Source organism: Sciurus vulgaris (assembly GCF_902686455.1).
Source record: "Sciurus vulgaris genome assembly, chromosome: 14".
In the NCBI taxonomy this organism is placed as follows: domain Eukaryota; kingdom Metazoa; phylum Chordata; class Mammalia; order Rodentia; family Sciuridae; genus Sciurus; species Sciurus vulgaris.
Window position 1 is genome coordinate 58,847,642 of NC_136475.1, and position 119,454 is coordinate 58,967,095.

The following is a 119,454-nucleotide window of genomic DNA, read 5'->3' on the forward strand; positions in this document are numbered from 1 at the left end:
TTCAAGCAGAGGATATCTGTTTCTTGATGAGGCAGTTTTTGCTGCTTATTGATTCCCTGCTGTTTACTCCATTTGTCTACTGCAATCACCTTCAGTCTGCCAACATATTGACTACATTTTGAGTGCAGATTCTTCAGTGTCTGGTGCCTACCATCCACCATTTGCCTGCCTCTTGCCTGTCCATCACCTGCCTTTCCCCTTCACCTCCCAATTGTCCAACAGCAGCCAGCAGACTGACCACAGACCACCAGTGGAGCGCCAGCTGCCTGCTGTTGCCTGGAAGTTCACTGTCACAGTTCCTACAGGTTTGGTTACACATGGCGGCCGCCATTTTGAGACAACAGCCAGGACCTAATAGGACCCCTGGCCGGACTGACTGAGTCCCGTCTCCAGGATCCCTCAGCCCAACTGACCACTCCCTGCCTCCGGGGCCCTCAGAAAGATTGCTCCTTGCCAAAAGGAACCCCAGACTGAATGCACCCTACCACCAAGACTCCCAGACTGACTGCACCCTGCCTCCAAGATCCTACAACCAGACCAACCACATCCCACCTCCAGGACCTCCAGCCAACCATGCCCACACCCAGGGCTGCAGCTCCCCATTTGCCAACACATTTGGAAGCCAGAGCGGCCATCTTGGATAATCCTGGAAGCCATATCTCCCATTTTTGGGGGGTAAATCTAATCCTGAGACACCTCTTGGAGACTGGAAACTCATCGTCAGGTACCTGTCATAAATCAGGCTACTGAAGACTGGGAGGTTTGAATACTATATGATTGTTATAGTGTAGATTTTTTTTTACCTTATTGAAAAATTTTAAGTTTTTATCTCTTTACTTTTCTTGCTCTCTTTTCCTTTTGTTTACCTGTTCCCTCAGAGTCTTTCTCCCTTTTTACATGCTAACAACCAGCTTCATTTGATTATACTATCACTCTTTCTATGATCTAGAACTTCTATATATTCTTTTCTTATCCCCATTAACAGCTACATCCTACACTCCTCCCCATCCTCTTTGTCCTCCATTAGAAACTGTAGACCTTATTGCAAATCTATTTGTTATACTGTGGATAATAGTTGAACTCATTCTGTTTACTATGACAACGTTGTTAACATCCTCATAGGGTTTAGGGTTGCATATTGTCTGAACTGGGCACTGCTAATATTGATCTTCGCCCTAAAGAAAAGGTTTTGGAAACCTATAGTTTCACTATAAGCTTCTAGGGGGGAAACTGTAATACCCCAGATCTGCACTGATAGAAGGGAGGATACATGAACAACATGAAAAAACAGGGAAGGAAATGATCCAAACAAACCCAGATTCTATATTAATAGAATCCAGTGATGGTATGGTTGAAGAAATGTCAGAAAAGAAGTTCAGATTATACATAATTAAAATGATTCATGAAGCAAAGGATGAGATAAGAGAGCAAATGCAGGCAATGAATGATCACACCAATAAGCAGTTGAAAGAGCAACTGCAGGAAGCAAAAGATCATTTCAACAAAGAGATAGAGATTCTAAAAAAAAAAAAAAAAAGAAAGAAAGAAAGAAAAAAAAATGGAAATCCTTGAAATGAAGGAAACAATAAACCAAATAAAAAACTCAATGGAAAGCATTACCAACACACTAGACCACTTGGAAGATAGAACCTCAGACAATGAAGACAAATATTGAATCTTGAAAATAAAGTTTCCCAAACAGAGAAGATGGTAAGAAATCATGAAGAGAACCTCCAAGAACTATGGGACATCATGAAAAGACCAAATTTAAGAATTATTGGGATTGAGGAAGGCACAGAGATACAAATCAAAGGAATGAACGACCTATTCAATGAAATAATATCAGAAAATTTCTCAAACCTGAAGAATGAAATGGAAAATCAAATACAAGAGGCTTACAGAACACCAAATGCACAAAATCACAACAGATCCACACCAAGTCACATTATAATGAAAATGCGTCACATACAAAATAAAGATAGGATCTTGAAGGCCGCGAGAGAAAAGCATCAGATTACATATAGGGGGAGACCAACACAGATAGCAGCCAACTTCTCAACCCAGACTCTAAAAGCCAGCAGGGCCTGGAACAACATATTTCAAGCTCTGAAAGAACACGGTTGCCAACCAAGAATCCCATACTCAGCAAAACTAACCCTCAGATTTAAAGACAAAATAAAATCCTTTCATGATAAACAAAAATCAAAAGAATTTACAAATAGAAAGCCTGTGCTATAGAATATTCTCAACAAAATATCCCATGAGGAGGAAATGAAAAACAACAATTTGGTCAGCAAAGGGAGGAACTACCTTAAAGGAAAAACCATTCAAAGGAGAAACCAAGTCAAGTTAAAAACCAAAAATAAGCCAAAATGATTGGAATACAAATCATATCTTAATAATAACCCTGAATGCTAATGACCTAAACTCATCAATCAAAAGACATAGACTGGCAGAATGGATTAAAAAGAAAGACCCAACAATATGCTGCCTTCAAGAGACTCATCTCATAGAAAAAGATATCCATAGAAAGGTAAAAGGATGAGAAAAAAACCTACCACACACATGGACTCAGTAAAAAGTGGGGGTTTCCATCCTTATTTCAGATATAGTGAACTTCAAGTCAAAGTTAGGCAGAAGGGATAAAGAAGGACATTTCATACTGCTTAAGGGAACCATAAATCAGGAAGACATAACGATCGTAAATATTTATGCCCCAATCAGTGGCATATCCATGTATATCAAACAAATACTTCTCAATTCCAGGAATCAAATAGACCACAACACAATAATTCTGGGTGACTTTCACACACCACTGTCATCACTGGATAGATCTTCCAAACAAAAATAAACAAAGAAACCACAGAACTCAATAAGACAATCAATAACTTAGACTTAACAGACATATATAGAACATTCCGTCCATCAATGAGCAAATTCACTTTCTTTTCAGTAGAACATGGAACCTTTTCGAAAATAGACCATATGTTATGCCACAAAGCAGCCCTTAGGAAATGCAAAAAAATTAAAGATACTGCCTTGTGTTCTATCAGATTATAATTGCATGAAATTAGAAATCAATGACAAAAAAAAAAAAAACAAATTACTCCAACACATGGAGACTAAATAATGTGCTACTGAGTGAAGCAGGAAAATGGAAAACAGCAGGGAAGAGATAAAAAAATTCTTAGAGGTCAATGAGAATGATGATACAACATATCAAAATCTCTGGGACACTATGAAAGTAGTACTAAGAGGAAAATTCATTGCATGGAATGCATTCAAGAAGAGAATAAAAAGTCAACAACTAAATGACCTAACATTACAGCTCAAAGCCCTAGAAAAAGAAGAACACAACAACACCAAAAGTAGTAGAATACAGGAAATAATTAAAATCAGAGCTGAAATCAATGCAATTGAAACAAAAGAAACAATTCAAAAATTGACAAAACAAAAAGTTGGTTCTTTGAAAAAGTAAACAAAATAGACAAACCCTTAGCCACACTAACAAAGAGAAGGAGAGAGAAAACTCAAATTACTAAAATTCATGATGAAAAAGGAAATATCATGACAGACACCACTGAAATACATAACATAATGAGCAGCTACTTTGAAAATCTATATTCCAACAATATAGAAAATACCAAAGACATCAACAAATTTCTAGAGACATATGCTCCTCCCAAACTGAACCAGGAGGACATACACAATTTAAACAGATCAATATAAAGCAATGAAATAGAAGAAGTCATCAAAAGGCTACAAACCAAGAAAGGCTCAGGACCAGACAGATTCTCAGCCAAGTTCTACAAGACCTTCAAAGAAGAACTCATTCCAATACTTCTCAAAGTATTCCAGGAAATAGAAAAGGAGGGTACCCTATCAAACTCATTCTATGAAGCTAATATTACCCTCATACCAAACCAGCAAAGACACATAAAGGAAAGAAAATTTTAGGCCAATATGCTTGACGAATATAGATGCAAAAATACTTAACAAAATCCCGGCAAATCATATCCAAAACATATTAAGAAGATAGTGTACCACGATCAAGTGGGGTTCATCCCAGGGATGCAAGGTTGGTTCAACATCTAGAAATCAATAAATGTAATCCATCATGTCAATAGACTTAAGGATAAGAATCATATAGTTATTTCAATTGATGCAGAAAAAGCGTTGACAAAATACAACACCCCTTCATGCTCAAAACACTACAAAAATAGGGATAGTAGGAACATACCTCAACATTGTAAAGGATATTTATGCTAAGCCCACAGCCAACATCATTCTTAATGGAGAAAAACTGAAAGCATTCCCTTTAAAAACTGGAACAAGACAGGGATGTCCTCTTTCACCATTTGTATTCAACACGTCCTTGAAATACTAGCCTGAGGAATTAGACTAAAGAAATTAAAGGGATATGAATAGGAAAAGAAGAACTCAAACTGTCACTATTTGCTGATGACATGATTCTCTATTTAGAGGATCCAAAAACTCCTCCAGAAAACTTCTGGACCTCATAAATGAATGGAGCAAAAAATAGCAGGATGTAAAATCAATACACATAAATCTAAAGCATATTTATACACACGTGATGAAACATCTGAAAGGGAAATGAAGAAAACAACTCCATTCACAATAGTTAAAAAAAATAAAATAAAATACTCGGAAATCAATCTAACCAAAGAAATGAAAGATCTCTACAATGGAAACTACAGAACATTAAAGAAAGTAATTGAAGAAGACCTTAGAAGATGAAAAGATCTGCCATGTTCTTGGATAGGCAGAATTAATACTATCAAAATGGCCATACTTCCAAAGGCGCTAAACAGATTTAATGCACCCAATTAAAATCCCTATGACATTTCTCATAGAAACAGAAAAAGCAATCACGAAATTCACCTGGAAGAACAAAAGACCCAGAATAGCCAAAACAATCCTGAGCAGGAAAAGTGATGCAGGAGGTATCACAATACCAGACTAACTCTACAATAGGGCAATAGTAACAAAAATGGCATGGTATTGGCACCAAAATAGACAGGTAGACCAATGGTACAGGAAAGAAGACACGGAGACATACTCACATAAGTACAGTTATCTGATACTAGACAAAGGTGTCAAAAAACATACAATGGAGAAAAGATAGCCTCTTCAACAAATGGTTATGGGAAAGCTGGAAATCAATATGCAGTAAAATGAAACTAAACCCCTATTTCTCACCCTGTACAAAACTCAACTCAAAATGGATCAAGGACCTAGGAATTAGACCTGAGACTCTTCACTAAATAGAAGAAAAAGTAGGCCCAAATCTCCATCATTTTGGCTTAGGACCAGACGTCCTTAATAAGACCTCCATAGTGCAAGAAATAAAAGCAAGAATCAATAAATGGGATAGATTCAAACTAAAAAGTTTTTTGTCAGCACAGGATACAATCAATAATGTGAAAAGAGAGTCTACAGAGTGGGAGAAAGTCTTTTCCACACACTTCAGAAAGAGCACTCATCTCCAAAGTTTATAAAGAACTTAAAAAACTTTACAACTAAAATACAAAGAACCCAATCAATAAATGGGCTAAGGAACTGGGCAGACACAGGTGATCAACAAATATATGAAAAAGTGCTCATCATCCCTAGTAATTAGAGAAATGCAAATCAAAACTACCCTAAGATTTTATCTAACTCCAATTATAATGGCTATAATCAAGAACACAAGCAATAATAAGTGTTGGCGTGGATATGGGGAGAAAGGTACACTCATACATTGCTGGTGGAGTTGCAAATTGGTACAGCCACTCTGGAAAGCAGTATGGAGATTCCTCAGAAAACTTGGAATGGACCCACCATTCTACCCAGCTATCCCACTCCTCGGTTTATACCCAAAGGACTTAAAATCAGCATACTACAGTGATGCAGTCACATCAATGTTTATAGCAGTTCAATTCACAATATTAGATTGTGGAACCAACCTAGATGCCTTCAATTGATGAATGGATAAAGAAACTGTGGTATATGTACACAATGGAATATTACTCAGCCATAAAGAAGAATAAAATTATGGCATTTGCTGGTAAATGGATGAAGTTGCAAAATATCATGTTAAGTGAAATAGGCCAAGCCCAAAAAACCAAAGGCCGAATGTTTTCTCTGATAAATGCATGGAGGGGGCGTGATGGGGGGAAGATAAGAATGAAGGAACTTTGGATGGTGTAGAAGAAAATGGGGTGGGAAGGGGTGGGGAATGGAAAGATAGTAGAATGAGACAGTCAGTATTAACCTATGTACCTATGTATATGTATGATTACACGAATGGTGTGAATCTACATTGTGTACAACCATAGGAATGAAAAGTTGTACCCCATTTGTGTACAATGAATCAAAATGCAATCTGTAAAAATAAAAAAGATTTTAATAAAAAAATTAAAAAATCTAAATATAAACACTTTAAAAAATATTTCTTGGGACAATTTCACCTCCTTTTATTCTGATCATCAGTGCTTACCAAAGAATATCCTGAATTGAAAGTTATTAGTCACTTAAATTCCTTCTAGGAAGAATTTTTTGTAATATTGGCAATTGATATTAAAAAAAAAAAAACATTTTGCGGGGCATGGTGGCACACATCTATAATCCCACTGACCTAGAAGGCTGAGGCAGGAGGATCACAAGTTCAAAACCAGTCTCAGCAACTTAGTGAAGTCCTCAGCAATTTAATGTCCCTAGGTTCAATCCCTGGTGAAAGAAAAGAAAAAAAGAAAAGAAAGAGGGAGAGAGGGAGAAGGGAGGAAGAAAGATAGGTAACCATTGAGTCTGATAATTGGGAATGGTGGAAACTAATCATTCCAAAGAGATCTGTATCTGTTTCACCTGATGAGCTCAGACCCAGGCCCATGATGACCCTAGGAAGGTTCTGAAAGCCTGCAAAAATGCAGCTGAACAGCAGACACCCACTACCATAGAACAAAATTATGAGACACAATATTCACTGTATTTTCAGTGTTACCCAATGTATCAACAAAGGATTGACAACATAGTTACAATATCAGTCACCAAGAAATAACCTGAGAAAATCTCATTGTGTCAGACTGACGGTCTCGTCCTTAGTTCAAAAATCAACAAATAATTTTTTTAAAAAATCAACAGGGTCAAGCACATAAAAAAAAAAAAAAAACCCACACAGAATTATCTGCATATACACACATGCACATTCGGAATGTCATACTTATATACATATCTCCAAGTGTGCCTTCAACACATTCCTAAAATATAAGACTGTTGACTGTGCTAGTTCCAAGGAGATACTAGTTGGAGTCAACACAGCTTTGCTGGTCAACTCAGACTGACAGAGCTTCATTTTGGACAGCTCAGGTCTTCTGTTGAAGAGCTCTCTCCTTCCTGAGGTCCCTCTGCCTGCTCACTTGCTCCCGAAAGCCAGGCAAAAATGCACACTACAAGCTGCAGAGCTAGTTCAAGCTCTGAGGAGCTCTGTGAGAACTCTTGGTTAAGACATGGTGCCCAAAAAGAAACAGGAAAAAAAATCTCAATGTTCAGCTGAATTCCAGAAGCCTACTCATTCCAATACTAACAGATGAGTAGGAGAACAGGAAAGCAAGTGTCATGATCCCTCCCCTCCCATTTTCCCTGGCTCTCTCCTCTGATCATTCCAACCTCCTTCTCTTTCCAACTCTTGGATCTGAAGCAGTTCTAATACTTAGGTTTGGAGATCCAGCAGGCATACTTAACTCCTTATTCCTGCAGTATTATGATCTTTGAGCCAATTAAGTCTCTACCAAAACTGAAAGAACTTTTTTTGGTACAGGATGCAATAAAGAGTTTTTGAAAAGTTCAGTCCTCTTTCCCAGAGAGACAGGCAGCTCCTTAACAAGCACAGCCTGTGGTTGATTCCAGCTAAGTAGAACAAGAGGACAGGACCATAGGGCCAGTTGGGCCAGTGCCCTCATAGGCTATCCCTGGGCACAATTTTTGTATCTCTAAATGCCAATTCAATATTTTCACTTGTTCTCTTGTTTACATTCTCTGTCTCACTCCCTAATATGAGATGGAACAGAGTGACTTATATTTTGAGGTCTGGCTGGGTCTTTGAATATACTGCATGTTTCTCCTCAGATTACCACAAAAGCAATAGTCTCTACTGTTTTTCCAAGAAATCTATTTGTGTCAAATGGCTTAGCAGAACTGACTTTAGCTTTGGTGGAGTTATAAGAAGAGACTCACATCACAGAGGAAGGTCTTTCTTCCTCTCCCCAGCCCTTCCTCCCCTCTGCTCTCTCTCTCTACTGTCTGCCCACCATGTCCTCTACATCTTTCTCACTCAATTAAGCATTATTTTCCCCAGTTCTCTGAAACTTTATAGTACAACTGACATTCAGAACCTGGATGAAGTGAAGGGTGGTTAAGGCTAAGGTGAGGAGGGGATAAGGTAGAGAATCTACCCCAAATCTACATTAACATAGCCATTAAAATGCTCGGGAAAACAATGCCTCTTTGTCAAAATAATACATTCTTTTTAGAAGACAGTCATATTATGGATAGCAAATATCCCACCCCCAAATTGTGTGGGTAGCAATAGAAATAGTTTTTTCATCTGGGCCCAAAGAAAGGAATTTCTGGAAACCTGCTGGCTGAGTCTCTTGTGGGCTCCTTCATCTATTGTTGTTGGGTTTTTGTTGTTGTTGTTTGTTTTGTCAGAGCTTATCTCCACTAGGCTGGTAACTGGAACCATGTATACTTCTTTTTTATTTTCCTGCAATATTGGGGATTGAGCCCAGGGGCACTCTACCACTGAGCTACACACATCCCCAGTCCTCATTATAATTTATTTTGAGACAGGTGCTCATTAAAGTGCCCAGGCTGGCCTCCAATTTGTGATTCTCCTGCCTTAGCCTCCCCATTTGTTAGGATTACAAGCATGTGCCACCATGCCCAGCTTCTACTCCTCTTTTTCTGACTAGGCTTTTCTGCTCCCTTAGTCCTGACCAGTAGCAAAGCACATAGACCATGCAGCCACCAGTAATACTTTCCTGATGTAGGGAACCCTCTGTTTTTTGGGCTTACAACTTTTATGGCTCTAGTTCTTAAATTTGAGTTCTGTTAAAATTCTTGTGTATTCTTTTATCCTCTCAATTTCTGAATGGCTCTTCTTTGAAGAATGTTCCTCAGTATTGTATGCAAAAATATTCCTTAATATCAATCTTTATTCATTGTCCCATGGTCAAGTTGTACTGCCTTGACTTCAGTATATATCTTGACTCTCTAGTGTGTGTGATTAATACTCTTAATTCTAGCCTCCTAGACAGGTCCCTAACCATCTAACTCAACATTTCTGTATTTCTCCCAGGGTGCCTCAGGGTGCTCTTTCTTTTTCTTTTCTTTTCTTTTTTTTTTTTTTTTTTGTGGTGCTGGGGATTGAACCCAGCACCTCACACATGCTAGGTAAGCACTCTACCACTTAACTACACTTCAAGATCAGTTGGCTCATTGTATAATTAAGATTCTTTAACATTCATCATAAAGTTATAGAAAAACACTGTCCAAAAGAAATAAAATGCAAATTTAATGTGTTAGTAGTCACATTTTATAAAGAAAAGAAATGAATGAAATTAATTTTAATATTAGTTTAAATTTAACCCAATATATTAAAAAATACAATTGATTTAGTAAGGGGTCAATGTAAAAAAATTTTAATATGCTTTTGAATTTTTTGCACTGAACCCTTGAAATCTGATATGCATTTTACACTGAAAACATATCTGAATTCAGACTAGCTGCATTTCAAATACTCCCTAGCTACACTGGGTGCTGTCATATTGGACAGCAGTTTTAGAGTATCAATGGTTTGTGTACAAACAGTCCCCTTTCTGAAACTATGGATACATGCATACTAAACATGCATAGATGTATTAATTATAAACCGCTTAGCTGAGATTTTAAGGCCCTCTGAAATCTGTCCCACTGTTCCCACCAGGACAATCTCTTCATTAGCACTCAGTTCACCATGTCCATTTCCACCTCATGGTTGTCCTCTGCTGTCCTCCTGAACAATGAGCCTCTCTCTTTTCTTTGCTTTTTAAATTTCCAGGTCCCACTAACATCCCTCTTTCTTCTGGACTACAGCAGTTCTTGCTGCTCTTTTTTTCAGAGCTTCCTTTAGCAAACTTTTAAACAGCATATTATAAAATTTAAGTTACCCTGATTATATTTTCTTCATATTATTTGCTGTTTTAAAGGAGTCTCTTCTCTCCACCAGAACTTGGAGCCCTTTCAGAATAATATCCATGTTGCATACTATACTTTTCAACCATTCACATGATCTACCCTACACAGAGACCATGGTACACACTAAAGTTGCTTTTGGGTGACTTAACATGCAATTATAGGTACTTTTATTTCTTGTTTTCCTTCTTCTCCCTCTGCTTGTATTGGGTATTGAACTCAGAGGTATTTTACCACTAAGCTACATCCCCAGTCCTTTTTATTTTTATTTTAAGACAGGGTCTCATTAAATTGCTGAAGTCTCACTAAGTTTCTGAGGTTGCTCTTGAACTTTTGATCTTCCCATTCCAGGTTCCCAAGTTGCTGGGATTACAGGCATGCCATTTCATTTATACTTTGTCTCTCCAATGAGACTAAAAACTCCTCCCACTCTAGATTTTGGTTTGTTTTTGTCTCCCATACCACTTAGCACACATATCTAAGCTTTCCTAAAATTGTAGAGCACTTAACAAACTCATAAGTGCTTTTACATACCTCATCGTTTTCAAGACACTCTTTTGGGGTGGGATTAACTGATATCATCACTTTATAAATGGTCAATGTGTGACTCAAAGGAGTTGATTGATTTTCTTGAGGTCACACAGCAGGGAATTGCCACAGAATCCACATGATCTAACTATAAATGAGAAATAATCCTTTCCAAATAAATGCTTACCATCTGCTATGGTTTAAATGTGTCCCCAGAGTTTGTGTGTTGGAAATTTAATTCCCATGAGTTCATGTATTTGAGAGGTAGGTTCTTTAAGAGGTGATTATGTCACAAGGGCTCTGCCTTCATGAATGCATGAATATGGATACCATGAGAGTAGATTAGTTATCACAAGAGTGAGTTTCTCACAGAAGGATGAGTTGCTCTCCACTCACAAGTCTCTTTCTTGTGTGCAGAACTGCAGCTACCCTGTTTGCTCTCTGCCTTCCAACATACTGTGATGCAGCAAGTAGGCCCTTGACACTTGAGACTCTTACAGTTTGGATATGAGGTGTACCCTCAAAGATCCTGTGTTAATACAGGAATATTCAGATAAAATGGTTGTATTCTGAGAGTATAACTTAACTAGTCCGTCCTATTTTGAGTGAACTAACTAGTGGTAATTATAGGCAGGTAGGGCATGGCCAGAAGAGTTAGATCACTTCAGGCATGCCCTGGAAATGTTCAACTTCTCCAAGGCCCCTCTCCTTTCCCTGTCTGCTTCCCTGACCTCCATTAGGTAAGCAGTGTTCCTCAACCACACCCTTCCACCATGATATTCTGCCTCACCTTGGGCCCAGAGCAAGGAGTCTGCCAATCATGGACTGAACCTCTGAAACTGTGAGACAAAATAAACTTTTCCTCTTCTAAGTTAAGAAATTCTTTTCAGGTATTTTAGTCACAACAACAAAAACCTCACATATGGGCCCCAAAAACTTAAACTTGCCAGCTTCCAGAACTGTAAGAAATTAATCTCTCTCTGGGGCTGGGGATATGGCTTAGTTGGCAGAGTGCTTGCCTTGCAAGCACAAGGCCCTGGGTTCAATCCCCAGCACTGAAAAAAAAAAAAAAAAAAAAAAAAGAAAAAAAAAAAAGGAAAAAAGAAAAGATAAGAAGAAAAGAAAAAAATTTTTGTTCTTTATAAATTACTCTGTCTCAGATATTCTGTTATAGCAGTACAAAATAGACTAAGCATTAGACTAAGGTTAACTACCCCATTAGACTAAGGCTGCACCCCACCTTACCTCTTCTAAATCAGAGAGGATCTGTTTTGCTTGGGTTTTGTAATTAATGTTCCCCAGAGCTTCTTGGGCATCCAGCCCTGCCATGTCCAAGAAAGATTTGGAAACTACTTCTCAGGTGATGCCATATAAAGGAAAGTTCCCTTTTCTGCCCACGTGAGGGGGATTTCCAGGCCAAGTCATTCTTGTAAGGGGTCTCCCCAGCTTTTTCTTTTCCCTAGTTGTTCCTTAGCCCCGCTTCACCCTGCTTGGAAAGAGAAAGAAGTACAAAAATTTTTAAATATCTGTGAATGAACTTCAGTAATTGTTGTATCTAAATGTAAACTTTCATTGTTATTACTCCAAATATCCAGTGATAATAGTTCAGAATTTTGAACCACACACCCCCTCTCCACCCAGAATGCCCCACACCCATTAAAAGCAGCATTATTAAAAACAGCAGCTACTGGGCGTGCTTAGAAATGACTCTTCTCAAGTAAATAACTTGGAATGTTTTTATTTTAGAATATCAAAGGGAGTCTGGACCACATTATGGTTAATTGACTACATATTTCCATGAGTAGAAATGAAGCTATATTTTAGTTATAAGGATACCAACCACAACATCTTTAATGCTGGTTACCAGCTTTTGAGAGAGAAAGAGAGAGAGAGAGAGAGAGAGAGAGAGAGAGAGAGAGAGAGAGAGAGAGAGAGAGAGAGAATATGAGCAAAAAGTGAATTGTACACTAAATTTCAGCCTGCCTTAAATCTTAGCTCTAGGTCTAGAACAAGGAGACAATAGGGAGTGCAACTAAGCATTTTGGCCTGATTATAGTGATTGCAACCATGCTGCCGAGGTCCAAATATGTGTAGATCTATTCAGATAAAGAAACATTCTTATGGAGAATTCTCTCCCTCTCCCTTTCCTTTCCCCTTTCTCTCTCCCTCCTTTCCTCCTCCTTTCCCCTTTCCCCCTCCATCCTAATGGGAAGTGGTTAACACAGCCTGGCCTGCTAGAAAACAATGAATTCTGAATGCTGAGCATACTGAACTGCACAGCCATTCCAGAAGCTAAGAAGCACTTACAGCAAAGTTGATCTGACTCTTCATGATTTGTATAATTGTTTTGTGCTACTTGGTAATTAGATTTAATAAGCATTATTTATTTTACAACCTAACCAACCATTTCTGGTCTTAGCTAGAGAAGGGAAGTCTGAGTGAGGGGTGGAGAGTTCCCAGTGGGAGGTACCTCTCCTGCTGCTCCCTCAAGGCTCATTGAATCTCAGGAGAGGGGCCACAAGTGAAGCTGCACCTAGCACCCCATGCAACCTGGCTGGTTTCCTCCCTGTTTACTTTGCCGGTGAGTAAATTGCTCAACTGGGGACTTCTAAAACTCTAGGCTGTGGGTGGCCTTCATAAATGCTCAAAAGAAGAGAGAAAAATCCTGATCACCAAGAACCCTTGGATAATGAGTTTTCTGGGCAGTAGGAATTTCCCAGATAATTCTTTAAGCCCTAAACTTTGAATTTTAACAATTTCAAATGGAAATCCAAATAAAATATATCATACTTTTCCCTGGGTTCTTAAACAACAGACATAATTTAAAAATTTCTATGCCAAGTCCTTAAAAAATGAGAGTTGAATTACATTGACTTGTAATAGAAAAATGACCTCAGAGGTTGCTGAGACATGAAAGATGATTTATTTTTATATTAAGTAACCCAGATTTATATATATGTAAGTTCTGTCAGTGGTTTTTAAAATATTTTTTTTTCCTGAAAACCTCCCTCTCTGTTGTAAGTTTACCTGCCACTAGTAATTCCATTTCCCTCTTCTGAATTGCTACATTCACAGAACCTAACATAGCTAAGATATCTATATTGGGTGTAAAGTAAAGGTGAATAGATTCTTAGGGAGAGACAAGGGTCAGAAAATAGGACTTTTATGTATCCTAACAAATTATTTTTATTCTTGTTCTCCCTGACTTTTGTATAGGGAGATTGTCAGAAAGTAAATTCTGGAACGGTGAGAGAACATTATTGCTGTTCCCATGAGGATAATTCAGAAACTTAGAAGAAGGGCAAGGGGTATATAGCTCAGTGGTAGAACACTTGCCTAGCATGTGTGCAAGGTCCGGGTTCCATTTCCAGCACCGAAGAAAAGAGAAAAGAAAAAAACCAAAAGTCATTAGAAGGATAAGGTGAGATGCGAATCTCTAATCATTGAATTTATAATAAAAATAATTTTTTCTAATAAAAAAAGTAATATATGCCAATTATTAAGATGGTCAAATATTATACAATGTGGAAAAGGAAAGTCCTTCATACTTTCCTCTCCTCAATCCAATAGCTACTTGTGAAAAGTACTTCAGTATTTTGTCTATCCACATACTAACATGTTATTATGATTTTTTAAACATAAATTTAGAATCTACCAGTGCCTTACAACTTGGTCTTTCAACTTGCTAATTTATCTTAAATATCTTATGAATTAGTCAATTTTTAGTTACTTCATTGCTTTTAACTACACCTTAGCGTTCCATTAAAGAAGTACCATAATTTATTTAAATAGTTCGTTGCAGATGGATATTTGGATTGTATCCAGTTTTCCCTCATTAAGATCAACAATGGAGGGCTGGGGTTGTGGCTCAGTGGTAGAGCACTTGCCTAGCATGTGTGAGGCCCTAGGTTTGATCCTCAGCACCACATAATAATAAATAAATAAATAAGTAAATAAACAAATAATATAAAGGTATTGTGTCCATCTACAACAAAAATAATTTTTTTTTAAAAAAGATCAACAATGAAATGAGTACCTTTGAATATATATATTTGGGTAGAAAAAATTCTTAGATATGGAATTTGACATTTGAATTGGTTTCCTAGCACTGCTGTAACAGAGTACCAGAAATCAAGTGGCTTAAAACAATGGAAATTTATTGTTGAGTTCTGGGGGCCAAAAGTTGAAAATCAAGGCATTGTCAGGGCCATGCTGTCTCTGAAACCTATAGGAACACCTCATCCTAGTTTTTTGTGGTTTATTGGTGATCTTTGGCATTCCCTGCCTTGCCAATCTCTGCCTTCAACATCATTTAGTGTTCTCCCATGTATCTGTCTTCACATGGCCATCTTCTTATAAGGACACTAGTCACATTGTATTAGGGGCCCAACCCATGCCAGTGTGATTTTCATCTTAATTAATTATATTTGCAACAGCCTTCTTTCCCAATCAGATTACATTCTGAAATACTCTGATTTAGGATTTCATTTTTTATTTTTTAACCACTAAGCTATATTGCCAATCCTTTTTATTTTGAGACAGGATCTTGCTAAGTTGCAGACTGGCCTCCAACTTGTGATCTTCCTGCCTGTCTTCTGAGTAGCTAGGATTACAGGTCTATGCTACCAGTCCTGCTCAACATAACTTTTTTGAATGAGGAGTAGGTGGAGAGAAAAAGGGGAACACAATTTAACCCATAATGACTTTCAGAGTATAAGGGCTTTCAAAATTTTAGTAAATGCTATCAAATTTTCTTTCAAAAAATACAAATATATAGTCTTGATAGATTATAACAACAATTTATAAGGGTAGTGTTTCACATTCTTATTCACACTGGATATTATAATTCTTTATTTTTTTCTAATCTAATAGGTTAAAAAGTATAACTTGGAGCCAGCTCAGTGGCACATGCCTGTAATCTCAGCAACTTGGGAGGCTGAGGCAGGAGAATCACAAGTTTGAGGTTAACCTCTGCAACTAAGTAAGACCCTGATTCAAAATAAAATAAAAAGGGCTAGGGATACTGCTTGGTAGTACAGCATCCCTCTATGCAAAAAAAAAATTAACTCATTTTATTTTGCTTACTTCTTTCTTGGAGCAAATTTTCTCCTATTTTACAGATGTTTTCTGTGATTCACTCTAGTATCTTTTGTCCTTTTTTTCTGTTGCACCGTTCATTTTCTAAGTGTTTTTTAACTACTAGAGGAATCAATCTGTTTACTATATATGTTGCACACCTCCCAGCTGTCCTTCTGTTTTTGCTATACAGAAGCTTATTACATTATGTAGCTACCTTTCTTTTTATTTACAATCTAGAAATTTCCATACTTAGAAAGGCCTTATTCACCCCAATATTATAAAAATATATACCCACATCTTCTTCTAATACAATTAATTATGCTTTATTTGTATATTTATCAATCTCTTTGATGTATCTTAGTGTAAGGAGTAAGAAGAAATATTCTTGTTTTTCCTAATGACTATCAACTGTCACAGATGTATTTTTCTGACATATTGAGAAAGTGGCATTATGTATGAATTGCCACCTGTTTGGGGGTCCATTTATGGGCCACCTCTTCTGTTCCATTGGCCTATCAGTCTTTTGCTGAGTTGGAATCACAGTATTAGTTACTATACATTTTTTTTAAAATATTTTTTTTAGTTGAAAATGGACTTTATTTTATTTATTTATATGTGGTGCTGAGAATCGAACCCAGTGCCTCACACATGCTAGGCAAGCATTCTACTACTGAGCCATGACTCCAGCCCAGTTACTATACATTTATAATATACTTTAATATTGACTGGAGCTTGTTTTCCTCCTTTTTACAGTTTTCCTATTTTCATAAGTTATTCCTTTAGACTGAGTCTGAATTTTGTCAGGTTCTTAAAAAAATGGTTAGTAATTTGATAGAATGGCATTGTTTACAATGAAGAGAAAGATGGCAATAAAAAACTTCCATGTATACAAAATGTAAAAAAAAAGTATTAAAAAATCTCCCATGTATTCAAATCTTCTATGTCTCTCAATATTATACTTTTTTCTTCATACAGTATAGGTTATGTACAGTCCTGTTAACTTATTCTTAACTATTTAGTTAAGAATAGTGAATACACTGTTTTCTTCCAGTTAATTTTCTACCTGCTTGTTATTTGTATGCAAAAAAATTATTGATTTAAAAAATTATTGACCAGCAGTGAAAGAGGTATGTTAAAATCACCTACTATTATTGTGTTGTGGTCTATTTGATTTCTGGAATTGAGAAGGATTTGTTTCACGTACATGGATGAGCCAATGTTCGGGGCATAGATATTTATGATTGTTATATCTTGCTGATTTATGCTTCCCTTAAGCAGTATGTAATGTCCTTCTTTATCCCTTCTGACTAGTTTTGGCTTGAAGTCCACATTATCTGAAATGAGGATGGATACTCCAGCTTTTTTGCTGTGTCCGTGTGCATGGTATGTTTTTTCCCATCCTTTACCTTTAGTCTATGGGTATCTCTTTCTATGAGATGAGTCTCTATACCAAAGGACTTAAAATCAGCATACTATAGAGATACAGCCACATCAATGTTCATAGCTGCTCAATTCACTATAGCCAGATTGTGGAACCAACCTAGATGCCCTTCAGTTGATGAATGGATAAAGAAACTGTGGCATATATATATATACAATGGAATATTACTCTGCCATGAAGAATGATAAAATTATGGCATTTGCAGGCACATGGATGAAATTGGAGGATATCATGCTAACTGAGATAAGCCAATCTCAAAAAACTAAAGGACGAATGATCTCGCTGATAAGCGGATGAGGACATATAAGGGGGTGTAGGAGGGGTTAGTGTTAGGGTTAGGGTTAGGTTTAGGGTTAGGGATAAGGAGGGTGGTAAGAATGGAGGAAGGAAGGACTGTATAGAGGGAAAAGAGGAGTGGGAGGGGTGGGGGGGAAGGGGAAAAAATAACAGAATGAATCAAACAACACTGCCCTATGTAAATTTATGATTTTTAATTAAAATAAATAATAAAAAAATCTTTAAAAAAATATTGACTATGTGACTAGCTATTTTCTTGAATTTTCATACTGTTACAATTGTTTCTCTTGGGGTTCCAAATGTATTGTCATATTACATGCAGCAACTAAAATTTTGCCTCCCCTCTTAAAATATTTGTATCTTTTATTGGTTCTTTTATCTAATCTTATCAGCTTTTTCCAAAGAAAGGTTAGCTAATAGCAGTAATGGTGGACATTCTTGTTTTATTCCTGATTTTAGTGGAAACATTTTCATTGTTTTCTTATTAATCATGATGGTGAATCATGACTTAGGATACATATGTTTACTATATTATGGGAACATTCTTATATTCTTATTTTGACATAGTCATTAATAACAAGTCACTTAAGGGCTGGGGATGTATTTCAGTGGTAAAACACTTACCTAGTATGCACAAGGCCCTAGGTTTGGTCCCTAGTATCAAAAAAAAACCAAAAAAAAAAAAAAAACAACAACAAAAAAAACTCACCATCTCACTCACTCAATATGTGCAACCAACTTTCTAGATATGTGACTTGGGAGGCAAGATTCTTAACCTTACTAGGCTTTAGCATCCTCATCTTATAAAATAAAGAGGATAGATAGCACCTCCCTTTGGATGATAAGGAGGATCAAATGAGAAAATGCAAACAAAGCACATTAGACAGTGCCCAGTACATAATATGGGCAAAACAAATATGCTCTTGTTATTGTTATGAACGAATATTCAAATATATGAATTTCTTTTATGAAGGTCATTGTGGCTTTTACCTTTGACTATTCATACAGTAAATTATACTAATAGATTTTCTAAAAGTTAATCACCCTCAATTGAGTCCCACTTTGTCACAGTGTATTTTTGGTTTTGGTTTTGTTTTTGGTGCCAGGGACTGAATTCAGGAGTACCTTAACCACTGAGCCACATCCCCAGCCCTTTTTATTTTTTGAGACAGGGTCTTACTAAGTTGCTTAGGACCTTGCTAAGTTGCTGAAGCTAGCTTTGAATTTGGGATACTCCTACCTCAGCCTCCTGAGCCACTGGAATTACAGGCATATACTATGGCACCAGCATCATAGTGTATTTTTAATGGACTATTGGATTCTATTTGCTAATATTTTCATTAGGATTCTTACTTTATGTTTAAAAGAAAGATTACTCTGTAATGTACATATGGGAATTGGTGTGCTATAGGTTGTGCACATACAGTATGTTTGTATTTGTGCTATGTGTGTGTGGTGTAGGTGTAGTATGAGTCTGTGTGGGTGGCATATGTGGGCAAGGCACATATGTTGTATTTGTGTAATGTGTGGTACATGTATAGTGTAAGATATAAAGCCACCTTTCTCTCCCGTGACAGGAATTTCCCAACTCCCAACGACCTGTCAATCTGCGTTCTCCCCACCTCTCTGGTTACAGGAATTCCCGGCCTCCCCACCACCTGTCAATCTGCATTCTCCCCGCCTCTCACGTTACAGGAATTTCCGGCTTACGTTGCTGTAATCTTCCTGCCTCCAGCATTACGTACTAATATGTCATTGGTCTATCAGTCAGTCTGTAAGAATTCTCCGCGATTGGTTCCTCTCAGCCCGCGAAATTCCTATGTCAGAGAGAAACCTTGCGCCATCTTCTCCTTTTCTTTTTTCCCCTTCCCCCGTGCAGACGTGAATTCGTCTGCGCAAAATAAAGGGTTCCTTGTGTGAGACCTGTATCTGTGGAGCGTTTCTGGGAGCTAGCGACGAACCATAACTGTGCCCTTTTCCACCTAACATACAGTGTGTGTGGTATGTTGGTATGTATTTGTGCAATGTGTGTGTGGTGTACATGTGGGGGTGAACAGTGCTTGGGTGCAGTATGTGGGGCATGTGTGTGATCTCTATGAGGTTTGGATGTTAAGGATATGTTGGCTTCATAAAATTGATAGGACTTTTGCTTCGTGCCCTGCATAAGTTAGATAGTAATAATTATTTCGTCCTTAAAGTTTTAAAATTAATAACTTTTCTGTTGGGTGTGGTGGCACATGCCTGTAATCCCAGTGGTCCAGGAGGCTGAGGCAGGATGATTGCAAATTCAAAGCCAGCCTCAGCAACTGAGCAAGGCTCTAAACAACTCACTGAGACTGTCTCTAAATAAAATACAAAAAGGGGGGGGATAGGGATGTGATTCAGTGGTTAAGCACCCCTGTGTTCAATCCACAGTATCAAAATAAATAAATTAATAAATACAATAAAATTAGTAACTTTTCTTATGACCTGAGCATAGGTAGTACATGGTAGCACTGTCAATTTCTTCCACAGTTCAAGTTCTAAAAATCTGAGTCAATTTTGGTAAGAATTTCTTTAAAAATAATTCCTTCATTCTCATTACTAGAAAATACAGAAACAAAATCAGCATACTACAGAGATACAGCCACATCAACATTCATAGCTGCTCAATTCACAATAGCCAGATTGTGGAACCAACCTAGATGTCCTTCAATTGATGAATGGATAAAGAAACTGTGGTATATATATTCAATGGAATATTACTCTGCCATGAAGAATGATAAAATTATGGCATTTGCAGGCAAATGGATGAAATTGGAGAATATCATGCTAAGTGAGATAAGCCAATCTCAAAAAACCAAAGGACGAATGATATCGCTAATAAGTGGATGATGATACATAATGGGGGTAGGGAGGGGTTAGTGTTAGGGTGAGAGTTAGGGTTAGGGAGGGGGGCAAGAAAGGAGGAAGGAAGGACTGTATAGAGGGAAAAGAGGGGTGGGAGGGGTGAGGGGAAGGGAAAAATAACAGAATGAATCAAACAACATTACCCTATGTAAATTTATGGTTACACAAATGGTATGCCTTTACGCCATGTACAAACAGAGAAACAGCATGTATCCCATTTGTTTACAATAAAAAAAAAAAAAAGAGAGAGAGAAAGCGATAAAAAAAAAAAAGAAAATACCGAAACAGGTGTTTTGGATACATCAAATAACAGTGAAGTGTATTTAAAAGTTTTCCTCACATTACCTTTGAATTGAAAAAGGAGTTGAGAAGCCATGCTAGCTCAGAACCATTGTAAGGATGGTTAAGAGGGGTCCTATGAAATTGGATTTTTTTGATCAATAAAAATGGAGAAATATGACTGACTTATTTACCCCAATTAAGTAAGCAGTAAATACCCACAAAATAAAAGTGATCCGAAGATTAAATCCTTCCAAACACCAAGGCCCGGGACATAAACTCCCGGAGCGTTCTTCAGAGGTGTGGCGTGCGCATGCGAGACGGAAGCTCTCCCGTCCGCTCTCCGCGGACCGCGAGGAACCGGAAGAACTTATCAGAACCGGAAGGACTTCCTGGGAAGGGAGACTGGCACCTACATGAAAAAAAGAGGAAGGGTTCAGAAAGACTGACAGCTCAATATGAAGCACAGGCACAGATCAAAACGCAGCGACGTGAGGGACATGCCTGCTGGTGTAGGAGGGATGCGCAGGTTCTGGGTCTAGTGAGACTTGGGTACGTGTCTGTCATTAGCTGGCCTCTCGTCCTTAACCCGAGGCTTGTTCATGTTTACACCACGTTCGCTTCCTCCCCCTCGCACTTGAGAAGAGGCTGCTAAGTTAGTGTGCTCAGTACGGCCTTACAAGTGTTAAGCCGCCGAGGTGTACAGGCCTTCTCTGCCGCCACCCCAACCCCACACTCTGCAAGAGGTGACCCTTCTTCATTTTACAGATGCTGGTTCCTTGGTCGAATTTTCTCAGAACTCAGAAAGCTCTACTCCTGGGCTCCATATTCTCAGAAGTACCTTTCTCTGGTCAGGTGGGCTGCATTTCCCCCATTCCCCATCGCCACACAGACCCTAGAAAGACACGGGACACAGACTGGAAGAGGACCAAACACTAGCTCTCTACAGGGGCTTTCAGAGTGGAGATGAACTTCCCACTCTCAATATTGACATTTCAGGTACTTTATTCTTTGCTTTTTTTTTTCTTTCTTTTTTTTTTTTTTTTTTTTTTTTGTTGTTGTTGTTGTTGTTCTGAGAGAATGTTTCTGACCTTGGTTCTCAAGGGAAGGTTAAAGTGAAATAGGTTTTATTTGGTTGGCTTTTCATTCAGTTGTAGCAGTTAGAACTACAAGAGATGTCACACCTGAAGAAACAGGTCTCTAGAGGTACTGCAGAGGATGCTTTGCACAGAGAAGGTTGTGATGGTTAATTTCATGTCAACTTGACTGGGCCATGGGGACTATAATACCGAGCTGTGAATCTTGTCTGATCATTCCAGCCTCATTGGCTCTGTGCTTTCTCAGGCAGTACACTAATGATGTTTTTGAAGGTTCTCAGATTTTACGAAGATCACATAGGGTAGTGGATCACATGGGGTAGTGGAAAGAGGTTTTGGAGCCAAGTAGGCCTTGGTTTAAAAAAATCACAAGTGTGCCACTTCAAATTGATTCTTTAATCTTAACCTTCCTGAGCTGCTGTTCCCCTCATCACCAAAACGAGACTAGCATATATGCTATAATTATGTAGGTTTTTTTTGTTTGTTTTTGTCCTTGTTTTGATACTGGTGATTGAACTCAGGGGTAATTTACCACCGAGTTACATCCCCAGCCCTTTTTAATATTTTATTTTGAGACAGGATCTTGCTAAGGTGCTTAAGCCTCACTAAGTTGTTGAGACTGACCTGGAACTCATAATACTCCTGACTCAGCCTCCCAACTTGCTGAAATTGCAATTGTGTGCCACCTGCTCTTACGTGGATTTTATTAAAGCATTAGGTTGAAGCCAGGTGTGGTGGCGTATGCCTGTAGTCCCAGTCACTTGGGAGGCTGAGGCAGGAGAACTGCAAGTTTTAGGCCAGCCTGGGCAACTTAGTGAGACCTGAGACCTTGTCTCAAAATAAAAAATTTAAAAAGGACTGGTGATGTTGTTCAGTGTTAAGTGTGCCCCTGGGTTCAATACCCAGTACAAAAACAAAAATAAAAACAAAAAACAGTATAAAATGAAAGACTTGAGGTGAAACTAAAAAATGTTTCAGGCTATGGATCCAATAATCTGTCTTTGCCAAAAGGAGGAAATAGTTCAGGGCAAAATGAAAATCATCTTAAAACCTAATACTAAGGATTGAAGTTTTAAAATTCTTAATTTCAGTTATTAGAACCTGACACTTCTTCAGATGTTAGTTTAGTGTCTGAGGGCACTTGTACAACCTTTGCTTCATCCCATCAGGATAGAATTTTGAATCAGTGGACTCAGACCTTTCCATACCAGATATCCCTTGGCATACAGAAGGATAGATCCTCACTCTCTTGATTTCTGAAAGAGGGCAATTTCAGTTATGTTTACCTTTGACTTCTGAAAGGATGACTATAAATTCTTTGACACTCCTTCAATGGAGAAGTGAGCTCCATTTCTCCAGTTCTTGTTTCTGAGCTGAGCCAGTAATGTGGAAGGGAAGTTATGCTTGTTCCGGGACTTGACTTTAAGAGAACTAACAGATTCTCCCTTGCTCTTTTGGAGCCATTAGGAGTCATATGACAAGTCTGGCTGCCATGGTAGAAAGATAACAAGGAGATGCCATGAAACTACATGAAGAGAAACAGGGACCATCCAAGTCAGCCTCCCAGCCAGTGCCATTCCCATTAAGGTGTCAGGAACATGAGAAAAGCCATCTTGGACCCTCTAGACCAGACCAACTGCAGCTGAATACCACTGAACAATCCCAGGTAACACCACGTGGAACAGAAGAACCACCTGACCGAGAACTGCTAAATACCTGATCCCCAAATAGAGAAATATAATGAAACAACTGTTGTGTCAAGCCACTTAATCTTGTAGTAGTTTATTATGTAGCAGTAGATAACCAAGAAGAGAAAGTCTGCATTTGGAATCAGTTTTCTAGAAATTGATTAGTTACCTTCAACCCTTTCTTTTTCCTAAACCATTTGTTTTAAAATTTGTAACAGTAAGGTTATAGAAAGGAAAAAGAATGAGCATGGAAAAGGAGGATGGGAAGAAAAAAAGAAGAAGAGGAGATTTCACATTGGTTGGCATCTAATTGGAAATGAAAAAATAGAATCAAAACAACCAAATGAAGAAATGACTCAATCCTTACCATTCTTTGGAAACCCTGTCCATTGTTCAACACTAGCCCCACCTTAAATGATGAATCAAGACAAACAGCTAATGGCCAACAGAACTTCTTTATTCTGTTTCTACTTAACATGTTTCATTCATTCATAAGTATTTATTGAGTAAGTGTCAACTGTGAGAGAAACTTAAAAATATGAAATAATTTAAATATCTACTTTACCCAGTTGAGTCTCAAAATAAGATGATATTTCTTTCCATAATCAAGTCAATAAAATGCTATACCTTCATTCCAAGGATAAGAAATCCATTCTTCTGGTGTTTCCTACCTGTGAAACACTCAAGAAGTCTCTGGGTACTTACCCAGATATGTCAAAGAAAATCCATTCTGTCTGCCAGAAGAAACCATTCTCTACCACTATCATTATAGTGTGTCTTTACTATACAGCTGATAAAAACAGTCTGTCAGAATCTTTTGCCAAAAAGAAATGCTACAATGGCTGAGGTCCATGACAAAAAGTGGTGGCTGACCTGTGCATTACAGGAATCACTGTTGAATCTTTGGCAATTGTCTCTGAGAGTACAGGGAAGATCAGAATATCTCATCCCTCACAATGCCACATCACCTTTGAGTGCTTCAGACATCAGTAGATCTTCAGGGAAACATTCATGTACCAAAAATTCTTCCCTGCCTATGAATGTCATGGAACATGGGTGACTAGGCATTAGAGGTACCACAATGGCCACAAGATACACCACAAACCAGACCTCTTCCATGAGACTGATATAATTCAACCTCATTGTACTGACAAGGAAACCCCTTACCCAGCCTGTGCAAAACCACACACAGCATTGATAGTTAAGTCTAACTTCTCAACCTAAAACCCTTTCTTCCAGATTTTCATGTGACTGCCTCTCTTGGCCTCAAAACTAAACTGAAAAATACTTAAATAATTTGGGGGCTTTATTTTTTTTCTTTACCTAAGAAAAACAGAAACATTCTTCATTAAGCCAAGGCAGGGTCTGACAGAGCTTGGCAACTGGAAGTGTCTTTCTAAATCTGGAAACACCACATCTCTCTTGAAAGTGGGAACAACAATTTGTGTCTCTTAAATGTGAAGAAATGTATTTCTTTGTGTGAAAAAAAAAACTGCAGTGGAATTTCTGAAGATAAATATTGGACAAGGCAGCAAAGGAAGAGATACTGAGATTGTTAGAAGAGTTAGTTTCTTCATGTGCCAAAAGGAGAAAAAAAAAATCAAAACAGGTAAATTGTTTTCCATTTGGAAACATGTTCGCCAAATTTATCCAGAAAATAAATATACAAGAACTCATGAGTTACAAAAAACTGAATGTGTGGGGGGACTTTATTCACCCTAGAACAAAAATTTCCCACCATTGCCACCCAGGATCATTGATGGGTTGAAGTCATATTCCTGAGATCACTGGTTTTGGGGAGAAATCCGTTTAAAGCACACACTTCATACACACACACATACATAAATGATGTGATGATTAGGTGGCTTATGAAGAAGAACCTCTAAGTCTTCATTCACTTTCATTTATTTAACACTCACTGCTGCATATTAATATTAGAATAATTTCTGGACATCTAGAGGGAAGATAAGATATAAGACCTACCCTTAAGCTCTCAAATTCAAGAAAGGAAGACAGACAAATGAAGTGAAGTGCAGTGGCATGTGTCTGTTATCCCAGCTACTCACAAGACTGAGGCAGGTACAGGCTGAGCCAGGAGGATCTCAAGGTCAGGGTCAGCCTGGGCAACACAGTGAGATCCTACCTCAAAATAAATAAAAAGTGCTCAGGATGTAGCTCAATGCAGAGCACCCCTGGGTTCAATCCCCAGAATTGCAAAAACAAAACAAAATCAGATGAGAGCTGAAAACCAAGAACTATGATGAGAGAATGTATAGACACTGGGGGCCAAGAGGCACCTGGGGAAAGGTGGAGAGGGTATGAGCTGAGATTTAAAGATATTAGGACTAAAGTAGATAAAAAATAGGATAGAAAGAGAAGCTTACATAATGGGAGAAAATCTTTACCACGATAGAGAAATAATCTCCAGGATATATAAAGAACTCAGAAAACTTAACAACAACAACAACAACAAAAACCTGATCAATAAATGGGCTAAGGAACTGAACAGACACTTCACAGAAGAAATGCAATCAGTCAACAAACATGAAAAAATATTCATCATCTCTTGCAACTAGAGAAATGCAAATCAAAACTACTCCAGTTAGAATGGCAATTATCAAGAATATAAGCAATAATAAGTATTGCCAAGGGTGTGGGGAAAAAGGTACATTCATACATGCTGGTGGGACTGCAGATTGGTGCAGTCACTCTGGAAAGTATGAAGATTCCTCAGAAACCTTGGTATGGAACCACCATTTGACCCAGCTATCCCACCCCTTGGTTTATACCCAAAAGACTTAAAATCAGCATACTACAGCGATGCAGCCACATCTGTGTTTATAGCAGCTCAATTCACAACAGCTAAACTGTGGAACCAATCTAGATAACCCTTCAGCAGATGAATGGATAAAGAAAATGTAGGAATACACACAATGGACTATTACTCAGCCTTAAAGAAGAATGATATTATGGCATTTGCAGGTAAATGAATGGAACTAGAGAATATCATGCTAAGTGAAATAAGCAAATCCCAAAAAACCAAAGGCTGAATATTTTCTTTGATAAGTGGATGCTGATCTATAGTGGGGGGTGGGTAGGGAGAATGAAGGAACTTTGTATTATGCAGAGGGGAGTGAGGGGAGTTGTGGGGCAGTGGGGATGGGAAGGATGGTAGAATGAGACAGACATTATTACCCTATATGCATGTGTGAAAAAAAATTTTTTTAAATAAAAAGAAAATTGATTGTGTTGAGAAATTATAAAGTATAATGCATTGTAACTATAATAAGACAAATGATTCCTATCAACCTTATTGCTATTAAAACTCCTTTCAATATAAGAGACTCTCGTCTGCTGTGATGACCTGCAATCTGCCAGCATATCGACGCCTTTTTTGAGAGCAGATTGCTCACTGTCAGGCGTCTGTCATCCGCCATTTGCCTGCCTCTCGCCTGACCATCGCCTGCCTTACCCCTATCCATCACTCAACGCTTGAGGTTCACCTCCCGATCGTCCGCAGACTGCCAGTGGAGAACCAGCTGCCTCCTGTCACCTGGAAGTTCAGTTACTGTACCTGCAGGTTTGATTACACGTGGCTGCCACCATTTTGAGACAACAGCCAGCCCCGTAGGACCCCTGGCCGGACTGACTGAGCCCCATCACCAGGATCCCTCAGCCCCACCGATCACTCCCTGCCTCTAGGGCCCTCACATCAACTGACTGCTCCCTGCCGCCAGGACCCCCAGACCAACTGACTGTGCCCTATCACCGGGAACCCAGACCAACTGATTGCACCCAGCCTCCAGGATCCCACAATCACACCAAACACACCAGACCTCCAGGACCCCTGCCGACAACTGCATCCTGTCTCCAGGACCTCCAGCTGACCATGTCCACCCCTGAGCTGCAGCTCCCCATTTGCCAACACATTTTGAAACCAGAGCGGCCATCTTGGATAATCCTGGAAGCCATAGCGCTGATCTTTGGGTTGGGCAAATCCCATCCTGAGACACCTGCTGGAGACTTGAAGCTCATTGTCAGGTACCTCTCATGCATCAGGCTACCGAACACTGGGAGGTTTCATTAGTATATGACTGTTATACAGTAGATTTTCTTTTTTCTCCTTTTAAAAAAAATTTAAGTTTTTATTTCTTTACTTTTCTTGCTTTCTTTTCCTTTTGTTTACATGTTCCCTTAGAGTCTCTTTCTCCCTTTTTTGCATGCTAACATCCGATTTCTTTTGATTACACTCTCACCCTTTCTATTTTCTAGAACTTCTGTATATTCTTTTCTTATCCCATTAACAGCCACATTCTACATCCCTCTGCATCCTCTTTGAACTCCATTAGAAACTGCAGACCTTATTGCAAACCTGTTTGTTTTACCAAAAATAACATTTGCACTCATTTTGTTTATTACGACAATTTTGTTATTGTCCCCATAGGGGCTCTTTGGTCTAGGATTGCATAGTGTCTGATTTGGGCACTGCTAATATTGATCTCCCCTTAAAGAAAGGGTTTTGGAAACCTATAGGGCCACTATAAGCCTATAGGGGGAAATCTACAATACCCCAGATCTGCACTGCTAGAGGGGAAGATACATGAACAACATGAAAAAACAAGGGAAGAAAATGATCCAAACAAATCTAGATTCTATACTAATAGAATCCAATAACAGTATGTTAGAAGAAATGTCAGAAAAGGACTTCAGATTATACATGATTAAGATGATTCACGAAGCAAAGGATGAGATAAGAGAGCAAATGCAGGCAATGAATGATAATACCAATAAGCTGAAAGAGCAAGTGCAGGAAGCAAAAGATCATTTCAACAAAAAGAAAGAGATTCTCAAAAAAACCAAATGGAAATCCTTGAAATGAAGGAGACAATAAACCAAATAAAAAACTCAATAGAAAGCATCACCAACACACTAGACCACTTGGAAGACAGAACCTCAGACAATGAAGACAAAATATTTAATCTTGAAAATAAAGTCACCCAAACAGAGAAGATGGTAAGAAATCATGAACAGAATCTCCAAGAACTATGGGACATCATGAAAAGACCAAATTTAAGAATTATTGGGATTGAGGAAGGCACAGAGATACAAACCAAAGGAATGAACAACCTATTCAATGAAATAATATCAGAAAATTTTCCAAACCTGAAAAATGAAATGGAAAATCAAATACAAGAGGCTTATAGAACACCAAATGCACAGAATCACAACAGATCCACACCAAGGCACATTATAATGAAAATGCCTAACATTCAAAATAAAGATAGGATTTTGAAGGCCGCGAGAGAAAAGCATCAGATTACATATAGGGGGAGACCAACACAGATAGCAGCCAACCAGACTCTAAAAGCTTCTCAACCCAGACTCTAAAAGCTAGCAGGGCCTGGACCAACATATTTCAAGCTCTGAAAGAACATGGTTGCCAACCAAGAATCCTGTACCCAGCAAAACTAACCTTCAGATTTGAAGATGAAATAAAATCCTTCCATGATAAACAAAAGTTAAAAGAATTTACAAATAGAAAGCCTGCACTACAGAATGTTCTCAACAAAATATTCCATGAGGAGAAAATGAAAAACAACAATGTAGGTCAGCAAAGGGAGGAACTACCTTAGAGAAAAACCACTCAAAGGAGAAACCAAGCCAACTTAAAAACCAAAAATAAGCCAAATGACTGGGAATACAAATCATTTCTTAATAATAACCCTGAACATTAATGGCCTAAACTCATTAATCAAAAGACATAGACTGGCAGAATGGATTAAAAAGAAAGACCGAACAATATGCTGCCTGCAAGAGACTCATCTCATAGAAAAAGACATCCACAGACTAAAGGTGAAAGGATGGGAAAAAACCTACCACGCACATGGACTCAGTAAAAAAGCGGGGGTTTCCATCCTTATATCAGATAAAGTGGACTTCAAGCCAAAGTTAGGCAGAAGGGATAAAGAAGGACATTTCATACCATAAATCAGGAAGACATAACTATAGTAAATATCTATGCCCCAAACAATGGTGCATCCCTGTACATCAAACAAATCCTTCTTAATTCCAGGAATCACATAGACCACAACACAATAATTCTGGGTGACTTTAACGCACTGCTGTCACCACTAGAAAGATCTTCCAAACAAAATCCAACCAAAGAAACCATAGAACTCAATAACACAATCAATAACCTAGACTTAATAGACATATATAGAATATTCCATCCATCAATGAGCGGATACACTTTCTTCTCAGCAGCACATGGAACCTTCTCAAAAATAGACCATGTGTTATGCCACAAAACAGCCCTTAGAAAATGCAAAAAAGTAGAGATACTGCCTTGTGTTCTATCAGATCATAATGGACTGAGAGTAGAAATCAATGACAAAATTTAAAAAAGGAAATTACTCTAACATTTGGAGACTAAATAATATGCTATTGAATGAAACATGGATAACAAAAAACCTCAGGGAGGAGATTAAAAAATTCTTAGAGGTCAATGAGAATGACGATACAACATATCAAAATCTCTGAGACACTATGAAAGCGGTACTAAGAGGAAAATTCATTGCATGGAGCACATTCCAGAAAAGAATGAAAGTCAACAATTAAATGACCTAACATTACAGCTCAAAGCCCTAGAAAAAGAAGAACAGAATAACAGCAAAAGTAGTACAAGACAGGAAATAATTAAAATCAGAGCTGAAATCAATGAAATTGAAACAAAAGAAACAATTCAAAAAATTGACATAACAAAAAGTTGGTTCTTTGAGAAAGTAAACAAAATAGATAAACCCTTAGCCACACTAACAAAGAGAAGGAGAGAGAAGACTCAAATTACTAAATACATGATGCAAAAGGAAATATCACGACAGACACCACTGAGATACAGAACATAATGAGAAGCTACTTTGAAAATCTGTATTCCAACAAAATAGAAAGTACCGAAGACATTTACAAATTTCTAGAGACATATGCTCCTCCCAAACCGAACCAGGAGGACATACATGATTTAAACAGATCAATATCAAGCAATGAAATAGAAGAAGCCATTAAAAATCTACCATCCAAGAAAAGCCCAGGACCAGACAGATTCTCAGCTGAGTTCTACAAGACCTTCATTCCAATACTTCTCAAAGTATTCCAGGAAATAGAAAAGGAGGGTACCCTACTGAACTCATTCTATGAAGCTAATATCACCCTCATACCCAAACCAGGAAAAGATACATCAAGGAAAGAAAATTTTAGACCAATATCCTTGATGAATTTAGATGCAAAGATCCTTAACAAAATATTGGCATACCGTATCCAAAAACATATTAAGAAAATCATGCACCACGATCAAGTGGGGTTCATTCCTGGAATGCAAGGATGGTTCAACATTTCTAAATCAATAAACATAATCCATCATGTCAATAGACTTAAGGATAAGAATCATATGGTTATTTCAATTGACGCAGAAAAAGCGTTTGACAAAATACAACACCCCTTCATGCTCAAAACACTACAAAAAATAGGGATAGTAGGAACATACCTGAACATTGTAAAGGCTATTTATGCTAAACCTATGGTCAACATCATTCTTAATGGAGAAAAACTGAAACCATTCCCTTTAAAAATGGGAACAAGACAGGGATGTCCTCTTTCACCACTTCTATTCAATATTGTCCTAAAAATTCTAGCCAGAGCCATTAGGCAGACTAAAAAAATTAAAGGGATACGAATAGGAAAAGAGGAACTTAAGCTGTCACTATTTGCGGATGACATGACTCTATATTTAGAGGATCCAAAAACCTCCTCCAGAAAACTTCTAGACCTCATCAATGAATTCAGCAAAATAGCAGGCTATAAAATCAACACGCATAAATCTACAGCATTTTTATACGCAAGCGACAAAACAGCTGAAAGGGAAATGAGGAAAACAACTCCATTTGCAATAGCCTCAAAAAACATAAAATACTTGGGCATCAATCTAACCAAAGAGGTAAAAGATCCCTACAATGAAAAACTACAAAACATTGAAGAAAGAAATTAAGGAAGACCTTAGAAGATGGAAAGATCTCCCATGTTCTTGGATAGGCAGAATTAATATTGTCAAATGGCCATACTACCAAAAGTGCTATACAAATTCAATGCAATTCCAATTAAAATCCCAATGATGTACCTTACAGAAATAGAGCAAGCAATCATGAAATTCATCTGGAAGAATAAGAAACCCAGAATAGCTAAAGCAATCCTTAGCAGGATGAATGAAACAGGGGGTATCACAATACCAGAACTTCAACTATACTACAAAGCAATAGTAACAAAAACGGCATGGTATTGGCACCAATATAGACAGGTAGATCAATGGTACAGAATAGAGGACATGGACACAAACCCAAATAAATACAATTTTCCAACACTAGACGAAGGTGCCAAAAATATGCAATGGAGAAAAGACAGCCTGTTCAACAAATGGTGCTGGGAATACTGGAAATCCATATGCAGTAAAATGAAACTAAACCCCTATCTCTCACCCTGCACAAAAATCAACTCACAATGGATCAAGGACCTTGAAATCAGACCAGAGACCCTGCATCTTATAGAAGAAAAAGTAGGTCCAAATCTTCAACTTGTTGGCTTAGGATCAGACTTCCTTAACAGGACTCCCATAGCACAAGAAATAAAAGCAAGAATCAATAACTGGGATAGATTCAAACTAAATAGCTTTCTCTCAGCAAAGAAAACTATCAGCAATGTGAAGAAAGAGCCTACAGAGTGGGAGAATAGTTTTGCCACTCATACTTCAGATAGAGCACTAATTTCCAGAATATATAAAGAACTCAAAAAACTCTACACCAAGAATGCAAATAACCCAATCAACAAATGGGCTAAGGAAATGAACAGACACTTCACAGAAAAAGTTGTACAAGCAATCAACAGATATATGAAAAGATGTTCAACATCTTTAGTAATAAGAGAAATGCAAATCAAAACTACACTAAGATTCCATCTCACCCCAATTAGAATGGTGATTATCAAGAATACAAGCAACAATAGGTGCTGGAGAGGATGTGGGGAAAAAGGTACACTCATACATTGCTGGTGAGGCTGCAAATTAGTGCAGCCACTCTGGAAAGCAGTGTGGAGATTCCTTAGAAAACTTGGAATAGACCTATAATTTGACCCAGCTATCCCACTCCTCGGCCTATACCCAAAGGACTTAAAATCAGCATACTACAGAGATATAGCCACATCAATGTTCATAGCAGCTCAACTCACAATAGCCAGACTATGGAACCAACCTAGATGCCCTTCAACTGATGAATGGATAAAGAAACTGTGGTATATATATACAATGGAATATTACTCAGCTATAAAGAATAATAAAATTATGGCATTTGCAGGCAAATGGATGATATTGGAGAATATCATGTTAAGTGAGATAAGCCAACCTCAAAAATCCAAAAGATGAATGATCTCACTGATAAGCGGATGACGACACTTAATGGGGGGTGGGAGGGGGGTAAGAATGGAGGAAGGAGGGATTGTATAGAGGGAAAAGAGAGGTGGGAGGGGTGAGGAGGAAGGAAAAAAAATAACGGAATGAATCAAACATCATTACTCTATGTAAATATGAATATGCAAATGATATGCTGTTACTCCATGTACAAACTGAAACAACATGTATCCCATTTGTTTACAATAAAAATAAATTAAATATATATATATATATATATATGAGACTCTCTTCCTAGGAGCAGAGTTTGGGGAAATAAACAGAGATAATCTGGGCAATATTAGATACAGCCGACTTTGAGGAGTTCCTTTCTTTTTTTTTTTTTTGAGGAGTTCTTCTATTGCTCTCATGGCCACATAAATTCTGTGACCTTCCTATGTTTCTCCATCAGGTTGATGCCCAGGTCCACTTATAAAAAGTTTGGATAAGAATGTAAACATCTCCCTGGGCCAGCTTGGTGAGGTTTTAGCTCTGATGTTTTTACTAAAATGGCATTGTTAAAGTCATCTTGAATACTCTGTAGGATGTAGCTGAAATTAAAAGCGTGGAGGTGTTAAATCACTGAGAAGTTTTCTAGTTTATTAGAAATGACTAATGAGAATAGCAATAAAAAAGTCAAAATGTCTAGGAATAAACATAAAAAGAAATAAGAATAAGAGCAAAATTTTAAAACATTACATAAAAACCCATACTAAAACCTGGGCATGAGGACGTGTGTTTTTTGAAAGCAGATGTAACATAATAAAGATGTTATTTTTCCCTAAAAAAAAAAAAAAAAAAAAAAAAAGGATAGAAAGGAAGGGGCAGATATGAGAAATAAAAAGACACGAGTGAGTAAATGACTTGGTAATGAGTTGGATGTAAGGTCTGCGGAAGAAGGCAATAGAATGATTCCCAGTGGCACATCCTGGCCACATGCATAGGCTGCTTAGAGCAGTGCAGGCCTCCTGGGGGCCATGATGCCCCTTTGGCATCTTGTGTATGCAACAGAATTATCCAGTGCTATTACCACAAAGGAGATTACTTCATGTACATTGCAGAATTCACCTCTGGCTAGTTCTACTGACAAAGCCAGTACTGTTATTGATCCGCAACTTTCAGAGATTTTGCATTCATGAAACAGGATGATCTGTACCTATTGGAACTTAATTCCCCAGAGCCTAGATTCTTTGCTAGATTAGCCACCCCCACTTGGCAGTAATAGCTTCTAGTCCATACTCATTCTTTGGACTCTTAACCTTCATTTTTGCTTTAACACTAGATTTCTGGTCTGACCGATTAGATGGTACAATCAAGTGAGGAAACTTGGAGAAAGGCTCATGAATTCAATTTTGACCTTTTGTTTCAAGTGTCCATGTGACAGAAATTCCTCCAACCAATGGGTGAGATGATTCCTTGTTTGGAATTTGGTGCAGTTTGCCAGCCACTTTGTTTTTGTTCTTTAGCTTGAGTTCCTCAGCTTTTTGCTGTTCTTCCTTACCTTACTCCTAGATCCTGAGAAACAAGTACCTTTATGAAAGGACGACGAATTCTACTGTAACACAAGGTCTAGTCCAGTTCAGTACCCATTGTCTTCTCACTCTGAATTCATCCCGTTGTCTTTGTTTATGTCTCCTGTACCGTAGCATTGCACACTTGTATGCTCATTGTCTTGCATTTATTTTCTCTTTCCTTACTCCCTTGTATCATAGCTCAAGAAACAGCTGCACATTTTTGATTACCTGAAGTAGGATAGGAATGATTACTAAGGTAGAAAATGCTAGAATTAGGTCTTTCACTAAAATTGGGAATAGGAGGGCAGGCATGTACACTACTGGGTCTAGATCTAATCTAAGATTGGAAGTTCCAAAGCAAGGGGGTGACAAATGAGGGCAGGACAAGTTGCCATTTGCATCATAAGGATGTAATGTGTGGGGTGGAGTTCATGCTAGTGTTATCAGGAGAAGATGGCATTCTCCTGACCAGGAAATATTAGCCTTTATATGCAGATACTAGTCAGCATTTAAGGCAGGCAGTGCTGAGGCACAGAGAAGGCAATCACAGCATCTGGTTGCCAGAATGGGTTCAAGCAGGAAGAAGACCAGTAGCCAGGTGAGCCTCAGATCCCCAGGAGCTGCCTCAGCAGTTCTGCCTCCAGTCCAGGAGCTATGCATGGGCAGTGGGGAGGGAGGTGTCTGTGGAAAGAACTTTGACCGTGTGGAAGGTCTCTAGTTAAGTCTGACAAGTCCCATGGGATCATGCTGAGCCCCTTAAGGGTTCTGCTCCTCTGGCCTCCAATCAGAGTGAACATAGTGGGTGCTTAGTGAATGCAAATCCAGTTCAGTTAAATTAAAGGGCTGCCTTCAGTAAATGATTCAGAACCCCGTTGTAACAAATAGCTTTGTGAGTTTAATGTACTGCAAGGGCATAAATGGTTCTCAGAAAAGAATACTTCCATATAATATAAAGCCAGATGGTGCAGATGACAGTGACTGACAGAAACAGCCTCTTAGGCCTGTCAAAGGACAGAGCTGATTAAATATAGAAGGAATTTCAGCAGCCTTCCAATCTTTGGAAGGGCTTTCCTGGCCCTCAGTGCCCAAGGACAGCACCGCTGCCTGTTTTCTGATGCTGCCCACTGGGCTGAGGAGCTACCAGTCTTCAGAAGCTTCTTTTACTGTTCTCATAAAATGGAAGAAAGGATCATTACTCTCTTAGCCCTGTGTTCTATTCTGGGGACTTGAGCTTGAAACCTGCCTGCCCACCAGGTAAGTAACTGGGACAACTTGGCACATATCTGAGTGCTTTACCAGGAAGGTGAAGGGGAGGTCAGTTTCCCAGGTTCCCTTTCCCAGTGCACCAATTCTTAAGGCCCAAATTCAGTGATTCTGTTACTGAAAGCTTGGCCCTTGTTCCCAATGCCAATGTAATGACAAGGACATGGTTTTGAGAAAAAGGAAAAGGAAAATTTATTTCTTTTCTAGCAAAGAAGAAACACAAGGGACTCCTGTTGCAGAGGCTGTGATTCTGCCCATCAGCAGGAATAGGGGGCTTTTAAAGAGGTGCTTCAAAGGCTACACTCCACGTGTTCTCTGTTGGAGTTGTAATTCACTTGTTAATTTGATAGAGAGTCATTTCTGAGATCTTCTGGTACCATCCCCAAAGTCTAAATTACTTCGTTCCTATGTTGGGTGTGTACTCAAGGACAGATAAATCTAAGTTGAGGAAGAAAGGTAATACAGTTTTCCCTGAGATTAAGAAGGGCTAGAGATTAGGGAAAAGAAGGGAGAGAGGAAGAAAAAGAAACATGTCCATTTAAAAAATTAGTTGTAGTGCTGAGGTTGTGTCTTGGTGGTAGAGCACTTGCCTAGCATGTGTGAGGCGCTGGGTTCATTTCTCAGCACCATGTAAATAAATAAATAAAGATACTGTGTCCATCTACAACTAAAAATATTTTTTTAAAAATTAGTTGCAGTGGTGAGTAGCAAGAGCTATATTCAAACATAAAGTGAACCACTGTTAACGGTGGAACCACTGTTCCTGCCCTGGTTCAATACAGCAACCCATGGGTCTACCCATACCATCAGCACCCTAAACGGGACAGGGCGGGAATCTGTTGTATTTAAATTCTAGAATCAGGTCACTTATAGCTGCCAGAGAAGAATATTTTCCTGTGGAGCATATGACAGTGAAACATTGTTTCTGCTAAAGTAAGCAGGCTCTAGCCCATATATTTACAAAAAAGGTTGTGTGTGTGTGTGTGTATATATATATATATATATTTTTTTTTTATGTATATATATATATATATATATATTTTTTTTTTTTTTTTTTTTCAGGATAGATGTGAAAATAAACAGAGCCTACCTGAAGCAAAATTGTGAAATTTAAGAAGTCAGTGAAATTTGCCTTGGGTATCTCCAGTTTTTTTGGTTTCCCCCTAGCGTGGCTAAGTCCTCCCCTCCCACCTTCCTACTTCTTCCTAGCTCTGGATACCTTCCTGAAGTCTTAAAAAACAACCCAGGATCTGACAATAATTACACTTAACTGTCTCCTTTGCATTACTGAGGTAGTTGCCCCAGGTATTTGCATTATTATGGAGTTTTGTAGGTCTTCTGGAAGGAATTTTTTAGGCAGTGTTAAGCAGGTAGAGTTTCTTTGGGTTTGTTTGTTTTTCAAAGACAAATGGAGTTTTTCCTTGTTTCCAAAAAATTATACTGCTCTGAATCAAAGGCTTACTGGTCCCAAATGTCAAAAGGACTGCATGTTTGCTTTAGATGATGGTAAATGACTTTAGAAGGGACTTGGATATGTTAGGTGCTGGGACGCTACTTCAGAAGGGGCGTTCTGGTCTCTTTAGACCCTCCCAATTCCCTGATAAGGAGAATATCCAACATTGATAAGGTTCTATGAATTATGAAAAATTTTTGCATGTTATTTAATCCTCCTGAGTCTTAGAAGGATTATAATTATCCTAATTGAAAGAGTAATTCTTTACTGCTTCCTCTAGAAACAGCATTTTCTTAGTTCAGTGATCCTGTCCCCTCTAGCTGATCCTCCTCCCATTTCACTACTCCTTCTTGGGGCCTTTGCTGTCTCCCTTTCTCCCTACCTCTTAATAGGTAGAATTTCTTAGAATTTGCCTTGGACTTTTGCTGTGTTCTAATCCTAGGGCTCCCATTCATCCAGAAACTCTTAACTGCAGCATATTTGACTTGACTGTTTCAAGCAGAGGTGTAACTTGATGACATTTGTATTTTACTATTAGTTGTTACAATTAATCTCTTACTATGGGATCTGGGTGTTCCCCCCACACCCACCCCTTACTGGATATTGAACCCAGGGTTGCTTTACCACTGAGCTGTATCCCCAATTCTTTTAATTAAAAAAAATTTTGAGACAGGGCCTCATGGAACCCAGCCAGGATCTTGTTTTCCTCATTTCCAATCTGGGTGGGAGCTTGTGATTTCTCCAACCAATAAAGTACAGTGATCTACCCCATATCCCCAAACATTACAAAATTTGCAGTAGATGCCTGAAACCACAGATAGTGCTAAACTCCGAATATAGTGTTTTTTTCCTGCACATACATACTTAGGATAAAGTTTAATTTATAGCCAGGTTTGGTGGTATATACCTATACTCTCAGCAGCTGGGGAGGCTGAGGCAGAAGGACTGCAAGTTGAAGGTCAGCCCCAGCAACTTAGTGAGGCCCTAAGTAACTTAGTGAGACTCTGTCTTAAAATAAAAAATAAAAAGGGCTGGAGGTATAGCCAAGTGGTAAAACACCTCTGAGTTTGATCCCCAGTAACCCTCCCCCAAAGTTTAATTTATAAGTTAGGTCTAGTAAGAGATTAATAATAATAACTAATCATATAATTATAACAATATGCTGTAATATAAGTTATGTAAATGTGATTTCTTAAAATATCTTATTATTGTTTCCCTTTTCATTTAAAGGAAATACTTCATGGCTTCTCCTTGGCATAGTTGAATTGCCAGCATCACTACTCTTGTGCTTTGGGACCATTATTAAGTAAAATAAGATTTTCTTGAACACAAGCATTGTGATTCCACTAATAGTGGGTCTGGTAACCAAGACTAATGGGCGGAATACACTGGACAAAGGGTGATTCCTGTCTCAGGTAGAACAGAGCTGGATGGTGTGAGATATCTTCATGGTGCTTAGAACAGTACATAATTTAAAACTTATGGATTGCTTATTTCTGGAATTTTTCATTTAATATTTTCTGTCCATGATTGACTGAGGTAACCAAAATCATAGAAGACAAAACTTCAGATAAGGTGGAACTACCGTAGGGTAAAGTGATGTTATATGACTTCCACGACTAAACGTGTACACAAAAATAACCAAAATGGTTTCAGCACCATTATGAAAACACAAATAACTTGGATGGAAGCAGATCTCAAAAGGATCAGAAAACTTTCCTTTATTCCACAGCACAGTCAATCAATCAGGCACTGGTGGGGCTTACATTCTGGGTAGAAAATGACCCCCAGTTACAGACGGGCTCTGAGTTTTATAGTTTTACAGGTTACAATGAGAATGAATTAATCACTGGAGACTGAAGTAGAATGTGTCAGGAAAAATGTTGTAAAAAGTCCAAAACTTATGTTACTGGGAAGTGATGAAAGTTCAAAACTCCATCAGAGTTTACTTACTCGGTCACTGTTTACTTTCTTCCTCTAGGACCAGTTGTTACCCAGAGGTTCACTATTTGCTTTTCTCCTTCTAGGACTCATCCATGGAGGGAAAGGGTAAAAGTCTAGGGCCCAGCATTTCCTCACTTCAGGACCCATTTTGTTGGAAAGGGATGAATGTTTGGTGGAGATGCTGGGAATTGAACCTGGGAAGGAATGGAAGTTTGTTTTTTACCCTTCCAGGCCCATTGTTACTGAGAAAGGATTTACTGGAAGAGGATTAATAATTGCCTTCCTCCTCCCTCTTCCTCCAGGTCAGACAGTTTTGGGGGGTTGTCATTTCCCTGTCTTGGGGGTTGTCATTTTCCATATCCTTCAAAAAACAATGCGGCTTCTCTCACTGTCTATCTCTATCCACATGTCCCTGGAAACCAGCTAGCCAACAGAGAACATTAATTGCTAGACATATGAGTGAAGCCCTCAGCCCTGGAATCTTCTATTGGCCTTCTAGAATGGGGCTCCAAATGGAGATAAACCTCCATTTTTTCCTGTCTGAATCTTTGACCCTCAAAAACCCTGAGAAAGAAATAATTATCTATTTGTGCTTTGAGCCATGAAATTTTGGGATAATGTGTTATGCAAGAATAGTTAACAGGTAAAGTTTTATAAGTCTGATTTCATTAATGGAGAAAAGTAATGTCCTAATGGGATAATGAGATGGTCAAGATCCAGTGTAGCAAATATGATGTAGTAACAAAAGTTGATATATAGTTGTAGTAGGTCAATAAAATTCTACTGTTGTCCTTGCCAAGTGAAAGCAAACTGTATTAAGTATTTGTGTTTGTTGGGCCGAGGGAAAAGATAAAAGCATTTCACAGATTATTAGCTGTGTTCCGAGTATCAGTGGTATTCATTTGTTCTTGTAAGAATACTAAATTTGGGCACATATCTATAATCCCAGCATCTCAGGAGGCTGAGGTAGGATGACTCCAAGTTCAAAGTCAGCCTCAACAACTTTGCTTGACCCTAAGCAACTTGCAAGACCATGTTTCAAAAAAAAAAAAAAAAAAAAAAAAAAAAAGGGCTAGGAATGTGACTCAGTGGTTAAGCACCCTTGGGTTCAATCCCTGTTATCAGAGAAAAGAAATACTAAATTTGGGATAAAAGGTGCAGTGGGAAATGCCAATTGATTAAGTTTATGACAGTCCACTCAGCCAAGTGAGTGATGGTGGTGAGAGTCTTGATTGTTTAAGACTCAACCATCTTCTTCACTGACTTAAATGGAAATTAAAATAGCAGTGTAGTAGGAATTATCACACCTGCACCTCTTAAATCTTTGAAATGGCACTGACCTCTGAAATTTCCCCTAGAAATTTATCTGTTTATTCAATAAATATTTATTGAGTACCTATTACATGCCAGTCATTGTTACAGGCATGTAGAGACAAAACAGCAAACAGGCAGTGCGGATAAAATACTTGCTCTCAAAGATACTACATTCTAGTGAAGGAAACAGATTATAAGGCCCCCAAAAAGGAAACCCCAACTCTGTCCCATGGATCGACGGCAACCCCAATCAACTGCAGGAGGTGTCACTTGATGCAAACCGCAAGAGGTGTTTATTCCAGCGCGCTGGGACCCGACTCGTGACTCACGCAGGAGTCCAGGAGTCGAGTCCCTAGCAGAAAATCTTGCAGGTTTATAAAGGCAGAGACCACACATCGGGAGGGGTCACACATGAAAGGGAAAAGGGGAACAAAGCTGCCGGGAAATTTCAAAGGGGGTCTGGGTTTGCTGATAACATACAACATGTTTCACAATGTTTTACAACAGGACGTAGATTCTGGTCAATAGTTTCTGGTAATCCTACTGTTTGAGCACTATCTGGCTATCTGGCTCAATTTACCCCTTTACTCCCTGTTTGGGGCTGATTCCTGGAACAGCTTTAAGGGCTTTGTTCCCGTCACTGGGAGGGAGACCTTAGGGAGTTGAGATAAAACAGACAGCTTAAAAAAATGTCCATTCTTTCAAGATCACATACAAAAAATAATTGTACAGTAGGTATATTGCCAAGTAGTGATAGGTGCTAAGAGATAACATTGATTTTCCATAATTGTTTTGCTAATAAGGAAAAGTTCCAAGAACTTACACTTGGCCCTTACTTGGAACTTACCTTGGCCCATACTCCATGAGTTGAGGAGTCAATGTAAAGAATCTTCCAGTTGCTGAGGTTATCTATGTTCTTGGGTAATGGAAAAATAACATAGTATGGGAGTTTGGTGTCTCACAGAACCTACTTTGAAGTGTACTGGGTCAAAATTCCACTTAATACTTGTTTCTCATAAGTATCATTACTACAGTAGTTCAGGCACCCTAGAAATTAGTATAAAGCATGGTCAGAGTTGAAGATCCTCTGAAAGTTTTGACTCTTGCTCTTTCTTTTAATCACATTTGCCCAATTAAATGGTTTCAGATCTCTTGGGGAAGATGAGAAGGAAGATTCATAGTATTTTCTTATATGTGTTGGAGTAAATGCCTTTTCAGGAATAATTGACCACTCCTTTCATCAAAAAGGTCTGCATTGGCCAGGGAGTGTATAGTGTAGTGTAGTGGTAGAGTGCTTGCTTAGTTAGCACATGCAAGGCCCTGGGTTCTATCCTCAGCATTGCAAAAGCAAACAGAAAGCTCTGCATTGTGAATTCATCCATGTCTAGAAATTGGGTGAAATCCTGTGAGTCACTTTGGGGGTGGTGTAAATCAAGCTTTTATTCACCAGACAGCTTGTAAAAAACTGCAGCTCAAGTAAGACTTTTTAGAAAGTTGTCCATTGCTTACAATCCCAGGAATTCCACACTTAACCAACTTCAAAGATCTCTATAGATCGTTCTGATTATCATCTGGCCTATGGACTATTCAGGAATCTCACTCACCTTGCCTCTGGCATTTAAGTCTAGGTCTTGTCCTTTCCTGTCCTCATCTCATCCTTTGTTGACTTAGCCTCACTTCTTATGTAATACTAATTGTCTTAACTAAAAGCGAGTCACCTGACCAAGGACAGAAGCCAGTATTTACTGAAGACCTTACAAAGAGCTACAGTAATATCCTTAAGTTTTCTCCAATTCATCAAATGAACACCTCTCTGAAAAGAACACCACATACTCTTAAATAAAACACAATACAACTTTTAAGGTGGAGATGTGCTTTGGACTTATGTGAAGGTCTTCCAGTGAAGTTCTAAAGCACTATTATGAACATTCTATAACAATCTATTCTGACTAGCAAGGGGTTTAAGAGCTTTTCTAAATTCTCATAACATTATTCTCATTTCATTATTGGGGTGAATGTACTCGGGCAAACTTCCCCAGTTTAAAAAAAAAGTCCCTAGCAGATTAAAGTAACCTATCTCCTTCCTGCAAACAATCTCCATTTTTCAAAAGGAAACCCAACATTTCTGCCCCATCTTTAGAATGTGTTCACTATCAGTCTTCCTCAAAGAAATAGCTTATTCAGCATTTGTTGCTTCTTTCCATTTTAGTGGTGGTGACATGTACTAGCCATATGAAAGAAAAGATCAATAATTTCTGGCACTTAATGTATAGTACTCTTGAGACAGCTTCAAGATTTAAAGGAATGAGCCAACTTGGGGTTAATAACTGTGGAATCAAAAGTGATTTCATTAGATTCCATTTGAATTTCTAATTCCACCCCCTCCTTTCTTCCCTGCTTCCCCATTCTCAGATGGCAAGGGTGAAAGAATCCATAGTGCATTCTGTCTTCTCAGATCTGTGAAACATGGCTCAAATCACAACTCTGTGCATTTGGAAAAGGGCACACAGTCCAGAGAGTACCTTCAAAATGGGCCTGAGCTTTCTTCAGCATTCTCAATATTTCTATTTCTTTTGCGGCTCACCTTTTACTTTGTACTTTTTTCTTAGCTCTTGCTGAAGGTTTCTTCTGATCTCAAACGCACCACTCTCCACCAGGATGATTCAGTGGAAGGTACTCTGGGAGGCTGCATGGTAGAGTGGGAAAGGTAGGTTCTAGACCTATACCTGGGTTCAAATCCTGACTCTGCAGCTACTGCCTATGCTATTTTGGCCACATCTCTTACGCCTGTGAACATGTTTCCTCATCTGGAAACAAATGAATCAATCCTACTTCAGAGAGTTATTATTAGAATTAGAGAAAGTACTTATAAAGTACCTACTCAGATTCTTGGCACATGAAAAGTAATATATTAAAAAATAAACTATATTATTGATAATAATTAGATGTCTGAATTATGCTTTCTCATTTTATAATGAAAATGTTAAAATATTTTGAGCCTTTATTATACAGGCACAACTCTAAACTCTCCCTATTTATTAACTTATTTATCCTCTCAACAACTCTATAAGTATTATTACTATCCCATTATAGGCACAGAGAGTTAGGTAACTTGTTTAAGGTCACAGCTGAGAAATGATGGAGCCAATATTTGAATACTGTCTGGTTGAAAGGTAGCATCCTTTAAAGGCCACGTAGGTATGCTGACTCTAACAGTATATTTGGAGGCGCTTTATAAGAAAAATATATTATCAGGCAATTGAAAATTCCCTCCAGCTGGTCTCTAAAGGATACACAGTGGCTCATTTAAGTATATGTCCAAAAGTAAGGCAAGCTTTTACTGGTAATTCAGTAACTCAGTGAGATCCTAAAACACTTGGCTTCTTTCTATCTTTAGTCTACTCTCTTTGGTTAGCTTCATCCTAAACCCCGTTTGCCTCATAGTTCTGAAGCAATTGGAACTGCTTGGTTTTGCATTCCCATCTGGTGGGAAAGGGAAAGACATTCCCACTGCTCTCCCAGAAGAGTAAGAAAGGCTTTTCTGAAATACTACCACCACACATAGCTCATCACATCTCACTGGTTCAATTGGCTTCACATGTCCATACCCAAACCGGTCCTAGTAAAGGAGATGGATTTCTCTTAATCCATCAAGCCTGCCCCTAAAACTTGGGAGCATGCCATATTCCCAAGGCACGTGGATGCGGGGAGGCCAGGGTGGGAGTGGAACAGAGAAAGCTGGATAAAATTATCGTCCTCTAAAGATGGAGAAGGAGGGACGGTGGTGATGACTGACAACCAGCAACATCCAGCATATGCCCACAAAGTACATTATGTATTTTTTCATGTATTTTCCTTGTCCCTGATTTTCCCCATACTAGCATTATTACTAATAGCAACTTCTCATGGAGTGAGCTTATGCGATAATATAGATGGAAAGATTTTTAACATTATACAGATATGAGTTGATGTTATTGTTGCTGTACTGCTATTGTAGTTGGGATTTAGTCTTCGGAGTGTATTGTGTTGTATGGCAGGGTCAGAATAGCAGAGGCAGATGAGTGTGATGTCTACCAATGCACCATTCCCACCTCTTGGAACATGCTCCATGCTGCATTTTAGCTGGCCAAAGTAACCACTTCCTGGTGTTCCATGATGGCTCATCCAGACATCCAGTGCCCTGGACTCTCATATTAATTCCCCTGGCCATCCACTTGAAGTCTCATTTCCTAGTCCTATTGCTTTGAGCTGGGTTCCAGTCCCACTTTGCATCTAACTACCTGTATGATTTGGGGCAAATTAGTTTTCCTCTGTGGACTCCTCTTCCCTCTTCAGTAAAATGAGATGCTTGGACTAATTAATCTCTAAGCGACCTTCAAACTTTTACGTTTTTATAATTCTATGAATTTTAGGCAGCAAAGCAAAGAGAAGTGAAGAGTTTCAGGAAGGTGAATGAAGGGTTTTGAAAGCCAAGCTATTTTAGGCAATCAAGTGACCAGTTAGTAAGGCTACCCTGATTTTGTGTTCCAAAGATAGAGACAGATGGACACATGCTCATGTACACACTGAATGCATGTTAGTAGTCAGCAGTAAACAACACAACTGGAACAAGAACCCCTGATAAAAGAGAAATGGACCCAACTACAGGGAAGACCTGAAGGAAAGAGGTGTGGGGAGTGAGTCTATGAGACCAGAATCTTAAACATACTTAAGTTCAGCAGAATTGAGAATTCCCCTGGGAGTGGAGGCATTGCCCCTGTAGGCCTATGTGAACTAAATCCAAGAGGTTGGTTGAAGAGATGATCCTGACCTTTTAGCTGTAGGAACTCAGCTACAACAGGGTCTGACCTTGTTTTGTTCTTCCCTTCCTCGTTTCACTTGGACCTCAAAAGCACAGAGGCCAAGATCCAACAAGAAATCTGTTTCTGTTGTATTCTCTTGGCTGCCTAGGAGACCTCTTTTGGCAGACTTTCTGGTGATTTGTCCAAGCCTGGGGCCTCTCTTTTCCTGGAGTTTCCATCACCTGGTTCGAGAGAAAAGATCATTATGCAGCCAGAGAGATAGCTGCTTTCTTTCCTAACCTGGAATCCTTCAATCCTTTCTTTCTTTGTCTCCATAGCTGTAATTAACAGCAGCCGTAATTTTTTGCCTGATTATTACTGTTAGGCATGAAACCAAAATTTTATATATTATCTCAATTCTTAATAGCAGTGGTAAGAATTAATATGGCATAGAAACATTAAGAAGGCATAAAATGGGTATTTCATATTGACAAAATACACAATTTAACAAGATGCTATACCAGTCATGAACTTTTATGCACCTAACAATATAGTTTCAAAAAAATGTATAAAGCAAAAATGCTTCTAGCATTTTACAAGGAGAAATTGACAGAGCTGCTACCATAGAAGTTAACATACTTCTTCTGAATCAGATCAAATAAAATTAACTAAGTACATAGAGAGTTTGTATACTATAGAACTTTATATATACTATTATTTTATACTATAGAACTTTGAGTTTATCAGATTACACACAGTTCTGAAATGTAGAAACAGTTACATTGATAATATCATTGATCTCATGGGTATACCAAAGTTGCCCTAGAGAATCTCCTGCATTCCACATATACCCATTATATGATAACAACTTCATTTCCTCTTGTTAGTTAAGATCAGTTACCACAGTCAGAATAGTAATTCCCTCTTTTGCATTACATCAATAGCATTAGAACTCCAAAATAGCTAGGTGGCAACTTCAACTTCAATGGACTTGTGTCCCTGGAGGAAGCATTTTTCCCTTTGGAACTAAGACTTCTAGAGCATTGGAGCATGAAGGTGTTGGGATAGGAAACAAAGATTGTACTAATGAATCACTAGTAGGGATAATGAGAGCAACAACTCCCATTTCTATCTGTTTGATTTCTAGACTGGTGAATTCTACTGTTGGAAAAGTAGTACTATAATTGATATTGGTTTACAGCATTTACCACAAACTGGAGAACCTTTGCCCCAGTCTAATAATGTGTTGGCACCTAGATGATGCCATTACTGAGCTTTCAAAAGTTTATTCTACTATTCTATCACATTTGTTGCTTCAGAATTATGGCTAACATGGTAAAACTAGTGAATTCCATGAGGATGGGTCAATTGCTTCACTTCATTTGCTGTGAAGTGAGTTCCTTGATTAAATGATTCTCCATAAAATACCATGGTTTTGGATAATGTATTCTGAAAGTTTACAACTGATAGTTTGAACAGACATTGTAAGCAGAAAAGGCAAATCCATATCTAGTAAGAACAAAGTGTTATTCCTTTTATCATGAAAGCAAATCAGTGTAACTAACATGCCACAAGATAGCTGGTTAATGTCCCCCACTCCCACCCAGGAAATGGTACCATAATAAGGATTTGGTGTTGGTCTCTCCTGTTGGCATATTGGCATTCACCAGTGACTGTATCCAGATTGGCCCCTGTAAGTGAAAGTTTATGTTGCTGAGCCCAGAATAGCTTCTATCCCTGACTCCATGGCCATTTGTTTGTAAATCTTTTGGGCAATAACAGGAGTGATTAGAGAAGAAGGCCCATGGCCATCCACAGAACCATTCTAGTCACCTGATTTTTTAAAGTTCTCCTTTCGTGAGTCACCCTTTGGTGAGCATTCACATGGGACACAAATACCTTCATATTCTTATGCCCATTTGGATAAGTCTTCAAATACTTCTTCCCTGCATACCAGTTTTCCAGTTGTGTATCCTTCAAGTTCCTGATCATTGGTCACTATTTTAGTCAGCTTTTTTGCTGCTATGACTAAAAGACCTGACCAGCAGAACTGTAGAGGAGGAAGAGTTTATTTGGAGGCTCCTGGTTTCAGAGGTCTCAATCCATAGACAGCAGACTCCATTCCTCAGGGCTCATGGCAGAAGAGTGTTGATCAAGAAGCTGAGAGAGAGAGAGGTCTCTACTTGCCAAATACAAATATATACCCCAAAGCCACGCTCCCAATTTCTGTCTCCTCCAGCCACACCCTACCACTTCAGTTACCACTCAGTTAATCTGTATCAGGGGATTAATTCACTGATTAGGTTAAGATTCTCACAACCCAATTACTTCTTCTCTGAACCTTCTTGCATTGTTTCACATGTGACCTTTTGGGGGACACCTTACATCCAAACCTTAACAACCACAGCCTATGAACTGATGTGGACTCATATGTCTGGCCAACTATCATTACAGGCAAAGTGAACAACCACATGCTTTATTCAAAGTCTTGTCCATCAGAAGGATTTCCTTTCACCACTCTTGTCAGGGATGTCCCAAAGAGAGTTGATACTGCTACAGTAATCCTCTTTCAGGTGATAACTACATATGTTGAAGAGTGATTTGTAAATCAGTTTCAAGCATTTTCTTCCTCAGTTGACTGATCATAGGAACTCCTTAGAAGAGTCTTAGATATGGTTGAGGCCATAGATAGCATAAATAAGGGCATGGACATCTGAGCTACTTCCTCATGCAACTTATTTGTGCCTTCAGGCCCTGTTTTTGTCAAATCTCATAAATACCACTCCATTTGATAATGGAGTGTTACTGTACATATCCAACTTTATGGGTTGGTAAGATAGACAACATCCATTTCACAATGGGCAGTTCATGTAACATAGTAATATGGTAATTCATGGTCAGGGGTTCAGTATCCAAGTCTCAGTAGCAAGTCAAAGGTTATTTCTCAAAAAGAGTAGTTATCCTCAGAGGATGGCATGTCTTTGCTTAAAAAAAATTCTAAAGATTTGTGCTGTGGTTCACCTATAGCAGCTCGCAGAAAGGTTTCCAACAGCATCCCTATGAGCCACTAATGACTCAAGTGCCATCAAATCTTCTGTGTCACATGGCCCAATTGGCAGAATAGCTTGCATGGCAGCTTGACCTGTTTTAAAGTGTTCTCTTATTCTGGGACCTACTCAAAATAGGCAGTTTTTCAGGTCACTCAGTAAATGAGTCAAAGTAACATGACCAAACAAGTAATATGTTGTGACCAAAAGCAGAAGAGGTCCAGTAGAAATTGTGCCTTTTTTTTTTTGGTAGGAAGAGCTTGATGCAATAACTTGACCTTCACCTTAGAAGAGAAATCTCTTCATAGCTCAGATAATTGGACTCCTAGAACTTTCACCAAAGTAGCAGTTCCTTAAATTTCTGTGGGATTTATCTCTTACTCTCTGGCACACAAATATTTTATCCATGTGTCTAGAGTAGTTTTTATGTTCTGCTCACCATGTCTAATAAACATAATATCATCAGTGTGGTATACTAGTGAGATGCAATGTGAGGTACAATGTAGTGTACCTATGGAAAGGAAACGGTCCTTACAGTTTAGGTTATGGCATAGGACTGGAGAGTTGATATACCGCAAGGTAGGACAATGAAGATTCATTGCTGTCTTGTAAGATGATAGTCAACTTCTCTGAGGTCTTTACTAACAGGTAGAAAGACAAAAGCATGTACAGATCAATAGCTGTATAAAAAAGATGTGTCAATTTTGCTCCAGCACCAAAACCACATCTAGAAAAACAACTACCATTAGAGTCACCATTGGATAAATATATGATAGTCCATTGTCTGAATCATAGTCCTTGCATCTTTCAACCCCTTTCAAGTGCACTAATCTCAGCGGTTCCTCAGAAGGCAGCATTGCCTTTAGTTTACTGTTTTTGTAAGTAGAGACAGCTCCAATGGCTTCCATTTGGTCTTTCTTATTATAATGGTCCTCATTCCATGCATCAGGGAATTGTTGTGGGAATGTTGCCAGTTGCTGAGAATGTCTATTCTAATTATACATTCTGAATCTGGGAGAATAATCACATGATGGGTTCAGAACATATTGGACCCACTGTGAGATGAGTTTGAGCCATGAGTTAGTTCTCTGTTGCTAGATAACAAATTACTCTGAAATTTAGAAGCTAAGAAAACAAATGAATATATTATGTAGTTTCTGTGGGTCAGGAACCTGGGAACAGCTTAGTTGGGTGTCTTTGGCTCAAGGCCTCTAAGGAGATTACAGCCTTACTGTTGGCTAAGGCTACAGTTACCTCAAGACTTGATTGCAGATGAAGGACTCACTTCCAGTTCACTTACCTGGTTGTTGGCAGATTTGTTTCTCTGAGTTTTTGGTCTGCAGGCCTTAGTTACTCACTGTACCATGTGAATATTGCCATATGGTTGTTCACAATATGGCAGTATGCTTCCTTCAGTGCAAGTGATCTGCAAGAAAGAGAGAAAGAAAGAGAATGAACCAAATACAGAAGTCATAATTGTTTAATAACCTAATACAGGTGGTGCAAATCCATAATTTCTGCCATATTTTGTTTATTAGTAGCAAGTCATTAGATCTAACCCATATTCAAGGAGAAGTGATTATGCAAGAGGGTGAAAGTCAGAAAATGGGAATCTCTGGGAACCACTTTAAGGGCTGCATATTGCATTGAGTTATTGAAATAAAAATGCAAATTCTAAGTGACTTGGAAGTAAACATTAAGAGTATACTATAGAGCTACAGTAACAAAAATGGTATGGTATTGACACCAAAACAGACACATAGACCAATGGTACAGAATAAAAGACAGAGACAAACCCACGTAAGTACAGTTATCTCATACTAGACAAAGGTGCCAAAAACATATATTGAAGAAAAGATAACCTCTTCAACAAATGGTGCTGGGAAAACTGGAAATCCATATGTAGCAATGAAATTAAACCCTTATCTCTCACCCTGCACAAAACTCAAAGTGGATCAAGGACTTAGGCACTAGAACAGAGAACCTGCTCCTAATAGAACAAAAAGCAGATCCAAATCTCCACCATGTTGTCCTAGAAACTAACTTCTTTAAAAGACCCCTAAAGTACAAGAAGTCAAATCAAGAATAAATAGATGGAATGAAATAAAGTTTAAAAACTTCTTCATAGCAAAGGAAAAAATAAATGAAGAGAGAGCCTATAAAATGGGAGAAAATCTTTACCACATGTACCTCAAATAGAGCATTAATCTCCAGGTTATACAAAGAACTCAAAAAGACAAATAACCCAATCAATAAATGGGCTAAGGATCTGAACAGACACTTCATAGAAGAAGAAATACAATCAATCAACAAACATATAAAAAAATTGTTCAACATCTCTAGCAGTTAGAGAAATGCAAATCAAAACTACTCTAAGATTTCATCTCACTCCAGTCAGAATGGCATTATCAAGAATACAAGCAACAATAAATGTTGGTGAGAATGTTGGGGAAAAGGTACACTCATACATTGCTGGTGGGACTGTAAATTGAAAACAGTATGGAGATTCCTCAGAAAACTTGGAATGGAACCGCCATTGACCCAGTTATCTCATTCCTCAGTGTACATCCAAAGGACTTAAAATCAGCATACTACAGTGATGCAGCCACATCAATGTTTATAGCAGCTCAATTCACAATAGCCAAGCTATGGTACCATAGCTCGGAGAATAACATATTAAGTGAAATAAGCTAGTTCCAAAAAAAACAGAGGTCAAATGTTCTTTCTGATATGTGTATGCTAACCATAACAAGTGAGGGTAAGGAGAGGAAGTATAGAAGTTCACTGGATTAGACAAAGGGGAGTGAAGGGAGGGCAGGGAGTATGCAGTGGGAAGGACAGTGGAATGAATTGGATATTATTACCCTATGTACATATGTGATTACTCAATTGGTGTAATTCTTCATCATGTACAACCAGAAGAATGAGAAGTTATACTCCATTTATATATGACATGTCAAAATGCATTCTACTATCATGTGAAACTAATTAGAAGAAAATTTTTTAAAGGTGATAAAGAGTAAACATAGCAAAATTCATGTGGTCTTTATACAACACATTTTATTTTACAGATTTGAAACCCAAGACCTATGAAGTGGTTAAAATTTATTTGCTCAAGGATATTTAGTTAGTAACAAAACCAGTGCTCACACCTCAGTGTAATTCCAAAGGCTTATTCTGACTCTGACTTCTTCCTCCAAAATGTCTTTCATTAGGTCATTTATGCTGGTCAGTTTCTGCTTTCTTTTCCTACTGCATTTCTAATTTTCTCTCCACTTCTCTTCCATCAAAGAGAAATACTAGGGACTGGCACATTTACCCTATTGTACCAGTTATGAGATACTCTCAAATGTGAGGTCATATTTTTTTCAGAGAAGAGACAATTTTTTTATTGAAATAGTGCTTTTAATAGCAAAGAAACTGGATATATCTTAATGTCCATTAAAGAGGAAACTGGTTAAATAAAGTTATATTCCTATAACATGACATTGAGAAGAATGAGGTAGATGTGAATCTATACACACAGATATGGAAACATTTCTCAGATGTAATTTATAGCATATATATATGAAAGGATTTTTATTCAGCCATAAAAAAGAGTGAAACCCTGTCATTTGTAGCAACATAGAAGTGACAATTTTAAGTCATAACTCATGACCCATCACAATGAACTGTTCCTTCCCCTCTGATGACTTTACATCTTTCCATTACTTGGTGCCATTTGATCAGGAGTTGGTGACGTTTATAACAAAACTCAGATAGGCTCGTTCCTTAGCAACAGTAGCTGAGTTGTCTTTATAAGTACCTCAAGTTTCAGAGCCTCTCAGAACTTCCCCTCTAAAAGATCCAGAGTCCCTTTTAGAATGCAAGTCAAGCATCTCAAACATAACTTAAGTGGTTTAGTCATGGACCTCCCCGACCCCATCCCCTTCCCCTTCCCTGCTTTCTGAAGGCCCAATCAGTGAGATCTCAGTAATAATTTCTGTAGTCTGGGAACATGCTGAGGTTACACCTGGCTGCCCAGAAGACAGTTTCAGTTCCCACTGCCCACCTACAAATAAGTGTAACTTATAAGCATAGAATATTCATTTTCTTTATGTAGCTGAAATAAATCTCAGACCACAAATTAATAATTGAAAGAAATCAACTTTTTTTTTTTTTTAATAACTGGACGTCATTTATTTTGTGAACCTCAGTCTACATAAGAGTAGAACACTAATGATTCAGTGTAGGGACCATCCTTGGGGTTGACTTGAGCTTGAGCTATAGGAGGGCAGAAGGGGAATGAGACTCTGGCCTTTGTCATTTCCTTTTTTTTTTTTTTTTTTTTTTTTTTTGGGTGCTGGGGATTGAACCCAGGGCCTTGTGCTTGCTTGCAAGGCAAGCACTCTACCGACTGAGCTATCTCCCCAGGCCCCTAATTGTCATTTCTTTATAGCTGCATCATTCAGCGAGTCTTAGAATCATTCTCAGCCTCCTGTACTTCTTCACCATTAGGCCCCTCCAGGCTCTACTTGGATACTCTGTACCCTCTGAGAAATTCAGGAAATAACCAAACAGGTGTCTGTCCTCCTTGGACAGGAAAATTCTGCAAGTCTTATGACCTCCCTAGAAGTATAGTTGTCCTCCTAAGTCCCTATATATATCTGGGAGAGATCCCACTGCCTTCACATTCTCTAAGAATTGGCCCCGGGGGTGAGCCATGGAACCCCATAATATACTTCCCCCTCTCAGATATTCCTCTTCTTCCTCTTCCTTCCTTTTCTTCTACAGATTTATCTAAATCTCAGATGGAAAGGGAGGAAGAACTAGCTTGGACTAACCAAGTGTTATTCTTTCTGGAACTAAGCTTTTGTAACTGAAAAGGTAAAATTTCACTCTTCTCTGATTTTTCTGTAGCAGCCTTCTCTAGAACAACCTTTATCTCAAGAATTGGAGAAGAGTCATAGGATTAACAAAAAAGAATTATGGGAGATATATCAATATTGAAATATTATTCCATTACAATTAAAGACATTTCTCAGCCTTACATAAAATCTGCTTCTTTTTAAATTGTAGTCTTTAATTTTTTTTCATATCCACTCAAGCATAAAACTTTGCTGGTGACCTGAATTGAGTCTCCATGGAATGAAAAAAGTATGAGACACAGTCATTTTCCTGAAGGGTGGTTGTTATAGGTTAAACTTTATCCCACCAAAAAGATGTTGAAATTCTAACTCCCAATACCTCAGAATGTGACCTTACTTGGAAATGGGATTATAGAAGATACAGTTAGTTAAAATAAGGTATTACTGGAGTAGAGTGAACCTTTAATCAAATATGGCATCCCTGTAAGAATAGAGAGTGGATACAAAGACAGGAACATACAGAGTAGATAGTACTATAGTTCAGATCTGGAATGTTCCCCCAAAGACTCATGTGTTAAAAGCTTGTACTCCATAGTGGTGCTGTTGGAATATTAAGTAGTGGGGCCTCATAGGAAGTCATTGAGGGTGTGCCCTCAAAGAAGACTGTGGGACTCCAGTCCTTTCTTCCTCTCTTTTACTTCCTGGTTATGAGGTGAATGGTTTGGTTCTGCCACATGCTCTCACTATGATGTGCAGCCACAGGCCTAAAGCAATATGGGCAACCCATCAGGGACTGAAACTTCTAAAACTGCAGTCTAAAATAAACCTTTCCTCTTTATAAGTTGATTGTCTTAGGTATTTGTCATAATGAAGTAAAACTGGCTAACACAGATGGCTATGTGATGACAGGGAAAGAGTTTGGAGTGAAGCATCTGCAAGCCAAGGAATGCCAAGGATTGCCAGGAAACAGCAAAAGCTAAAAGGCAAGGTAGGATTCTTCCTTATAGGTTTCATATGAAAATATGACCTCACATTGAGGTCGTCTCATAAAATTGGTCAGATAAGGTAAATGTGTCAATCCCTGAATAGTTTCTTTGATAAAAGATGAAGTATGGCTCTTTTGACCCCTTGATTTTCTTTCATTTCCAGCCCCCCAAACAATGAGACAGTAACTTTCTATTGTTGAGTCACTCAGTTTTTCATACAATGTCAGCCCTAGGAAACTAGTGCAATGTCAGCCTTAGTACAATGTCAGCCCTAGGAAACTAGTGCAGTGTTCTAGTTAATGATTCAAAAACTCAGACATAGCAAAGTAGGTGTAGAATACTGCACTGCTAAACCATGTGGCACTGAAAACTGTGAAAGCAGACCAGAAACTCCCACACATGGCCTGATTTCTACCCCCAAACTCTTTTCCAGTCCTCAAGGGTGACTGGGTAATCTTTTTCATGGAATTGACACAAAGAATTTTCTATCTTCATGGCCTTTCAGGCCTCATGCTCCAGTATCTTCTAAGACAAAGCTTTCAACCAAATGTCATTCTTCCCAAAGGGAGTGACTGTTATTTTGAACATAGATACAGCAGACTACTGGGACAAACAGGACAACCAATCACATTTAGGAAAGTTATGCTTGCTATGATTGTTGACCCCAGGATGGGGCCAACCACATGGCTCTGAGCTTCCCTCAACCAATAGGTGAATTTAATCCTTTTGAAATACTCCTCATTATGAAACTTGTTTTAAATCTTTGCTTGTCTCAAATCTTGTTGATTGGGTTATAATAACATATCTGACTTTGTCTATGGAGTCCTCTTCTCTTGGGACCCATTTGACATGGGCCACTGAATTAGCTGTCTCTGTTGAGGCTTCGATGCCCACCAGATACATAACCAATATATTCTTTTTCCATAGTTATATGATGGACTGTTGGACGTTTTCTGTTTTCAAAGAAGGAATCCAGAAACAGGGAAGGCAATTGGGCTGAAAGAGTGGTAAGAGCAGAATGAGACACCAAATAATAGGTTTTAAAAAGGGTAAAAGAGATGTAGTAGGATGTAGCTCAATGAGTGGTAGAGCTCTTGCCTAGTGTACATAGACCCTGGGTTCATTTCCCAATACTAAAATAATAATAATAATAAAAAGTAAAAAGTAAAGAGGACTTTAAAAAGCTAAATGGTAATTGAGCTTGTTGAGCTTGTTCACTTTCTCTTAACTCTCATCCAAATAATCAGCAGAGTTTATTTATTTTTTTGTTCAAGTGTATCTCAAATCTATCTTTTTCTCCTTTTTAAAACTTTATTTTGTTGTTATTTGTTTGATTTTTGATAATCACAATTCTTTAGACCAGGCAACCATTATCTCTGACCTGGACTACTGCAGTCTTACACCTTGTTAGAAATACAAAGGTGCTGCAAGAATTCAAACACATGCTTGGAAGTGGGTGGGCAAGGCAAACTTTACTTCTGCCAGAAGGTGTGCTACAGAACCTGGCTAGGAAGTGCACCTGGGTGGGCAGCTGTGCTTTTCTCCCTAACACAGTGCTGCCCTTCACCCTGATTGGAGGAGCTTAGGGGATACAATTGGATCCAATTAAGGCTAAATATTTTGAAAATGGACCACCTCACTTTCTATTTCTCACATTCCTGTATAATTCATTCTCTACAAAATCAACCACTGTAACCTTAAATTATGAATAAAACTACTGTCTCTCCTAATTAAAATATTTTAGTGTTCACTTTTGACCAAGATGGAGTAACAGACATAGATCTGTTCCTCTTTTCCTACACAACTAGAAAAATGAACAAAAATATATTTCCAGACAGATAGTAAAACTAAGGCCCCTGAGAGAAGAGAAACCAACAAGATGAGCATGTGCTTGTGCTTACTGCCTGGGAGGCAGTTTCTAGTCCATATCCCTAAAAGGGAAACCAAACAGACCTCCATGGGTTGCAGAGACAGAGATCTATCTAGGGGAGGTGAAAGTGCTAGAATTTGGGGAGCATAGTAGTGAAGAACAGGCAGCATAGAGAGATCTAGAGTTCTAAAGGTCTGCAAAGGGATCCCATCAAGTCTCTGGCTGAGTTCTGATCTATTCATATAGGAGAATCTACCCAAGGCATTGAACGACCCTAGGCAGAATGATTCAGAGATCTGGGAATAGTTCACGTTCCTACCACCCAGAGTAGAAGACCATAATACATGGGGACTTGAGAATAGACTTGTAGTGACTGTGAAAGATTATCACGTTAGTAACAAATTACTCATATAGATTGTTCTAGACATGGTTTAACAAAGCCTCAAAATAAGCTAAATGATCCCAAGTAACTTAACTATAGAGCAGTACAAAATTCCGTATTTGTTACAGAAATAGAACAGAATCCAGCAACCAAGGATATAAATTCACAATATCTGGCATCCCAAAAAATTATCAACCACGTAGACAAGACTCTGGCTTAAGAGGTGAGTGTATCTGCCTTTATAAAACATGTGTAATCTGGACAAAAAATGTCAAAAACAATAATTTCATGAACCTAGGAAATGACTAAAGGCAAAAAACAAATTGAGAAGCATTTATTGATTTTTAAAATAATCTTTACAGCCTCAGGTAAGAACAACATGAGTTTGTATCCTTCTTGGCTGGGTCCAGGCCCATCCCCCAGTTTGATTGCTAGAACCATAGTTATAAAATAGTGAGGCTAAGTATAAAAACCAGCAGCTTTACTGCCAGAGGGGGCAGAAAAATGGACAAAAATATATTTTCAGACAGGTAGAGAGAAGGGAAGACAAAAAAGTGAGCCCTGTAATTGTATGAGTTGACTTTCTGGAGGCTTTTTCCAGTCCATATCACTAGAAAGGGTAAAACAAACAGGTTTTCATGGGTTGCAGAAACAGACATCTGGCAAAAGGAGATTAAGATTTGGGGAGCAGAGTATTGGAGAAGAGTGAACAGCACTCTTCCCCCCTGACTTGGGGCAGGAAGCAAAATGCCATGGCAGCATTATCACAAAAAGATTTGGTAGGAAATGTAAAGGGGAAACTCACAACTCTGCTAACCTGAGTTTGTGATCACAGTTAGGGCAAGCCAAAAGACAGGGCAGAAATTTAGCAAAGAGATTTTGGAAATGACAGAGCCACAGAAGGGCTATATTAGCTTTCCTAAAATCCTTTATATTTACACAGGGGAAACCTAAGAGAGTCTGGTGGAAAGGAAAAGCCAAGGCTTTTTTTTTTTGGTACCAGGAATTGAACCCAGGTGCACTTAACCACTGAGCAACATCACCAGACTTTTATTTTTTATTTTGAGACAGGGTCTCACTAAGTTACTTAGGGCCTTGCTAACTTACTGAGGCTGACTTTGAACTTGCAATCATAGTACCTCACCCTCACAAGTTGCTGGGATTACAGGCATGTGCTAAGAAGCCTGGCTAGCCTACGCATTCTTGAGAACTAACTGAACTTTGAATATATTCATACCTCAATCTACAGATAGGCCAGTAGAGGGGCTGGTAAAAGTTTTATAGACTCCAGGTATTTGAGCAAAATATCTGCTCAAATTACTTGCTAACCACCAAACTATGCGAATGAAGGGATAAACTCTAGTTAGCCAGGATAAAAAAATTTTTAAAAGGGTAAAAAATCTGAACAGATATCAGCAGTGACCTACAACCCCCAGGAGGGAAAGGTTCCACCATTTAAGTCTAAACAAATTAAAAACAAAACCAGAGGAAAACATAAGAATACAAAGTTACTATAATATGTTATTGAAAATACCCAGCTTCCAATTTTAAAAATTATGAGAAATTCAAATAAACAAGAAAATGGGACCCATCTTCAAGAAAAATCAGTCAATAGAAACTAATTTTATGGGCCCAGGTGTTGGATTGAGAAGATAATGAATTCTATGCAATTGTTATAAGAATATTCAGATAAGGAAAACCATGTGCAAAGAATTAAAATATGAAAATGTCTAAAAAATAAGGAATTTAAATAAAGAAATAGAAGCTAAAAAAATGGAAACTCTTAGCCAGGCATGGTGGTGCACACCTATAATCCCAGAAGCTTGGGAGGTTGAGGCAGGAGGATGGAGAGTTCAAAGCCAGCCTCAGCAAAAGTGAGGCACTAAGCAACTCAGTCAGACCTTGTTTCTAAATAAAATACAAAATAGGTCTGGGGTTGGGGCTCAGTGGTTAAGTGCTCCTGTTCAATCCCTGGTTATGCATCCCCCATACACACAAAAAGGAAATTCTAGAGTGGAAAATCTAATAACTAAAATGAAAAATTCCCTAAATGGGATCCACAACAAAGTTGAGTTGGCAGAAGAGAAGTGTACTTTAAGATAGATTAATAGAAGTTTTCCAATCTTGAAAAATAGAAAGGAAAAGGATTGATGAAAAATTAACACAGGACTAGGGTTGTGGCTCAGCGGTAGAGTGCTTGCCTAGCACATGTAAGGCCCTGGATTCAATCCTTAGCAGCACATAAAAATAAATAAAATAAACATATTGTGTTCATCTATAAACATTTTTAAAATATTTTAAAAATATTAAAAAACAATTTAACAGAGCCATGAAGACCTGTGAGGTCACTTCAGGCATACGCATGGAACTATAATAGGAGCATCAGAAAATGAGAGAGAGAAATCAAGAGAAATTATATATATATACATATATATGCTAAAAATTCTTGATATTTGATTACAAACATTTATTTTCAAATCCAAGTTCATCAAACCCAAGTATAGCAAACTCAAGTAATCCACCACTGGACACATCAGTCAATATGCTGAAATCCAAGGAGGAGAAAATTTTGAAATCAGTAAAAGAAAAATGACATCATGTGCAGGAGAATAAAGTTATGATTAATAACTGACTTCTTATCAGAAATAATAGAGGCCAGAAGGCAGTAGAGTGACATATTCAAAATGATGAAAGAAAACTTTTTAAATAAGAATTCTGTAACCATCAAACCTAAAAATAAGGACATTTCCAGATGATCAAAACCCCAGAGAATGTGTTGCTTGCTGACCTGTCATATAAGAAATGCTAAAGGAAGTCCTTCAGACTAAAAGGAAATGATACCACATGGAAAATCACATCCACAGAGAGCAAAAGAGAACATAGCAATGGAAAATAAGTAGATAAGTAAGAAAGATAAATAAATATATAATAAACTATATTTGCAAATATATAATATATAGTTCATAAACATATTCCCTTAATTTCTTTAAAAACAAAATCATATAAAACAATAATTATAACACTAAGTATTGGGTTTGTAGTACATATAGATTAAGATGTATGACTATAATAGCATGAAGGAAGGAGGTAGAAATGAAGTTATATTGAAACATACCTACTATATTTTCCTGGAATTAAGTCAATATTAACCTGAAGTAGATTGTGATTATTAAGATGTATACTGCAATCCCTAGAGCAACAATATTTGTTGCTCTCTTATTAGTTCTATTTCTTTGGAGAACCCTGACTAATATATAGAAAACAAAGTCTATATCATGAATATAGTAATAATTTTTAAAAACTGGGAAAGTCATATCAATATCATACAAAATAAATTTTCAGACAAATATTACTAAAGAAGGGGAAAATCTCATCAAGATAATACATCAGTAAGAAGATATAAAATTATAAAAGTATATGTGCACTTAATAACATAGTCCAAAAATACATGAAGCAAAAACTGACAGAATTGAAAGGAAAAATAAAGAATTAAACATTTACAGTGAGAGACTTGAACATTTCTTTCTCAATAATTTCCAAAATTAGACAGTAAATAATAATACAAGACAACACTATCAGCCAACTTGACCTACCAGACATTTATAGAACACTTCAATTAATAACATCTGAATACACATCCTTTCAAGTACAGATGGAACATTCTCCAAAATAGATCATATGCTAGGATATAAAATAAGTTTTAATAAATTTTAAAGGGTTCTATGACTACAGAATTAAATTAGAAAGAAATTTGAGGAAATTTCAAATGGTTAGAAAATAAACTGCACTTCTGCAGTTTATTTGGATTATAACCCAAGAAATCACAAGGGAACTTGGGAAATATCTTTGACTAGATGAAAATAAAACCAACTTATCAAAATTTATGGTATACAGATAAGCAGTACTTAGAGGAAAATTCATAGCTTTACTTATATTACAAGATAGGAAAAGGTAAAATGAATAATTTATGCTAAAAACTCATGAAGCAGAAGAAACCCCCAAAAAACCATATCAAGACACATCATAATCTAATTACTGAAAACTAGTAGTACAGAGAAAATTGTAAACTAATTCAGAAAAGATATAATACAAAGAGGAACTAAGATGATAATTTTAGCACATTTCTTATCAGAAACTATGCAACCCAGAAAACAATGGAGAGACTACTGAAGGAAGATAACTAAAAGGCTAAAATTTTTCTCCAGTAAAATTATATTAAAGGTAAAGATAAAATAAAGATATCTTCATACAAACAAAGCTGAGACATTTTATTTACAGCAAACTTTTCCTGCAAAAAAAAATGATAATGACAGTTTCTCAGGCAGATGGAAAATGATAACAGATAGAAATTTGGGTCTGCCCAGGGACTGAAGAGTACTGAAAATGATTACTCATTAGTTACAAAGGTAGAAATGGTATCTTTATTTGAGAAACCTGCTGGACATCACCTTAAGTGATCAGTTATTATCACCAATAAGATAAATTGACACACACTTCCTGATATGATATACTAAAAAGAACACACCATTACTTATGTAGTATACATGCCAAATATTTATCTTGAGAATGTAATCATGAGAAAATAAAGCAAATTCTGATTAAGGGACCTTCTGTTAAATAGCTTGATCATTTCTTCAAATATATCAATGTCATAAATGACACAGGAAAACTAAGTAGTGATTCAAGGTTAAATAAGACTAGAGAAACATAACTAAATGCAGCACATGATCCTGTATGAATACTGTATGGAAAGGAAAATAAAATTACTAAAGAACTTTATTAGGAAAGCTGAAAACATGTGATTATATGCTGAATATTAGATAGTATTATTATATCAGTATTAAATTCCTGTATTTGATGGTTTAATGATAATTATATATGAGAATTACCTTTTTTCCTAGAAAAGGTGGACTGAAATATCTAGAAATGAGAGGCATGATGTCTATAATGCATTTTCAGAAGATTCTACAAAAAACATATGTGTATATGTGCATGAATTCCTATCTCAAAAACCCTATTTCTGATTTTATTTTATTTTTATCATCTTTTACATTGCAGTGACCTTTCTCAATTACCTCAAAGCTGTTCCACAATTCATTTCTCACTTGGTGTCTTTTTCCAAAGAGAATAGCTACTACAAAAATGCTCCATTAATTTAAGAAGGTAGGGGGAAACATGAACAAAATGAAAATAGTGGAAAATTAAAAGTACATGAATGAAATATCAAGAGATGAAAAACATTTTCTGAAATAAGAATGCACTGGAAAGTATTACACCTTTGAAGAATTTTTAGCCATCCAGTTAGGTAAACCATTTTCCCATATTGTAAAATAACACCTGAAACATCATTTCCTTTAGGCAGCCTTCCCAGATTTTTTTCAAAGGAAGAACTCTTCTCATGACACTTCTGTAGTTATTTTCTCCATTACATATTTAACTTGGCTCAGTTTGCCCTAAAAGGCAATCATTCTTGATCTGTATTAACATGCATATTTTCCTTCCTATTTGTGGCTTGACTTAATGTGTTAAATTAGCTCCATGAATCTTCTATATATATCTCAGTGAATCCATCTTTGACTGTCTTCTTACAGGTTACTGGGACTAGCCTTACTATTAAAAAAAAAAAATCTGATGTCCCAAATTCTTCTGTCAGACTTTTTCCTAAATCAATTTTTTAAAAAAGTTCAGAACTTCTGGTTTGAGGAAGACAGAGTAGATAGACTTTTTCCTCTTCCTGCCACTAAGTAAAACTAAAAACAGTAGACATTATCTATAAAAACATAAGAACTCTAAATGGCAGAAAGAAGTTAGACTAGCCAGGGACCTCAGGACCAAGGAATGACATATAGGTGTGCTTCCCGAGTTTTCTTTCTGGCTCATATACCTACTAATAGGTGCTGTAGAAGATGGCAACATGGAAATACCAGTGAACACAGACACAGAAAGTCTCAATGAAAGCCTGCTCTCTTTAGCTAAGGACCGAAAACTCTTAGATAATATCTGTTCAATTGCAGTCAAACACCTCAGAAGAAAACATAGCTCCACTCAAGGTATACAAAAGCACACGTCAAAAAGGAAAAGTTTGGGTTTGCTTTTTTGTTTTGTTTGGTTTGGTTTGGTTTGGTACCAGGGATTGAACCTAGGAGTACTTAACCACTGAGCCACATTCCCAGCTATTTTATATATATGTATATTTAGAGACAAGGTCTTACCGAGTTGCCCAGGGCCTCTATTGCTGAGGCTGCCTCTGAACTCACAATCCTCCTGCCTCAGCCTCCTGAGCCATTGGGATTATAGGCACACAGCCCTCAAAAGGAAAAGTTGATCGTTTGGACTTCATAAAAATTTTAAAATTTGTTCTCCGTGAAAAACTTTTCAGAGGATGAAAAAGGCAAGCCCAAGCCTGGGAGAAATTACTTACAGATCACATATTGAACAAGGGATTAGTATCTAGAATATATAAAGACTCTCAAAACTGAACACCAAAAAAACAAACAAACAAACAAAAAACTTCTCAATTAAAAAAGGGGCAAAAGATACAAACAGACATTTCACTGAAGAGGATTTGTAGATGGCATGTGACACATGAAAAGATGCTGTACTTCGTTAGCCTTCAGAGAAGTGCACACTAAAACCACAGTGAGATATTATTATACTTATCACAATGACTAAAACAAAAAAACCACCAAATTTGGATGAGTATGTAGGAAAAACTGGATCACTCATACATTGCTGGTAAGAATACAAAATTGGAGAATAATTTGGCAGTCTCTTTAAAAAAAAATACAACTCCCATATGACCAAGCAATTGAATTTTTTTTTTAATTGGCTACTGGAGATTGAACCCAGAGACACTTTACACTAAACCACATCCCCAACCCTTTTAAATTTTGAGACATGCTCTCATTAAGTTGCTTAGGACCTTGCTAAATTGTTGAAGCTGGTCTCGAACTTCAATCCTCCTGTTTCAGCCTCCTGAGTCTCTGTGCCACTTGTGCCTGGCCTCTTCACATTTTTAATGGTGCATTATAGTTGTATGTAATGGTGGTATTTGTTGTTATACATTAGTGCATGCACACAATATAACAATATAATTTGGCCAATATCCCTCCCCAGCACTAAGCAATCAAACTCTTACACATCTATTGCAGAATGGCGAAAATTTACATTTATATAAAAACTTGCACATGAATGTTTATAAAGCCACTTTATTTATAGTAGCTCACAATGGGACGAACACAAATGTCCTTTGGTGGGTCACAGGTTAAACAGAATATGAAACATTCATACCATAGATGATATTCAGCAATAAAAAGGAATGAACTGTTGATACATAAAACAAACTGGATGAATCTCTAAAGAATTATACTGAGTTAAAAAAAAAAACCCTACATATTCTATAACATATAATTCTACTCACATAACACTTCTGAAATGACAAAAAGAGAAATGGACAACAGATTCCTGATTGTCAGGAGTTAAGGAAGGGATAAGGGTGGGAGGGAAGTAGATAGAGCTCTCAAAGGGCAACATGAAGGATTTTGTGTTGATTGAAACGTTCTCCTGGACTATAAATTATGATAAACTGATTGTAATTTTGTTCTCTAGTTTTGCAAGATATGACCATTGGGGGAAGTAGTGGAGGGTGCATAGGATCTGTTTTATTTTTTACAACTTCAAATGAATCTATAATTATCTCAAAATGAAAAGATTATGTTAAAAAAGTAAACACCAGATGAGATCACATTTGGCCGTTTTTTGGTCTTTTAGACCTTAGTGTAAAAAATATTTTGATAGATGATCCTTCAGGGAGACAAGATGACACTGGGTGCCTTGTGAAATGAAGGTGGACATGCAATGGAGGTTAAAAGCACCAGAATGAAGCCAGATACAACAGTTGAACTTCACTAACTGCTAAATTAAGTCCAGGCCTGGCTCTGCTAGTTCCTTCACATAACTTCTTAATAGGCTGACACACACACACTCTTTTAAATACAAAATATCTTTCATGAACTGTCCTCAAAATACTATTGATTCATATCAGGGAACTGTACTCAGGAAGGACTCCTTTCAAGCCAAAGCAACCTTTAATTACTGAAGCTACTAAAGCTACATCTACCTTAGAGGCAATTATAGGCTTGAATGATAATTGAAATAATATTTGACTTTGATTCTTTGGCAAACCTCTCTGTCTCCTCTCCTCCGGAGATTATAGGTAGTTCATAATCCCATCTAAATAAATTCTCTATCATGAAAATGGTATGTGTTCAGTTTTTGTAGGTTTCCTGTCACTGTCTCTGTGTGGTGGCCCCCACTGTACAGCTCACCACATCACTACCCATGGCTCCAATATCAGTTCTTAGTTTCCTATCTTATCACTGTAGCCATCCCATAGTCTTTGAAATTATTAGGGCGCTTTCTCACTCACTGCAGTGAGTTCAGACCAAAAATTTAAACTTTCCATTTTTCTGTCCTCTTTGTTGAAGGACTTGGGACAAGTCTCCACAAGACCATTCTGGAAGGCTAAGGCACATACACTTACTCTTACCTGTCAGCACTAGAGTGGATTTTTTTTCTTTTTGTGCTAGGAATCAAATCCAGAGCATTGCACATGCTAAGCATATGCTCCATCACTGAGCTCTATACTCCCAGCCCCAAAACAGAACATTTTTATACCTTCTCAATATAGCAGTTATTTTTAGTAATAATTATGAAATTAAGTAAATAATCATGATGACCAGAAAAGAAACACAGATAGTGGAATTTTTATTTTTTAAAATAACAGAATGAATCAAAAACTATTACCCTAGGTAAATGTATGATTACAAAAATGGTATGCCTCTACTTCATGTACAAACAGAGAAACAAGATGTATCCCATTTGTTTACAATAAAAATGAATTAAAAACAAAAAAAGAAAGTGAAGAAATGGTTAAAATTCACATAACTTCTTCAAGGCAAGAAATTTTATTTCCTAGAAAAGTTCCTCAAGGCAATTAAGAAAGACATCATAACAAGTTTTATGATTTTGGAATAACTACATTCATGTCCTGATTTTAGGCAATTTCATTTGCCTCGGCTATGAGAAAATAATTATCCCTTACACATTTCTTCCTACTCTTCTGTTCTGATTTTTGTTAATTCTAGTATCATTTTTTTAGGTCTCAACCTTTAAAACATTTTATTATTTTCCCCAAAATAATTTTAACAATCATCTAGAAACTGCTTCACATGTAATTAAACAACTGCTCAAAAAAAAAAGTTGTAACCAGTATTCTATATATATGATATATTCTCTATCTATATATGTTCTATATATAATATGTATATGAGCTAACTAATTAAAATTAAAATCCTTGTAACAATTCTGTAAAAAAAAGTGTGTATGTATACATAGATATATACATATACCAGAAAAAAGTAAATATATAAATATTATAATACATACAAGAAAATCAATAATAGATTTAATCTATTATAATTCATTTTTTAGTTAATAAAAAACATACTTACTCATGGTATATTATAATAATAATGAAAACAGTTTTTGTTTTTTTGTGTTTTTTTTTTTTTTTTTTCAGATAGAGCACTTATCTCCAAAATTTATTAAGAACTTACAAAACTCTACACCAAAAATACAAAGAACCCAATCAACAAATGGGCCAAGGAACTGGACAGACACGTTACAGAAGAAGACATACAGGCAATTAATAAATATATGAAAAAGTGTTCAACATCTCTAGTAATTAGAGAAATGCAAATTAAAACAACTATGATTTCATCTTACTCCAATTAGAATGGCTATTATGAAAACAGTTTTAAAGTGAGAAAAATGAAAAAGAATAATTTTCCATTTAATGATATTAGTATTCAGTAAAAATATGAATTAACTGAATTTACATTTAACAAACAAAAAAATAATATCTCAAATGTTACATTGCTTCACTGTCTTAAATTTCAAAAAATTTAAAGGCCTAAGTGGTTACAGAAAAAGATGGAATTTTAGTAACTTGTTTCTTCATCTTTATAACTGCTTTTGTATGTTCATTTCCAATCCACTACTTAAGTGTGGGAATATGTAGTAAATTTAGGAGTGGAGACACAAAACAAACTCAAATAATTCTGCACCAGAACATCTGGAAATAAAAGTAGGTAGCTAAGTTTGAATATATTGATATACAAATAAGTGGCTTGTAATTCCCTGTATGAACTTATTAACTCTGTCTGAATACTTATTTAAAGGTTGAGTAGTAAAAATGTGCTAATTTGAGATTTAGATACATTGTTAAAATTTAACAGGTAACTTCAGCTATTGTTTAGAATTTAGACCAACAAAATATTTTATTGAGCAAGGGTATTTTATCATTGACATTATTTAGAATTGATGGCATGTGATGATAACAGAAAGCATATCTTCTTTAACATTGTTTTATTATTGTTTTCAGATTATCTAGAGAAAATGCACCCCTTATTGCTGCACCCAGGGATGATCACTCCCACCAGCGCATATTTGTTTTGCCACTACATAAAATATCTAGCCCTTGTGCCATGTCCCCTGACTGGTCTCTGTCATTTATAACAGGAAAAGAATTCTCAGTCTTTTAAGGGTAAGAGAATAAATCTTCCTTCCTTTCCCCTCTTATTATTATTATTAGTGGGGTGCTACTAATGATAATAGAGGGTGCTAAGAATTGAACCCAGAGCCTCACACATGCTAAGCAAGCACTCTACACAGTACCCTCAGCCACTCACTGCTTTTTATTGCTATAAAAAGTCATTCAATATGCTCTTGTCAAGTGTCAGCCTTTCACAGAATGAACTTAAAGACTCCCTTCTCCAGAGAATAGTGCTTTGGCAATTTGGTGGTGGAGATGTGTTGGTAATATATTCTTGCCTCCCATTCACCTCTTCATTGATCCTCCTTTCCACTGAAGAATCTCTTAACTAGTTCTCTCGGGGATGGTTTGTACACCTATACTCTCTCAGCTGTTTTAAAGCTGAAATTTTTCATTTTTCATCCTTTTTTGTATGGTGGTTTGGCTTGATGATTCTCAAGTACAGAGTAGGGTGCCAGAATCTAAAATACTTGTGAACTTGTTCAAAGAATATTGTCAGCTGAATATTGTCTACTGAATCAGATACTCTGGGAGTAGTTTCAGCAATCTGTGTTTTCTTAACCCTCCAGGTGATTTAATGCACAATAATGTTGGGAAACTACTACTCTAAATAAATAAAGACACTTTTTTTTACTAATTTTTCCCCAGTGCTTTGAAAATATTATCTCATGGTCTTTCAGTGTCTGTTGTTATTGATGGAAAGTCTGCTGTCATTCTGTCTTTGTATCGAATTGAACCATATGAAATGTCCAATATTTAACTGTTTTATTGTGTAGCGAATTTATAAACCATTATATTCACCAATATTGAGTGTATAGTTCAGTGAGTTTTGGTAAATGTAATGTAAGCACTATCACACTCAAGATACAAAACATTTCTGACACCCAAAATTGTTTTCTCATGATCCTGTACAGTCTATTCCCTCCTTCCATTCTGACACCTGGCAACCATTAACATGCTTTTTGTCACTCTAGATTATATTGAATTTTCTAGGATTTCACATATATGAAATCATATAACATATGCTCTTTTATATCTTCTTTTCATTTAGCATAATGCTTTTGAGAATCATGCATGTTATTGCATTTGTCAGTAATTTTGTTCCTTTTTATTGCTGACTAGTATTCTACTATGTGGATAAACCACAATCTGTTTATAAGTTTAAGGATAATTATGTTAATACATTTTGTGTGATTATGTAGCAATTTGCAAAGGCAGGGCAATTCCCACAGCAGTTAATGATTCCTAGAGAGAAGCAAAAGTTCTACTTAATTATTTTGTATCTACAATTAAACTACATTTCAAATGGCTTAAACCCAATAGATAATCTGAAGTTTTCTCTCATATCCTGAAGTTTTCTCTCATATCCTGACTTTCCATATTTTCACTATACTTTGTCTATATTTGAGTTGCTTTAGTTTATTCTACTTAATTCATTATGCAATTTCTACTTAAGTACTTACGTCTTTCTTCAAATTTGGAAATTTTCACCTATTATCTCCTTAAATATTTTCTCTCCTCCTTTTTGTTTTCTTCCTCTGAAATCCCTGCTAGATATATGGTGTACCCTTTCATTTTAACTTCCATGTCTCTTACTTCCATCTCTCTGATCTGCAGTCTGTGTGATTTCAAATACATACATATATATATGTATGTATTTGAAATATATATATATATTTGATATATATATATATATATATATATCAGAATTTGCTAAACTAGAGGTTCTCTTATTCAGTTGCACTTAGCCAGTGACTAGAGCTGGAACAGCAGAGGACTGGAGAAGTTAGAGAAGGCCAGATAGATTTATGCAGTCCCAGTTCCTCTACATGTAATCTCCTTGCACAGGCTGATTTTGGCTTCTGTACAACTGATAGCCTTACATTTCTAATCTACCCTCAGAAGCCACACAGTATCATTTATACTACAATATATTAATTACAAATGAGTCACAATCATGTTCCTCAAGGGAGGAGACATAGATCCGCATCTCTCAGCAGAAGGACACATTATAAAAGCATGTGAGCCAGGTGTGGTAGCACACATCTATAAAACCAGCAATGCAGGAGGCCGAGACAGGAGAATCACAAGTTCCAGGCCAGGCTCAGCAGCTAGTGAGGCCCTAAGCAACTTAGTGAGAACCAGTATCAAAATAAGAAGATCTGGGAATGTGACTTAATATTAAGTGCCCCTGGGTTTAATCCTTAGTACCAAAAAGAAAAAGAAAGTATATGAGATGGGAAATATTGTGGTTAATGAAATGCAACAACTTTGGAAGGTAAAAATCTACCATTATGTGATTCTCTTTAACATCCTTCCCTACTTTTTTTTTTTTTTTTTCTTTTGTAGTGCCTGGGTATTGAACCCAGGGCCTCACACATGTTAGGAAAGCACTCTAGCCAGGCATGATGGCACACACCTGTAATCCTAGTGGCTCAGGAGGCTGAGGCAGAAGGGTCACAAATTCAAAGCCAGCCTCAGCAATTCAGCAAGGTCCTAAGCAATTTAGTGGACCCTGCCTCAAAATACAAAAAATAAAAAGGTTGGGGCTGTGGCTCAGTGGTTAAGTGCCCCTGAGTTTGATCCCTGGTACCAAAAAAGACAAAAACTCCCTGGTACCAAAAATGAGAAAAGAAAGGAAAAATACTCTACCTCTAAGATACATCTCCAGTCCTTTTTAATTTTTTTTTTTTTTTAATTTTGAGGCAGGGTCTCAGTTGACCTCAGTTGCCCAATTGGCCTTGAATTTGCAATTCTCCTGCTTCATCCTCCCCAGTAGCTGGGATTGTAGTTGTGCACCCCATGCCCAGCCAAATCCCTCCCTTTAAATAATGTTCTGTTCTTATCTTATGAGTTCCATTCCTTCCTCTTTCTTTGAATATTGTTAAACATACTTAGAGTTCCTTTTGCATTGTGCCTTGGGTTATGGAGATAACTTCATAGAGCTTTTCCATGGCTGACTTTACTGGGGGTTCAATGGAATTCACTGATTTGTACAAATATTTAGTATGAAATGTTATAATTCTTGGTTCAGGGTTTCTAAATCAAAGGGGTTATTGTGAGAGTTTGAGCCTGTATAGGAAGTACAGGGTAGAGATTTTTATTTCTCTGAGCTGACTTTTCTGATATTCGTGGACCAGGAAAGGGGGTTTGCCCAGATAGCCTATCTCAACTCACAGGAGACCAAAAGATTTGCCCATCATCCTTGGCAGTTGCTAAAATCCATACCAGAAGATAATGGAATTATTCATGAAATTAAATACTGTTTGCTCCTGTGGAGTCTCTCTTAATTTCTAATACCTGAAGTTTTCTTTTTCTTTCAAGTACAAGCTATGTACTTAAAATGTTATTAGTATGTAGAAATTCTGTGTGTTTTGAGTGAAAAATTATTTCTGATGTTCTATGGGACCAAACATTAACTGAGTTTTAAAATTGGATTGCTGAATGTTTGTCCTTTATGGACAAATAAATTCTTTTCTATGCATCACCTGACCTCATTGAAGGAGAAAATAAAAGACTACGGTTTTTGTACGGAGGGATAAAAAGGGTACGGGTATGTATTTGGAAACACCTTTGCAAGAATGAACAAGTTCAGAGCCTACTAAATTCAGGGCTCAGATGCCAGAGACCCACTCTTGAAAAGCTGTTCCAGTATGCATCTGCTGCCTGGAAAGTAACCAGTGAGTGAGTCCCAAAGACTGCAGTGGCAGTTGCAGTGACTTTTCTATCCCCCTCAGTTGACCATCCAGACTTTAGATGTGTGAGAACTCCAAACCATTGAATCTCTCAGCCATTGCCCACCAGATTTCTAGTTCTGAAATGAGAGGTAGCAACACCTTGCCCTGCCATTATTCTAGCCAGGCAACAATGTTTCCCCAATGCCAGGAGACAACCTCAGAAAACTCTGAAGTAGACATTCTGGAAAATTTGCAGGTTTGGGTCAGTACTTTTACTTCATGAAAGAGCAATATGTTAAGAACATCAAGAAGGAGAGCAGCGAGGCAATTCACTCATGTCATAGTTGTTGAAATTTTAGGCACAAAGGAGACGTCTGAGCTAGGGGACTGTAAGAATCCTGAGGAAACTCAATCTAACCTAGTGGAGTCAGATCTCAGGGAAAAATAATGGGATTTTAGTAGAGTTAACCTGTGGTGCATTTTCTCCCATCTCTCCCTCTTTTCCTCTTTTCTTTCTTTTCTCTTCTTTTCTTTTCTCTTCTTTTCTCAGTACTGGGAATTGAATCCATGAACTCTCTATCCCTGAACAATGTCCCCAGCCCTGCTTATTTTATTTTCAGATAGGGTTTTACTAAGTTTCCCAGGCTGGCCTTGAACTTGTGCTCCTCCTGCTTAAACCTTCAAAATCTCTGGGATTACAGGTGAGCACCACCACTCCTGGCCCTCCTCCTCCTCTTGATGCTTACTCAAAGGGAATTATTTTGAGACTCACGTCTGAAAGTGTTCTCTCAAATGAAGAGTTGGGAGGTTCCACATTTATACAGTTGCTCTTGTATGAACATTATCTCATTGTATAATGATACGGTGACTCTCCAACCACTATCCAACATCCAGTTGAATTATTTCTTCTTCCTCCTCTTCTTCTTCTTCTTCTTCTTCTTCTTCTTCTTCTTCTTCTTCTTCTTCTTCTTCTTCTTCTGTTGTAGGTGGACACAATACCTTTATTTTATTTATTTATTTATTTTAATGTTTTTTAGTTGTCAGTGGATCTTTTTTTTTTTAATATGTGATGCTGAATATCGAACCCAGGGCCTCACACATTCTAGGCAAGTGCTCTATCATTGAGCCATAACTCCAGCCCTATTTTATTTATTTATATGTGGTGCTGAGGATAGAACCCAGTACCCCACATATGCTAGGTGAGCGCTTCACTGCTGAGCCACAACCTCAGCCCCTGAATTGATCCCTACATGAAATGTTCTGTCAACTCTAGCCTACTCTGACCTCTCCTCTCCCCTGACCTTCAATTTATTATCTATTCTACTCACTACTCACATCCCAGATGCAGATGCTCAGGACTTTGAGAATATTGTCTCAAATTGTTATTTATTTCCATTATTCTTTGAAAACTTTTAGTGTGTTGAGGTTTGGTCTCTCTAACCAGATTATAGGATTTTTAAGTCCAGGAATGTGCATTGCACAATTTATTTTAATAATTTATAGCACTCACCATAGGACAAGCATGACACAAGGGCTGCATAAATATTAATAGATGATAGCTTCTTTGTTCACTGTTCTTGTTTGGAAGTGTACATGATTTATCACATATTCAAAAACTGGGATGCTCTGGAATACAATGGGCCCTTGAGGAAGTGATTCAATCTCACTATGGATTAGTTACCCAATCTATAATGAGGAGATAGTAGTACTTCTAGTCTCTGCTACACTGGGAGAGGAGGAGGTTATTATTGTTTTTTAAAATTGTGTGACATTAATATTTTTAAGCACACATAAATTCATGGCATAGATGTTCCTTACTTTACAAAAATGACATGGTTTTGAAAAAGCAGAAGAAAAATGAATGTTCACCCATTGAAGTTTTTGGTTTGTAGTTTGAACGAGGAGCATCCGACTACTGAGCTATGTCCTTTTGGAAACAGGGTCTCAGTAAATTGCCAAGCTGGATTTGAATTTGGAATCCTTCTGCCTCAGCCTCTAGAGTAACTGGGATTACAGGCATGTGCCACCACACCCAGCTTTGAGTTGCTTACTTTATATCATACTTAAAGTTTGATACAGGTTTGTCAGTCGTGAAACTGAAATTAAATATACAATAGGAAGTGGAAGAAAAGAGAAAAAAAGGGCTGGGGAGATAACTCAGTCGGTAGAGTGCTTGCCTTGCAAGCACAAGGCCCTGAGTTTGATCCCCAGCACTGCCAAAAAAAAAAAAAAAAAAGAAAAAAAAAAAAAACAACTTAGTCAGACTACCTTGCCTTGAAATAAAAACCCTGCCTTAATCGTAAATAGTATTGCCTCCCACTTTGCTGGGGGAGGGGAAATATATATATGTATTTTATATATATCACATACATTATATATGTTACATCTATAAGTTTTACAGATTTGTCTCCTTTTCCTTGTCTATTCCTTCTTCATCCTGTGTTTTGTCTCCAGCATCCCTGACAGCCAGGATGTTCATCTTGACTCCTTTCACCATTTTCCACAGGAAAGCCTATTACTATAGTTATTTTGTGACTTCCATAACTTCACTGAAGGCTTGAGGAGTTTGGGGATAGTATTGCTAGGGGATATATATGGTCTTTTACAGTGACTTATACCCTGCCTCCTTTCTGAGGAGTCTTTCAAAGTCCCTACCCTCAACCCATGACCTCCAACTCTGAACAGTTTTCTGGAAAACATAGCCCACTTTCTAAGACTTCTTTCTTAAAGTACAATCCTGCCTGGCCAGCCTGCCCAGTTTCTAGCACTTGACATTCCAGAAGACAAAATTTTCAACATTTCATTGTTCTTTTTTTTTTAAACATTTATTTCTGTATTTCTGTATTTATTTATTTATTTATTTTTAGGTGGTGCTGAGGAGCAAACCCACTCCCTCACACATACTACCAGTGAGCCACCCCAGCCTCTGTTCTTTTCTTTTTTGAAACTTTTATTTATTTCCATTTCCATTGGAAAGGTTGGGGTGAGTGGGTGGTTTGTTATCAGGCAAAGGGTTATTCCACCACCCAGTTCTATTTCCCTCCTGTTCTAAGGACCTTCTCTTTCCTATCTTGAAACTCTCTTCACAACTTATAAATATACCAAGTTTATTTTCTTTAAAAACAAACAAAATGAAATGTTTTCCTTCAAGTTAGCCTATAGTGTTTGTCTCTCCTGATCAAGCAACATAATTTTCTACATTAGTTTCCCCAATTTTTTGGCTCCTGCACTTACTCACTGGCCCACCACAACCTGACTTCTGTCTCATCAATCCATTAAAACTGCTTTCACCTTACTTCCTGCAGTAAGAGTAACTGCTCTTACTGACTTCCTTTTGCTAAGTATTGGTTATCAATAATAATGGTTAGGATTTAATGAGGGCCTATTATGAATTAGATACTGGTCTAGGTAAGTACTCATATACCCACAATCTCATATGTTCTGTTAGAACAGCCACGTTCCATCTTATAGATATGAAAAGAGCCTTGAAGAGGTAAAGTAAGGTGTCACAAAGCTATAAATTGTTTATCTAAATAAAATTAATTTTGCCACCAGTACCAGTAACTGAACCTCTTTGGCTTGTATATATTCTCTCCCCTCCTCCTTTCCTTCTCTCTAAAATTTCCCCCTGTTCCCATGTCCTCCTTTGTACAACAATTTCCTCTCTTGATTCGTATGAGTCCTCTGTCTCCTATTTTGTGTAGCCTCTTCTCAGTGTCCTTTCCAAGTTCCTATTTTTTGGCCCATGCTTTAAATGTCAGTGCTCTCCAGAGCTCTGCTCTTGGATCTCTTTTACTTTCACACTATATGATCTCCCTGGGAAGGTTCACACAACATGATCTCCCTGAGAAGGTTCATATATTTGCTTGGGTCTTCTTGCAGTTGTTTGCTGATGACACTACCACATGTCACCAGCTAGATCACTCTCCTCTTCTTCAGATCTAAATATCTCATTGTCTACTCTACATACCTTAGACATCTTACGGTCACACAAATTCAATAAATCTTAAAATGAAACTAATCTGATGTGCTTCCCCTGGCCAGCTCCTCACAGGAGGACAAAGTTCCTTCCTCTGAGTGTGATACTTCATTGAGAAGCACTCTCATTCACCCTGCTGACCAACCAAGTCACTCAGTCTTCCTCTCCTGCAACTCTCACATCCAGTTAATCACCAGAACCAATCAATTCTACCTTTTAAACAGCCCCTCTCCTTCCACTGTCACTCTCCAAGTTCAAGTCTGCATAATTACAACCGTCTCCTCAGTGGTCTCCCTGCATGCAATCTTGCTTTTTTTTTTTTTTTTTTTTTTTGGTACAAGGGATTGCACCCAAAGGTTCTGGGCCTCTCTAAGTTGCTGAGACTGGCCTATAACTTGTGATCCTCCTGCCTCAGCTTCTCCAGTTAATGAAATTATAAGTATGTGCCACTGTGCCTGGCTAGTCTTGCCATTTTTAATCCATTCTTTAGGCTGCAAACTACAGATTGGTTCAGATATGCAATTTGGCTCTCATTGTCTTTGAACCAGCAGTTAACTGGGAATTTAAGTACTGCTCTATGTGTCTCATTCTAGCACGTAAACTAAAGGAGCACTGACTACCCTGGATGCCATTGCAGCCAGAGAGATCATTCTAAAACACAGAAGTTCTTCTCCCTTGATTAAAAATTAATGACTTCCTAATACTTTTAGAAGATAATCCCAACTTATGATGTACTGGTCAGCTATTGTCACAATGCTACTATTCAATAAACTATCCAAAAATTGGGTCTTAGAACAACAGCCCCTTATTTTCGCAAGTTTAACTGAACTACAGCTCAGCTCGTCAGGGCTAGAATTTGGGCTCCTGAGTTCCAGGATCCAATTACAGAAGAAAAATTAGGTTTAGGTCTGTTCACAGTATAAAGGATCTTCACAATAAAGATCTTTTTTTGTCATGTAAGTTCCCAGCAAAGAACCTGACCTGTTGCAGATGCTCACTGAATGTCTAAATAAAGCCAGATATGATTGGTTATTGGGGAAAACCAAGAAGTTCATTTCTGTATCTGCAGCCTCCCATGCATGCTGCTTTCTCAATCATAATATGTCCTGTTTAGAAATCTGGTTCTTTCATGATCACTTCCCTCTGCTCACTACTGAAACTCATTCTTACAAAAGCATGCATCCAGTAATTTACATATTAAAATATTAGTCTGTTAGCCCTTCTAGATTTATTTGTCATCAGAGTTTTTACTGAGAAATCTGTTAGAAGGACATAATTTAATTCCTCTGTTAAAGGAATTTAAGTAATTGAATAAAAGACAAGAAAATATTTAACTCTTAAATAAGTAGCAAGTTGTATTATCCTGAAGGCGAACTTCATTCAAAACCCAGATTCAACTCAAATTAACTTATCACACAGATGTCAGTTAAACCCTCTTAGCTCCATGTTACAAAAAATTTCACTTAGTTAGATACTTTATTTTAAGCCCTCCAGGACAGAGGCTTTCTCTGAATGTACTGTGGATAAAGGCAGCTGGCATGGACAACGATCTCCCTGTACTACACCAGCATTCCTGCCAGCCATTCTCAGGATTAATCCTTCATCCTGTGTGTACACTTGGCTTCTTCCAGTCAGATCCAGAATGCCCCTAGAAATAGGTTGTCAGAAATAAACATCAACTTCATTTCAAAAAGATTCTATGCCTATGTGGTCATAACCCAAAAAAAGAGTCCTTTGGGGAAACAGGACATGTAAACAGCAGCGCTCAGGCATCCTTTGCATCCTGTTCCTTCCTTCCCAGTGGCAACTCCCATTTTTGACCTCGCTAAAATCAGCAGTTCTCTCTCTCTCACTCTCTCTCTCTCTCTCGATCTCTCTCTCTCTCTCTCTCTCTCTCTCTCTCTCTCTCTCTCTCTCTCTCTCTCGTTCTTTGTTTGTTTGTTTGTTTTTGTTTTTTGTTTTGTTTTGTTTTGGTACTTGGGATTGAACCAGGGGCATTCAACCCATGAACTACATCTGAAGCCCCTTTTATTTTTTATTTGGAGACAGGATCCCGCTAAATTGCTGAGGCTGGCCGACACTTTCAATCCTCCTACCTCAGCCTCCCAAATTGCTGGATTACAGACGTGCTCCACCATGCCCAAAGCAGCTTTGTACTTTCTAAATTGGATTTGGGCACAGTCTCTACCTCTCTCCCCTGATTTCTACTGCCTTCATCCCTCAACACAATACTCATTTGCAATAATGTTACTAAGTCATAGAAGCAGCAGCTTTGCTCCATGTTTCCGATAAAACTTTTAAGCAGCACATTTAACCAGGATGCATGTCTAAAACAGATTACTGAAGACAGAATTGGAAGGAATACAGAGTGCAGAGGAAACTAATATTTACTGAGCAATTTCCATGCACTGTTCTTTTGTTTTATATACAGGATGTAATTTAATCCTTATAACACTTATTTCTCTTTGTAAATAGGAAAAACAATGCTCAGAGGTTGATTAATTGGCTCTGAGTTCCACACTAGTAATCAGTAAAGTTAGAATTAGAACCTAAACCTGACCAGTCTCCCAAATCCATGCCCCCAGAACCTACTATATGTTTCCATGATTCAGTCTACTTAATGAGAAATTTAAAGATGCATTTCCAGAATTGCAAGGTAAGCAGGGAACTATTTTGATGAATTAACCAGCAATCTTCCAATGAACCAAGTGTGCTTAAGTTTCGTTAAGTGCTAAGCTCCAACCTATGCTGGAGAAGGAGAAGGTGATATACCTACTATCCCCCAATAGGTTACAACCCAAGAAAGTAGTAAAGCATCTTATATCCAGAGATTTATCCACAATTTTATAAACATTCGATTGTGTACAGTAGTCCAGTGAGAGAACAGACCATGTGGACTGAATAAGGAATGATTAGTCAAGGTTCTGATTGCAAGATATTAAACTAAACGTGAAAATTTTATTTAAAAATTAGTGGACAAAATCACAGTGAAGTATCACTTCATATTCAGTAGGATGGTTATAATAAAAAAGATAATAACAAGTGTTGGCAAGGATGTGGAGAAAGTGAAACCCTCACATACTGCTGGTGGCAATGCAATGTGTACAGCCATTTCAGAAAAGTCTGGGAGTTCCTCAAAAGGTTAAACATGAGTTGTGATAACCCATATTATGACCCGGCATTTCCATTGCTCAGTAGGTACCCAAGAGAAATGAAGACACACATCTGCATAAAAACTTACACATAAATGTTCATTGAGACATTAGTCATAATTACTGGAAAATGGAAGGAATCCAAATGTCCATCAAATGATTAATGTGAAGAAAACGTAGCATAGCTATACAATGAAACATTCAATCATAGAAGGAATGAAGTACTAATAAGTTCTACAACATGGATGAATCTTGAAAACTTTATGCTCAGTGAAAGAAACTAGTCACACACAAAAAGATATAACTGTATGATTCCACTTATACAAAATGCTCAGAAAAAATAGGCAAATCTGTAGAGATGTAAGTATGTTAGGTTTGCTTAGAGCTTGGAGTGGGGAGAGAAGTGGGAAATGGCTGCTAACAAGTATGGAATTTTTTTTTTTTTTTTTTTTTTTTTTTGGTCTCATGGATTGAACCCAGGAGTACTCAGCCACTGAGCCACATCCCCAGCCCTTTTTACTTTTCATTTTGAAACAGGATCTCGCTAAGTTGCTGAGACTGACCTTGAACTTTCAATCTTCTTGCCTTGGCCTCCCAAGTCACTGGGATTACAGGGGTGCAACCACTCATGAGTTTGCAATCACTCACCTGGTATGAGTTTGCAATGTTTTAGAGGACAAAAATATTCTGAAATTGGATTGTGTTGACGATCACAGAATTCTATTAATTTACTTAAAAGCATTGAACAATTGAAATGTCATGTGACATTATATCTATGTGATATTATATCTATTATATATATGAATTATATCTCAATAAAACTGCTTTTAAAAATACAAGAGGGTGGCTGAGAATATGCTCAGTTAGTAAAATACTTGCCCCACATGCACAAGGCCCTGGGTTCAATCCCCAGCACCACAAAAAAAAAAAGAGGAAGCTTACAGAATCTCTGGGAGGTTAACAAACCAGGCTTAGAGGACATACAGGCAGAAACAAGGCCTTGTTTGGTGGCATTGTGGTGCCCAGTTTGTAATCTCAGCTATTTCAGAGACTGAGGAGGAAGGATTGCAAGTTTCTGGCCAGCCTGGGCAAAATTAGTGAGATGCTGTCTCAAAATAAAATAAAAAGGGCCAGGGGATATAGCTCAGTTGGTGGAGTGCTTACAAGGCCCTGTGGTCAATTCCCAGCATCGCAAAAAGAAAATAAATAAATAAATAAAATAAAAAGGGCTGAGGATACAGCTCAGTATCAGCATGCCCTTGGGTTAAATCCCCAGTACCAGGGGAAATTATTTTTGAAAGAAAGGGAGGGAGGGAGGAAGGAAAAAAGAAAGAAAGAGGCCCCAAATTATTGCAGGTACCTGAAAGAACAAAGACACAATAGTTATTGCTGCTGGACATGGACAGAGCTGCCTGCCCAGGAAACACCATCAACACCCACTGGCCATCAGAATGGGTTCTGCCTTGCCCCAGCTGCTTCTCACTAGTTTGAGGTGTGAGCCTTGCACTGGGAGAGCCTGAACCACATGACCACACCCTAGCTGCAAAGGAGACTGAGAAAGTGAATAACAAGCATTGCAGGGTTGTAGGGAAAACAGATTGTGTCTTAGAAAGGTACATTCTCCCAACACGGGAAAAAGGTGGCCTCAAAGAATGACAGTTTTCTCAAAGTGAAAATAGCTATAGCTACTGTTGGAGGTAGGGACAGGATCTGAATCAAGAAAAAAAAAAGAACATTATTTCTGAGGAAGTTACATTAGGTAGATGGGAATTAAACTCTGGCTTCTTCAGGAATTTGGGCTTTCAACTTGATGGAAAGATAAGATATGCAGATTCAATCACATGATACTGGAGTCAGAGTGACATTAAGCTCTGGGTTGTACAGTTGTAGAGACTTTAAAGAATGATCACCCAAAGTACATTATTAAAGGAAATTCTCCAATCATCTGTTGCTTTCTATATTTTTGTACTGGGACTGTACACAGGAGTGCTTTATCACCAAGCTACATTGCCAGTCCTTTTTATTTTTTTATTTTGAGGCATGATTTCACCAGGCATGAATTGACGAGGCCAGCCTACAATTTGCAATCTTCCTGTTTCAGCCTCTTGAGTCACAGGTTTACAGGTGTATGCTGCTATGCCTGGCCTCTTCTGTCCCTATGTTCTGGCCACCATGGGCTTTGGTGAAACTGAAAGTTGGGCCAAGTGCTGTGGCACATGCCTGTAATCCCAGCAATTCAGGAGACTGAGGCAGGAGGATTGTAGTTTAGAGGACAGCCTGGGCAATTTAGTGAAACCCTGTCCCAAAAAAATTAAAAGGGCTACGGATGTGGCTCATTGGTAAAGCACTTCTGAGTTCAGTCCCTAGTACCATAAAAATAGAACCCACCAGTCCCTCAAATATCAGGGAGGAGGCACCCAGGTGATTTCTTCACTTCCTTTGTTTTGTCTCCCTGCACAACAGTGGAAACGAGGGATTATTTTTAAGTCCATTCAGATGGGGTCCATGGGGCAGTTTGAGGGTGGGTCCTATTATTTCTGGTTCAGCTGTTAGGACTTTTTGTCAAATAATTTTTTTCCCTCTCCTCGTGTCTCCTGTGAATACAGGATAGATTGATACCTTTCTCAGACCATCCCACATCATTTCTTCTGTTCTTGAGTTCTGCTTGGAACTCTAAATCTTTGTTCCATCTGGGTAGCTGGGATGATGTAGAGCAGGCTGGAAGAGGGTCTGGCCTTTTCACCATAGTTCATTTCATTTTTATGCTCCCTTTCTATCTGGCTTTTCTTAATAGCTTTGAGATGAATTTCCTTTCAGCCTTGCTCTGGCCTTGTGAAAGCTAAGAGTTGAGTTATTAGGCACAATAGGAGCATTTATTTATCTGGTTTTCATCAAGATGAATAACAAATTTATATAAAATCTTAGCACATCAAAAACATCCCAATACATTAAAAAAATAAGTGTGGTTTATTTAATGGCTGTGCAAAGCATTGCCATAAAATATCAACATGGTAAATTAATTTGCTAAATGGCATCTTAACCTAAAGTCACTTATAACCCTATGGGGCAGATGGAAAAGGTGAATTTTAAGAAAGTCTCACCATGGAGCTTAAAAAAAAAATCACCACATCAGCGACATCATACATAAAAAGCAAGGATGATGTATTCACCATCAATAAATTTAATAGCAGCCACAGCACCATTTGCTAGAAATTCACTTTGAGTTTGAATTATTTTAAATAAGGCATCACACATAAGAGGAAGAAGGAAAAAATTCGCTGCTCAGTTTCCATTAATTTCCCAGCCAGTAACTTTGAAATAGGGTAGAATTTACAGGTCAGCAGCAAAAACTCACTCAACCAGAGAGAAAATGGGCCATTTCTCTTTGGTGTCCAACTGAAGACCCCACTTAGGAGTTATTTCCTGGTTCTTTAAGAATCTTTTAACTGTATCATTTCTTGATTTTAACTGGGCTGAAGCAGTTCCCCATGATACAGGGAAATGTGAGTGAATTGAGTTTCCTCTGCATTGCAAGGGAATTAGCCAGGCCCCAAAGTGGCAACCTGCCCAGATTAGTGTTAAAGACTGTGTCACACCAGCTGAGAGGAAGACATGAGAAACAAATGCTAGCTTTTGTCATTTGCAACTTAGAAATGCTGAGCAAGTAGAAGTAAGGAACATATCTGCTAAGTTTTGTGGCCTCTTAAAGTAGTTTGCCTCTCTACTTTGTCTTCGTTTCATAGAAAAGGTTCTGGGGATTAAGGGTGGACATTTGGTTGATTCTCACACTCATGAAGAACTTCAACTTTAGACATTTGCTGTTAGCATCAAACCATCTAGTCCCAGAAACACAGTGACTAAGAGGGGATGACATTCATTGTAAAACTTGAACCTATCTTGTGTGCCACCTGTGGTTTTCTATACCTTAATATTTCACATAATGTTATTATCACGTGAATAACACAGATAACATGTTATTACATCTAATGTAAAATCTTATACACAATACAAAAATTTAAAACCCAGATTTGAGTTTTTCCTTTTATTTTATATAGTGGAACCTCAAAACTCAATAAAAGGGCAAAAGAAAGAAAACAATCAAAAGTTGAGAGAGGCCCTGTCTGAAGGGATGTTTATCTTATTAGTAACAAGATGTTATATGTTTGACTCAATTTATTAGATTTATTCTGTAGTATTTTGTTGTTGTTGCTGTTGTTCTGGGGATTGAACCCATAGGTGCTCTACCACTGAGCTACATCCCCAGACATTTTTTATTCTGAGATAGGATCTCACTAAACTGAAGAGGCCGGCCTCAAACTTGCGATCCTCCTGCCTCAGCTTCCCAAATACCTGGGGTTACAAGCAGGGGCCACTACACCTAGCTCTATAATTTTGTTTTATTTTGGGAACTAGGAATTCAATGTAGGACCTCACACATGTGAGGCAAGTGTTCTACCATTGAACTATATCCTCAGTCCCTCTGGTATTTTCTTAATTCAAAAACAACAGTATTTGAGGTAAAGATTATTATCTCCATTTTATCTATACATAAATAGGCTGGATCATAGATTGGCATTTGCCTAAAAGTCACACAACTGATAGAAGAATTGGGATTTGAACTCACATCTGTTTGACTCTAAAGCCATGTTCTTAGCCACTACTCAAAGGATCACTTAAATGATAGTTACTAATTTTACAGGGGGACTGAAAGACATAATTATACTGGGAGCCTCCTCTTCCTGTCAGGACCACATGAATATACCAAATCCTTCTCTTTGGGCTCCCTGTTCTAGACTGCATGCCCACCAACCCTTATCTGTCCCCTCATTCTTCCTTCTGACAGATAACCACAGTACAATTGAACAGGCTTTACTTTTAGATATGCTAATTTGGGGGGCGGTACTGAGGATTGAATCACCAGTGCTTAACCACTGTACCACATCCTTAGCCCTTTTTTATATTTTATTTAGAGACAGGGTCTCACTGAATTGCTTAGGGCCTCTCTAAGAGTGCTCAGACTGGCTTTTGAACTCATGATCCTCCTGCCTCAGCCTCCCAAGTTGCTGGGTTTACAGGCATGCGCTACTGCACTGCTTATGCTAAACTTTTTAATGTTCTCCTGAAGGTAGACCAGGACTGGGATTTGGACAGTTCAGAAACTCTTCAGCAACCACTCCCAGATCACTGTTGGTCTTATTTGCAGAAGGTAACCTTACACTTAAGCCTTGGGATTACCCTGCCTTTTGTCTTTGAATTAAATACTATACTGTATTGTGTTGTACTTTCAAGGAAAGACTTACCAGTGACGCTCAACTATGCACATGCATATTGTCTAGGCTAAGAGTGAACATCATTATACAACATATCTTACTTTTAATAAATGGATGACTTTAATATGTAATAGAGATACATGAAAAAATATTCAAAAAATACAAAAGACTATGTAGTGAAAAGTAAGTCTTCTCATCTACCTACCCTTCCCCCGCCTACTCCTCCTCCCTCTAGTTCTCTCTCTAGAGGCGGATACTGTCTTTAAGAGAGATTTCAAAGTAATATAAACATTGAATTTATTCACTTAAATGTCATTGCCTTACCCTGAACATTGCATTTTTAATGATATGTCTTTAATATGGTTTCATGTCTACATAGAGTTGTTTAAAAACTTTATAGGGCTGCATAAATTTCCATGGGGGGATGTACCATACTGTATTTGACAAGTCCTCTTTAGATAACTATTTGGGTTGTTTCCATCATTTCGATATTGTAAAAGTACTACAAAGAATGTCCTTAAACTTGTAACAATTTATAAATGTTGTCATATCATAATATTAATTCCTAAAAAAGAAGTTGCTCTGTCAAATTTAATCTAGCCTTTATAGAAGTTGTGCCAATTTACACTTGCACCTACAATGGGCCTGCTACCTAATATCTTCACTTATACAATATGTTACAAACTTTCGAATCTTTTCAGTCTGTCAGTTCCAGTCTGCCTTTCTTTTATTATAAAGGTAACTGAACAACTTTTCATATGTTTATATGTCATCTTTATTTCCTTTTCTATAAACCATCTGTTATTCTCTATTGACTATTTTCTGTTAGGTTGTTGGTCCCTTTTATTATTAATGTATGGGGACTCTTATATTAAGGAAATAAATCCCATAGAATTTGTGTTGTAGTTATTTTTCTCAATTTGTTGCTTGTCCTTTAATGTCATTATTTCTTGACAGGCAAATTTTTTCACTTATATGCATTAAAATTTATCAATCTTTTCTTTGATGGCCTCTGGGATTAGTATTAAACTCACAAAGTCTTTCCTACATTGATGTTATACAGAAATTCTATGTTTTTATTTAGCATTTTATGTTTTCATTTTTTGTTTGTTTGTTTAATCTTTGATCCATCTGGATCATATTAGATTAAGGAGTAAGGTAGTGATCCAAATTTATTTTCGTTTTCTAAATGGCTGCCAAGTGGTCCAACAGCCATTTTGTGTTTCATCTTTTTTAGATAATGTTTAGGAGCACAATTAAGAAGTCTGGAAATGGGTATTACCTTCAGTCTCTGATCCCTTGGAAAATCCATTCCACATAGAACATGGAAAGCACTATCATTGTCCCTAAAAAAAAGCTGGAATGAGTAGTATGTATGTGACTGAGCTGAACAAGAATTAGTTCAAGTTTGGGCATACAACCTTTTTAGGGCCTAAAGCACATAAATGTGTGGAGGGAAGGGAGAGAGTGTACTTTTAGAAAAATAATATGAAATTATAAATACAAAATTAGATATATTTATTTAGAATGAAAAATAAATTATAATAAATTTAAAGATCATAAAGCTAATAATTCTTCAAATAAAATTCAGAAATCTAACATAATATTTTTATTAACTGCCTGACATAGGGAATTAATATTGACACACTTCCATAATATTTTGGCTGCATATTATTTGATTGCCTCATCATATGACAGTTATTTTATATATTATTTTCCATAGAGAAAATAGAAAGATAATTCTTTGTCCTGGAGTCCTTGATCAAAATTTGTTCTTAATTAATGATAATTTGAAATTTCTCTCAGCATTACAATGTGGTATTGTCATGTAACTGTGTAGGATTTTTGTTAAATTTGGGAAAGTCAAGTTTGTTTCACATATTAACTGTAAGATTTCAGGTCAGATTTTCTTATTCAATAACTACCCTTAACTTCTCTTTGAATTGGTGATGTTCATTAACCAGTTATCAACGTTGCTCTCATTTAAGCCTTACATGAGTTTTATGCAATTTTTTTGTCTAATATTTATGTCACATCACCAAATAATATACTTTTCCACTATGTTCTTATGATTTTCTAGTCTTCATTAATTGGGTTATCAAATAACCCAAGAGTATGTATATTACTTCTATTCAAAATGCATCTCTTTCTCTTAATGAATTTTGGTATGATCTAAAATTTTGGCAAGTGTCATGTTCACTTATTGATCTCATTGCTCACCTGCTTTGCATTTATTTCATATTTATTATTTTTATTGAAAATTTTGATGAAAAGTTATACTAAAATTGGAAGTTATAGAGAAAATCTTGTAAAGGTGAATACTTTATCATAAAATCACTGGGGTACAGCTTGAATTGTACTCTGAGGAAAATTTATAAGTACCAAAAATAAATGAGTTTAATTTTTAAGAAAGTAGTAAAATAGCAAAAAGAAACATAATGAAAGTATTAAGAAGTAATTAATAAAGATATGTTGAAATTATGGAAATATAAAAATAGTTACAGCACTGAAAATAAAGGCTTTAAAGTTGATATTTGGAAAGGATCGATAAATTGGGTAAATCTGTTTCAAACCTAGTTAAAGGAAAAATGCAGAAAAGAGAAACATAAGATTAGGAATAAGAAAAAATATATCCTAATGAAATATTATGAGTGAAAGTTGGATTGAATTCTATGGCTTTTTGAAAATAAAGAGGATGTTAATCTTTTCCTATTAAATCTCAGAATTCTATTAAAATCTCGGAAAACAAGCTGACATGCTTTTTAATGCTAAATGAAGTTGCTTGTGTATTTTCCCTAAACTATATATCCTTCCAAATTGCAGGAAAACTGGTTTTATATTTAAAAATTAACAAAAGAAAAGGATTGAGATCAAATTCCATGTAAAGTTATTATATGATAGAAGAGAGTAATATATAAATAACTCCATTTCCAATGGTTCTCAGACATTAGCTTTCAGCACCTCTTTGTATCATTGAAAAATAGAACCCCAACCCAATATTTTTTCTTTTTTTTAATTGCAGTACTGGGGATTAAACCTAGGCATGCTCAACCTCAGCTTCATCCTTGGCCCTTTCTATTTTTTATTTTGAGAGACTGGCCTTGAATTTGCAATCCTCCTGCCTCAACCTCCATATCCCTGGAATAAAGGCCAGCACCACCATGCCCATCTGGAACTTTGTTTATATGGGTTATAACTATTGATTTTTATCCAATTCAAAATCAAAACTGAAAAAATAAAACTAAGTGATATTTTAAACATTCCAATTTGCATAAAAATAATAATTCACTTATTACATGTTAACTTAATAACATATCTTATGAGAAATACCTACATATTCCAAAACAAAAAAAGTAATTTAATGAGAATAATAGGATTGTTTTATACTTAACACAAATTTCTTTAACATCTGGTTTAACAGAAGACAGCTAGATTCTCACATTGACTTGTTAGGTGCTGTTTTAGTACATGAAGAAGATACATGAAGAAAATCTGGCCCTGAACAGATATGTAATTGAGAAAGAAAAAAGTATCTTAATAGCTCTTTCAGATAATTGTGGACATTCTTCTTTGGTATTATCAAACTTTATGGTTGTTTGAAGGTTAATTGCAACATGAAATATGAAATCCTATCAACAAACTTTTCAAACTCTTCCATTAAGTTCTTTTCGTTTGTTTGTTTTTTGTGGCACTGGGGATCAAACCCAGGGCCTCACCCATGCTTGGGAAACACTTTACTACTGTTGATCATTTGGATAACAATGGTTCTACATCATGCAGATCTTCATTTTTTTTCTTTTCTTTTTCTTTTTTTTTCCCTTTTGCATTACTAGGTATCAAACTCAGGGGCACTTTACTGCTGAGCTACATTCTCAGCCCTTTTTAACTTTTATTTTGAGACAGGGTCTCATTAAGTTGCCGAGGGGCTCGCTAAATTCCTGAGGCTGGCCCTGAACTTTCAGTCTTCATGCCTCAGCCTCCAGAGTAAATGGGATCACAGGTGTGCGCTACCATGCCCAGCATCTTGACACATTTCTTTATATAGTGAAAAAAAAAAAAAAAATCACATGTGTAACTATCATCACCAGAAAAGTCCCTAAGTTTTAGAAAGCTGTCAAACTCATGGTAGCAAGTACAAATTTTCCAAAATTTTTATTTTCACTTGAAAACTCAAGTATTAACGAAGGCAAAAATATTGTCAGTTGTATTCCTTTCAATTTCAGGCTCACTTAGTTCTTTTTCAAAATATGTCTACCAGATGCCCAAGTCTGAATAACCGCAGTTCATCTGTTAGTCATTCTTTCAAGTAAAAGTGGTACTCCTTTAAAAAAAAAAAGGGGGGGGGGGGTTAATTCAGCTAACAGTTCCGTTATAATATTACTGTAAGGAATTTCCACGGAACCACGCCGGACACGGGAAATCACATAAGGGAATTTATTAAGCAAACAGTGTCTCCCTGCAGGGTAAGAGAGAAAATGAGAGGAAAAGAGAAAGGAAAAGAAAGGGTGTGCGCTGGAGAGAGTGGAAAGCCAGGAGGATAGAGAAAAGTGTGTAGGACAGATAGAAGAATGGAAAAAAAGATGGCAGGGAAGCTATAGTAAAACAGTTAAATTCTGCTGGGCTCACAGGGGACCAATATGGGAGAAGGATACTTACAAGCTGACTGATGAACCAATAGCTAGCTAGGATGTTCACAGATTCACAAGTGGTTGGGAGGCGGGCAAAATGGCTGTACCTGGTGGGCAGGGGGAGCAGCTTCATACATTACAATTACTTTTCCTAGAAACACCCATCTTACATTAGTATACAGTAAGTGTTTTATGTGTACTTCCTATTTTGTTACATGGAACATTAAAAAGACATATACTCAAGGGATAAGGCTTAATGAAATTAATAACTTTACTGTTTTCTCGGAGACATTCTTACATAAAACTTTTTAAAAAATATTAAAACTAGGGCTGGGGAGATAGCTCAGTTGGTAGAGTGCTTGCCTTGCAAGCACAAGGCCCTGGGTTCAATCCCCAGCACCGCAAGAAAAAAAAAAAAAAAAATATATATATATATATATATATAAACTACATATAAAATGACAAGTAGTACATTTTGGTGCCTTTGCCTTGATTTATATAAAACACCAATAATTTTCCCTACCCTTGCCTTTGAACTATCATTGCAAATGTCCACAAAGTGAGAGAAATAAGATCTTAATCACATGACGAAAATAGTTTTTGCCTTGCAGCATGCCTGGAAGGTTTTTGGAATCTCACTTTGAGGCCCGCCATCATACACAGTTAAAGCACGGAGGTATGCTCCCAGGACAGATCAAAAGTATTGCGAAATGGGCCCAAAGGACATCAAGAAAACAATACAATGTTTGACAAAACATGAATCAAACTTGGAAAAAAAATCAGAAATGAGGTGTCAAATCTCAGGAAAGATTTAGAAATAAATGGAAAAAAAAAATTCAAAAATAAAGACTAACTGAGACCTAGGGGCTGGGTCGTGGCTCAGTGACAGCACTTGCCTAGCATGTGTAAAGCACTGGGTTCGATTCTTGGCACCACATATAAATAAATTTAAAAAAGGTCCATTGAACCCACCATTTGACCCAGCTATCCCACTCCTCGGCCTATACCCAAAGGACTTAAAATCACCATACTACAGAGATACAGCCACATCAATGTTCATAGCTGCTCAATTCACAATAGCCAGACTGTGGAACCAACCTAGATGTCCTTCAATTGATGAATGGATAAAGAAACTGTGGTGTATACATACATATATATATATATATATATATATATATATATATATATATACACACACAATGGAATATTACTCAGCTATAAAGAATAATAAAATTATGGCATTTGCAGGCAAATGGATGAAATTGGAGAATATCATGCTAAGTGAGATAAGCCAATCTCAAAAAACCAAAGGATGAATGAGCTCACTGATAAGCAGATGATGACATATAATGGGGGATGAGAGGGGGGCAAGAATGGAGGAAGGAGGGACTGTATAGAGGGAAAAGAGGGGTGGGACGGGTGGGGGGAAGGAAAAAATAACAGAATGAATCAAACATCATTACACAAATGATATGCTGTTACCCTATGAAAATGTATGGTTACACAAATGGTATGCTGTTACTCCATGTACAAACAGAAACAACATGCATCCCATTTGTTTACAATAAAAATAAATTTAAAAAAAAGTCCATTGATAACTAAAAGAATAATTTAAAAAGACTGAGATCTAATAGACACAATAGGTTATGCTTTCAGAAAACCAAAAGGTGAAAAGAAGGATTTTTTTTTTTTTAATTTTTGAAGATGGAAAAGGAAGAAATAAAAAAAGATTTGAGAGAAAGTGACACAGACCAGGCATGGTGTCACACACCTTTAATCCAAGCTACACAGGAAGCTGAAGCAGAAGGATTCCAAGTATTGAGGAGAGCCTCAGCAATTTAAAGAGACCCTGTCTCAAAATAAAAAAGGACAGGTGTGTAGTTCAGTGGTAGACTGTCCCTGGGGTTAATTTCCAGTGCTGAAAATAAAGGAAGAAAATAAAAGTAAGAAAAAAGAAAGTGTCACAGATAAAAGATAGACAAGGAAGAACCAAAGTATGGAGAATAAAGATCCTGAAGAAGGAATTAAAGTCAGAGAGCAAAACAAAAACAAAAATAAACTGAAGTAAGAAAAGATTTGAAACTACTGGACACACCTGTTCTTAAAAACATCAACCCAGAACCAACACCACACATACTCTACAATGGGAAAGAAAATATCCTTTAAGAGCATTTAAGCAAAATAACAAGGACTGATAGCGTGAAACGAGATGAGCTTCAAACCTTTCAACAACATCATATGCTAGAAGAAAGTAAAGTAATATATTCAAAGAATACTTTGAAAATGTAAGCCAAGTGTTTTATATTTGGAAAAATTGACTTTTGAAACTAAAAGATGAACAATTATCAACAGCAATAATTTAGGAAATATTGTACCCATGAGCTCTCCCAAGGAATCTACTAGAGAATGAACTTGAAACGACCAGATTTTCTAGCAGGGCATTGACATTGGAACTGTTAGGGAACATCCTACCACCTGGAATTCTGATAAAGGATCACAAATGTATGGATACAGCTTCCAGTTTTCTGAAAATACAGAAAGGAATGTGTTGTTGACCTGCACATTACTATGCTATCAGCAACATCTAGGTTTTTGGGAAACTACACCGCAACCATCTTGGGTGTTTCAAAAGATAAACTATAAGAAAAAAAGCAGAAGAAAGGTGGAGAAGAAAGCATAACTTAAAAGAAATTTTAAAAGCATGCAAAAATTTTAAGTAGGCAAGCCTAATTATCACGTATAGAAATGCACAGTTGGTGATAAAACTATGAAGAAATACAAGGAAGTGATTAGAGTAAAAGTCAGGATGGTTGTTGCAGGGAGAAAGGGAGGTGCCGGTCGGATGAGACCCACTGGATGGGGCTCCTCAGATGGCTGACAAAGTCTACTTCTTCACTTGGGTGACTGGTATAAGGACATTTGCCTTATAATAATTTAGTAATCTATTAGTAAATTACTACTAATATGTACTGCTTATTTTATTTGAATGTCAATGTTTATTTTTATTTTACAATAAAAGTATTAAGGAGGAAGAAGAGAAAGAAGACAAGGAAGTAGAGGAGGTGGAAGAGGGAGGGCAGGAGAAGAGACAGGGGAGAAGGAAGAAGGAGGAGGAGAGAGGAAGGAAGGTCAGAAATAAAAATCGACAGCAGCTACAACAAAAAAAGCCAAGTGTACCCTCCTAGAGACCACCCACATTAGACAAAGTAGCTGGAAAGCCATACCTTGTAAATGAAGACTGCAGTGTTGAGTATTTGGGTCTAGTATAATTATTCAACTGGGATTGTTTTTGTGACTTTAGGTGACTTTTGGACTTTTTTTCCCCAGTACCTACCCAAGATAGATCTGCCCAGAAAAGGATAGCTGAAGAATGAAGTTTAGTGACTTTTATGTTTATACCAGTGAGTCCTGGATATTTGATTTACTGGTTATACAAGTATAAGTTGCCAAATTTGGCCCAAAAATATACAGGTAATTCAAATAAGCCAATTAAAATTTTTAAGTTTTAAAAGGTAATTAAGGTTCTATATTTTTAAGTTAGTAGACTCAGTTTTATAACTAAGATACATCTGACCTTTAGACAATAGATGTGATTCCACCACTACTTAAATTATCTCAGAGCATTTCAAATGTGAAAAGCCATTATTTTATGAAACTAACATAACTTTAATATTCAAACTCCATACAGATAGAATTCCCACCAAATGATTGTAATAGACCAATCTCACTTCTAAGAGATGTTTTAAAATCTAAATAACATATGAAAAATTAAATTTATAAGTATATCAAAAGAAATGATACACTATGATGAGTTGTATTTATTCAAAGAATTAGACTCATTTAAGTTTTAGCAAATCTATCAACATAATTAATGTTATTAATAAGTAAAAAAAAAGTCAACATCCATTCCTAATAAAACCTCAAAGGAAACTACTTAAGTGTGATAAACCCTGTATACTAAAAATTAATAACAATCATCATGCTAACAGATGAAATACTAAGCCACTGCTTTAAAAGCAAAAAACTAGACAGGACAGTCAGCTGTCACCATTACTAGTCAATATTTTAAGGTCCTATCTATTTGGATAAAGTGGGGGCAAATGAAATAATTAGTTCAAATATTTTAAAATAAAGGATAATAGCTCAATAAAAATGAACACCAAAACAAGAACAGGAGTAAAAACTGACCTCTATCCTGTAGATATTTTTTTGTTTTTCCTGAAACATACTTCTAAAAATTTTAAATGAGATTTAAATTAGGAGATTTTACATAAATATCCAATTTTCTGGTTCATTTTTTTTGGTGATGGGGGGATTGTAACCAGGGATTGAACTCAGGGGCACTCAAACACTAAGCCCCATCCCCAGCCCTTTTCTGTATTTTATTTAGAGACGGTCTCACCTGCTTTTGCTGAAGCTGGCTTTGAACTCTCCATCCTCTTGTCTCAGCCTTCCCAGTCACTGGGATTACAGGCATGTGCCACTGCGCCCAGCTCTGGTTTGTTTTTTAAAGGCTGAAGATATAGCTACCTGGGATTACATTCTTGGCCTAGGAAGGAATGGAAGAAAGGAGGCAGGGTGAGAGGGAGGTATGTGCCTAAGAAAACATTTCTCAGAATACTTCCTCCTGGTTAAATGACTAAGGGCTAGGGACGTAGCTTACTGGCAGAGTGCTTGCATGCATGAGGCCCTGAGTTCACTCCCCAGCATCACATACACACTCAAATAAACAAATAAATGAATGAATAAATAAATACTTTTAAAAAATCATTAAAGATCTAGAAGTAGGCATATACATATCTGAAGAAACTAGAGAGCCATAAATAGAAGCCAGCATGTATGGAAATTTAATATACAACAAAAGTAGAATTTCAATTGATCATAGAAAAATAATTTATTTACAAAAGGCACAATGGGCTAGCCATCTGGAAGAAACGCGTTCACATGAAACATTCTAGATGGATTCCATATTAAATGTAACAAAAATAAAACTTTTAGAAAAATTGAGGAGAATAACAAAACTTGGGATAAGAGACACATTTTAAAATAAGACGATAAAAAATAAAACAATAAATAAATAAATAAAAAACCCCAAATAGGACAGAAAGACACAATAAATGAAAAGGCAGACATATTTGACAACATACAATTGACTACACTTGTGTAACAAAAATACAAGCATGAGTAAAATAAAGACAAATAATTGGGAAAAATATTTACCAAATATTTGTTCAGTTAACAAATATTTGTCTATTTTATGTGAAACGTGCCACTTGATGCAGTGATGAATAAAACAAATATTCTTACATTCATGGAGCTTACATTCTAGTGATAGATGATACATATAACTGATAACAAGTAAGAAAAGAAACAACCCAAAAGAAACATGATAAAATATGTACATAGAAAATTTAGAGAATTCCAAATAATCATAAATATATGAAATGAGACCTATTACATTCTTAAAATGAACACTGCACTTTCTTTCAGCAGCCTCATGTGGTAGTTTGAACTCAGCAATAATGGGAATATTTACATCATGGAAATCACAAATGCTACAAGTTAGAGCTTGATTTATTATTTTGTCAATTGTCTAAGTTTAAAGTGGTAGAAAAAATGTTAAAAATGCAGCATGTCTGTAGCCATTATGTCCCAAATAGCAGAAAATATTAAGGAGATATTCTTTTAATATTTGAAAACTAATACCAATTTTAGCAAAGCTAAATCACTTCCTCCACTGATGAATGAGTGAAGTTCCAAAAGGTAATGTTGAAACTGAATGTGAATTCAGTTAGTGAATATAATTTATATGAGGATGAGAAATAGTTTAATAGTAGTTCACATTTCATGTTTAATGACACTACATTTATTAGGAAGAGTTAGTGCATTTTAATGAAATTCCATTTGTCAAATCATGGTTGAACTGTAATCACAGATTGCATAAGGATATGAATTCAACAAAAATCAAAGCGGAATGAGATAGATATCATTACCCTATGTACATGTATGATTACACGAATGGTATGAATCTACATCGTGTACAATCATAGAAACAAAATGATGTACCCCATTTGTGTACAATGAATCACAATGTAGTCTGTAAGAAATAAAAAAAATAAATAAATAAATTTTTTAAAAAATCAACCAAAGCATTCTAAAAGATATAAGTGACTATATGGAGCTTAGGATAAAGGGCTCTGTGTATTGTTTATTATTTGTAAATTATATATCTTTACTGTGTAAAATTTATAATAAACATATTTATACACACACTCATGAGCATACTTTGTATGCATGCATCTGTGTGTGTGTGCTCAGTGCGTGTGCATGTGTGTGGGGGGATGTGGGTGTGTAGAGCCAATTAAACACTTACTAGCATACTACTTCTATGTACATCTCTTTCACCAGTTTATTCTCATGGACAAGGAAAACTTGTTCCAATCTGGGCTTTATGGTCAGCTAAAAATTCTATTGCTAGAACAGGGTTAAAGGGTAGACTGGATTTGGGGAGAAAGAACTAACAGTGTCTGGCACTGCAACAGTATTTTCAGTATTTAAGACGAAACTGAGACTCAAAGTTCAAATTAACTTGTCTAAGGTCACTCATCTAGAAAGCAGAGGACCTGAGATTTGGACCCATGTTTATCTAGTTTCAAAGTCTTTTTCTTCCCCTTCCGCTTACCATTCTCTACCCGCAGATACATAACATTCGGAGTTTGAGGAAATGGTGGACCTACAAGTAAAAGATTTTTTCTTTCGCATAAAAGTGTATTTATAAGATGGCTAATGGACTAAAGGGTTTCTACCACAGAGAAAAGAAGTCATTGAGGGACTACAATTAGGAAATCAGTGTGAACAATATGTAATTCTCTAGAAAACAAATTTGCCTCAGGGAGATTAAACCTGTGCACTTATCCAGGGTTGTAAGGAGCTACAAACCTATCTTCACTTTTTCTCAGACACAGTCCATATGATGATTTTATTACCACAGAAATAAACACTGATATAGACATATAACTAGAGATGGGTGGTAGCCAGAGAGGGAGGAGACGACTGGGACATAGGAATGAGGTGACTTAGAAAATTATCTTACTGCATTTAATCAGTAACTCCCTCACCATGTTGAATTTAGCTCTGCATATGAATCTCATCTATTAAACTTTAAAATCTTGAAGGACCAAGTTTGGTGTCACATGCCTGTAATCCCAGGAATTCAGGAGCCTGAGGCAGGAAGATCACAAGTTAAAGATCAGCCTCCAAACAGAGAGGCAACATGTATCCCATTTGTTTACAATAAAAAAAAAAAAAAAAAAAGATCAGCCTCATCAATTTAACAAGACCCTGTCTCAAAAAATAAAAAGGGCTGGGGATGTAGCTCAGGGGTAAAGTGCCTCTGAGTTCAACCCCCGATACTAAAAAAAAAAAACAAAAAGTCAACAACAACAACAACAACAACAACAACAACAACAAAAACTTTGAAGACAGGAACTGTGTCTTTTTACACTTCCTAACATAATGTCTTCACATAATCAGAAACAAATATTGGTTAAATTACCATATGAGTGAACTGTAACTAAACATACTCCATATTTGTTTAGGTAACATGTATTATTTGTCTTTAAATGAGTATTCCTAGAGAAGAGGAGCATGTCTTCCATCAGGACCAGGAAGTTTTAAAATAATTTATCCAATAGATATTCATTAAATTTTTGCCAAGTATAAAATACCATCAAGTGAAAATATTGGCCATATATTCACCTGAGACCATGACCTCCATTGGGGTGGCAAACAATTTCTCCCTTTGGAATTTCCCACAGAGAGCAATATATATTCAGAATACAGGGTTGTTTACAAAAACAACTAACATTTATTAGATGCTTACTATGTATTGGCATTGAACCCATTGTTTTATATAAGTTATCACATCAAGTGCTCAAAATAACCCCCATAAAGTAGGCACTATTATTATTCCCACTTCATAAACAAAGAAGCTAAAGCTTAAGAAATTAAGTAGTAAAAAATCAGAGTTAGGAAGTGTCAGAATCCCTGGATTCCTAATCCTTAATCATCTCTGGGCAGCCTCAATAAAGAATGAGCTGTAAAAAAAACCTAACTCCTCCATGGACACAGGTGTCTTCCTTTAGTCTCTCCCCTAGGTAGTCAGGACTAATAGATAAGTATATAGAGGTCTATATCTATATATAGAGTATATATAGATAAGTATATAGACTAGGTGCCTTAATATATAATCAGTGGAGCATAGCATTTCTGCCAGGGTTTGGGTTTGTCTTTGTGATTTAGATTATAGACCACTTTCACTTGTCCTGGCCAATTAAAAAACTAAGAGTTGCTTTTGTTTGCTGAAACTGGCTGCCATGTAATGAAAAAGACTTAAGCTGGGTGTGGAGGCACTGGAGGCTGAAGTAGGAAGATCAAAAGTTCTAGATCAGCTTCAGCAACTTAAGCAAGACTCTGTCCCAAAATAAAAAGTAAAAAAGTCTAGAGTTGTAGCTCAGTGGTAGAGTGCCACTGGGTTCAATCCCCAGAACTGGGCGGGGAGGCGGGGGGGGGGGGGGGGGGGGGGTAAGAAAAGAAAAAAAAATGCTTTAGAAGAAATAATGGGCTTGAGAGGATCTTTTAAAAATTCCTACTTTGTCTGGCTCAAGATGGATGACTGAACTCATACATTTACATTCCCTCCACCCAAATTCTCACTCAAATATGATTAAGATATACAAAAGAGAATCAAAGGGAAGAACCATTCACAGGTCAAAGAATTTGATGACTTTGTGGAAAAGAGAAAGTAGATAAGACTTCATTTATAGGTAAGAACAGAGCAAAGGAAGCTGTAACCCCAAATACATGCACATAAAAGATGAAAGCAGAGTTGAATTAAGAATAATGCAAAAAAGGAAGGCAGGCAAGAAGGGAAGGAAGGAAGGAAAATTAATAATATCAGAGGTGAGAGAACTTTGTTAGGAAGTTAAGCTCCACATATGAATCAAACTAAAAATGCAGCATGTTTTCTAGATTATCATGTAATGTGAGAAAATGCAGTCCATTTGACCATGATGCTTGAACAGGTTTCTTTGAACATTACTGTAGCTTCTCTAAGCATTCAATAATAATATTTGGGTAAATTAGAATATTATTTTAAGAGTTATAATATTAAAAAATTGTCATTATCTCTGATTTTTAGAGTCAATCCACAGAGAAACTATGGAATACTTAATTATAGTTATGGAACAGAATGGAACATTTATAACCCTGAACAGGATAGAAGTAACATTGTAACTTTGAAGAGGTTGGGAAGAAAGCATAGGCCGATGCAGGAGGAAGTACTAATACTTCATTGTTGATTGTAGAGAATCAAACATATTATCTAAAGCTGACTGTATAAGAACTAGATATTTAAGTGTGTTATATAAACTTGTAGAGGTAATCATAGAAGAACCAATAATAAAAATACAACTAACAGAATTTAGGAGAAGAGTGGAGGTAAAAAGTCATACAAGTGAGCTGAATTCTTCATCTTTCATGGTAAGGAATCAGTAGAAATCTAAATTTGTTAAGTCAGGAAATAAATGATTAGCATGTTATTCTGAATGATAACATTGGCCAATGGAAGGACTAAAAATACTTTTTATCTATTATAGGACAGAACATCTACATAGGTACCAGGAAATAGGGACAATGATGTTCATTGTAGCTCCATGTTGTTACAATAAAGAATTGGAAATGTCTAAATGTACATTGTAGGGCTGGGGTTGTAGCTCGGTGGTGGAGCACTTGCCTCGAACATGTGGGGCCCTGGGTTCAAACCTCAGCACCACATAAAAATAAATAAAATAAAGGTACTGTGTCCATCTACAAGTAAAAATATTTTAAAAATAAAGTAAATGTACATTGTACATAAATAAATTATTTACACAGTCATATTAGTAGTTTAAAGAATTAAAATGGATATATATGCAGTGGCATGGAATGATATCTAAGACATATTTTTAAGTCAAAAAACCAAGCAGCCAGAAAACAAATGTGGTATACTATTTGTGTAAAATAAAACCCAAAATACATATACCTATAAAGATCGTGAAGTACTCAGAGAAAACCAACCACTGTTAACAATGGTGGTCACCTCTGAAGAAGGGAATATAATTGGGGTGATGGTTAAAAGGGACTCTAGCTTCATCTGTATGATTTGAAGTTTTTGCAAGAAAGTGTGCATGATTTGTACAACCTAAAACTGATCATTTTAAAGTGTTACCACTGGGGCAAAAAAGTGGAGCAGGACATACAACTTTTTCTTTTAATAACACTCTATCATTTATTAATTTTTTTTTACTGTGCATATGTATTACTTAAAAATAATAATTTAAAACAACAACAAAAATCAATGTTTTCACTTCTTTAGTTGCAGAAAACTTCATAGAACAATGTTGCTGCAGGCAGTTCTGTAGGCCCAAAGGTTGCCCTCCCACCAGCCCTATAAATGATTGTTATTTATGACCCCTCCATGACATAGATGTGTACAGCTATTTACCATTTCTGCTAGGAGGATGGATGTTCACATTCATATGAGACAAAAACAAATCAAGATTCAACTAGACAGGTTGTTGTGGGCTTGGGGATTAGAAGAGCAAAAATAAAAATAAAAAACAAACCCAGCAACATACTCCAGTAAATCATTTCTCTTTTCTGTCTTGCTCTTAAGGAAGAATTCAACAACCTCATCTGGGTTGCAGACATTTTTATGCACTCACCACTGCCGCTGAATTTAAAAAACATGAACAAAATATTTGGCAGAACTGGCCTCTGGACTGGAAACTAAATTGTAATCATGGTGGATCTCTTTGTCCAAGGCTCAATATTACAGTGTATGTATCATTGCAATGGGGCTTTTTCCCTTCCTTCTTATCTTTCTGAGCAATCTTTTAGAAAGCTTAAAAATTGTACCAGACCCCAAAGGTTTCACTTCTTAACTGAAATCATTTCAATATTAAGGGATGAAAGAATTTTTCTTTCAATTCTTATTCAAATTTTAACCTTCCAATAGCCTCTTTCCTTCTCCATCCCACCATTTTGTTTTCCCTGAACCTTGAATTTAACTTTCCTCTTCTGTTGCTTGTGTTTCAGGGATGATTCACTTGGGGAAAACCTAGAGTCTTTCCAAAGCAAGTATCACAAAATTTGGTTTAAAAAGCAATCTTATGTTATTTGTTTATTTACCTATACTTCACCCTAGGAGATACATCACAACTATTCTCTATTCCTGGTCTTTTACATAAAGGTCAGTTATCTAGCAGGACATCTTTATTAAAATGGCTCCTGGACCTGCTTTTATAAAACACTTTTTAGTTTAGTAATGTAATTTACATTAATTAATGTAAATTAATGGAGAGTTCTGTAATCCCTTTGAAGGGACCAACATCTTTCAAATTTATTTGCAGTGACACCATGAGTTGCTTTTCTTTTTAATTTTTTTTAAGTTGTAGATGGACACAATACCTTTATTTTATTTATTTATTTTTACGTGGTGCTGAGGATTGAACCCAATGCCTCACACATGCTAGGCAAGCACTCTACCACTGAGCCACAACCCCAGCCCCATGAGTTGCTTTTTAACCAGTAGAAAGGAAATGTACCATCTTTGACATTAGGCTCTGAATCCTGTCATTTCTATTTATGGCAGTACATTTAGGGTGGTGAATTATCACTGGAAAGAGGATCCACAAATATGGTATCCCTATCATCACCCTTCCTCTGTTTGAACTTACTTGTCTTCTACCTGATGTTTGAATCATCATTCCTGGACTTTGAGATACTTGGAAGAGGCTAGTCCAGGATCCCAGCCCAGAAGTAAAGAAGATGAAGAAATCAGAACAAAAACGTAAACCTCACAGGATCACTCCCAGTCCACCTATGTCCATGCTCTGACATTACCCATGTCTGCTCATACTGAGACCAAACTTTTAATGGGCTCAAAGTTTGTTGTTTGGTTCATCATATCCAACCTTCATCTACCCCATTCATTTTTCCATCTGCCACCTCCCCCATTAACCAGATGGTACTGCCCCAGTATGATCTAGGCTTGTCCTCCAAGTCCTTCTCCTAGTCTTTCCCAGTTGAGTCTTTCTCATTCTCTGTTTTATTCCCATTAGTTCAAGATATCTGTAACTTCCACAGAGAAATAACCTGAAAAACCAATCCATGCAATACTTGAAGGCTGAGAATAGAATCTCCCTTCCCCTCTCAAATAAAGCACACATAGTTTCAAGACTAAAAATACTCAAAACTAAAAAGAAAATTATAAATATGTAAAATTTTTCTGCCTTATTTTTCTACTAATTTATCATGAGCATCTTCCCACATCAATCAATTTTCTGCAGCATCCTTTTTAAGGTTTCAAAATTTAATTAAACTTCCCTGTCTTCCTACATTGGGGCACTTAATTTCTCTGCAATTGTTCAGCATATCTTATACCTAAATCCTGTATATATAGGTATGATTTCTATATCATAAGGAATGCAGCCTGATCAACAGAAGATTTGTTATGCAGCTTTATTTGCTGTGCATGCTTGAAGCAACCCTCCTTCTAACAGTATCTGCTATCCTTGACTTGCAGCCATCACTCATAAACCTATTAGCAGGGGATGGACTTAGGGAAAGGGTTTGGGAACTGATAAACCTTGACGTTAATTTCTAAAACTTCCTTTTTATTATATATATGTTTTCTTATCTGTTTAAATGAAAACTACAAAATTTAACCAAAATCTTCATGGCCAATTCGTGAGGACTCTGTGTGGGCAATTAGAAAGGCCATTAGTTTCTACAGTAAATTTGGAGCCAACAGCTGATCTGAACCTTAGATCAGCTATTTCTTCTTCCTTTGTATCTGTAGCCCTTTTTTTCTCAGTTACAGAACGTTAAAAGAGGCAGTAACTGTCGTTTTCTCCCAGCAATATAAGGGATACAACCGTCCTGATGATGAGGAGCAGGAGGATTGTGATGATTAACAATGCTAACAGAATTATTCAATGAGTGAACATTGAGTCTGGCTAAAGCCTTCATTCCTGCAGGCAAAATCTTTTAGTCCAGAAGCAGTACTACAGAGCAGAGTCACAGGATAATCAGAACTGAAGTCTTCTCTTCTCAGAGGAAATATGGGGATTCAGTTTTTGCCTCTTTTCCCTACAATGTGATTCAGCTCTGATCCCCAACATACAAAAGGCATAGTAACTCCAGCTGAAGCAACAATAGAGTGCTAGGGCTCCCCTACTTGGCTTCCTCTTTAATCTGAGAAAATACAGACAAACAACAGTCTATTGCATATTTTTTAAATGAAATTTTGAATTGGACATTTACAGAACCTCTTAAGAAGCCTTGCAGAATCAGGCACAGTGGACCACACACCTGTAATCTCAGCAGCTCAGGAGGCTGAGGCAGGAGGATCACAAGTTCAAAGTCAATCTCAGCAACTTAATGAGGCCCTAAGCAAGTCAGCAAGACCCTGTCTTTAAATAAAATATTTTGAAAAAGGTTGAGGATGAGGCTCAACAGTTAAGCACCCTTAGGTTCAATCCTTAGTACCAAAACCAAACCAAACCAAACCAAACAAAATAACCAAACCTGCAGAACTTTAGGGTTCCCAATATACACTTTGGAAATTATAAAGTGGACAGTGAGGCATTGTGTGCCTCTCAATATAATGCCTTAGGAATGACATAGGACCACCTATGAAGTATTCATACACACGACAACAAAATCTAGCCAACCCTCTAGTTCTAAAGTATCTGTTTACAGTAAGTAAGGGGACAGAGAAATCCAGAAAATTAACACCATGAGAAAACAGCCTGCCAAATGCAAAATGAGAAAAATTCCATAGGACAAATGGCCTGGTTCATTCAGCAAATGAATAGCATGAAAAAGGATAGGGGACAGAGAACCTATTAGATTTAAAAAGACTTGTAACAATAACAAAAAGACAAACAACCCAATTAAAAATGGGAAAAGTACTCAAATGGACAAATCTCCAAATAAGATATGCAAGTGACCAAGAAGAACATGAAAATCATTATTCATTAATATTAGTCATTAGGGAAATGAGAGTCAAATCCACAGTAAGGTACCATTTCACACCCACTAGGATGATTATAATTTAAAAAATATTGAAAATAGTAAGTGCTGTGAGAATGTGGAGAAATTAAAATCCTTATAACATTGCTGGCGGGAATGTAAAATGATTCAACCCCAGTGGAAAATGGTCCGGTGCTTCCTCAAAAAGTTAAACAATTACCATATGATCCAGCAATTCTACATCTGGATGTATATACCCCAAAGAACTGAAAACTTACAGTCAAACAAATACATATATTTGCATATTCATAGCAGCACTATTCACAGTGGCAAAAGATGGAAACAGCCCAAATGTCAATGAACAGATGAAGGGATAAACAAATTGGTATATTTACAATGGAATGTTATTCAATCATAGAAAGGAATGAAGAACTGAAATACGCCACAACAAGGAATAACTTCAAAAACATTATTCTAAGGGAAAGAAAAAACAGACATGAAACATATATGATTCTGTTTTATAGAATCATGTAGGTAAATCTATAGAGATAGATGGCAGTTTGATGGTTGCCAAGGGCCCGTGGGAGGTAGGGAATAGAAGGCAACTGCTTAGTGAATGGAGCTTTGGATTTTCAATTGGTATGATGAAAATGTTTTGGGACTGGATTGAGGTGGTGGTTGCATTGTGACTACACTAAATGGCACTAAATTGGCTAATTTTATGTTATGTGAATTTCTCCTCAATAGAAGTAGGTAGATTTTAAAGAAGGCTTAGAAAATAGTCCAACCAAATGCAATGTATAGACCTTGTTTTGTTCCTAAATCAATCAAGCAATTTTAGAAAATAAACTTTTGAGGCAATTGAGAAAACTTGAACATGAATCATGTTAGATGATATTAGGGAATTATTGTCAATTTATTTATAAACTAATGGTGTAGGGACTGTGTTTTTAAAAAAATTTCTCTCTGGGGATTAATTCAAAAGTATTTATGGGTAAAATAATATATCTGAGATGTGTTTTAAAATACTTAAAAAGAAAGAAGGCCAAAGGGGGAATAGTCAAAACAAGATTGGCAAAATTTGACAATTGATGAGACTATGATCATGGGATCATGGACATTACTGCTACTTTTGTGAATACTTGGAGGTTCAGAAATTATTGTTTAAAAACCACAGACTCGGGACTGGGGTTGTAGCTCAGTGGTAGACACTTGCCTTGCACATGTGAAGCACTGGGTACAATCCTCAGCACCACATAAAAATAAATAAATAAAGTAAATGTATTATGTCCATCTATAATTAAAAATATTTTTTAAAAAAAGAAACCATAGATTTGTTTAATGCCATTTACAGTCTTTGGAGAAGGACATAGGGTAGGTGCACGGAGGTTTTTGGCGAACATGAGAAGAGAGACCCTGGGCTCCAATCCCTGCTCTTCCACTTACTAGCTGTGTACATCTGTGCAAGTCTTTCATTGCCAACTCTAAATATCCCATTCGTAGAACACGAGTTAGGATGGTTACTGTCATCTCTTCTATCCTCACAAAGCATCATTCTGTTCATTCATTCATTGTCTGTACATTTATGTAATGTATAACCTTAATATATCTACATTTATCAAAGCACTCTAAGACTTCCGTGAAACACATAATCTCTAGAAAATTTTCCCTTAGTGAATGCACTTAGTGAAACTCTCTGATGGCCTCTTGACTCTGAGGGAAGAGTTAGTTACTCTAAACTATTCTATGGTTTGGAATATGATTTGGAAGGGTCCCTCAAAGGCCCACATATTGAAGGCTTGGTTGCAAACCTGTAGTGTTCTTGGGAGGTGGTAGAATCTTTAAGAGGTGGGACCTAATGAGAGGAAGTTAGGTCATCAGAGGTGACCTAACCCTTCAAAGGGCTATTGGAACCTCAGCCCTGTTCTCTCTTTCTTTCCCAGCCTCCACAATCCACCACATATTCCCCACTATGATGTTCTCACCCTCAAGCCAGAAAGCAGTGGAGCCAACCAACTAATGAATGGACTAAAACCTGAGAAATGATAAGTTGTTTATCTCAGATATTTTGTTATATTAATGTAACACTGATTAACATTTAAGGCTTAAATGTTAACATTTAAATGGGAAAAGTAAAACATGTCTTTATTAAGCCTTAAACATATGTGCCTCACAGTTGTAGCTCTAATATTGAAGAAGACAAATAGTTTTATTTTGAAATTATTGAAAAGTAAGAAATTCTTTCTGAATTTGCTTCTTTTCCTTTCATTAAAAAAAAAAAAAAAAATCCTGAAGTTTTGCCATCCAGAGGAAAACCTCTGTTACCACCTTTCTCTGTGTCTTTCCAGATCTCATTTATAAAGGTTATATAGTGTGCCTATGTATGGATACACTATAAATGACTTAGAAGTTCTCTATTTAGGAAGTTCTCTACTATAAGAATGCTAAGATGAACAACCTCCTATGTACATCTTTGTTGAGTTGTTTGGGAGATTTCTAGAAGTGGAATTTCTCGCTCAAAGGAAAGGTACATTTAAAGTTTTGATAAAACTGCTTGAGTGCCCTCTAGAAAGCCCATAGAAATTCATACTTCTAACACTACGTGGAAATATCTATATCCTTACATCCCCAAAATACGAGCATTGCCATCTATTTCAATCTTTGACAATCAATCCTTCCTGACATTTTACAGGGTCTCTTATAACACTGTGTTTGCATTTCTATACCTGTGAGGCCTTGTAATGCCATTCTCCATTTGTCCAGAGCTGGCTGCTTCCTTTCTGTTTTGTGAGGGAATAGGTATCAACTACTAGGACCTATGCCTGCCAGCTCTCAGAGCAGTAGTGAGAGTACACAGACAAGCACATTTCTTTCCTCCGTCCTACTGTTGGCTTCCAGCACCAGGCTTCCAACTTCAGAAGGTACACATTCAAAATCTCTTTCATCACAGGCAACTGGAAGTTAATTCATCACTGCTCCTATTTTGACTATATAAAATAAAGCCTTCCTGCACCCCAATTCTGCAACTGACACTTGATTTTTTTATATATATAAAATGAGCTTTACTAAGCAGCTCTGAGTGACAGGGGAGATTCTGCTTTATTGGGATTCCTTTCAGTTATGATTTCCTGCTAGCTGCCTGACATAGAAGAAACACCTCACGCGAGGTAACTCTGCTTTTCTTTCTTTAAAAAGTCTGTTGGATCAATAGGCATTGGCAGGTATCTACCATATTGGTAGGGATAGTTTTTCCAGAAAATTAAGTATGTGATTTATTTATGCCTTCAGCCATCATCCCTGCCCCACCCTTATCTCCTAAGATAATAATCATGAGGTTAGGAAAACAAATGGAGAGAGGTTATGAGAAGCAGTAAGTTTCAGAGCACGCTGCCTTCATGAGTGTGTACAAATTCCTATTCCTGTTTTCTCTGCAGAAAACAGACTGTTACATATTACTCTTGGCTGCACCATGAGATCAGCTCTCTATCTTCAGGGCCTATTCCCCCTGAACACAAGTCTCTCAAATATTCCACCGGCCCAGGTAGTGTTTCTAGCCAATGCACTGACATAAGAAATGAAGGTGTTTTATTCCCTTTGAAGAGGACATGGTATGAAAAGCAAGCTTTTTAGAAGGGTCACAGAGGGCTATGGATTTTTGCTGGTTGTAAATCAAGCTGTTGATAAAAAGCAATGAGCTTTCCGGGAAGTAGCCCTGACTCAGGACCCAGTGAATATACAGCACGTTAAATAAGAGGCAATGGTCACCTGGGCTACAACTCAGTGGCTCCAGTAATTTAAAAAGTTGTATATTAAAGACTCCAGGGAGTACTTCTAAAATAGAATCTTTTGAAGGAAGCACTTCATTTCTGGGCACTAGGGGCAGTGGGAGTACGAGGCCTTCAGAGGACTTCCATCCTCCTGCTTTTGCTTTGAATTCACACCCTCTTCTCCCCAGAAAGGAAGAACTAAATGGTTTAAGGTAGTGCTACCCAACTCTCTTTGACATGCCTTATTCAGATAAATATAAAAATCTCATATATATATACCCTCACAGAAACTCTAGTAGTTTATATACATATACAACTTAGAAATCATTACCTTCTTCATATCCCCACCAGCCTGGAAGATTTTATCCAGTTTTATATGCAAAACTTTTATTTTATTATAAAAATAATAAGGGATTATTATTATAAAAATAATAAGGGATTATTTTTATTTGTCAAATATCTTAAAATATTGAAAATGATTTTTGAAACTATACACTTCTCCCAATGGTAGATAATGGCCATCCCTAAGGATCAAGAAATATATTCCTAACACTCACTAGTCTAGATTACTTTTCCTGCCCTCCTTCTGTACACCATTCCTGTATTTAAGGTCCTGGTCAAAGGCTCTATGTATTATTTATGCTTTAATATGAATCTGTGTCACTCTTGCTTCTCTGGAGACATGTACAGAGCAAGTCCTATCACATTGGTATAAAATGTCAGCTGTGAATGACAGAAGAAATTTTGTTTTACTTAGATTCCTTTCAGTTATGATTTCCTACTAGTTATCTGGCGTACAATTAGCCAGATGCAGAGGAAACACCTCACTATAGGTAACTCTAAATCTCTGAAACCATGAGCCCAAATAAACCTTCCTCCATGTAAGTTGTTCCTGTCAGGTATTTAGGTCACATCAACAAAAAGTTGATGAACACATACCTGGATCTTATCACAAATTATCTAATTTATAGTGTAAGGCGTAGCATATGTATTAGTTTCCTGATTATTCCAATGTGTAATTGAGTTTGAGAACCTCTGTACTTGAACCTTGGCCTCTTCCAACACTGGTTTAATAAGTTTCTTCTCAGTTAAAATAGCTAGAATGTATTCTGTTGCTGCAACTAAGAAGTCTGGCTGGTATAGTTTCCTAAGGCCCCTTCCAACTCTAAAATTATGGAATTTTACGATGTTCTTTTTTTAATATAACTTTTATTTATTTGTATACAGTGCTGAGAATAGAACACATTGCCTCACATATGCTAGGCAAGTGCTCTATCACTGAGCTATAACCCCAGCCCATTCTATCTTTTTAAAGTGTTGGAGATAACAAAACAATTCAATGGGGGAAAACATTCTCTTCAACAAATAGTTCTGGGATAACTGGATAACCACATGCAAAGTAATGAAGTTGGACTCCTACCTCACAAAATACACAAAAATTAATTCAAAGTAAATCAAAGAGTTAAAAATATAAAACACTTGGAAGAAAACATAAGTGTAAATTTTCTTAGGATTTTTCAATGGTGTCTTGCACATGACACCAAAAGCACAAGAAAAAAAAATGTAGATAAATTGGGTATCATTGAAGTTAAAAACATGTCGCTTCAAAGGACACCATCAGGAAAGTAAAAGTACAACCCACAGAATGGAAGGAATTTTTGCAAATCATGTATCTGATAAGGCCCTTGAATCTATAATATATAAAGAATTTCTGCAACTCAATAATAAAAATCAAATAACCCAACTGAAAAATGGTCAAAGAATCTCAATAGACATTTCTCCAAAGAATTTATGAAAATGGTCAATAGATACATGAAAAGATGTTCAACATCATTAGTCATTAGAGAAAAGCAGATTAAAATCACAATGAGAAGCCAGGGGATAACTATAAAAATGGAAAATAATGAATGTTAGCAAAGACACGGAGAAATTGAAACACTCATTCACTACTAGTGGGACCAAGAAATGTTTCAACCATGTTGGAAAATAGCATGATGGTTCTTCAAAAAATTATATATAGCATTACCTAATGACCCAGCAATTTCACTCCTAGGTATATACCCAAGAAAATGAAAATACATATCCATACAAAAACTTGTATATGAATGTTCAAAGTAGCATCACTCTTAATAGGCAAAAGTGGAAAAAATGCACATGTCTACCAACTTATGAGTGAGTAAATCAAAAGTGGTATATTCATAGAGTAGAATATGATTTGTCAGTAAAAGACACTGAAGTACTGATTTGTGCTACAGCAGGGATGGATATTAAAAACATTATGCTAGCCAGTTGTAGTGGCACACACTTCTAATCCCAGCAGCTTGGGAGGTAGAGGCAGGAGGATCATGAGTGGTTAAATGCCCCTGGGTTAAAGTCTCAGTACCAAAAAAAAATTATGCTAAGTGAAAGAAGCCAGCCACAGAGTACCACATATTTATGAATTCACTAATATGAAATGTCCAGCATGGAAAATGCATAGAATGAGAGTACATCAATGGTTGTTTGAAACTGAGAAGTTTGGAGGGAAGGGACAGTGGCTACTAATGAATGTGGGATTTCTTTGGGGGAGTGATGACAATGTTCTAAAATTAATTGTAGTCATAATTGTACAAGTTTGGGAACATACTAAAATCATATTGAACTGTACTTTCAAATTATGGTATTACATAGTTATGAATTATATATCAATAAAACTATAATTAAAATATTGCTAGAGGAATTCTAAACCTTGGTTTCTAGCAGAGGACATATTTGGGAAGAAGAGTATGGGAAATCTGTCAAGAACTCAAAGTCATCCTACTTAGTCAGCCACCTCTTCTGCTTGTTGATAAAGTGCACTGCAAGATCCTAAATGCAATAAGAATCTCCAAAGTTAGCAATGGCAGAAAGAATAGTATTAACAGCAATTAAAATATTATCTTTGAGGGGATGTTGGGAAAATAATAGTGCATGACTGATCAATCTCTTTCTTGTGAGCAGACAGGTCGTGGGAAAGGAGGATTGTCCTAAGTGTCTGCAGGTGTGTTGTAAGACCCAGGTGCTGAAGCCAGGGAGAAAACCTGAACTGAGCCAACACAGAAACAAATCTGATTGGGAGAGTGAAAACATTCATGTGCAAAATTCCTATGGAAAGTCAGATTGTGAGAAATGTGTAAGAACTTTGCACTGCACAGCTGTTAGAGGAGTTACCTCTAAGAAGTGGGATTGATGTGGGAGAAGTCACTTTTATTTTTTATTGTATTCTTCCATGTCATTAAAATTGTTTTCAACAAACATGTATTACTTCATGATTAACAACATAATAATAAACTTATATGCTTTAGCAAGTGTAATTATGACTATTCAAATGAAAAAAAGATTACAAATAAAATCAAGAAATAGAAGGGAAGGGAGATTGATGAGGAAAAGAACAAAGGATGGGAGACAAAAATTATCAATAAGCCAGGTGTAGTGGCACCACCTATCATCCCAGTAACTGTGGAGGCAGAGGCAGGAGGATCACAAGTTTGAGGGTCAACCTCTGCCACTTGTATCTCACAATAAAAATAAATATGGCAGTGGGAATGGCTCAGTGGTGAAGAATCCCTGGATTCAGTCCTGAGTATCAGAAAAAAAAAAAAAAATCACCAAAAAGATATTTGGAGATGGAATGAAATGCATAATCACTTCAAGTTTTTAAAAACTAGTTCTGGAAGAATTGTAGCACAGAATAATGAATAGAGACTGTGTCTTTAATTCTATACTTGCCAATTTTAGTGATTTTTGTTCTCAAGATTACATAATTAAAGGTAGACTAGAATTACAGTGAAAGAAAGTCTGAATAAATAGGTTAGAAGGAATATTGACTGTAAGGCTAAGATTTTAATGTATTCTATGGAAAATGAGAATTTCAAAGAATTTTGAGCAAGGGGGTACATTTGTATTTGGTAATGACACGTAGCAATGGTTCTCAAACCTGGCTGTGCATCAGAATCATAGGACTGGTTTTACTGTATATATAGATTCCTGGGAGATTTATCACCCTTCTTATTCAAGAGACTTGGACTGGGGCCCAGAAATCTACATTTGTAAATTTCAGGTATTTCTGGTGCTCTATCACATTTAGAAATGAGTGGAATACAGGATGGAGTAGAGTGCAGGAAATAATGCAGACAGAGGAAGAGATAGGAGGCTACTGGAAAAGTTCTGAAGGTGCTGGACTACTGAGCTGAAATGGTGGTAGAAAGAAAAAGATTAATATGACCATTACTGTGAAGACAGAATCTGTAAGACTTGGTGAATGTTTGACTCTATCCCATGAGACAACTCTTTGTCCTTTTTGTGGACTGCTGAGTGTCCCAGAATGTTGTGCAGTGTATGATATAGTAAGGTTTCATAAATTTTTGCTGAATCAATGAATGTGAAAAAGTCAAAGCTGACCCCAGAGACTTGAGTAGGGTGAATTTTTTTTTAAAAGATTATTGCAATTAGGGCTGGGGATATAGCTCTGTTGATAGAGTGCTTGCCTAGCATGTACAAGGCCCTGGGTTCAATCCCCAGCACCACAAGAACAATCTTTTTTTTTTTTTCTATGCAAGGCAAGCACTCTACCAACTGAACTATAAACCCAGCCCTGCAATTATTTTTAATAACTTTATTTTATTTATTTATATTTTATGAGGTCCTGAGGATTGAACCCAGTGCCTCACATATGCTAGGCAAGCGTTCTACCACTGAGTCACAACCCCAGCCCCAGTAGGGTGACTTAACACACATAGTAGACATATAGGGAACTTGGTTTCAGAAAAAATTATGACAGATTTTCTATGATCACATGAAAAAGAATGGTAAAATTGCTCAGTGCCACAGGAATTATGAGGGAGTTTGTGTGTGCACCCTCTTTAGGGCATCATGTCAAGGACAGTAGTAGGAAGAAGTCTTCGTGGCAGTAAAGCCTCCTGAACTGTCTGCAAATCAGTCTCTGTGAGACATCTAGTTGGGTCAACAGGTCTTGCTGTGTTCTCTGACTGCAGAGGGGAGGTTGACATCTAGGTGGTATGGACAAGTCATCAATCAGCATCGGCGAAGGAGTACACACTTTAGCCTCATTCGCCCATTTATCAAGTATGATAAGCTCTTCTCAGCTCAATCACCCTTTCACATCTTTCACATCCCTTTTCTCCACAGCAGCCTGCCCAACAACCACAGTCTGTTCTTCTGCTTGCTTAGCCCTTGACCTATCTCCCCTTCACAGAGAGGCGGGGCTTCCATTGGCTGGACCCTAAGCATTCTCCTAGGAATGTGTTGTACTTTGACTCAGCCTTCCTCTGCTCTTGCTGCCCTGGGCATCAACTTAGAAGTGGGAACCCCTCCAAACCGGCTTTCTTCTCCTGAGAAAGTGGATCGAACAAGCACGTAGCAGAGGACTCTGAAAAGGAAATAGGACACTTCCTTCCTCCCTATAGGAGGAACAAAGATGTGAACTATACCTGTGGTCCATTTGCATTTAGTCTGATTCACACCTTATAGATTGAGCAGAACATCATCTTCCTATGGAATCTTAGGTATTAATGAAAGGAAAAAAAAAAAAAAAGCCCTCCCTAGTACCCAGAAGCTCTATTACATTGGAATTAGTTGTGTGGCTATAAATAAGTCATCTCATTGTGAATGGAGATTGGTTTAGGTAGATGACAACTATTATTCCTTCTAATTCTAACATTCTTTGATCTAGTAAATGTTCTCTTTGTTTATGATTCCTCTCTTGTGAGTAAAAAGAAGTTGAGATGGGAGTACAAGCCCACCAAAGTGGGAAGGAACATAGGAGTGGCACGTTCTATTTTTGATGGGTGATGATGAAGAGAGAATCTCAAAGGCCAGGTGGAGCAGGCAGGCTGGAGTGGCTTACCTGAGAATGGTCTCCATAGTCATTGGCACCTGATATGAGAATTGGAAGTCAAGGTCTGAAGCCAAATGGGTCAGAGGATTTGGGAATGTAAAAGCCACGACTAGCAGAGGTCAAAAAATGGAAAGGGATATGGAAAAACTTCTGGAATATAAACTTTTCCCTGAGTCCTCAGTACCACATGCATACAAAGAAATTCTCTGACCTGGTAATATAAAGTTAAAAATGTATTTCCTCCTCCTTTTTCACCTCCTCCTTTTTTTTTTTTAATGTGGTACTTGGATATTGAACTCAGGGGCCCTCTACCACTACGCTATATCCCCAGTTCTTTTTATTTTTATTTTGAGACAGAGTTGTGCTAAGTCACTGAAGCTGGTCTTGAAATTGTGATTCTCCTGCCTCAGGCTCCCAAGTAGTTGGGATGTCTGGCATGTGTCAGTGTGCCTACCTATTTCCTTCTTAAATTAATTTCATATTCATTTATCAAAGATTTTTTTACTATGTTTCATTTTTCAAATTTCTTTTTTGCAAGTTTACTTTTTACATTATTTGCCAATTTTCTTTTACAATATTTAGCTTTACCTTGTTGATTAGTAAGAGCTCTTTATCTATTCTAGCTATTAATTCTTTATCTACCATGTGTGTTGCAAATATTTTTCCAAATATTTGTATTTCTTTTTGTGACATATGTTTTGCTTCATCTTTTTTAAAACAAAATTTTTAGTTGTAGATGGACACAATACCTTTATTTTATTTATTTATTTTTATGTGGTGCTGAGGATCGAACCCAGTGCCTCACACGTGCTAGGCGAGCACTTTACCACTGAACCACAACCCCATCCCCCATTTTTTTGATCAAATAAAATTTCATTGTTTTTGTTTAGACAAATTTATCTGATATCTGCTTTTAGAAGAGAACATTTTGAAGGAAGTCAGTGGGATAAAAATAGAGAAAACCTTACTTATATAGGAACAAAAATAAGAATTACATTGGCCTTCAGGAACCATGCAAATAAGAATAGGGTGGTGTGATATATTTAAAATGTTGAAAGAAAAAGAAAACAATGTTTTTCTAGAATTCTGTATTCATTGAAATCAACCTTCAAAAATGAAGAAGAAATGAAAACTTTTCCAACAACCAAAAACTGAGGAAATTTGTTACTATTAGACCTACCTTTCAAGAAATGTTAGAAGAAATTCTTCAAAAAAGAAGAAAATGATATAGGTCAGAAGTCTACATTTATAGAAGAAAGAATATTAGAGATGTAATTAATGAAGATGAAGTATTGTGTTTTTGATATTCCTAATTTATGTAATAGATAACTAATTGATCTAATAGGTAGCTTCTTAGTCAAAAATAACAGTAGCAAGCTCAATTCACAATAGCTCAACTATGGAACCAACCTAGATGCCCTTCAACAGATGAATGGATAAGGAAAATGTGATATACATATCACATTTTATATATATATACATATATATATATATATATACATACACAATGGACTATTACTCAGCTTTAAAGAAAAATGAAATTCTGCCATTTGCTGGTAAATGGATGGTGTTAGAGACTATCATGCTAAGTGAAATAAGCCAAACCCAAAAAAAAACAAAGGCCGAATGTTTTCTTTGATATGTGAAAGCTAATTCACAATAAGGGGGATGGATAGGGAAGAATAAGGTTACTTTATATTAGGGAGAGGGGAGTGAAGGGAGAGGAAGGGATATGGGGGAAGGAATAATAGTAGAGTGAAACAGACATTATTACCTCATGTACACGTATAACTGCATGATCAATACTGCAATATATATAATCAGAGAAATGAGAGATTACATTCTATGTATGATCAATCAAAATGTATAAATGTATTATACTGTCATGTACAACTATTAGAAAAAATAAAATAAAAAATTTTTAAAAATAACAGTAGCAACAATGCATTGGGTTGTGAATAAGTTAAATGAATAACAGCAATGAGGGACAGGAGGGAAGAATTGGGAATACTCTGTTATAAGGTACCATCCTACCTATGATGTAGTACAATGATATGCTTAGAATAGTCATATGCAGGATATTTCATAGTACTGAAATTACAAAATATGTAACCATTTGTTTCTGGCTTCTTTTACTTAGCATGTTTTTAAGGTTCATTTTGTTATAGCATATGTCAGTATTCCATTCTAAGAATATACTAAATTTTGTTTATCCAATCATCAGTTGATAAGACAGTTGGTCATTTCTACTTTTTGTGTATTATATATAATGCTGCTATGAATATTTGTGAATAACTTTTATTTGAATACCTGTTTTCAATTCTTTTGAGTGTATATATAGGAGTAGAATTGCTGGGTCATAAGGTAGTTCTATGTTTAACTTTTTGAGAAACTGCCAACTGTTTTCCACATTTTTGATTCCCATGGGCAATGCTGTTTCAATTTCTCCATTTTCTTGCCAAGACTTACTTTCCTTTTTTAAAAAAATATTATAGCCATCCTAGTGAGGATGAAGTCATATCTCACTGTGGTTCTTAAATAAGAACCATCATTTTCCTCATGACTAATAATGGTAAACATCTTTTAATAATGGTTCTTGCTGGCCATCTGTATATCTTTGTAAAAATGTCTTTTTGGTCCTTTTCACATTTTGATATTGGACTGTGTTTTTTATCATTGATTTATAGAAGTACTTTATACATTCTAGATTTTATACCCTTACATATATGACTTGCAAATGTTTTCTCCCATTCTTTTGGCTGTCTTTTCATTCTTGATAATATCCTTTTTTTTTTTTTTTTTTTTTTTTTTTGTTTTTTTTTTTTGTTTTTTTTTTTTTTTTTGCGGTGCTGGGGATCAAACTCAGGGCCTTATGCTTGCGAGGCAAGTACTCTACCAGCTGAGCTATTTCCCCAGCCCAATAATGTCCTTTTGAAGCACAAAAGTTTTAATTTTTTTTTCCTTTTTCTATATCGTTTTTATTTTTAATTTTTTTTTCTTTATTTATTATACTTTGTTTCTCAAACCCTTGTGTCGAGGGCTGACTTTCAATAGATCGGAGCCAGGGAGCTGCTCTGCTACGTTGGAAACCCAGACCCAGAAGCAGGTCATCTAGGAATGGTTTAGCGCCAGGTTCCCCACGAACGGGAAGTTGAGTGACAGGCGAGAGGGCGGCCCCCTTTCCAGCCGCACCCCATTTCCCAGGACGAAAAAAGTTTTTAATTTTGAGGAAACCCAATTTATCTATTATTTCTCTTGTTTGTGTTTTGGGTATCATACCTAAAACACCATCACTAAATCTGGGATTTACACCTATGTTTTCTTCTAAGGGTTTTATGGTTTTAGCTCTTGCGTGTGCGTCTTTGGTCTATTTTGGATTCATTTTTGTATATGGTGTTAAGTAGGGGCTTCATTCTTTTGCATGTGGCTCTCCAATTTTCCCAGCACCATTTATTGAAGAGACTATTCTTTCTCCACTTGTCACCTTTGTCTTGGCACCTTTGTTGAAATTCAATTGACTTTAGACCTTACTGATTAATTTCTGGACACTCAACTATATTTTAAGGATCTATATGTATATTCTTATACCAAGTAACATTCTGTTTAGATTACTGTATATTTTTAGTAATATAATTTTAATTAATTTAAATTTACATAGCTACACGTCTAGAGACTAGCATTTTGAACAGCACAAAATTAGATGATTTTTAATTAACTCATACAGTTGTGCAACCATCACCACAATCCAGTTTTAGAACATTTCCATGGGGTCTTTTATAATTTTAAATTTCTATTCATTCTTCTTTCCAGCATCATGATTTTTAATTTTGCTTGAATTGGATTTTAAACTTTATCCAGCCTTTATATATATGTATAAGTTTAAAATTTTTATCAGAATTCATAACATTTTGTATTAATTTGTTGGCAGTTTTTCCTTAGCATTGTTCATTGAGATTAGGGAAAGGGAAAATAATAATTTTGCTAGAGAATGAAGGTTTGGTGGAAAGAGAGTGAAATTGGGAATACAGGTTATATCTAGGAAACGTGACAGGGGGACAGTAGGTTATTGGTACCAAACCTCTCATAGCCAGGGCTCTCTGGGTAATGTTCAGTCTTTGGGAGAAAAAGTGCTCAATATTTCAGGTTTCTTCTCCAAACCCCTGCTTCCTTATAAAATGGCAAATGGGCATGCAGAGCCAAACTATAACTTACATGACTACCAGATAGTGAAGGCATTACTGAGATTCATATGATGTCCTTTGACTACTTGCTAGCTTTGGTTACAGAGTATCTAGACAAGACATTTTCCTGGAATGGAGATGACAGAAGGAAGCTAGGGCTGTCTGACTATTGTGGCTGATATGCTGGTACCCCTAACTAGAGCCCCCGGTCCCATCCATCTGTTTCTTGGTCCTAATATCCCTACCTACTGGGGTTCTCTTATTCTATTCCCCATTCTTCTCAAGTTCCCAGCCTTTCCCCCTCCCCTTGCCTCTGTAACCCTAACTCCAGGCAGCAAGGTTTGAGTAGGGCTATCTTTTGCATGTGGAAGAGATAGTATGGTATGAGTCCTTTAGGCTTTGTCCTTGATGTATTAAGTAATTTAGAAAGTTTTTTTTTCCTCTTCTAATGACATCATTATCCATTATCTTTAATCACAATTTTCTTGATGGGGAAAAAGGGCTGAGTAATTACTTTAAAAAAAAAAGGTGAGTATCTTTCTCCTGAAACTCACTGCTACAGTGGGTAGGGAGTCCCATGGAAATAAGATTTAAAGGATACAACAACTAAAATCAAAACAAAAAAGAAAAATGAATAAGGGATACAGAAACACATCTAACAATATATTTCATATTTTAAATTCTCTGTTACTCTCTCTCTTCTCCACATTCTTCATAAATGAGGGTCATGTGTACTTTGTTCACTGCTGCATCTAGCTCCTACCACAGTGCCTGACACAGGGAGGGGCATACATGTTTCCCAGGTGGGTGGATGGATGGGGTATACTATCTCATCCTGCATTAGTTCAGAGTGACAAGGAAGATAATTCTGCTGCTACTAAAAAATAAAAAAAAAAAAAACAATAGGCATGAGTTTCCAGCCATCTATGTTTTATGTTTGTTCATGCCATTATTTTCTCAGAGTCCAGAATCAACCATTTCATGTGGTGATTGATCAATCTATGTAAGGCTAATACCAAGTCTTCAATCTCCACCCTCACCAAGGGGAGCTGCTGCTCAGCCAATACAAATTATCAGATATGTCTGTACCTGATAGGCATACTTTCTGTTAGGTTGAGGAATTTTTGGCCCTGAGGTTAATTTTAACCAGTTGTACTTGGTCTTCAGATTACATGCTTTCGTGAATATTGCTGCTGCCTACAGAAAAATATCCCCCTGCTGAGTCACTGTATTTCAAAGTTCCTGATTCTAAAAGTAATGTGAACTTACTATAGAAAACTTGAAAATTGCTTGTGACAAGAAATTTTGTTCGTTTGTTTTTGCTAAGTGGGGTAATGGATGTATGCATATTTGGAGAAGTGAATTGTTCTCTGTTAAGAAAGGGAGAAAAATTTGGAGGCCTGGGGTGGGAAAGGTCTGGAATTGAGGAAGCCAGAAACTAGCCTGTCTAGTTGCTACCTAGGTGAAGGATAATAAAGGGGAAGCTTGTCTTGTGGCTGGAAGGAATTGAGAAATAAAGCAGAACTAAAGAAAATACATAAAGCGCTGTAGATTGTACAGTGCAAAATTTCCTGTCTTTCCCACAAAATCTTCAGTAAAAAGCAACATTTGTTGCTAACGGTCGAAAAAAGTTTTGAGTCCTGTGTAATGACAAGCTCAAGGTTATGACAGATCCTTGGAGTTAGCCCCAGGGACTAACATGGAAAAACAAAAAGAAAATGTAAATGCTCTGTAATTCTACTTCACAGAAATGACCAATTTTGACTTGGTGGTATATTTTTTCCTTGTGTTTTATGTGAATATACATAGATAATAAAATTGGGGCTGCATTGTATAAATTATTTTATATTTTGCATTTATCTCCTAACATTAAATCATGACTACTGAATGTTATAAATATTCTTCAAAAGCATGCTATATAATGGCTGTGTAATAGCTCATTGTCTTAGTCATCTTTCTATTACTATAACACACACCTAAAATAGTCAACTTACAAAAGAGAAAAGGTTTACCTTGGCTTATGTTTTTGGAGGTTCTGGTCCATGGTCAGTTGTCCCTGTTGCTTTCAAATCTGTGGTGAAGTAGTATATCATGACAGGAACATGTGTCAGAGCAAATCTGCTTATCTCATGTCCAGGATTCAAGAGAAAGAGGAAGGAAGGGTCTAGCGTCTCACTATACTTTTGAAGGGAACGGCCTCAATCATCTAAACCTCCCACTTGGTCCCGTCTTTTAAAGGTTCTACCACTTCCCAATAGCACCAAGCTGAGGACAAAACCTTCAGTCCATGAGCCTTTGGGGGACTTTCCAGATCTAAACTATAGCATTTTCAATGCAGATGTATCAAAGGTTGTTAAATTACTTCTCTATTATAGATATTTTTCACTTTCTAACTTTTTATTATCATAAGAACCCTAGCATTTATTTTAATATTATCTATTTAATATTATAATAACAAATATAATGAATAATAATAAATATTAATATTTATTAAATAATAAATTAATAAATAATTAATAAATTAATATTTATTGAATAATAAATATAATAAATAATAAATATTTTAATATTTATTTTAATGTAAATCTACACAGATATCTGTGATATTTTTTCCTTAGCATGGAGTTCAGGAAGATTCTTAAACCATTTCTGATAATTTACCAAAATTATTTTCAGAACAGGGACAACAACACAAGTACAACAACAAAAAGATAATTTCACCTATTTTTGTACTTTACGTAAATGGAATCACAAGGTGTATATTCTTTTGTCTGACTTTTTTACCATAGTATTGTTTATGAGGTTCACTCATGCTGTTGTCTGTATCTGTAGGTTGTTCCTTCCTGTTGCTGATAGAATTCCAATGTGTGTGTGCACAACTTATTTATCCATTGAAAATTGATGAGCATGGGGTAGTGGGGATTCTCATTTGGTGCTATCATGAATAGTTTTGCAATGGCATATCTTTTGGAAAATAAATGTCCACATTTCTATTAGACAGTTACCTAGGAGTGGAACTGCTGAGTATATATGTATTTAGCTTTAATAGATATTGACAGTTGTCCAAAGCTGTCCTATCAATTTATACCCCATTAGCAAGGTTAAGAGTTAGAGTTGCTTCATACCCTTGTCAACATTTGGTATTGTCCATCTTTTAAATTTTAGTCATTCTGGTGGATGTGTAAAAGGGTTTTAATATAAATTTTCCTGATACCTAATATTGAGCACCTTCCTGTGTAGTTGAAATGCCATTTAGATATACTTTATTTTTGTGAGTGTCTGTTCAAATCTTTGTTCATTTTTCTACACAGTAAGTTGGATATATGTTTGAAAATATCTTTTCTCACTTTATGGGTTCCCTTTTTCATTCTCTCAGTAGTATATCACTGGATTAACAGAGGTTTTAAAATTTTAATACAATCATTAATGGTTAGTGCTTTTTGTGCCTGCCTGTTTAAATAATCTTTACTCATTTATGTTTTCCTCTAATGGTACATTGTTTACTTTTTCATATTTAGATCTGTAAAACATTTGAAATTTATTTTTGTGTATGGTATGAAGGGGAATCCAGATACATTGCATGCAGATAGTCAAAATTCACTCAACCCCTTTTAACGGAATGACATTTTTTTACCCTCTGTCCAACAATATTTATTGCCTCTGTAATGATATAAATCAGGTGATGCTATATATGTGGTTCTGTTTCTGGATTCTACATTCTGTTCCATTTTTGATTGGTGTATATGTGTGTGTGTGTGTGTGAGATTTGTGCATAGTGATAAGGTTTGAACCCAGGACCTTGCACATGCTAGGCAAGT

The 119,454-nt window shown here is 36.9% G+C and overlaps 1 long non-coding RNA gene across 1 annotated transcript; it reads right to left on the reverse strand.

The window, feature by feature from the left end:
* Positions 1 to 20,974: 20,974 nt before the first annotated feature.
* Positions 20,975 to 117,727, reverse strand: LOC306644594. The gene is made up of 3 exons (XR_013759419.1): positions 117,649 to 117,727; positions 49,632 to 49,757; positions 20,975 to 21,155 (listed from the first exon to the last, which is right to left on the reverse strand). It is a non-coding gene; the product is annotated as an uncharacterized lncRNA (long non-coding RNA).
* Between the last annotated feature and the right edge of the window lie 1,727 nt (positions 117,728 to 119,454).